Source organism: Pelodiscus sinensis, chromosome 7, assembly GCF_049634645.1.
Source record: "Pelodiscus sinensis isolate JC-2024 chromosome 7, ASM4963464v1, whole genome shotgun sequence".
In the NCBI taxonomy this organism is placed as follows: domain Eukaryota; kingdom Metazoa; phylum Chordata; order Testudines; family Trionychidae; genus Pelodiscus; species Pelodiscus sinensis.
Genome location: NC_134717.1, coordinates 47,803,831 through 47,948,009, shown reverse-complemented (window position 1 = coordinate 47,948,009; position 144,179 = coordinate 47,803,831). Strand labels below are relative to the sequence as shown.

Sequence of the window (144,179 nt, the reverse complement as noted above, 5' to 3'; positions counted from 1 at the left end):
CAGGTTAAAGCTTAAACAGTTACAGGTTAATTAAGGAAGCTTATAAATCATATGGTTACAATGGCTATTGCTCTATTTCTTAACTGCTAGCAAATATATATCTTAAAAATAGTTACAAAGAAAATAAAGATAGAAAATAGAAATAATGGTACCAAATGACAGCTTAATCTTAAAAGAGCTCGAAGTTTATGTGTACACTTAAGACAGAGGACCACATCCAGGTACAATTTTTACCCCCTTCTGTGCCTCTCGACTCCAGCGTGTCAGGCCAGGGCCGGTCCCTCAATTCCTAGGAAAGACGAAAATACGAGGTGGGCATCTCTATGGAACCTCGGGAGGTCAAACCACCTAACCCGACCAGCAGGTAGAGGGTAGATTGACACTCAAAGTGAGTGTGCTGCTGGACCCATCTTTATACCCATGGGGTCACGTATTTCTCTTTCTTATCTGTGAAGCCAAATGGTGCTGGTCTGTCTTTTGTGAGACCAGTTCTTACAAGGGAGTTGTGAACTTAATTTACACTTGTAAGAGAGATAACTAATTGGAAGTACTGGGCATTCTTTTCTCAGTGGGAGATTCCTCTCCCAGGGGCTATGTGTGATCGTATCAACATGGGTGCCAGCCGAGGCAGTTCTCGCAGCCTCAAGGTCAGCTTATTGCCTTAATCACTCTCTCCTCATATCTATGTTTTCAGCTTCTCAGGATCAGATGAGCCAGCATAGACTATGCTGATTTTATTGGTCCTTCTCTGTCCTGTATGCTTCAGGAACTTCAGAGAGGCAAATAAGATGGATGTGGGGGGAAGGGGAGAGGTCTGTCTGGCTACAATAGGTTACTGGAATAAGGAGGAAAATGCCTACTTTTTATTACAAAAATGAGATGAGCAATATAATGTAACTTAAAATAGCTATACAAAAATATTTTCAGATACATGTAAATGATCTTCCAGTGGCAAGTCCATGTTAACATGTAATTGATGAAAGGGCTTTTGCCACGTGCTTTTCCCATTTTCACCCCTGTGCTGTATATAGTGTTGGTGTGTGTGGACATTAGGAAAAACTTCCTAACTGTCAGGGTAATTAAACACTGGAATAAATTGCCTAGGGAGGCTGTGTAATCTCCATCTCTGGAGATATTTAAAACCAGGTTAGATTGATATCTATCAGGGATGGTCTAGACGGTGCTTGGTCCTGCCATGAGGGCAGAGGACTGGATTCGATGACCTCTCAAGGTCCCTTCCAGTTCTAATATTCTATGATTGCATGATTCTAGGTTTTCTTTCAGGTTGTTCCTCCTGTCTCCCTAAAGTAATATCTAATCCTATTGTAGACAATCAAAAGCCCTGCTCTCAGGATTGTTTTTAATTAATTGACTGTTCAGCAAGAATAAATGACATTGCAGGTCATGTAATTTCAAGTTCAATCAAATATTCCAAATAACTTTTTCATTCTCCCCTCAGATGAATAATACCATAGATCCTGATACAATGATTCCAGCAGTGTTTAAGTAAAATCCATCTAGTGTTATGAGTGAAGGAATCATCCTAATTGATTCTGGCTAGAATAGAAATTCCTTGGATTAACTGTAAACTCTTGTTTGACATGGCTTTACTCACTTCCCAGCAGATTATCGCTAATGTCTGCCACAGGGTGAAACTCTTCAAAAAGATCTTTTTCTTGGGTTAGCACTAGTGTTAGTGACATAGAAGAAAAAGTCATTTTATAGCCAGAAACAGGCATTATAAGCATACATCTTATAATGTAATTTAGCACTTTTTTCTCTTTTTACTGGACTAATTTGATATTGCTGATCAGAATCATATTTAGTGGTAATTCTTGATTCACACTAATGTACATATTGTTCCATCTCAATTAACTGCTGCATTTTACAGAAAGTACAGGCATGAAATTGAATTGTAATGGATTAAATACAATTTTCTAAATATTTGTTTGAAGTTATAGAGCTTTAGAGCATGGACTATCTTCTGCTAACCTCCCAAATATTTCTGATGATTCAATTTATTTTATGGTAACTACTGACATCACTGTTGGACACCAGATATATATTTTTTTCCCCAGATCAATATCTGGTTTCCAAGAGTGTGTCTAGACTACATGGCTCCGTCGATGGAGCCATGTAGATGAGGCAGGACGACAAAGGGAAATGAAGCAGTGACTTAAATAATTGCCGCTTCATTTAAATCAAAATGACCGCCGCGCTGTGCCAATCAGCTGTTTGTCGGCACAGCGCAGCAGTCTAGACGGGGATCTGCTGACCCAAGAACCCTTTGTCAGCAGATCCTTTATGCCTCGTGAAACAAGGCTTATGGGATCTGCCGACAAAGTGTTCTGGGGTCAGCAGATCCCCATCTAGGCTGCCGTGCAGTGCCGACAAACAGCTGATCGGCACAGCACGGCGGACATTTTGATTTAAATGAAGTGGCAATTATTTAAATTGCCTCTTCATTTCCCTTTACTGAGTAAACTAATCTACATGGCTCCATCAACGGAGCCATGTAGTCTAATCGTACCCCAATTTAGCATCCTACTTTGGTCAAGGGAAATGTCAGAATTAACCCAGGAGGACTGTCACCCTTTCTAGTCAAGTGCCATGCTTCTAGGAATTGCATATATTGATGCTCTAGAGTTGAAGAATGGACTCTTCTATATTATATTGGTAAATTATGCCAGCTGGAGAGGATGTCTGACAATTTATTATTGAAATACAATGTGACTTTCCTCTGGGAATGGTAGGACTTCTTTTTACTTTTGACACTTTCATAGTCAGTTGCTCAGCATGTGTAAACTCAAACAACACGAGCCTCAGCCTTTCACAAGAAAAAAAATCTTCAAGCAGTTGGCTAAAGAAATTGCCAAAGAAAGGTGATCTACAAGAATGTATGAATTATAGAGGAATCATGCTTTTGTCAGTGCCAGGCAAAGTATTAAACAGGGTAATTTTAGAAAGACTCAAGAAAACTATAGATTCCTAGGTAAAAGAGCGAAGCGGACAGGGGACTGCAGACAGGGGAGTTGAAGAGGGAGTTGAGCAGAGGGAGTGACTGATGGTGATGAAGACCTGAAGCGCTTGTTCCAGTACTTCTCCTGTCTCCTCCACCTGTGCCTGTATCCAGACAGAGAACCTGAGCATGGATGCCTCTACCCAGGTCCTGGTGTGGTGTTGCAGTATTTGTGGCTTGCAATTCCCACTGAGTGATCTCCAGGCTGGGGGAGACAACCATTGTGAAAGGTGCCTGCTGGTAGAATCTCTCAGGCAGCAGGTGGGAGAGCTACAGGAGGAGGTGGCCAGGCTGAGGAGCATTTGAGGCCATGAGGAATTCCTGGACAGTATTCCTGTGGAGTCCACTGAGGTCACTGTCCTAGGATGTGGGACTGTTGACCAGCCACTTATGGAGGAGGCGGTGGTGCAGGGTGAGCACTGGCAGCTGGTTACTTCCGGAAGCAGGCAGTGTTCCACCCCTGCTCCTAACCCTCCCACTGTGTTGTTACATAACCGTTACACTTTACTTTCTTCAGGAGACAAGGAGTCACCCCCCACAGTGGAGGAGACCAGGCCTTGCACCACCAAGGTTGAGCAGTCTCCTGCCACCACTGCGAGGAAGAAACGTAGGGTAGTGGTGGTTGGAGACTCTCTTCTGAGGGGAACGGAGGTGCCCATCTGTCGCCCTGACAGTTCATCTTGAGAGGTATGCTGTCTGCCAAAGGCCCGTATCCGAGATGTTACGGAGGTATTGTCGAGGATTATCCGGCCCTCTGACTACTACCCCATGCTACTCATCCACGTGGGCACAAATGATACTGCCAGGTGTGACACTGAGCGGATCAAGTGTGACTACAGGGCTTTGGGAGTACGGGTGAAGGAGTTTGGAGCGCAGGTGGTATTCTCTTCGATCCTTCCTGTCAAAGGTAGGGGCCCGGGCAGAGAGAGGTGCATCCTGGAGGTGAATGCCTGGCTGCGAAGATAGTGTCGCCAGGAGGGATTCGGATTCCTTGATCACGGGGTGCTCTTCCAGGAAGGACTGCTTGGCGGAGATGGAGTTCACCTTTCCAGGAGCAGGAAGGCCTTGTTTGGACACAGACTGGCTAATCTTGTGAGGAGGGCTTTAAACTAGGTTCGACGGGGACAGGTGAGCAAAGCCCACAGGTAAGTATTGAATGTGCGGGACTGGGAGATGGGTTAGAAATGGGGGGGGACTACAGCCTATAATGGCAAGGAGAAAGGAGGGTCAGGGCACAACAGGGAGGCAAGATCAAATCAGTATCTTAGATGCCTATATACAAATGCAAGAAGTATGGGTAATAAGCAGGAAGAACTGGAATTGCTAACCAATAAATACAACTATGATATCATTGGTATTACAGAAACCTGGTGGGATGGGACGCACGATTGGAATGTTGGTATGGAAGGGTACGGCTTGCTCAGGAAGGACAGACAGGGAAAAAAGGGAGGAGGGGTTGCCTTGTATATTAAAAATGTACACACTTGGACTGAAGTGGAGATGAACGTAGGAGATAGCTGTGTAGAGAGTCTCTGGGTTAAGCTAAAAGGGGTAAAAAACGAGGGTGATATCATGCTAAGAGTCTACTACAGGCCACCTAGCCAGGTGGAAGAGGTGGATGAGGCCTTTTTTAAACAATTAACAAAACTATCCAAAGCCCAAGATTTGGTGGTGATGGGGGACTTCAACTATCCAGACATATGTTGGGAAACTAACACAGCGGGGCACAGGCTATCCAATAAGTTTTTGAACTGCATTGGAGACAACTTTCTGTTTCAGAAGGTTGAAAAAGCTACCAGAGGAGAAGCTGTTCTGGATTTGGTTTTAACAAATAGGGAGGAACTAGTTGAGAACTTGAAAGTGGAAGACAGTATAAGGGACAGTGATCATGAAATAATAGAGTTCATGCTCTTAAGGAAAGGTAAAAGGGAGACCAGCACAATTGAGGTAATGGATTTCAGGAAGGCAGATTTTGATAAGCTCAGAGAACTTGTAGGTAAGGTCCCATGGGAAGCAAGACTGAAGGGAAAAACAACTGAGGAGAGTTGGAAGTATTTCAAAGGGACGTTGTTAAGGGCCCAAAAGCAAACAATTCCGCTGTGTAGGAAAGATAGAAAATATGGCAAAAGACCAGCTTGGCTTAACAAGGAGATCTTGCATGATCTCAAAATAAAAAAGGAGTCTCATAAAAAATGGAAACTAGGACAAATAACAAAGGATGAATATAGGCAAGCAACACGGGAATGCAGGGGCAAGATTAGGAAGGCAAAGGCACAAAATGAGATCAAACTAGCTACAGGCATAAAGGGAAACAAGAAGACCTTTTATAAATACATTAAAAGCAAGAGGAAGACCAAGGACAGGGTAGGCCCACTGCTTAGTGAGGAGGGAGAAGCAGTAACAGGAAACTTGGAAATGGCAGAGATGCTCAATGACTTCTTTGTTTCGGTCTTCACCGAGAAATCTGGAGGTGTGCCTAACGTAGTGAATACAAGCAGAGAGAGGGTAAGTTTAGAAGATAGGATACACAAAGAACAAGTTAAAAATCACTTAGGAAAGTTAGATGTCAGCAAGTCACCAGGTCCTGATGAAATGCATCCCAGGATACTCACGGAGCTGATAGAGGAGGTATCTGAGCCTTTAGCTATGATTTTTGAAAAATCATGGCAGACAGGGGAGATTCCAGAAGACTGGAAAAGGGCAAATATTGTGCCCATCTATAAAAAGGGGAATAAGAACAACCCAGGAAACTACAGACCGGTCAGTTTAACGTCTGTCCCAGGGAAGATAATGGAGCAGGTAATTAAGGAAATCATATGCAAACACTTGGAAGGTAATAAAGTGATAGGGAATAGCCAGCATGAGTTTGTGAAGAACAAGTCATGCCAGACTAATCTGATAGCTTTCTTTGATAGGATAACGAGCCTTGTGCATAAGGGAGAAGCGGTGGATGTCATATACCTAGACTTTAGTAAGGCATTTGATACGTTCTCGCATGATATTCTTATTGATAAACTAGGCAAATATAACTTAGATAGGGCCACGATAAGGTGGGTGCATAATTGGCTGGATAACCGTAGTCAGAGAGTTGTTGTTAACGTTTCTAAATCCTGCTGGAAAGGGATAACAAGTGGAGTTCCTCAAGGGTCTGTTTTGGGACCCGTACTGTTCAATATCTTCATCAATGATGTAGATATTGGGATAGAGAGTACGCTTATTAAGTTTGCAGATGATACCAAACTGGGTGGGGTTGCAACTTCTTTGGAGGATAGGGACATAATTCAAAATGACCTTAGCAAGTTAGAGAAATGGTCAGAGGTAAACAGGATGAGGTTTAATAAAGAGAAATGCAAAGTGCTCCACTTAGGAAGGAACAATCAGTTCCATACATACAAGATGGGAAGCGACTATCTAGGAAGGAGCATGGCGGAAAGGGATCTAGGGGTCATAGTGGACCACAAGTTGAATATGAGTCAACAGTGTGATGCTGTTGCAAAAAAAGCAAATATGATTCTAGGTTGTATCAACAGGTGTGTTGTAAGCAAAACTCGTGAAGTCATTCTGCCCTCTACTCTGCACTAGTTAGGCCTCAGCTGGAGTACTGTGTCCAGTTCTGGGCACCACATTTCAAGAAAGATGTGGAGAAATTGGAAAGGGTACAGAGAAGAGCGACAAGAATGATTAAAGGTTTAGAGAACATGACCTATGAAGCCAGGCTTCATGAACTGGGCTTGTTTAGTTTGGAAAAAAGAAGATTAAGGGGGGACATGATAGCGGTTTTCAAATATCTAAAAGGGTGTCACAAGGAGGAAGGAGAAAATTTGTTCCTCTTGGTTACTGAGGACAGGACAAGGAGTAATGGGCTTAAAGTGCAGCAGGGGAGATTTGGATTGGACATTAGGAAAAAATTCCTGTCAGGGTGGTCAAATATTGGAATAAATTGCCAAGGGAGGTGGAATCTCCCTCTCTGGAGATATTTAAGAACAGGTTAGCTAGACATCTGTCAGGGATGGTGTAGACGGAGCTTACTCGATGGACTCGATGACCTCTCGAGGTCCCTTCCAGTCCTATTATTCTATGATTCTATGAAAGATGAAGAAGCAGGCTTTCGTCAAAATAGATCTTGTATAGATCAGATAGCTACATTGCACATAATTACTGAACAATGTTTAGAATGGAATGTATCTTTGTATATAAACTTTCTGGACTATGAAAAAGCATTCTACAGCTTGGATAGGGAAATGTTGCGGAAATTATTTCAGCACTTTGGGATCCCTCAGAAGCTCATAAATCTCATTAAAAAACCTGTGAAGATATGAGCTGTAGGGTCTTGCACGAGGGTCAACTTACAGAACCCTTCAGAATAAAGTCTAGTGTTGGGCAAGGTTGTCTGCTGTCCGCCTTACTCTTTCTTTCGGTTGTTGATTGGGTCATGAGAGAAACAACAGCTAATGAGAGGAATGGAATCCAGTGGACCCTGTTTAAACAGCTAGAAAACCTTGATTTTGCAGATGACCTAGCTCTTCTGTCACTTAATCAACTTCAAATGCAAAATAAAACAGTGAAGCTGGACAAAGATTTCACAGCAGATGGGACTGAAGATCCATGAGGGGAAAACCAAGATCATGAAAGTGAATGCAGCAAATAACAGCAGCCTAATTGTCCTGAAAGTAACAACACTGGAGGAAGTTGATACCTTCACCTATTTAGGTAGTATTGTAAATAAAGTATGAGATACTGATGAAGATATTAAGACCAGAATACAGAAGGCAAGAGGTTCTTTTATAAGTTTGAGGAACATATGGAATTCAAGAGAGATCAAGCTACAGACCAAAATAAGGATCTTCAGCTCAAATGTAAAATCAGTACTTCTATATGGCTCAGAATCGTGGTGAACAACAAGGACAAACGTCAAAGAATTGCAAACTTTTATTAATAAAAGATCATTGGCCGGAAGCGGTCTGACAAGGGCTACGTCTAGACTACAAGACTCTTTCAAAAGAGGCTTTTTCGAAAGATACTTTCAAAAAAGCCTCTTTTGAAAAAGAGCGTCTAGAATACAACCAGTCCTTTCGAAAAAGCAAGCCGCTTTTTCAAAAAGAGAGCACCCAGGCAGTCTGGCTACTCTCTTTCAAAAAAGGACAGTTTTCATTACATAGTACCTTTTTTCGAATGAGCACTTTCAAAAAAAGGCATTATTTCTTGTAAATCAAGGTTTTCCGCGGTCGAAAAAACTGCCGTGTTCTTTCGATTTACTTTCAAAAGAACATGGCAGCAGTCTAGACACAGGAGAGGTTTTTTCGAAAAAAGGCCACTTTAAAAAAAACCAACCCTGTAGTCTAGACACATCCAAGGTTACAAACATTAGCTTATGGGAAAGAGCAGGGCAATGCCCAGGAGAGCAAGAGATATTGAGAAGAAAATGGCGATGGATTAGCCAGACACTGAGGAAGCCACCAACTAGCATTACCAGACAATCCCTATCCTGAAACCCATAGAGAAAAAGGGGAAGAGGAAGGCCAAGGAATAGTTGGAGAAGAGACCTGGATGTGAATGTGAGGAAAACAGACAAAAGCTGGAGAGAATTAGAAAAGTTGGTACAAGACAGATAGGCTTGGAAAGAAATTGTTGATGGCCTATGCTCCCATAGGAGCTAAGAGCAAAGAAGAAGAATTAGCTAAAGTCTCCCAAAAGTTTGAAGAGAAGTCTGTGTGGGATAGGACTCCAAATATAAGTAAATTGAAATGGCCTCCTAAAGACACATCTCATTTTTCAGCAAGCTGGGAGGGTTTCAGTGTTGCATCTCCCTGTTTGGTCTAGTGACTGGATTCTGAAAGGGGGACATTTTGCTTTAATTGGCAACTAATGACTAAATTCTAAAATAAAATGAAGACTCTTAATAAATAGCACTTCGGCTCTGGAAAATGGAGAAAACACTGCTTCCCTACATAACAACCACATTGTAAAGTCAGTGTCTCTCTTTTTCCTTTTGGAGCTGTTCCACTTTAGATAAATATTATATACAGTGAGTCAGCTAAAGAGAAAGAAACTGACTTCATTGGCTGGTGACAGGCCACTCATCTGGATGTGGGAGACCAAGAATCAAGTCCCTGCTCAGAAGCAGGTAGATCAAGAACTTGAATCTGGGTCTCCCATATTTGAGTGAGTACAATGGTCACTGGCTATTTTAAGAGGATCTTTGTCTCTCTCTCTCTGGCAAGAAATTCCAGCACCTGAAAATCCTTCCAATTATTCAAAATGAGCACGTTTACTATTTTTTTTGAAAAGTTTCTGTTTTGACAAATGAACATTTTGCTTCAGAAAAAAAAAATTCTGTCAAAAAATTCCCGACTGGTGCAAAGAGGGTCTTAAATCGGAGGCAGATTATATTTGTACTCACTTCAGAGGTGCAAAAGTAGTGTAAAGTGGTCTTGATCTATATCACTGCTACTCAACTTTGTAAGCCCCGGGGCCCACAATGATATTCACAGCAAATGCCGAGGGCCGCAACTTAAGTGTGGCTACATATACCTACGAATATATATGCAAATATATTCAAATAGCTTCTTTCACACTGACGGGCATGAATACAAAGCACTTCCCACAATGCCCCGGTGCTCCCAGCAACTCCTCCTTGGGGGTTCGAAATGCTGACATCCTCTACTCATCTGTTCCAGCCAGCCCGTCCATTTGTGCTTTTCAATGCTCACCCCGCTTGGGAGACACCTTTCCGTTGTGGAACATGTTCCCAGTGGAGCATGTCCCATGTTCCAATGTACTGAGCCCCTCTGTAAACACAAACCACATCATGAGCTGCAAACAAATGGGCTGAAGGCCGCATGCAGCCCACAGGGTGCATGTTGAGTAGCCCTGATCTATATGAATATCTGGCCCCTTAATGTTTGTAAAGCACTCTGAGAAGCCCAGATGAAAAGTGCTATAGAAGTACTATTTTTTTAAAGAAAAACATTTCTCTGTAAAGTAAAAATTGGTGCAGCTTTAGATGACTTCTGTGATTTTTGCACTTCTATACTTAGATCTATTTATAGTAAATTTTATCTCCCCATAAATTCTGTTAAATTCCAGGTGAGAAGGCACAATATTGGAAGCAATCAGAATGGTCTTACATTCTATGTAAGACAGGGAAAATAATTATATACAGTATCTTAACAAGAAAGTTCAGAGTTTAGGGAATTGCTTTCATGTTCAAATTTGAAATCTGCATGTGAATACGAACAGTTGCATTTAAAAAGGCTTGTTTTCATGAATGCATTTGGCTTTCTCTTGATTATTTTCTGAGGTCATTAGAAAGATTCCAGTGATATATTAATATTACCTGGACCAGGACAACAAACAATGTTTTGTCACATATAATTAAGACATTTAGAAAAATAATGGCAAACTGTACCAGGGAATGGCAAGATATCAAAGAAATAGTTACACTAAATATTTAGAAATAAGAATGGCAAAGTACTCCCTTGTTCTCATATAATCCTAGTGAAGCGTGTGTTCCGTATAATGATACCAGTCAGATATATATCAGATTTCTCCTGCTAGATCTGGGGTGAGGAACCTCCAGCCTGTGGTCTGCATCCAGTCCAGTCTTTAATTTCATCTGTCCAGCTACAAATTCTGTACTGCAGGCCAGAAGACCCACAAAATTAAGCGCAGGGAAATCAGAATTCAGAAAATCTCCTATTTACCAGAGATTACAGGTGACTTCAAGACTTCTTGAAACACAGAATACATGTTAATGAGTAGTTTTATGAGATAATTTTCAAGGTTGTCTAAATCTGGGGAACATTTACCTACCTATATCTACTTGTCTGGTAATGCTAGTTGGTGGCTTCCTCAGTGTATGGCTAATCCATCGCCATCTTCTTCTCAATATCTCTTGCTCTACCTGTACTTCATGGCTGTTCATATACATAGCCATGCACACAGGCATGCTTTCATTTTTACACCCTAAAACTAAAAAGAGTGGTCATCTCCCAGTTAAAAATAACAAAAGACAAAATAATAGAAAAATAAGATTGTGACCAATATTGCAACCACATGCAATGTGTTTGGGGACCCTTGGGCGTTACATTTACGTATCACTCTGAACCAGGGATTGACTCTCTGGGAGTCCAGCTCCACCAGGAACCAAAAACCATGGTGCTTGATTAAGGTGAATCACTTGGGTTTCAAACACTTCCAGACAGATACCACCCACCTTTGGGAGAGGTTTGCAAATGCTTTCAAACTGAGAGACCAACAGCAAAGAAAGGCATGGTTTAAACTGATTCGGGCCTTCTTTCCAATACACCAATAAGCAAGAGCTTCTGTCCAAAGGGGGACAACAATCCCTTTGGAAGGTCTTTGATATACTAGCGCCTCCATCAGACATTTGTAAGCTTTTAGCATGGAACTTCATTATTTTCTGTTTTCTCTGTAATGCTTTTACCTTAAGCATAAACATGCTTGCTTAGAAAGAGGTGTCTGGCAACTGGTAACTGCTGACAATACGTTTTTCATAGTCCTTGAAGAGAAAGTAAAACGCAGACCACTGGCCTTTATGTAAACTCTCTTGTTAGAGACATCAGTCTACATCAGGGGGTTGTGCAGTTTTAAAATCCCCAGTCAGGAGAGACTGAGGTGCAGGGGTCACTCATCCACAGGATTGTCTGGTCTATGTCGGGGACTCTAGTCAGACCTTTGGGAGTGACTTTTTAGTGTGCCAAACCTCAAGTGACCACACAGTTTCACAGGAATAGTCCTGTGCATTTCAAGACTAGGCCTTCAGCGATCAGCGATCCCAGTCTTTCTCTGTGGCTTGTTGCAGCAAATCCAGTCAAGACAGACTCTTGTGGAGGACTAGTACTGTATCCCTTCAGAGCACAATGCTCTCTGAGAGTATTTGTAGCCAAAACAGGAAGCCTTTTCAAAAACAGAAAAGTATTTATTATTCATCTGGAATAAAAAAATCTAAAAGTCTTTAGAGAGAAGCAAATGTTAAGCCAGGGGTAGGCAATAATTTTTGATGGGGGAGGGGGGTCCAAAAATTGGGTAATTGGTCAAGGGCCGCATTCTCCTATGATACTAATGGAGGAGGTGCAGGGATTAAGGGGAGGTTGGATGCAGAAAGGAGCTGAGGGTTGTGGATTAGAGTCCCAAGAGAGGATGCTGGATCCAGGAGGAGGTGAAGAGTCAGGGAGGGGTATGTGACCAGGAGTAGGGATGCAGGAGGGCATGCAGAGGATTTGGGCTGTGACCTAGGGCAGGAGACAGTTGTGACCTGTGGCAAGGGATTGGGGCTCGGGAGGGGTTCAGGGTCTGGTAGGGCATTGTGACCTAGGGCAGGGGTTCAGAGGGTTTGGGTGAAGGAGGAGGTGGTGACCTGGGGCAGAGAGTTGGGGGTGCAAGCTCTGGCTGGGAGGCACTTACCCTAGTTGGCTCCCAGCCAGCAGCCCAGTGGGACCATGAGGCAGGTTCCTTACCTGCTGCATCCCCATATGCCTGCTCAAAGTGGCTGGCTGTGGGGAGATGTGCATCTCTGTGCCTCTTGGGGGGCGGTGTGCATTGCCCCCACCTCAGCACAATCTTGCAGATCTCATTGGCTGGAAAACAACCAATAGCAGTTGCCTAGCCTGTACTTGCAGCACAGGCAGAGTGTGGAGCCCCCTCCAAGGGATGTGGCATGTTTTGAGCACTTTGAGTGGGCATGTGGAGGCATGGCAGCGTGGGGAGTGGCGGACCGGATCCAACACACGAGTTGTATTTTGCCTACTCCTGGGTTAAACCGTAGTCCAATCAATCCAATGCAAAAATCCAGCTGACTCCATTTCTGTATCTGGCTCTTTGACTCTTTCAATCACATATTCCGCCCGCCCCCTCCCCCCCCTCACATCCCCCTTCTGTTCTGAAATTTGATTTGTCCTTTTCATATGTGTTCATTTTTTAATTGTATCCTTTGGTATATATGGTTGTGACTATTTTCTTCCACAATTTGATCTGAGGAAGTGGGTCTGGCCCACGAAAGCTCATCACCTACTAAACCATCTTGTTAGTCTTTAAAGTGCTACATTGTCCTGCATTTTGTTCCATTAGTGAAAGAGTCAAGTTTTCAAAAAGCTTCTCTTTCACCAAGGGAAGCTAGTTCAATAAAAGATTTTACCTCACTCACCTTGTCTCTTTAAATTATATTCATATCTGTGTTCATGCCTACATACCATTAGGCGAGGACTGACTTCAACAAATGACTAAAAGTAGTTTTATTGTGCAGGCCAATAAAACTTCCTCAATTGAAATGATTAAATGGGCTTTAACAATGGTGAAATGATTTTGTTAGCAGTGACATTTTTAAAATTTATATATTGCTCACTCATTACATAATTTCTGCATCTCAAGTTACAAAACTCTGTCATGTTGATCACTTACCTGATACTCATGGGTAGCTATCGCATACAAAAATGTCCTTAGCAAGACTATTTTAAAAATGGACTCTGTTATTCATGACTACCATGACTTCATTCTGGCTAATATGATTGCTTATTTTAAGGCTAAACTTTGAATTAGTTAGTGATGGAATAAACCAGCAAAACCAAAATGAGCATAGGCTAGTTTCACTATTTGTTATCCAGGGTCATATATCAATTGGCTTCACTTGAGTTGTTAGTTCTTTACATTATAGCTTTCTTAGAACAAAAGACATCAAACATTACGGTTAGCATTAGGTTAGGGATAAGTACACAGATCTGAGAGTGGTGGGGGTTTAAGCTAATTCAAACCGATACAGTAAGAGTGTGCCTAATGAAAACAGGTTAAGCAGACTTGGAGTTGTGAGATGATATTTGCATCATAACAGCACAGCATTTCATCTTTCCCCAGAATAACACGTTACAGCAATACCCTGGGGTGAAGGTGTCAGCAGAAGGCAGTTTCAATTGGAAAGTGGCAGGCTAAGGATGGCTTAGGAGTCCAATCATTGCAGTCTTGGGGAAAAAAGAGAGTGGAGCTAAGTTTCACAGAGGCTATTAGAACAGAAAGGGAACTCGAGAGATCATCCAGTCCAGTCCCTGCCCTCATGGGAGGACCAAGCACCATCTAGATCATCCCTGATAGATATCTATTCAACCTGCTTTTAAATATCTCCAGTGATGGAGATTCTCCAACCTCCCTAGGCAATTTATTCCAGTGTTTGACTACCCTGGCAGTTACAAAGTTTTTCCTAATGTCCAATCTAAACCTCCCTTGCTGCAATTTAAACCCATTGCTTCTTGTCCTATCATCAGAGGTCAAGGAGAACAATTTTTCTCCCTCCTCCTTGTAACATCCTTTTAGATACTTGAAAGCTGCTATCATGTCCCCTCTCAGTCTTCACTTTTCTAAACTAAACAAGCCTATTTCTTTCAATCTTCTCTCATAGCTCATGTTTTCTAGGCCTTTAATCATTTTTGTTGGTCTTCTCTGGACCTTCTCCAATTTTTCCACATCTTTCTTGAAATGTGCCCAGAACTGGACACAATACTCCAACTGAGGCCTAATCAGTGCAGAGTAGAGCGGAAGAATGACTTCTCGTGTCTTGCTCACAACACTCCTGTTAATGCATCCCAGAATCATGTTTGGGGGTTTTTTGCAACTGTTTCACACTACTGACATATGTTTAACTTGTCATCCAGTATGACCTCTAGATCCCTTTCTGCAGTGCTCCTTCCTAAACAATCACTTCCCATTTTGTATGTGTGGAGTACTTTGCATTTGTCCTTATTAAACTTCATTCTATGAAGTAAATAAGTATATGTAAATAAGCTGAACACCTTTAACTCCCTTTTACTCTGAGTGGGTGAAGGATGTTGAGAAGAAGAGCAACCTCCTCTCACACATCTCCTCCCTGCCCAAGAGTTGTGGATAGGACACGTCCATCTGAGGGTCCCCCGTTCTCTTGCTACCTGATACTCCATTTTGATTATGACATTTTGGAACTTGTTTTGGGAGCAGCACTGTCTTTTTAGCCTGCCTGCATCATAAGACTCAAGAAAGGCAACAGGAGGAACATGGTTCAAAAAAGGACAGAATGTGTTAGGTTTCTCTGAAGTGCTGTAGACTGCAACATTCTTACAGAACACATTTTGCAGTTGCTGCACAGATGCCAATGACTATAAATATCTGTGGAAGAATCTGCTCTTGCTGCAGTAACTGGCAATGAAGCTCCACAAAATTACAAGGGTTCTGTACACATTGTGCTTCTTAGCCCACCATTTGGAAGTTAGCTTTATTGTAGGACCAAGTGACCGAAACTTGTATGAGGAACAAGGGGGCCCCGCAAAATAAGCAATTTTTTACAAGTATATGTATCCCCATCTCCTCTTTTTTTAACCTTAGCTATTTTTGGTAAGAAGCCAAAATCTAAGGGTACGTCTAAACTACATGGCTCCGTCAACGGAGCCATGTAGATTTGTTGTTTTGGCAAAGGGAAATGAAGCAGCAATTTAAATAATCGCCACTTCATTTAAATTTACATGGCTGCCGCGCTGAGCCGACAAACAGCTGATCAGCTGTTTGTCCGCTCAGCACGCTAGTCTGGACGCTCCCCTGCCGACATCAAAGCCCTTTGTTTGCAGCCCCGGTAAACCTCATCCCATGAGGAATAACGGGGCTGCCAACAAAGGGCTTTGATGTCGGCAGGGGAGTGTCCAGACTAGCGCACTGAGTGTACAAACAGCTGATCAGCTGTTTGTCACCTCAGCACGGCAGCCATGTAAATTTAAATGAAGCGGCGATTATTTAAATCGCCGCTTCATTTCCCTTTGCCTATAACCCTAATCTAAATGGCTCCATCGACGGAGCCATGTAATTTAGACACAGCCTAAGTGTTTACATAAGAAGCAGAGATGGACACTTATACATGGCAACTCTCCCCCTTTGTTTCTTTATAGACACAATTTATTATCTTATAATTTTTTCAGTGATATTGTAAAAAGGCATGATTATTTAAGTATGATTCATAAAACTTAATGAGGCAAAAGCTTAATGAACACGGCTATTTTGCTTAACAAAAGGCTATTTTGCTTAACAAAATTTGCTTAAAATTGACACGTCAGGATGTCTAGTTCTCTATTACCAATGAACATTAGCAACAGCCATTTCAATCTCTCTCCTTACACAAATATTGACAAAAGTGATTTACTTTTATCTGGTATTCTGACTGATCCATTAAGTTTAACATTTGCATGAGGTGAGACAATGGCACAGTAACTAATCTATTGGTCTACATGCTCTGAATTTATGACAACCCACAGAAAGATCAAGTGTGCCAGCAAGAAGGAAACACTAATTTTTCAGAGACTAATCCTGCAACTGTATGTGTGTATGTACGTACACACACACACACACACACACACACACACACACACACACACACACACACACTATTTCCTCAGATTATGTTGCCTCGTTTAAATGCATGCATTTCAGTCAAAACATGAGGCAGACTTTTATGTATGTAAACAAAATATTTACCCCAAGAATGATTTGGCCAAGTATGTCTTTTTGTTTTGTTTTGTTCTTTAAATAGAAATGGGCCTGAACCAGTACTTAACAGATCCAAATATTCCAAAACTTTGGGGATGTTTAGATTTTAATTTTGTGGGTTCAGGCCATTATCTAGGTTTTTAGCAATTTGCAAAACCAAAGTGATAGTTTTCTGCAAGTTCTATCATATTTTATGAGCCTATGATAGCAGGAGCAGAAAATAGGATTCTTCACTGAAATTCAAGAATGTTCTTACAGTATAAAAACATAAAAAATAAAGTGGTAGAAAAAGTATTTTTTTGTGGGAAATATTTTAAAAAGCTGTTTACAAAAAATCCTGTGAAAATGCTTTTGCTTTTTCTGTGAAAACCAAAACAGAAATCCAGTAAAAAAAAAATCAGTTTTGGAAAAACATGTTTGAAAAATGCCAATGTTAAGAAAAGATTTTTGGGTTCTGAAAATTGAACAAAAACTGTTTTTCAGCCTAAAATGCATAACTTGATTTTCATTCAACATGGGATTTTCTCTTCCAGTGTTTTTATGTAAAAAAAAAAAAAAAACCCTCCAGAAAATGTTGACAAAAATGAAAACTTTCCTAGCAATTTTTTATTTTCATTGAAAGACATTATAGGGGAAAAAAATAAACTAGCTTTACTTAAAAATATATCACTCAATCAGCACTGAAACTCTCTAAGTCCACAGACGTAAGGCAAACAACTTTTTAAGCAATTGAGTAAAATATTAATTTTGCCAATGATGACCCTCCTTATGAGGCATACCGGAGCGGTCAACAAAGGCTTCCCTTGTTGACTGCTCCGCATCTACACTGCCATGCTGTGCCAGATCAGCGGATTGTCGGCACAGTGCGGCAGCCATTTTTATTTTAATGAAGCGGGGATTATTTAAATCCCCGCTTCTTTGACTATACCGCATAAACTCTTTTACATGGCTCGGTCAACAAAGCCATGTAGTCTAGATGTAGCCCAATATAGAAACAATGCTGGTCAATGTTATTGGTCTCAGAAAACTATTCAGGCCCTTTGACAAGGGTTATCTTTATTACAGTAATGTTTCAAGGACCTGCCTGTGATTGGGACCCCATTGTGGCAGGCAAAATACAAACAGTGAGAGTGCTGAAGACCTTATAACCTAATCAGACCAAACAGATGGGAATGGAGAAAAGTGAAGTTACTTGTTACACACAGGACAGTTGCCTCTGACCTGAGTCTTATTCCAGTGCCCATGTTGCCTTTCTCTGTCAGATTGTTCTATTAAAGATGGCAGAACCTCTCAAACAATTTATGGGATGATGTGTGTTAAAAATGTGTTTGGTTCTAGGGATTTTTTTCTCCAGCAGTTTAAACATGTTTTCCCACCAAAGAATATTCATTTAAATAAAATATTTTCTACCTAAAAAGAAACACATACTATACAGCAGGGAGAGAAGAAAAACAGAATGCCAAAATATATGTTGGCAGAAATAATGCACTAAGCATGCCCTAAATATGTTGGATTTATCTTTTTCAGTAGAATTTTTCTTTGGTCCTTTTTGTCCCTCACAGTTTCTATTTTATTGTACTCTGCCCACACTCTGTTCCATTTTCCACATGATTTTTTCCATTAGATTTTTCTCGTAGCCTTTTTATGCAGGACTCAACTGCAAGAATGCTTTAGGCTGCATCTAAAATTCAAATACCTAATGTTCCCTTTCAAATTAATAAGGTAAAATCTGACCTCCACTGAAGACAAAGGCAACACTTCCACTGGGACGAGGATTTCACCCATAATGTTCAAGTGAGTTTGAAACTAGGCAAAATGAGCTCACCCATTCCTAAGAATAACAACAAACTGTAAAAAAAAAAAAAAAAAAAAAAGAGAGAAGGAAAAGGGATAGCCATACACACGCATACATATATACATATAAGTAGCTATGCCTTCCAGTTTGTTTTACTTCGAAAGGATATTCTATACAATAGATACCAAATTTATGATCCTTTTGTGGATGCCTGTGGAGTTTCCAAAAAAGAGAACTATTACGACTTTCTAATAATTAAATAAAAGACTTCAAGAAGAGCAAAGAGTAAAAAATGAGTTACTAAAGGTATGCAGAGCTAAAATTGTATACTAATTCCATTTCAGTGAGCACACAGAGCTTTAACAGAGAAAAAATTATGGTCCGCTATATTTCATCTATTCAAGAAATATATCTTAATTCCTCCTTGACATACAGGACATGTTTCCTCCTTCCTGAAAAGGTAATTAAATTCCCTTCCTGTCCCATAACCACGAGCCAGCTATCTTTCTTTCTCTCTCTCTCTCTCTCTCTCTCTCTCTCTCTCTCTCTCTCTCTCACACACACACACACACACACACACACACATAAACTCACAATTATACTCACCTCTCTCCATGCTCCCGAAAACCACCCGTTCACCCACTCCCCCTTTCTCTTTCTCCTGCCACTTGCTACAGGTCACATTTAATAGCGTACAGATAGAGGTCAGTCTGGTACACATTTGCTTAATGGAAGCAGGATCAGACCATAGTGCACATGTAAGCCTTCTGTTACACACTGATGTTTTCCCAGCTGTCAGCAACCTGTATTTTCTCAGATACTAAGTATAACTTTTCCTCTCTGATTCACGCACAGGCTCCATGTAGAATCTCTGTGTGTATGGGTATGTCTACACTAGCTCGTTAATTCGAGCTAGGTAGGCAAATGAGGTGACTGGAGTTGCAAATGAAGCCCAGGATTTAAATATCCTGGGCTTTATTTGCATGTTCCTGACCGGTCACCATTTTGAAATTTCACTAGCCCGAACTCACTGCGGCGTGGCTACACACAGCAGTGAAACGTTAATTCGAACTAAGTTTTTAGTTCGAATTAACTGTTACTCCTCATTCATTTGATCATTCCACGAGGAGTAACAGTTAATTTGAACTAAGGACTTACTTTGAATTAACGTTTCACTGCCGCGTGTAGTCGCGCGGCAGTGAGTTCGGGCTACTGAAATTTCAAAATGACAACCAGATGGAACATGCAAATAAAGCCAGGATATTTAAATCCTGGGTTTCATTTGCAACTCCGGTCGCCTCATTTGCCTACCTAGCTCGAATTAACAAGCTAGTGTAGACATACCCTATGAGACTCCCATTGTTGTCAATAGGGGTGCTATCTAAATAGGGAGATCACAATAACTTTGAAAAGATGTGCCATGTGTTCAAAGAGAAGAATTTAACCTTTACCCTTTTGGTTCTGCCAGACATTTGTTCTTGGACCTTTTTTTTGGTCTGACAACAAAACAAAATATTTGTGTGTCTGAAAATATCAGAGGAATGCAAAATAATTACTTGTGACAGACAGAGAGAATGAGAGAAACAATTGATGGCTTGTGTAAGATCTGGCCTTTCCCTTCTGTTGTTATTGTACCAGAAGTACATACTGCTCTGGTTCATTCAACAGAGAAGGTCTAGTTCAACGTCAAGTTGTTGAGCTAGACACAGGAATCGCTTGGTGAAATCTATGGCGTGCGTTACGAAGGAGGTAAGACTAAATTATCATAATTACTCTCCCTGTCTTTAAAATCTGGAAGCTGAACTATAATTTAAACTTGTAGTAAGCTTCATAGAAATTGGAGGGAGAAGCATAGAATCCAGGGAGGAAGAGTCTGATGGCAGTTATCAGGATATTAGTCTGGGTGCACATAACTGGCAATACTAAGCTGTAGCTGGATCTTAAATAGTTACTTTGATGAAGAGCCATTTTAGTTTAATATATGAGAGTCCTGTCATGTTATGATCCAGCACTGGCACAGTACTGTGAACTTGATCCCATTTGGAACAGTGCGAATAATCCTGTTGACTTGAATGGAACTCAGGGATTTCCAGCTGTAAACACTATTCCTAGAACTGTTTGCAAGATCAAGATAATTTTGCTACAGCTCTACTATTACTATAGGGCCTATTCCTCACGCTCTATGATACGGGAAGAGGGGGCAAAGAAGGCAACTGCCCTAGGGTCCGATGATTCAAAAGGACCCGGGGATCCCCTAATGTTTCCAATAAACTGTGCACTTGTGTGTCTGCTCTGGAGAAATTCAGAAGCCACCCAGCTGATTAGCAAAGTGCCCACAGCTAGGTTTTGCCTTTCTATTGGTGGTGCACATTTGCACATACCTTGGGGTACATACAAAAATGTATTCCGCACACAGATGGAAAATATCCATATATGGATGGAAAAAATTAGAGGGAACATTGTCTTCCAGCTGCCACCACCAGGTGGCCAAATCCCTGGGTTGTTTAAATCACCACTGGAGCCCTGGGTGGCACGATTCAGACAGTGCTGAAGGGTTGGCAGGGAAGAAGCTAGCTCCCCAGTTCACCCCTTCTGCCCAAGGCCCCGCCCCTTCCGGAAGTACAGAGCCAGCTCACCCGTTGGCTCATGGGCACAGCAATTCTGGCATCTTCCCTACTAGATATTGGTGCTTACTATAGTTGTGCCATTCAGGACAATGAGACCATAGCCAAAGATAACACTACACAAGGCAGTGACACTGTAGTAGAATGATACCTACATAAATTGCATCTTGGATACCATTCTAAAGCAGGAGTGGGCAATAATTTTTGATGGGGGCTACCCCAAGATTCTGGTAAATGGTCAAGGGCTATACTTTTCTATGCAGATGGAGTGGTGCAGAAGGGAACTCAAGGTCAGGGATTGGGGTATAGGAGAGCGTGTGGGTTCTGAGAGGGAATTTGGATGGAGGCTGTTCTCAGTGCATGAAGCTTCCCCCTCTTCCCAGCACAGAGAGGCAGACGGAACAGCCAGCTGCTCTGAGTCCTGGGGCAGCTCCCTGCCTGTGGGTGTCGTGGGGTGGACCACAGGCTGATAGAAAGACGTGGCAGGCCGGATCCGGCCCCAGGGCTGTATCTTGCCTACCCCTGTTCTAAAGTATCAGATTGGCAATGACATTGGGAGTTTTTCTCCTTCCTCTCAGTGTGCAGTTCACTTGCCAGGATTCTTTGGGTATTTCTCTCTTAATCATTTCCCTGGCATTGTGGGGGGTGAGGTGGTGTTGGGCACCAATATACTTTTGTTCCTATTATTCCCTGCCAGTGGCACATAATAGTCTAGCCTCCTGTGGTCTGTAATACGCTGGTCTCATCTTGGTTGCTGGGTTTAATGTGAGAGTGCTGGTTCACCTCGGTGGCTTGTAATGTACAGGAGGTCCTATGGTCCCGTCTGGTTTTAAACTCTATGATTGTATATGACTATGGTTATTTATTATGTGAGTTTGAGGGAAACCAGGATGATTTTAAAAAACTGTGGACAAAATTCCAACTAGACAATTCGACAAAGCGGTTAGATAGCAACTGAACAGCAATAATATATTGTACTAAACACCTGCATAATTATAATTGGAAAATTAAAGGAAGGCAGCTATGCTCAGCTGGAGTGGGAGGAGAGACCAGGGATGAAAACCAAATTAAAGTCACTAATCAATCTATCTAGAATTTACATTAATTATATACTAATCCTACTGTGAAGTAAAAAAAATAAGAGGAAAGAAAGAAAATATAAAAATCCATCAGTGTAACGGATAATAAAAAAGGCTAAAAAATCAATCCCTTTTCCACAAAAGCTAACTGTTCTGATTCATTTCAAACACAAATTCATTACAAATCTAATATAAGTGCTATCATTAAGTGTTTCATCTTACTCAAGAATTCCCTGTCTCTCTCCTTCTCCCCTTGCTCCATTTTGAAAACACTATTTAGAACTAGAAGATTTACCCAGCATTGCTCAGGTCCTTAACTCAATTAGTTTTTTGTGGGGGATTTTTTTGGACAATAAAATTAAAATTTACATGCTTCATTTAAATCATGGTTCTGGGGTGGACCTAGAGTGAGAGGTTCAGGATGCAGTATGCCCCGGGAGAGGACTACCCCAGTCCTCTCTCACCACAGCATCTTGGGGCCAGGTGAGAAGTGCTTCTCTATGACCGCTGCAGCTCCAGTGGGCACAGCTGAGGGAGGAGTGCATGACACCTAGCTGGAATAGGTCCAGGTTTGTCTGCCCCCTGCATTCTCTAGACAGAGTGAGTAATACAGAAAACTGCACTTTTCTCTTGCTCCCTGAGGAAGGGGAACAGACAGCAATGACCCTGTGCAAAGGTTGGGGGGAGATCTTCAGCCAACCCTGCTCTTCCTAAAGGGTTTCTGATGGGGAAGACCCAGGGCTGGGACAGTCTCAGATATCAGGAAGGCGAGGTGCACATCCCTAGCTAGCCCCTTTCACCTTCCTGGTGATTCTGTCTCTTTTCTATTTGGTTTTATGAAAACAATCCCATTCCAGGTATATCCCATTTTCCTGGCACAACCAAACCCATTGGCATCAAGACTACTTTTTTCTTTCAAAAGAAGATATGCAAATTTGGCGGGAAAGAGTTTTTTTCGAAAAAGCAAGCAGTTTAGACACTTCTTTCAAAAAAAAACCTTTTTCAAAAGAACCTTCTTCCTCAAAAATTGAGGTTTACAGGTTCTTTTGAAAAAAGAGGTTTTTTTCAAAAGACCCACACCTAAACTGCTTGCTTTTTCGAAAAAAACTCTTTCAAAAAAGTGATCGGAAGAAGATATGCAAATTTCTGCCGAATTTGCATATCTTCTTTCAAAAAAAATGTAATCTAGACGCACCCTTAGGTAGCTCTTACTTTTTAGAAGGAGTTCTTGAACAAACAAATACACGGACAGAAAGACAGTCGGTCAGACAGACAAACTGTTTTAAATACATAGTAAATATAAAGACCAAGAGGGGTACGTCTACACTACAGCGCTAATTCGAACTAACTTAGTTCGAATTAGTTAATTCGAACTAAGCTAATTCAAACTAACGCATCTAGAACTAAAAACTAGTTCAAATTAGCGTTTTGCTAATTCAAACTAGTGCATCCACACTGACTGGACGCAGGGGGGCATTTAAGGGCGGCTGAAACCGGTTCTGGCAGGGCATCAGGTCAGTAGTTGCTTTGTGTGGCTGCTGTCTGAGGCTATCTGAGGCTCGTGCTTAAAGGAACCGCCCCCCCCCCCCCCGCCCCGGACAGCTGGTTCTCAGCTTTTCCTGCTTCCTTGCCAACCTCGCCGAGGGACAGCAAAGCCTTGGTCTCTGTGCCCGTCTGTGTCAGTGCTTCCCTTCGGGGCCGCCGCCGCAGGTGGCAACATGGAGCCACAGCTCGCCCTGCACCTTCTGGTGCACTTTCTGGACTTGCTGCTACAAGCCTGCCACCAATGGCTCGAGGCTGCCTGGCATCTCCTGGTGCACGTCAGCCCCCTGCCTCTCCGCCTGGCCACCCTGGGGGCCATGGAGGAGCCGCGGCGGCGTCCCGGCACCGGCGTGCCCCGCCGCGTCTGGTGTCTGGACACCAGCACCGACTGGTGGGACCGCATCGTCCTGGAGCGCTGGGAGGACCGACAGTGGACCCAGAACTTCAGGTTGAGGAGGGACACCTTCCTGGAGCTCTGCGAGTGGCTCGCCCCTGCCCTGCGCAGAAGGGACCCTCGCATGAGGCCCGCCATCCCCCTCCAGAAGCGGGTGGCCATCGCCTTCTGGAAGCTCTCCACGCCGGACAGCTACCGATCCGTCGGGAACCAGTTCGGCGTGGGGAGATCCACTGTCGGAGCGGTGCTCATGCAGGTATGGCAATCGCCGGCCACTGCGCCGGGAGGGGAAGAGGGGCTGCGAGGAGGGGATGGGCCGCCCCAGGGACAAAGGGGGGGCGGGAAGAGGCGAACGCGCCCCGCACCGGAGGGGTCGGTCTGTCCCGGCCATACTACATGCCGCCAGGGGGGTTGCTTCCGGGAGTGGGGCGCAGGGCACTGCCAGGGCACGAACGCTCCTAGCCACCCGGGCGCCCCACTGATTGGCGCTTTGCTGTGTCTCTCTCCGCAGGTGGTCAAGGCCATCAACTGGGTGCTGCTCCGCAAGGTGGTCCGCCTCGCCGACCCGGACGCTGTCATCGACGGGACGCACATCCCCATCCGTGCCCCGGAACACCAGGCTTCCCAGTACATCAACCGCAAGGGGTACTTCTCTGTGATCCTGCAGGCCGTGTGTGACCACTGGGGCCAGTTCACGGACATTAATGTGGGCTGGTCCGGCAAAGCACACGACGCCCAGGTGTACCGCAACTCCTCCGTGTGCCAGCAGCTGCAGGACGGGACCTTCTTCCCCGACCGCCACATCAGGGTCGGGGACGTGGACATCCCCGTGTGCCTGGTGGGGGATGCCGCCTACCCACTGCAGCCGTGGCTGATGAAGCCGTACACGGGGCACCTCAATCCCTCCCACCAGGCCTTCAATGCCAGGCTGACCAGGGCCCGCATCGTGGTGGAGGGGGCCTTCGGGCAACTGAAAGCCCGCTTTCGATGCCTCCTCACCCATCTGGACCTGGCCGAGCACAACATCCCTCCCGTGGTGGCAGCATGTTGTGTGCTCCACAATTTGTGTGAGCGAAAGGGGGAGGCTTTCCTGCCAGCCTGGATGGCTGAGGCTGACCGCATGGTTGGACACTACGGTCAGCCCCGCACCGCCGCCATCCGGGAAGCCCAGCGGGGGGCCGTCCGGATCCAGGAAGCCCTGCGGGAGAGCTTCCAGGTGGAGGAGGAGGACTGACCTCTCCCTTGCATGCCCCACTGGGGCCTTCTTCCACCCTACCCCCCTTCCCCTTTCCCCTCCCTACCTACTGTAAAATAAAGACACCTGTTTTTCAAACAAAAACGTGTGTTTATTTCACATAACTGGGGTGGGGGAAGGAAGGAATGAGGGTGGGAGAGGGGAGGGGGAAGCCTGGGACGAGGGAGCTGTAAGGGGTGGGAAGGGAGGGAGGAAAAGGAAAGCTCAGGGGTGGGAGTCCGGCTCCCTCTCCTGTCTCGCCACACTGCGGGTCCGGGGGTGTCGGTGTGCAATGGTTGTGGAGGGGGGGCAGAAGGGACGGGGGGTGTGGAGGAAGCAGAAGCGGGAGCAGGAGGGGGAGCAGGGGGAGTAGGGGGAGCAGCAGGGGGAGCAGGAGGAGCAGGGGGAGCAGGAGCAGGAGGAATTGGGAAGCGGTCGAGCAGGCTCTGGAGGTGGCCTCGCAGGGCACGGCCCTGATCCTCCAGGGCCTCCAAACTCCTCCAGTGCAGCCTCAGGTCCTCCTGGACCCAGTGATCCTGGGTGCGGAGCTGGTGATCCATGAACCGGAGGTGCCGCCTCTGTTAGTCCTCCTTGTTCCTGGCTCTCCTGCTTGCCCGGGCATGGGCAGCTGCAGCAGGCGGGGTGGTGTGAAACCCAGCTCCCCTCTGCAAGGCCAGGGCCCCTGCAGGATCCCCAGCTGTGGCTCCGTGGTGGGCAAGGCCCAGGCGCATGGTCCCAGCCCCCCGTACACATAAGGAGAGCACGATGGTACTCGCAGGTGGACGCCTCCCCGGCCTTGGACAACACAGGCGAGCGGCTCTGTGGGGTGCCTCGGGGGTCCCAGGTCCTGGGCAGGCTGCGGGCAGGCTCCTGGCTCTCAGAGCCCTCCTCCTCCTCCTCCGTCTCCTGGAGCGGTCCTTCTGCCCCGGGGTCTATCATGTCCCGGGGGGCAGGGATGGCATGAGCCCCCAGGAGGCGGTCCAGGGCGTGGAAGTGGGGGCAGGCCTCCAGGTCGGCCCCTGGCAGGCAGGCCCGGGAGTAGGACTGCCACAGGTCTTTGACCTTGCAGCGCACCTGCTCCCGGCTGTGCTGGTGGCCCCTGGCGGCCAGGCTGGCAGCCATGCGGCCGTAGACTGCCGCGTTCCTGTGGCTAGTGCGGAGATCATGGACATTGGAGGCTTCCCCCCAAACCTCGATGAGGTCCACGATCTCCGCACTTGACCAAGTGGGTGCCCTCCTCTTGCGTCCCCGGGCAGGCTCCTGGGAGCCGCCAGGCTGGTTCTGGGGAGCAGTGGAGGGCTGGGTGTCCTCGTGTGGCTGGCTCATGTTGTGGCAGGTGCAGGGTCTGCTGGCTGGGTGCTGGCAGCCTTGCAACTGGCACAAACTGTGTAGCCACCCGTGGCCCTTTATGGGCTCCGGGGCCGGGAGGGGGGCAATAGAGTTTCCCTGGTGTTGGCCAGAATGGCCACCAGGAAAACCTGGGAAGGATTAGCCTCCCACTAGTCCGAATTAAGGGTCTACACAGCCCTTAATTCGAACTAGCTAGTTTGAACTAGGCTTAATCCTCGTAAAATGAGGTTTACCTAGTTCAAACTAAGCGCTCCGTTAGTTTGAATTAAGTTCGAACTAACGGAGTGCTAGTGTAGCGCCTATGGGTAAGTCTACACTACCCCGCTAGTTCGAACTAGCGGGGTAATGTAGGCATACCGCACTTGCAAATGAAACACGGGATTTGAATTTCCCGGGCTTCATTTGCATAAGCGGGGAGCCGCCATATTTAAAACCCCGCTGTTTCGAACCCCGTGGAACGAGGTGTACCGGTAGTTCGGAATAGGAATCCTAGTCCGAACTACCTAGTTCGAGCCCCGTGTAGCCGCGCTGCACGGGGTTCGAACCAGCGGGGTTTTAAAAATGGCGGCTCCCCGCTTATGCAAATGAAGCCCGGGAAATTCAAATCCCGGACTTCATTTGCAAGTGCGGTATGCCTACATTACCCTCCTAGTTCGAACTAGGAGGGTAGTGTAGACATACCCTATGAAAGTTAGTTCGAACTAACGTCTGTTAGTTCGAACTAACTTTGTGGTGTAGACATACCCGAGGAGAAAAGAGAACACACACCCTGCAGGGATTTAGAAAAACAATCTTATCCTAAACAGGCAGGAAAGATTTGGAGCAAAATCCTGGCTCCACTGAAGTCAATAGCAAAACTCCCATTGACTGCAAGAAGGCCAGAATTTCATCCTTGAAGCCTAAAGCTGTATTATTTCCTTGTTAAGATAAAAATGAGCGGATACAGGTACCAGATGCTGTATTTCTAGCCTAACTTATTAACAAATATATCAGAGTAACAGGGATGCTAGATGGAGAAATCAAAATGCATCTTATAATTTATAGAAGTACCAGGACACTCCTAGAATTCTCGCAAACAGGTCTATTCAGACAGTTTCCCTGTATCTGCTGCCTCTTCAAGATAGTGCTTTCAGTAGCCATGTGTGTTTCCCTCTTAACTGTCTCCAAACATCCAATCCTATTCTAAGACCATGTGCTCAAGCTGTCATTCTAACTCATTACCCTTAAAGCCAAGAAGAATGTGAGATTCAAGCTCCCTAGGCAAGGGATTAATGGATCAGATATATTCTTGGCATAACTCCAGTATAATCAATGGCATTACTCCAGGGATGAATTTAGCTCATTGTTTCTGCTGGGGCTGTACAAGTGGATTGTCCAACTGATCTACAGCACAAAGGAAACCCCTTTGAATGCAGTGAACCTACCTTTTAAACACAATGGGGCCTAGTTCATATGATCAAACACAGCCCCATTCACATCTCTCTCTCTCTCTCTCTCTCTCTCTCTCTCTCTCTCTCAAACCATTGTAACTCACCAGGAACACCAGGACCAGCTTCCATCCATCAGAAAAGTTCCATGGGATATTTAATGTTCATAAAAAGCATACAAAACTTCAGTTGTTAAGAATTCAATGTATAGTGCCTGGTATCTCTTTATCTACTTGAGAAGGATGAAGAGATGCGTTTTCCTCTATTTCCTGTCTGTTTCTCATACTCAGATGTGAGGAAGAATAGCTCATATGTTCATAGAGATGTTATGCTTTACGTGGGTTTTCTCTCAATAGTCTTCAAAGTAGATTTTTCTACCAAGATGAAGATTGCAGAAGACTGTAAACTGTTTGATTTATAGCCCAGTTCCAAAACAGAATGATTACTGTAAATATTTCTGGAATTAAATTGTGATTGATGAAAGCTTGGACTTATTTTGTGGATAAATGAAAATTGAGTGTTGGTAGGTTGTTGATAGCCCCCCCCCCCCCTCCTCCCCGCACACACACCAAATAACAATTTTATATTGAACTTTCCATCTGGTGAGATAACTTCTTCAGACATTTCATCAAGACAAGACTATGCCAGTTTTCTCAAAAAAGGTCTCATGTATCCAGATTTTTGATATTTTGAGAGAGTATTCTCTGCAGTATGCAATTTTTTGAAATTGCTGATTTGAGTAGGACTTTTCCAAGTGGACACTAGCTGTGGATGACTTAATTCAAGCATGACTGAACCAAGTTGCATGGTTCCCAGCCTTACACTTAATTTGTCCAAAGCCTTTGAAGAGAGGTGCTATTAGGCTCAGTAAGTCAAATTCGTAAACTAGGAAGAAACAAGGAAAGGGAAGCTTTGTCTTCCATGTCAAAAAACCTTGATTGACATTTAAGAATCTTCGCGACTGTCAGCTTTGGCAAAGGAAAAATGTGGCATTAACAAACCACTCAAGCTTTTGATCTTCCATTCATCTGAAGGAGCTCTACTAGCAAGCCAAGAAGCAGACATCACCATCTAGCTTTTTGTCTGCACTTCCAGCTCCTATACTTTGAGTCTACAACACAGGGAGAGCTGAAAAGTTTCTCTCATCTGTTGTCACAGGTTCTGGGTAACTGTACCTGCATCCCCCCCTTCATGGTTTCTCAATGGGACCTTGTTAAGGTTTCAGGCTTTCTGCTGTCACATCTCTTGGGAAAAGGCCTGCATCTCATTACCTTCTTGCCCTCTGTACTCAGTTACCCTCTGTACTTAGCATTACTTCCCAGTAGGCGCTAATGAGTTAATGCAGATCTTGGAGCAGAGGACATAAGGTGTGTATCTCCCAGCTGTCAGGGATGGAATGAATAAGTCATTATAAAAATTGGTTGAAGCTGCTTCATAGCAACAGAGAATCTCTAAAGAACATAAGCTCCCCCCCACCAGTGACTGAACAATCACACATAACATCAGGAAACTGTGGCAGCTAGAACTTGTGAACTAAGCTACAGAACAAAGGAGAAAGGTGCAAAGTGGCTGGAATTATTGCTGTCCTTTGGAGTGAGACAAGGCTTTTGCCTGTGATTGTCTTGTTAGTCTTTAAAGTGCTACATAGTCCTGTATTTTGTTTCAGCTACCCTAGACTAACATGGCTACGTTTCTATCACTAATGGAAGTTAGTCTAATAAAAGTTATTACCTTCCCAACATTGTCTAATATCAGAGGACCAACATAGCCATAACTCTGTAAATATAAATATAATTTGTCATTTAATTTAATATTCTTGGATTATTTTAGTAGGTCAGCCTTCCTCTTAACCATCTCATGGAAGAAATACAGATGTTTTCTTTTAGATTTTTACTTCACACTATATGAACCTTATGCTATAACCCAACATGTCTTCAGGAGGAAAGAAGCTGATAACATAGCACATGGAAACAAGTGAGGCTGTGCTCCAAAGTTCAGAATCAAAGTTAGAGGAGTTCCAGTTTGGGGATTTTATTACATCTGTTTGGTAGAACTACCCATCTGTGACATTTCTGAGCTTGATCCTGAACTATTGAAGACAACAGGAGTTATGTCATTAATTTCTGAGAGAACAAAAGACATCATAAATTACTCATCTGGAAATTGATTAATAAGAAACAGTAACTGATAAAAATATGTGAAGTAACTGATCAAAATACAGGACACCAAAAAACAAAATCATTCTAATAACATTACATTATTGTATGTTACTGTATTTCTTACTGCATGGTATTGTATGGTACATTACATTATTGTATTCTATTATCTATATTTCATTGGTTTTCAGAAGCTGGCTCATGGTAATAGAATATATTTATTATAGTAATACTAGTAAACATTAAAAACATGAGCCAGCTATCCTCTGGCAGCCAGCCCTCCACTGCTCCCTAAGAGCAGTTTGCCAGCTCCCAGGAGCTTGCCAGGGCCTGGAGAAGGTGGGCTCCTTCCTGGTCCAGGGTGGAGATCATGGACCTTATCCAGGTTTGGGGGGGGAGATGCCCCCAAAGTCCATGATCTCCATACTAGATGGAGGAACGTAGCTGTCTATGGCAAGATAGCTGCCAGCCTGGCCACCAAAGGCCACATGTGATCTCAGGAGCAGGGTTGCATGAAAATCAAGGTGGTCCGGCAAGACCCCCAACCCTGAGCTTCTCCTCCCCCTTCTTCCCCTTGTTTCTCCCTTCCAGCTCCCTCCTCCTAGGTTTCCCCCTCCCCTCTCCCATCTCCTTTCCCCAGTCTCACCAGAGTTTCATGCCCCCCACCCCTCACCGGTTTTGTTAAATAAAGAGAGTTTGTGTTCATGAAAATACGTGTATTTTATTTGACATCAGGAAGCGGGGTTGGGGGGAGGGGTAAGTGGAAGGACTTGAGAGAGGAATGAGGCACAAGCCTCAAGCGGAGCAGACCGAGGAGGCTCTGAGTGCTCCTCAGGGTGGAAGCTCTCCCACAGGGCCTCTTGGATACTGACAGCCCCCCGATGGACCTCCCAGATGGCAGCCTGCAGAAAGTGCAGCCAGGTTTTCAGCAACACATCCAAGAGAAGCATCAGAGTGCCCAGGGGCAGCTCTGGCTCCATGTTGCAGAGTGCTGTGGTGTCCCGAATGAGGGCAACCAGAGCATGCAGAGATGAAATGCTTTGCTGTCCCTCATCAAGGTAGACAAGCAAGCAGGGAAACCTGATAACTGGCTGTCCAGGAGGGTCCTTTGAAGCACAGACCTTGGATAGCCTCAGGCAGCAGCTCCACACGGTAAGTCCTGACCAGGTGCCCTGATGGAACTGGTTCCAGACAGCCTTAAATGCGATTCAGAGTCCACTCACTGTGGTCGCACTATTTCGAAATAGCAAAATGAAAATCAAGGTGGTCCAGCAAGACCCCCAACCCTGAGCCCTGAGCTTCCCCTCCTCCTTCTTCCCCTTGATTCTCCTTCCCCTTCTTCTCCTTGCTATTTTGAAATGCATTTTGTGTGTAGACACATTATTTTGAAATAAGCTATTTCAAAATAACACTGTAGTGTAGACATACCCTTACACACCCTGCTCTGTACATAACAAACCTAAGGAGCCAGACTGAGGTCCAAATAACTATGTTTATTAATTATATATACAATGTACAAGGCCTAGCTATGTGAATACACTGCTACTCCAGGAGGCCTCTGGAGGAGGCTTCATCTGAAGAAGTGGGTTGTGCCCACGAAAGCTCATGATACCATCTACATTTTTTGAGTCTCTAAGATGCTGCAGGACTATTTGGGTTTTTTAAAGTTTTTTTCAGTTACAGATTAACCTGGCTACCCCGCTGAAACTTTAGAATAGGGAGACTCACTAGAGGGCTCATAGACTATTTAAAGTGATATTTCCTAATTCATATACACTGCAGATGCCAATATATATTGTGGTTTTGCTTTTCTGCAGAGAAAGGTAAATAGGAATTCTGTATACAAATGTGATAGATAAGAGAGTGTTATAAGGAAGGCCTTATATCAAAGCCTCTATGACAGAGCACATTCAGTCTCACATTATTTGCCTCCTTCTCCCTGTCTGAAAAGGTCTTGCTCTTTAAAGTATTTTCACAGCACTGCCACACCAGCAGATTTCATTTGATAGCATTGATCTGATTTTCCATTCTGGTGTGACCCTAGTTAGAAGGGAATTTGCTGTTGTGTTTAGGGCCAGAGGAATGATTCTACATTGTCCATCCCAGTGAAGGAGGGAAAGAAGGAGGCATAGCTGGAGTGCATTAGGTTCCATCTATTCTCACTGCCCAGGACTACTAGAAGGTTATGATACATGTAAATTACGGCAGAGCAACAGAGATTTAAGTTCCAAGTATTGGATATTTGCTTATGCTTCAGAGGAAGATAAATAAAACCACCCACAATCAATGGTCCCTCTGATCCTTTCCATCCATGTACAGAATACATTTTTACATGCACCAAGGCATGTATGAATGTGCACCTCCATAGAAACTTACAACCCAGCTGTTGGCACTCTGCTAATCAGCTGGGCAGCATTTGAATGTCTCCTGAGTAGCTGCACAAGCACACAGCTTACAGGAAATGCTGCCCACAATGTATTTGGCCAATTATTCAATACATTACTAGGGAAGGATATCTTTTCTATAGCTCTGCTAGCCATGAGTTTTTGCCTTGAAGCATAAAGTTTACTAGCACTTACAGTTTTTAACCCATTTAGAGTAACTACAGAGAATGCCTACTCATTAAGATCAATAGATTTAAAAAAAAATCACAGAGGGTAGTAACATATGGTGGTTGCTCAGGTTGGGGAATTTTAGCACTGAATAATGACAAAGGAAGAAATAAGCAGTGTTCATATTGATATTTTGTACATTTCATTTCTATCCAGAGATAAAGGAACAATGTTTTGACTATAAACCTTCAGTAGCAGCTGAGACCGTGTTTGGTTTTTTTTGGAAATAAAAATTGCATTATTAATTATGAAAAGCCCTAATGTAGCATCAAAATAGCCTGTGCATCCTTTCTCAGTTTCTTTCTACAGGACTAGTAATCACTGTGACTAACGGTTTCCAGCTGTAGGCAGCAGGAGCTTCACAAAAATCATATAATAAAATCTGAAGAGTTCACCATGAAGATAAAAATCTTTAAAATCACATGGCTTCCTGTCTTCCACAGTGTATCCCCAGGCTACAACACTACATTCATGTGGTTCTGTGGGATGCTGAAATTCCCTCTGCATCATTCCGGTGCCTTAAAAACAGCCCGTAGCTAGGCTTGACATAGCATACTTCTTCTCCTACTACTTGTTTGCTTGGTGATTTACTTTCACATCTTGTATGATACGGCCATTTATGTACTAAGAATTAACTTTGAAGTTAGGAGCATCCTTTTCCCCTCTCCTCATTTACTTTATATGTGTATTAATCCTTTGCAGACTGGTTGACAGAGTTATGAGCCAATGAAGATGAATGACTAAACTAGATAGACTCAAGAAGTTTCTGTCATTCCTGAATATTAATGGGAGGAGGCCTCACCAACAGGAAAGTTGTTTTTATTTGTTTTATGGCAGTATCCTTTGGCCCCAGTCTGCATTATGGCCTCATTCTCATTGGACACGATACAAATACATAGAGAAAGAATGATACCAACTCACAAACAATGAGCCGTTCCTAGTCCATGGGTAGGCCAGTCAGAAGATTAGCATACATGATCTCTCGACCACTTTTACTCTAAACTATTGAGGCAGAGACTTTTGTTGTGTGTTTGTAAAGCTCCGAACACAGTGGATCCAGGACTATGTCTCCTGGAAACCAGTGCAATACAACTAAATAATAATCACTGCAAGCCTGCATGTTTTACTCTGATTAGTACTGGTTGACTAAAAATATTTGATAAATACTGCATTTTACATATTTTAGTAAATTTATCATACACATTATTTCACAAGGATAGAACATAAGAATACATTTGAAAGTCTATACTGGATCATACCAAAGGTCCATCTAGCCCAGTATCCTGTCTGCTGGCAGTGGCCCAGAGAGAGTGAACAGAACAGTTCTATCAGCTGGATGAAAATGAAAAAAAAAATGAATCATTGTCTCAAAATGATCACAAATTTGACAAACTGTCAAATATTATTCCTCTATCTCTTCCCCCAAGGATATTTATAGAGATACCAGAGCCAATATTAACTAGCCAAATAATCCATCTATGTTTGAAGTAACCACAAATCCATATTTCTAATGAAAGGAATGGTCAACACTATTTCAATCTCTTATTACATCTCAGGAGAATTTACACACAATCCCAGGTCACCTTTATGTCAAGAGACCAAAAATAATTCTGCTGAAGATCAGATCAATGAATTAGCCTTGTTCCACATACTGCGCCTTGTATTTCAGAATGCACTGTGTAGGAAGAAGTGCAAGAGTTGCCTCAGAAGGAAAAATTTCATGTGTAAATTGATGACAATCTTAGCTGAAACAACTTGTGCTCGTCAGCATAGCGGGTATGATCTAAACACTACAGAAGTCAATGAAAAGAGTCCGATTGAGATCAGCAAATTTAGGTCAGACCCTGACAACTGGGTAGTCACCAGGGTGTTTTAGGGGGTTTTTTAAATTCAAGTCTGTCGGTTAAATCAGAGATACAAATGTAAAATGTAACAGTCAGGAACAGAAAGTGAATGTGTGACACTGCCTAATGGGCTTTTGCATCCATAAAGCAATGAATAGGTTTATACAGAGGCATCACTATAGTATTTTCATCTTTGACAATTGACACATTCATATATTGTTCAAGTTACATAAAGGGTATTTGTTTTACTTTAAATACACATTTTAGCATTTGAAAAAGAAAATAAGCCTATTTAAATATTCACAAACTAGAAACATCATGGATCAGATCCTCATCTGACATGACTCCTGTTCTGTTAACCTATACAGATTTACTCCAACCAAAATGCAGTCCTGGTCCAGTTTCTGAATCCTAATCTCATCCTTTTTCTCTGCCATCTTTATCCTTTACTCCACAAAAGAAAAAGAAAGCACTGGATTGCAGGGCTAAGGGTTTTAAGTTTGTTTTCAAATACTTTGGAGAAAAGTTCCAGTATTAAAAGAGCACTTCACCAAGTGGGAGAGAATATACTACCAGTATATCACAGTTCTTCTCCACTGGATTTGAAGGCAATTTGGAATAACAGTTTGCCTATAAATACAACAGGATTACCACTGTCTGTCTTTTTATTCAGACTCTTACAAAAACATCAAATCTCTTAGGCAGTGAAAAATATTATTTAACAGCCTAATGTGGGATTTTTACAAAAAAGGGCGAGGCTATTAAAGCACTAATTATAATCCAGTTTTGTTGCCATCATATGTGTGGTTAATAGAACACTTCAGGTGCCATTTTGACAAAGTACATAAGTAGTCTTTCCCCCCAGACAGCAGAATCTAGGAGCATAAATGGTACTTAAGGTCCTTGTGGGTCTATTGTAATAGCTTCTGAGCATCTGTTTTTCCAAATGAGATGAGAGACTCTCAAGAGGTGTGGCCTAATTTAAATGCACATTTTTCTGTATTTTGCAAGAGCTCGTTTGACTTCTCAGGTTTTCCTGAAGTAGTACATTTTATTTCTGCTACAGGTAGGGAATGTTGTTTCATGTCCCTGGTCTACACTAGAGATTTATTTCAAAATTACTCCCCTTATTTTGAAATAACAAGTGGAGCATCCACACTACCAAGCCTCATATTTCGAAATAAGGGATTAGTTATTTCAAAATAATAACTCCTGCTTTCCACAAGGAATAACACTAAGTTCAAAATAGTTATTTCGTAATAGCAGTACTGTGGATGCTCCAGTGCTGCTATTTTGAAATAACTACCCCCTAGAGTAATTCAAACTAATTACTCCCCCGTGCTTCCTGGAGCTCTAAGTCGAGGTAGTGCATCCACATTAATGGAGCCTGTCTTGGACTAATTTCAAGGCTTCCCATAGTGGGGACATGCTATTTGAAAATTATTATTTTGGGAGTTATTATTTCAAAATAAGTTATTTTGAAATAATTTCCTAGGGTAGATGTGCCCATATAGAATAAATTAACTCTCTAGCAGGTTTCACTCATTTCTTATTTCCATACAGATCTGAGTTTAGAAGAACAGAAAATTTCCTGGTGTTCATAAAATAAATATCAACATTAGATTATAGATGGTATTGTTCTTGGTTTCTGATGTTAGTGCACATAGATTGTGATTCTATAAATAAAGAAATGTTTTTAAAGTATGTTTCTGAAACAACAGTTTTACTGCTTCTCTTTCAGGTTAATTTTGATTAATGTTAAGCTTTTCTGGCATTTTGCAAGCAGTCAAAAGAGGGGAGTCACTTTTTTGGGGGACAGATCTTTGCAGGTGTAAAAAGCCCTTTTGTAGTAGAATTGATAACACTGGGTTTGGGGAGGTCATGCAGGTGTTTGCACTCCTGAGGTTGCCCAGTTTATTGACCCATACTGTGGTCAAGTGAGACACAAATCCTCTGACAATGCCTCCTCTATGTGTGAAGCATAGGCAGAAAGGTCCTCAGTAGCTCCTCCGGTACTTTGGCTGGAGCAATAGCAAGAGAGCAGCTCTCCCACTTTGTGGCCTTCCCCTGTAGAATTTCCCAGTGCCCAGCCACATTGCCTAAACAGAGAAAAGATGTGAGTCATGGCAGTGCAATCAGGCTGAATGGAATTTGTATGAAGGGTAGAGCAGGTATTGTCTGGTCTTCTCCCTCCAATGATACTCTTGACATTTGAAATATTTGCAAGATAGGAAGTAGTGATATGTGCTTCAGTGACAGTGATGTGTGTGATACTTGGGCTTGGGACTGTTTTAAATTTCCTATGGCTACCATCCCCAAACTCTCTATCAGGGATATTTTTTCATAAGAGGTAACCTGGACTAATATTTCTAATTGTAATTTAATAAAATGTATAGCCCTGTGTCAGCCTCTGTTATAACCAGAGATGAGTAAAAGTGAAGCTTTTAACTGCAGCCCTTGTAATTTAGAAAGATTTTGGATTGAAAGCTTTAGATCTGACCTGCCCCTACAGCACTGATTTCAAATTAGAACCAAGAGTAGAATGGCTTCCAGATCCAGATTTAGACTAGCTCTTTCTAGAACAGCTCATATTTGAGGCTAAAATCTCACCAGATGGATTGGGTAATTTCAGAGCCATCAAATTCAAACCTCATCATTTGATTTAGTCATTAGCCCAAATCCTGCCTAAAATCCTGAGCTAGAAAACAACACTGGCTCATTTATGGCTAGAACAAAGAGATTAATGAACAGGCTAAGTGTATTTTATGCTGTACATGTTTCAATTTATACTCAGGAAGGAATTATTTTTAGGTTTCTAATAATATAGGTAGTCAAGTCATTATAGTTATGCTGTTCTTTGTGGTTTACCTTGTAGAGTTTGTAAAAGACACACCATAGCACTATCCTAACAAAACCTAAAATAGATTAATTATTTACTCATGCAGGTAGGTGAAGATGCCCTGGATAGGTGCCTAGGATTTAAAAGAATTGACTCCTTCATGTTAGCAAGAAAACTTTAACTTACTGCTTAGAAATGTATGACCTGATTTTCACCTACCTCTGGCTCCCATTCAAAGCAATAATCTTAATTTAACTATTATGATAAAATATAGCTGTATATGATATGGTTGAAGAAAATATGACTACATTCTGAAGTAGGTATCCTGAACAAATACAGACATGACTATGTCTATCTATATGTGCATTTAACAAAGAAGTAAGGCTGCTAATCACCATCTCCTCAGATTTCTTATCTAATCGCTATGCTTTATCATTTCTATGTCATTGCATGAAAAGTATTGCTCTCTCCTTCTTTTCTTTGCATGTTGTTTTTGGTAATAAATTAGATTATTTTAATTAGATTAGATTACCGTCTCTTCATAGTAGGGATTAACGCTAATTCCAAAATAGTTATTTCGAAATACCGGTAGTATGGATGCTCCGGTGCCGCTCTTTTGAAAGGCTTATGCCCCAGAGTAATTTGCACTAATTACTCCCCAGTGCTTCTTGGGGCTCCATGTCTGAGGTAGCGCATCCAAATTAATAGAACCTGTCTCGGACTAATTTCAAGGCTTTCCCATAGTGTGGACTTGTTCATTCGAATTTGTTTAATTGGGAGTTATTAATTCAAATTTAGTCATTTCAAAACACTTTCCTAGTATAGACATAGCCTAATGCACTTACATAGGCTGTGTCCAGACTCAGGAGTTTTTTCGAAAAAAGTAGTCTTTTTTCGAAAAAACTTCACCTGCGTCTAGACTGCAGCCGCGTTATTTCGAAATTAAATCAAAAGAATGCGGCTTTTCTTTCGACGGTGGTAAACCTAATTCCACGAGGAAGAACGCCTTCTTTCGAAAGTACTCTTTCGAAAGAAGGCGTTCTTGAAAGCAAACAGGCTTTTTAGAAAGAGAGCATCCAGACTCACTGGGTGCTTTCTTTCGAAAAAGCGGCTTGCTTTTTCGAAATTCCGCATGCAGTCTAGACGCTCTCTTTCGAAAGAGGCTCTTTCGAAAGTATCTTTCGAAAGAGCCTCTTTCAAAAGAGGCTTGCAGTCTAGACATAGCCATAATGCCTAGCACACTCTGGGCATAACAAGAACTAAAACCAGGAGATATGAAAGTATTTAACCAGGGAAATTGCATCGTGTGATTGAACTATGACAATCAAGGCTGGATTAAGACGGGGCTAGCCAGGCAGATGCCCAGGGTGCCAACCTATGGGGGGTGCCTGATGGCAGCTGTAAGGGGCACCGCGCACCTGGGGCTGGGAGCTGCACAGCACCCCTTAGAGCTGCCATCAGGCGCTGCGTGGCCCGCAACCCCGGGCACGCGGCCCCTGATGGCAGCTGTAAGGGGCGCCGCTCGCTGGGGGGGTGGAGTCATGCATATGTCATGTGCTCGCTGCCAAGGGAGCATGAATGGCTCGAGCCTGCCCTGATGACAATGGATGGAAAGTATGGAAATCTGGTGACCACAGAGATATGAATGGAAAAGAATACATGTCATAATGTATGGGGCCCAAAAAGCCCAAAAGCAAACAATTCCCCTGTGTAGGAAAGATAGAAAATATGGCAAAAGACCAGCTTGGCTTAACAAGGAGATCTTGCATGATCTCAAAATAAAAAAGGAGTCATATAAAAAATGGAAACTACGATAAATAACAAAGGATGAATATAGGCAAGCAACACGGGAATGCAAGGGCAAGATTAGAAAGGCAAAGGCACAAAATGAGCTTAAACTAGCTACAGGCATAAAGGGAAACAAGAAGACCTTTTATAAATACATTAAAAGCAAGAGGAAAACCAAGGACAGGGTAGACCCACTGCTTAGTGAGGAGGGAGAAGCAGTAACAGGAAACTTGGAAATGGCAGAGATGCTCAATGACTTCTTTGTTTCGGTCTTCACCGAGAAGTCTGGAGGTGTGCCTAACGTAGTGAATACAAGCAGAGAGAGGGTAAGTTTAGAAGATAGGATACACAAAGAACAAGTTAAAAATTACTTAGGAAAGTTAGATGTCAGCAAGTCACCAGGTCCTGATGAAATGCATCCCAGGATACTCAAGGAGCTGATAGAGGAGGTATCTGAGCCTTTAGCTATGATTTTTGAAAAATCATGGAAGACAGGGGAGATTCCAGAAGACTGGAAAAGGGCAAATATTGTGCCCATCTATAAAAAGGGGAATAAGAACAACCCAGAAAACTACAGACCGGTCAGTTTAACGTCTGTCCCAGGGAAGATAATGGAGCAGGTAATTAAGGAAATCATATGCAAACACTTGGAAGGTAATAAAGGGAATAGCCAGCATGGGTTTGTGAAGAACAAGTCATGCCAAACTAATCTGATAGCTTTCTTTAATAGGGTAACGAGCCTTGTGGATAAGGGAGAAGCGGTGGATGTCATATACCTAGACTTTAGTAAGGCATTTGATACGGTCTCGCATGATATTCTTATTGATAAACTAGGCAAATATAACTTAGATAGGGCCACGATAAGGTGGGTGCATAATTGGCTGGATAACCATAGTCAGAGAGTTGTTGTTAACGTTTCTAAATCCTGCTGGAAAGGGATAACAAGTGGAGTTCCTCAAGGGTCTGTTTTGGGACCCGTACTGTTCAATATCTTCATCAATGATGTAGATATTGGGATAGAGAGTACGCTTATTAAGTTTGCAGATGATACCAAACTGAGTGGGGTTGCAACTTCTTTGGAGGATAGGGGCATAATTCAAAATGACCTTAGCAAGTTAGAGAAATGGTCAGAGGTAAACAGGATGAGGTTTAATAAAGAGAAATGCAAAGTGCTTCACTTAGGAAGGAACAATCAGTTCCATACATACAAGATGGGAAGCGACTGTCTAGGAAGGAGCATGGCGGAAATGGATCTAGGGGTCATAGTGGACCACAAGTTGAATATGAGTCAACAGTGTGATGCTGTTGCAAAAAAAGCCAATATGATTCTAGGTTGTATCAACAGGTGTGTTGTAAGCAAAACTCGTGAAGTCATTCTGCCGCTCTACTCTGCACTAGTTAGGCCTCAGCTGGAGTACTGTGTCCAGTTCTGGGCGCCACATTTCAAGAAAGGTGTGGAGAAATTGGAAAGGGTACAGAGAAGAGCGACAAGAATGATTAAAGGTCTAGAGAACATGACCTATGAAGCCAGGCTTCATGAACTGGTCTTGTTTAGTTTGGAAAAAAAGAAGATTAAGGGGGGACATGATAGCGGTTTTCAAATATCTAAAAGGGTGTCACAAGGAGGAAGGAGAAAATTTGTTCCTCTTGGTTACTGAGGACAGGACAAGGAGTAATGGGCTTAAAGTGCAGCAGGGGAGGTTTAGATTGGACATTAGGAAAAAATTCCTAACTGTCAGGGTGGTCAAATTTTGGAATAAATTGCCAAGGGAGGTGGTGGAATCTCCCTCTCTGGAGATATTTAAGAACAGGTTAGATAGACATCTGTCAGGGATGGTGTAGATGGAGCTTGGTCCTGCCTTGAGGGCGGGGGGCTGGACTCGATGACCTCTCGAGGTCCCTTCCAGTCCTATGATTTTATGATTCTATGAATTGTAACCCCTCGTTCTGCTTGCCCTCTGCTTAAGAAAAGAAACAGAATTCATAGACTTTAAGGATGGTAGCTATATGTTCTTCCAACAAAACTCTGTATCTCCACAGTCACAGCACTATATAAAACCATTTTGAGTGCCTCTGAGTCAGATGGCTTTTGGAGTATAGAACTGAATCAGAACAATACCTTCTCTCTTCCATTTTTAGCTTAACAATGAGTGCAAATAATTTCCACTGTGGAACTCACAGTGCCAGCAGAGCCCAAGTTTGAGTGCTGCTCCTCTCGCCCTGGACTGCTGAGCAGGCCTGGCAAGCTGTTCCAGTTGGAATGAGTTTTCAGAAAATTATGGGGGAGATGTTAAATGTCTCACACAGCAAACATATTTCATTCTGGAAGAAAGAGGCTTTTTTAAAGGCCTCATTATGAAGGAATCTCCTTCCAAATGAATCAGACTTGGCAGATTTACAGGAGCCCTGTAAAAACTATTTAAACAGTCTCATTTTGTTCCTCTCAGATCAGGAACCTGATGCTTTGGCTGATTGCTAGGGGTCTAGAATTATCTGTATAGGTGAGGAGCAGATTTAAAGTCTCCTCTGTGGGTATGTCTACACTGCACATTAAGCTGGGCTCTGACTCAGGTTTAAGCCCAAGCTTTCCTTCTGTGCACTCACAAATCAGTCTGACTCAGCTCAGTAAATGCTTAGGATCTGAATCCTAAGAAGGGGAAATGACAGCCTCTATGGGTCCTTGGGCAAGGAGGGTGGGAGGGGGTGTGACTCCATGCTCCCAGAAGGGGCGGGGTTTAGGGCAAGGCCTAGGTGGAAGTGATGGAACCAGGACTGCCAGCCCTCTCTGCCGTTGGGGCATGCCATGCCCCCTCCCCCAGCCCTTAGAGCTGCTCCAGTGGCAATTTAAAGGGCCTGGGATTCCAGCCGCCACTGCTGCCACAGAAGCAACTGCCTCTTCACCTCCCCCTGTCAGTGGGCCTGGTCCCAAGACCTGTTGGGCAGAGAGTCAGAGCCCGAGTCCTGATGAGACTCAGGTTCAAGGCCTATCACTTTACAGCGTGGACATAGCCCAAGCCGCAGACCTGAGTTGTCAGATCTGTGTAGTGAAGTATGGACACAAAATGGCATGACTGTTGAGTCCACAATTGTAAGCCCAGGCTTACAATGCAATGTGGCCTCTCAAGCATGGGCTTGGAAACACTGACTCCATAAGTCCGGGTCCCACAGACCCAGGTTTATAATGCAGTGTAAATATTCTCTGAGTGGCCCGGTTATAACTGTAAATAAATCAGGAATCATCTGATTTGTGCTGCACAAATAAGGCCAATAGAGATTTGCCTTCTCTCTCCTTTCTCCAGTGTCCTTCAGAAGAAGAGTCAAGGAAAGCAACCTTAATGGACGCAATTGGAAGATGGGCATGCCAAGAGAAACCTTTCCCAGGAAGACCCAGGTCAAAGACAGTGGTCTTGATTCATTGTGGACTTTAAAATATAGCAGTGTCAAGCCTTTTTCACACCTGAAGGAGTGTGCAATGTCTATTTAGGTAATAAAGCCTGTAGATTATAAAAAGATAAATCAAACTTGATAAATCAACAAGGATTTAGAAAATAATGCCAAAGCCAGCAGTAAGATGGGCCTGCTGCAAGAGCCTTATTCAGAATGGTGGGTTTTGTTTTTGTTTTGGGGGTTGTTTGTTTGGTTTTTTGTTTTTGTTTTTTGTTTTTTGCCTTCCAGAAGTTATTCAGTGTACATCATATTAAAAGAAGAATAAAAACAAAGAGCTTTTGCATGAACTTCAAAGCCAGTTAGAACATCTTTTGGCAGCCAGATTTAAAAGATTTAAAATTAATCATTGAGCAGAATAATTGGTAAGTGACACATACATAAAAGGTCTCCATTTTGTATTAAAAATTGCTGCTTAGGTAAAAAAAAAAACCATGACTACACACATTTAAAAATTAACATAATTTTTTGAATATTTTATGTTATGATTACTATATTATTTCAGCTTAGAATTATTGACAGTAAAAAAGCAAAGTTATAGAGACTTGGAGAGAATGCAATGGAGAGTATAATAGCAAATATTATAATAAGATATGTAAAAAGTTTGGCCTGTAAATCTCATTACCACGCTTAAGGGTGCATTATTGTTGAGCACAGCACTTATTCACCATGATTAAAGAGAAATGTTTCAGGTTCAGAATACTTTAGAAATTATATATGGGCCTGATCCTGCAAATATATATAGACATAAATATCTTCATTCACATGCACAACTTTGTTGCCTGCTCATCTAAACGAAGTTACTCACATGCAGAAATACATGGCCCTGAAGCTATTAAAATCAGTGAAAATAATTCCATTATTTTTAGTGGACATATCAACTCTACAAATTTCCTAAATTAACACTGGAAAGCACTTCCTCTTACACATTTTTGCACTTTGAAGTTTTTCATTTTGTCTGACTTCAAATATTTTTTAATGGTACTTAAGTGCTTGTCTCACATTATAGCTTCTTATCATATAGATACAAATTCTGTCCCTAGAGAAACACACAGTTTCATTGTAGTTTCCTCAGTGAGAAGTAATATTTGGCCCTCCAGGCCTGCTCCAATGCCACTGAAGTTTTCTATTGCCTTCAGTGGTCCTTGGATGTGCATAATCTGTGTAGACAGGGGTGATTTAGTGATAATTTTTTTTAACATTTGCTTCACGTGCATTAAATTACAGTTTATTTGTGTGGTAAAACCAGTTAACATTTCTATTTTCTAATGTACTGTACTGATTATTATACAAATGGGGAGATGCATTCCATATATTATAACTCTAAAGCAGAACAAGGACCATCCTGGATGTTGGAACAATGGCTCTTTGGGGAAAACAATTCTATATTTGGAAATGCAAAAGACAAGACTCAAGAATGAGATGTATTTCAAAGGGTCATTCTGTCTGTTTATTCGAGATCTACGGACAGGTTTAATCAAAGACATAAGAGACACTTCAAAGGCGGAAAAGTGAATTAAATAGGGACAATGTACTTGGAGTAAGTAATTAACTATTGGTTTTCTGACAAAGGTAGCCCTTGATGGCCAAGACCTTTCAATAGGAGCAGAAAGGAGACGTTGTCCTGATTTATCTAATTAAGCATCAGAAGTGCCTTCTTCATCACTGTTACTGCCAGGTAATTGGGAATCAAAGTGGAATAGAAGTAGCAGCATGGCCATTGCTGCTTTATTAAAGATCAGGATACTTAATTTTAGGAGAGAGATCTGAATCTCCTATTATTATTAAATTCCTTCTCTTTACCATCTATTACCACATTAAATCAAGTAGGGTCTGAACCTGGGAACAGGCTCATGCAGCATGCATTTCTTGACTTATTTTTCTGTTATAGTTAGGACTGAATGAATTCTGCTGTCATTCACACCAGTCTATGTCTAGATTAACTCAAATGAAGTTATTGGAGTTTCTCACATTTGCACCACTCTGTCAAATTTGGCTTGATATCTGGGACTTTGGAGGCTCAAGTTCAATTCCTTGCTCCACCTCAGGAAGACCTATGGCAAGTTGCTTAGCCTCTCTATGCTTCAGTTCCCCATCTGTAAAGTGGTGATAATATAACTCCCCTGTGAGGTAGGTGAGAATGAATATGTAGAAGACTATGGGACCTTCAGATTCTATGGTAATGCGGAACACATAAATTGCAAGACAGATACTATTTGCAAACATTGGCTAGTTATTTATCACATATACAGTGAAGTGCTCTAAGATGGTCAGTGTTTCCATCTAAGAGAGATTACAAATAGGAACTGGCAAACATAATAGTCAAGAGTTTGCTTGTGTCACATATTTTCCCTTTAATTTAAATGTTTTTTTCCGCAAGGCAGAGGGGTTGGTTGGTTTTTGTTGGTTAGGTTTTCTTAGATATTCAGAAGATGAGTATGTATTACTTTGCATTCTAGCCAGAAGAACAATCTCCATAAGATAGGTTGTTACTGTGAGTTTCATGCCGTAGTTCAAAATCCATACTCTATGTTTATTTCTCTCTCATTTTCTTTTTTCCTCCTCACAATCTCTCTAAAAGCAAATTTATACATACATAAATACATGCCAAAATTCAGACCAGTGATGCCTTAATTATTCCAAACAAGTTTACTTTTCCTAAATTACCAATGTGGATTGTTTCTTCCTCTGTCCTTCTACCAATGTGTACTCTCTTCTTTGACCCTTTCTGACCTAGCCTGATGAGTCTCCACCTATTCCTCCTCTTTAAACACACTTGAGTAAGGTTGATAGATCCTGTATTCCCCATTCCCCATCAACTTTTGTCTTTCTGTTGTTTATTTAGGGCCATACCTTCCAATTGGATCTATGCTGGTAGAGCCAATGACCTTGCCTTCATTGTTGCCTATTGGGTACTTGATGTAAAATATGTATTAATAATAAATAAAACAGACTAGAGAAAAGTGTTGGTGCTAGTCCTGGGAATTTTGGCTGATAGTTAAATATTCCTTGTTCAGGGTCCTATAAATTCAGTGCATTGTTTTAAAAAAGCTCACTGTGCTAAACACATTACTTATACACAGACTGAAAATAACCGATGTGCTCACATTGGTAAAACCCAATTGTATAAATCACATCTTAAGATTTCAGTATAAAACTATGTCAAAATAAAAAGTGCTAGTTGTTATTAAAGAGTTGGAACAGTCAGCTTATTTGTGTTCAATCTGAGAGGAACCTAATGAATAAAATGCCTCTTTCTCTCACCCTCCATTTCTCTGCCCTTGCATTATCAAAGTGTACAGACACCCTAGCCTGATATTGGTACATGTTACTATGCAAACAGAGTTGTCATTTAAAGAATAAGCCTTAGCCAAAATCATCATCTTTGTAAATATAAATGACTCAATACAATTCACTAGAGAGCAGTGCTTTTGACTTTCCATTACTTTCCAAAGATTATAAAAGTGAGTTTCTGAGCCCATCACACCTAAAATTCTCTAGTACTTATACCAAAGAGAGTATGTAACCATTACAATTCTCTAAAGATCTTTTTATGTATTGTATACCGGCTGGATGTAAGAATTACTAGGAGAAATTCTATGGCCTGTATTATGCAGGAGTCAGCCTAGAGAACCATAATGGGTGCCTGTGATGACCAGGCCCCGCACTGGAGGGCTGGGAGTAGTCCAGGCCCAGCTGGCTGAAAAAGCCCCTCCCCTCCAGCCCTGCTGGGCCTGCTCCCAGCAGAGCCAGAGTATCAATGCAGAGGGAGCCTGGCAGAAGGGGAGGCAGCTGGAGGGTAGAAGGGCCCAGGCTGCAACCCCAGTGTTCCTGCAGCAGCTGAGGCCAGAGCGAGGGCCAGCACTGGACTCTGGGAGTGAAGCCGGCAGCCAACCCCGCCTGAGGGACCGGACCACCTACAACCCCAGGACCGGCGCCGAGGCGGACGACTATGGGGGCTCCAGGGTGGTAGGAAGAAGCCCAGGGCAAGGGACTGTTAACCCAGCTCGGTGTGTGTCATCTGGACTCCCCACCCAGCAGGCAGCAGCAAGAGTCCCTGCCTACGGGGCCCTGGGTTGGGACCCGGTGGAGAGGGAGGGCCTGGGTCCCCCTCCCCCCCTTTCTGCACCCTGGGCAACACCCCGCTCGGGAGAGGCTTTTCCCGGGGCTAGGCCTCTGGTACCGTATATGCCCTGATAGAGGGGCCTGGACTTTATATTGGAACTGTTAGCACAGTATATGCCCTGATAGAGGGGCCTGGACTTGGTATTGTGACTGTTAGTACCGTATATGCCCTGATTGAGGGGCCCAAACTGGGGCAACGAAACCTTAAGAGGGGAGGGCACACCTCACACCGGGGCATACCCCTCGACAGTGCCAGAGAGACATAAAATCTACTGCAACATTAGGAATATCCAAAGGAAGAGGATCTAAAGATCCTGGATCAAAATGTCGAAAAAAACCTCAACACATTTTAAAGCATCCTGAGACCTCATACACCAGCATGTGCCTCCACTAGTGTTGGCAACAGTCTGCCCGACACCCACTAAAGAACACACTTTGAACTTTCCATTCCCTGGCCTCTCTCAGATTATGCCGACTGGCAATCCAGCTGGCAGGGAAGGGGAGGATCATTACAATATTGTAGATTATGTGCAGACTTTAAAAGGGCTAGATAGTGGCTTCTGATACCCGCACACATCTCTATTTAGAGTCAATGGGAATTGTGAGGGTCCTGATCCTGCAACATTTAGCATGTAAATGTAGATCCATTGGAATCAGATCAGGCACTAGAGGGACAGATGGACACAGGCATTCTTACTTTAGAAATGCTGACAAAAATACCCATAGCATATCTAGATAGGATAACTGTCCAGTTTTAAACCAGTCAGTCCTCTTTGTCTGTGGTTTACTTTGTTCCCTATCTGATACAGAGATGGAACCAGATGTACAGGCAGTCCCCGACTTACGCGGATCCGACTTACATCGGATCCGCACTTACGAACGGGGCTTTCTCGCCCCGGAGGTCGAGGTAGCGGATTGCTACCTTCGAGCTCCGGGGCGAGAAAGCCCCGTTCGTAAGCTGCTCTGGTGCGCCTGGTCTGCTGGAGACCATCTCCAGCAGACCAGGGGCACCGGGCGGGTTCCCGCGCTTCTGAGGCTTTGCCAGAGCAAAGCCTCAGAAGCGCAGGAACCCGCCGCTGCTGCCGCTTCAGTCCGGGTGCATGTGGTCTGCTGGGGACGGTGGGGACGGTCTGCTGGGGACGGTCTGCTGGGGTCTGCTGGGGTGTGGTCTGCTGGGGACGGTCTGCTGGGGCCAGAGCAAAGCCTCAGAAGCGCGGGGAACCGCCGCTACTGCTGCTCCAGTCCGGGTGCCTGTGGTCTGCTGGGGACCGTCCCCAGCAGACCACAGGCACCGGGACTGGAGCCGCAGCCGCGGGGGAGTCCTGCGCCTCTGAGACTTTGCCAGAGCAAAGCCTCAGAGGCACAGCACCCCGCGGCCGCTGCGGCTCTGCTCCCGGTGTCCCTGGTCTGCTGGGGGGGGGGGGGGGCGCGGCTAGTGTGTCCCCCCCCCCGAGCAGACCAAGCTTTTGTTTTGGACCCTGGAGCAGAGCAGCTGGGGCGCTGCCGATTGGTCCTGCAGCGCCGCTCTGGGCACTACTGGACCAACCCGGCAGCACCCCAGCTGCTCTGCCCCAGGTCCTGATTCAGCCGCTGCTGGTCAGTTTCAGCAGTGGCTGAATCAGGACGCCTGGGGCAGAGCAGCTGGGGTGCTGCTGGGTTGGTCCAGTAGCGCCGAGGAGGGTGCTACTGGAGCAACCCAGCAGCACCCCAGCTGCTCTGCCCCAGGCGTCCCCAAGTCAGCCGCTGCTGAAACTGACCAGCGCTGACTACAGGATGCTCGAGGCAGAGTTGCTCTGCCCCAGGCTTCCTGGAATCAGCGCTGATCAGTTTCAGCAGCAGCTGACTTGGGGAAGCTTGGGGTTCTTAAGTTGAATCTGTATGTAAGTCAGAACTGGCGGTCAGTTTCAGCAGCGGCTGAATCTGGACGCCAGTTCTGACTTACATACAGATTCAACTTAAGAACAAACCTACAGTCCCTATCTTGTACGTAACCCGGGGACTGCCTGTAGTTTAGTCCAGAGTCATAGATTCAGGACATACCAAGTTGAAAGAGCATCCTTCCCAGTCCCTATCAGCATGACCTTGCATGCACTCTGCATGTAAGCTCACACAGACAGGTGTGGGGGTCATGAATTCCTAGAAATTCCAAAATGTCTGGTATTCGGGGGATGCAACCGGGGCCACCTTAAACATATCTCAGTTCTTCAGTATAACCCTCCTCCTTTTTCATTGTTTGTTTCTCCAGTTGTAAGGAAAACTTGTTTAAGTGATGCTGCATAATAATTCCATTTAACAAGAACAACAGGAATGGAAAACACTATCATGGAGTTAAATGACTGTCACAGGAGAATCTGAGTATTTGCAGCTCCTGCTTTGTATGTTTTGACTGAAAACTTGATGTTGAATTAACGTATTTATCTTTGCACTTGAAAGTAAGTAAAAACTAAAAGCTGCTCTTTCACAGCAAATCTCCACCCACTTCATCTTCCTTATGTACCACAAACTACACACACTGAAGAGGTTAGTAGCTGAATGGAGAATGATTATGAAGATGAATGAGTGGCCGGAAGACAGGGTCAGTTTAATGAGCTGAGCAGTATGGAGGCTGTAATTTTTATAGATTAGCGCTGAACTTGTCACTTACAGGGTGATACAATGACCTCGTTTCAGAATTACAGTAAGTCAGAAATGAGCTCAACAAGTTTCAAAACAGTGGTAATGTTGTTACCAACTAACTCATCCAAATTACAGTTGCAGTTCTCTAAAAACAATTGCCTCCTTCCAGTGTTCCATCTGTAGCCGAAGATAGGCAGAATTTGGGAGCCCATGAAGTGCATGCAGACTGACCATTTTCTAGAGAACTTTTTCCGTGACTCCACATAGCAGCAATTGGATTGGAGAAGCAGAAGCAGACAGAGCTACTGAAGCTCAAAATAGTTTGGGGTTGGAGCAGTTCCTTCAGACTCACAAAACTCACCAGTGCTAAGCCTGGCTATACAGGCTTAGTGTCAGAGCAAGGACTGGCCTCTCAGAAATCAGGCTGAGCCAAGTAAGGAAACTCTAGTTGGCCAGAATCATCACCTAATTACTAAGTAGAGCTGTTAGAAACCCATTGTGTTCTTTGCTTATTATTGGTGTGGATTTATAAGTTAAAACCACCAACTTTCACCAGGTTTGGTCACTAAATCATACATTGGCCCAATTTTATTTGACATTAGAGATGAGTTTGTTTCCAGAGTTCATGAGCTTGGGCTGCTTAGCTAACAATCCACACTTAAGCAAATTACATATGGAGTTTCATTTTACAGAATGATAAATTTTAAGAATAGATGAGACCTTTATCATCATCCTGTAGGTCTAGATAATACTTAGCACTGCCATGAGTGAGGGGACTGGACTAGATGACCTCTCAAAGTCCTTTCCAGTCCTATGATTCTGTGATTGTCTACTCTGACCTTCTGCATAAAACAGGAAATAGAATTTCACCTGTAATTGCTGCATCAAGCAGACAGTAGTTTGCATAGCTCTGTCCTAGGCTAACAAATTGATTTACCGTTCCATATTTCTGCCAGCTTAGGAGCATGGCTTGTGTGAGAGGATGCAGCAGAGGGACAAGAGTGAAGATTGATTTGTTTTTTAAAAAGCAAGGCAAAGGTATCAGCCTCAATCTGGCACCATTCCCAGAAGTACTATTTCACAGACATGATGCTTTTGATAATGGCATCACATTATGGTTTTTGGAGTAGCACACAAGGGATAATGATTGCTCCTCAAGCAGATGACAGTGTTAATTTCACCCCCATCATATGTAATTCACTCAGACTTGTTTGATTTGCTGCAGTCTCCATGTTGGTTTTAGGGCTGTTCAGGTAATGGGTTTGGTGAGGTTGCCCTTGTTTTTATTAAGTCATTGGATGGTTGTAATTTTGGTGGGGTTCTTGATGCTGCCAGTTGTTAGTAGGACAACATGGTATTATTTTCTGGCAATTGTTTTACTTTTAAGCACAGCTGTGAGCAAGGGCTGGCACACTATACTCCATCCTGCTGGTATCCCTGATAGGCATTGCAACTCACAGGCACACCTATGAGGCATAATTCCACACTTATTTCATATCTTGGTCACCTGGGGTACATCTAGACTACATGGCTCTGTTGACAGAGCTGTTGCCTGGGCATGATACAAAATGGAGTCTGAGGGGTTCTTTTTCCCTCAGAGCAGTTTTCCCACCAAAACAGGTAAAGAAAAGCTGTGCACCCAGCACTAAACCTGTGCACTCAGCACCAAAGGCTGTGCACACCGCCCAACTGTCTGCGTGCACACCCATTCTTTGCACACGGCACCCAAGTCTTATGCACCCAGCTCTAGTTCTCTGCACCCCGCTCTCTTCATGGTTTTCCCGCCATGAGGTGTTTATATACCCTTATCAAGAAGCATTAGTGTTCTTTGGCCCCCTTCATGTCCTGTGTGTGCGTCTGTGATCATCATTGTTCCCCTGCGTCATCGTCTACCCAGAGGAGGCCAAGGTTCTAGCCTACAGTCTAACAAGACTACCCATTGCTAGTAACTTTAATTGGAATAAGGAAAGCCTTTTCCGCTCCCACTAAGACTTTGGGACTTATAACACTGTCTCGCTTACGGATACTCGGACAGGATCCGGTGCCCACCAAGCGTCAGCTCATAGGAGGCGAGAAGCATCCATCAAGGGATCGCTCTGTTTGTCCTCCCTTAAGGCTTTTCACTAGCCGCGAGGTTGAAGGTCATGGACATCGAACATCAATCGCCGCTTTAAATGTAATGTATACCCTTGTGTGTGGGACTCTTCTATCTTCTTTTCCAGGGTTAGGGTGGGACTGTTGCTAAGTTGTATGCTGTTTGCTAATGTTTGATCTTACATTTAAAATACATGGTTTGGCCCTAAATTCTTGTTGTTTGGTAATTTCTAAGCTGTTTCCGTGGTGATTAGATACAGGATACCAGGCCGAATCTGGCTTCTGTGGAAGGGCACCTTAGGCTTTAATTAAATTGCATAGCCCATAGCACAGCAATTGTTTACCCCAGCTCTCCAAGTAACAGAGCCATGTAAAATAGTTACTCGGCATAGTCAAAGAAGTGGGGATTTAAATAATCCCCGCTTCATTAAAATAAAAATGGCCGCTGCTCTGTGCCGGATCAGCTGATGGTCGGCACAGCGCGGTGGCCATTTTTATTTTAATGAAGTGGGGATAATTTAAATCCCCGCTTCTTTGACTATGCCAAATAACTATTTTACATGGCTCTGTCAACAGAGCCATGTAGTCTAGACGTACCCCTGGAGTGGTAATTTACTGCTGGCTTACTAACCACACTGGTCTGGCTCAACTACTCTGGCCAGTGAGTTGGGAGTATGGATGGAAGCAAGGCTCTGCCCACTTCCCAAATGCCTGTTCCAAAACTGGAGTAAGTTTATAAGTAGCTCTCCCGAACACCTGGGCCAAGGTATGAGTAGCCTGCATAGGGATGTCAAAAGGAGTTCTTATTCCCTTGCATGGCTACTTAGTCCAAGTGACAATCAAGTCATATTAATTTAAATATTCTCAAAAGCTTAAAGCCATGAATGGGTGGTGTTTAAATTAAGTTTTCCTCCTGACACTTCCATCAAATAAGTTAGAGATTCTAACAATTTATTTTCTTCTTTAAATGCTTAAGTACTTTGAAGATTATTTGCAATGCAAATCCTTCCATAAATCTTTAAAAGTTTGTCTGACTTTCATCCATAGCAGCAAATGTCATTTTAATTGTTTTGGATCAGTTGGTGTACTTTTTTTTTTTTGAAGTATAATTAATATACAGCTAGGCTAAGTCTACACTGGCGGCTTCTTGCACAAGCAAGAAAATGTCCACACTGCCACGTGCGAGCTGTGCTTTGGCGCAGGAGCGCCCATGGCAGTGTGGATGCTCTCTTGCACAAGAAAGCTCTGATGGCTGTTTTAGCCATAGGGCTTCTTGCACAAGAAATCCCTGCCAAGCATCCACACTGCCCTCTTGCACAAGGGCTGTTGCGCGAGAGAGCTTACACTTGTATGAAAAAAGCGTAGCTCTTGCGCAAGAAACCTTCTTACCACGCTGTACTGTAAATCTTGCGCAAGAGAGAGTGGACAGTGTGGACACTCTGCGGGTTCTTGCACTCTAGACATAGCCCTAGAGTTAGATCAAGATTAATTCATTAAAAAATAATGAATTAAAATACATTAAGGCCAAAAGGTTTGTATGTAGCTGTCATATGTAGCTATCACAGTGCAGGGTATCTGCTCTCGTATTCCTCCCCTGTGAGTCTTTAGGGGGCATCATTCTAGGTTCCTGGAGCTTTAGCTGTCACATTTCTTGGAGAGAGATCCATGTCTCTTCTTCCAAAAGTGGGGGTTTCCACACAGTTACCTGTCTATACTGTGATAATCCCAGCTAGCCAGTCTGCCTATATAGGCCCTGTGGTGGCACGTCAGGGTTTCACCCATCTCCTGCATCTCTGTAATAGCATGAACAGACTCCACCGGCCAGTAGAATAGAGGGAGTTTATTGCTTCTCCAGGATACAGCATAGCAAATATGTAATCAGGTTACAGGGCAGGCCTAGGATGCCTCAGCCCCCCTTGAGATGGGGGAGACTGAGCCCCTAAAACAAGCCTGTTGCTTAGGCTGCTTCCTCCATGATACCACCTGAAACTAAAAACTCTCTTCCAGCCCTGACCCCCAGCCAGGGGCTGACCTCTCCCTCCTTCCTTTGTTTCCCCCTGGGAGGCAACTGGTTGGACAGGTTGGGAGCCCCTTGCATAATGACTTATCCCCTGTCCTGCTGGGCCATGCTACAGACAGCAGCCATTGGGGGTCACCCACAGCCCCAGCATAGCAACCAGTGAGGTACCAACACTACGTCACAGGCCCATGTCTATGTTTTCCTTTCTTTTTGAAGATTATGAACAACATAAATGTCAGCAGTTAAAAGTTACCACATAGCACTTTCTAATCAATCACATTTTATTTGTAAGGTGAAAACATTACAGGAAAAATATACTCCAAACAATAAAAGAACCTATACACATGCTAAAAAGTTTACCAAAAGTTACTCCAATTTCAACCTCATCCTTCAAATCCCACATGTGGATTTTTCCTGTAGTGACAAGTTCATAATTGTCTCAGTTCAGAATCAGAACCTAGGCAGAGCAGCCTTTTCTATTTACAGTTCATGCCTTTGATCGTGGCATCACGTAAAAGGTAATTAGCCAGCAAAGACCCTTTCCTTAAGGCAGGGGTTCCCAAACTTTTTGACACGGGGACCAGTAAATCCATTCACGAACTTTCGGTATATACTTGTAACATATATTTGCATATTCATTAAGCAAATGATGAATATGCAAATACATTGGTTTTGGTCCTCCCAAAGCCCCCAGGGTCAGCTTTAGCAAAGCTTTTGATACGGCCACCCACAACATTCTTACCAGCAAGTTAAGGGAATATGGATTGGAAAAATGGGCCAAATCCAATAAAACCCTGCACCACCACATCGTGTACAGCCTTTCTCCGAGTTAAGCACCAAACACTTGGCCGTAACCTGACTTGTTCCTAACTCGGACCCCATTGAGTTACATGGAACCGCGCTGTTCGTAAGCGCGGGTCACATTCGTAACATGGGGACCGCTTTTACAACCGCTCCATGGGAGCTTTGGTCGTAAGTGTGAACAGTCGTAACTCGGCCGTTCGCAACTCGGGGAGCGGCTGTATTGAAAAAGGGCTCATTTATTCTCAGAAAGCTGACACCATCTTTGGAATTTTTTATCCATATTCTCATTCCGGATGGTGAATGCACCAGGTTATCTCTATTCTGACACATTGTAGTGCCTTTAAACCTCACTATCAGCAGTGGGGATATTTAAAAGGCACTGCTTTTACATTTTTATTCAGGATCTGCATGCGCCCTGAACTGTCCTGCTCCCCACTGGCCGATTCTCTTCCCCGTCCCCCCGCACCTTCTTCCCCCTCCCCCCCACCACCCTGGGCCAGCCCCGCTGTCCCCGCCAGCCAATTCTTTCCCGATCTCTCTTGGCAAGCCCTGCTGCCCCCACCAGCCCTGCTTCCACTGGCCGGTTCCCCAGCCAGCCCTGCGATCTCCCCCAGCCAGCCTCACTGCCCTTGCCAGATGGTTCTCCCCCGGCCCTCCCCCCCTGTGATCTCCCCTGGCCAGCCCCACTGCTCCCCCCCCCCCCAGCCAGCCCTGCTTCTGCCAGCCGGTTCCCCTCCCCATCTTCTCCGGGCAGCTCCACTGCCCCGACCCTGCTTCCCTGCGGCCCATATCCAACTCCCCCTCCCCCCTCCACAGCCAGCAATAAGAGCTCACCTGTAACCCTCACGCTGCCTCTGCTGAACAAAAGTCAACATGGTTTCTTTAAAGGAAAATCATGTCTTACTAATCTATTAGAGTTCTTTGAAGGGGTTAACAAGCACGCAGACGAGGGGGATCCAGTAGATATAGTATACTTAGATTTTCAGAAACATACGGCTGCATTTGCCCAGCCCGGCTGAGGGCTTGGGGAACCCGGTGCTGCATGGGCAGTCTGGGAGCCCGGAACACCCTGCCAGCCACGCTGAGGCCCGGTATTTTTTTTCCCACGGCCCTATACCGTGGCCAAAGTTTGAGAAACACCACTTTAAGATGTCTAGTACAGTCCCCAGGTCTCATGCCTGCCATATCTCCCTTACTTTAGAGATTGCATACAATTTTGACTGACAATAACACATGAAACATTCATTTAACACCATAAACCCCAAAGATACTTAAACTTAATTCACTAAGGTCTCTTTAATAAGATTGCAGGAGATTGCGAGATCTATCACAGTACTAACCTCTTTTAGAAAGGGGTGAAAGGCAGAATAACTCCATTGTAGGAATTGCCATTCTGGATGAGATCATTGCTCCTCTGCACAAGCCAGTTGTATTATGTGTTACAGCCAGAGGGTATGTCTACACTACAAAGTTAGTTCGAACTAACTTTCATAGGCGCTACACTAGCGCTCCGTTAGTTCGAATTTAATTCGAACTAACGGAGCGCTTAGTTCGAACTAGGTAATCCTCATTCCACGAGGATTAAGCCTAGTTCGAACTTACTAGTTCGAATTAAGGGCTGTGTAGCCCCTTAATTCGAACTAGTGGGAGGCTAGCCCTCCCCAGGTTTCCCTGGTGGCCACTCTGGCCAACACTAGGGAAACTCGTCTGCCCCCCTCCCGGCCCCGGACCTCTTAAAGGGGCATGGGCTGGCTACAGTGCCCATGCCAGGTGCAAGCCTGCCAGCACCCAGCCAGCAGACCCTGCACCTGGAACGGATCGAGCCACCCACCCGATGCCCCCCAGCCCTCGCCCTCTTCCCGGGACCAGGCTGGTGACTCCCGGGAGCTTGCCCAGGACCGCAAGAGGCGGGCACCCACCTGGGCTAGTGCGGACATCGTGGACCTCGTCCACGATCTCCGCACTAGGCACAGGAACGTGGCCGGCTAGGGCAGGAGAGCTGCCAGCCTGGCCACCCAGGAGCAGGAGTGCATGAAAATCAAGGTGGTCCACTGAGACCCCCGACCCTGAGCCCTGAGCTTACAATGGCCATCCTGGGTCAGACCAAAGGTCCATCTAGCCCAGTAGCCTGTCTGCCGACAGCGGCCAACCCTAGGAACCCTGGAGGGGATGGACCGAAGACAGTGACCAAGCCATTTGTCTTGTGCCATCCCTCTCCAGCCTTCCACAAACCTTGGGCAGGGACACCACTCCTACCCCCTGGCTAATACCACTCCATGGACCTAACCTCCATGACTTGATCTCACTTCCCTTTAAACTCTGTTCTAGTTGTAGCCTTCACAGCCTCCTGCAGCAAGGAGTTCCACAGGTTGACTCTGTGCTTTGTGAAGAACAACTTTCTGTTACTAGTTTGAAGCCTGTTACCCATTCCTTTCCTTTAGTGTCCTCTAGTCCTTCTTTATGGGAACTAATGAAGAACTTTTCTGTATGCACCCTCTCCACCCCATTCATGCTTTTAGAGACCTCTATCCTGCCCCCCCTCCGTCTCCTCTTTTCTAAGCTGAGAAGTCCCAGTCTCTTTAGCCTCTCTTCATATGGGACCTGTTCCCAACCCCTGATCATTTTAGTTGCCCTCCCCTCTCCCAGCCTCTCTCTTCCCCTCTCTCCCACCTCCTTTTCCCAGTCTCCCCCAGTTTTGTTCAATAAAGACAGATTCTATTTTTGAACACAATTGTCCTTTATTTTGTACATCAAGAAAAGGGGCTAGGGAAGGGTAAGTGGAAGGAGGTGAGGGAGGAATGGGGTACACGCCCCCGATGGGGAGGACTGGGCTGGCTCTGTGGGCTTTTGGGGTGGAACCTCTCCTGCAGCCCCCCGATTGCCCCCTCTCCCGAGACGGCAGCCTGCAGCAAGTGCAGCCGGTCTGATGGCCGAGTGCTGTGATGTGCCCAGTGTGGATACTCCGAGCACTCCAAGCCAGGACTGCTTTACAAGCGGGGCACCCCTGAGAACTGTCTGTCCGGGGTGGGGGTCGGGACCCTTTAAGCACAGCCCTCGGTTAGCCTGAGACAGCATCTCCATGCTCTAAGTCCTCCTCTGATGCCCTGCCGGCACTGCTTCCGGCCATCCTTATGCCCAGTTCAGGGTCCACTTAATGTGGACATGCTAGTTCGAATTAGCAAAACACTAATTCGAACTAGTTTTTTAGTCTGGATCCGTTAGTTCGAATTAGCTTAGTTCGAATTAACTAATTCGAACTAAGTTAGTTCGAATTAACGTTGTAGTGTAGACATACCCTGAGAGGAGAACAAGATTGGTGGAGCTGCTACTTTTTCTCCTACTTAAGGAAGTGGGTTGGAGTGGGTGTGTGAATGCTCAGAGCCTTGACTCCACTTCCCTGGCACAATGCATGTTCCATTGATAGGCAGTTTGCTATTGGGATATTCCAATAGTATATTATTGTCTGCCAGAGAAAGGGGGAGCTGGGAAGGAAATTGTAACTCTGAAAGTTCCTTTCTTGGGGTACATCTAGACTGCAGAGTTTTTCCAGGATACCATCCTGGAAAAACTCTGCCGCATCCAAGGAATGCATCTGCTCTTCTGAAATTTTTGTCCCTTGTGATGAGTTTGAGAGTAAACTCTTAACCTAGCCCTCAGTAGGTAGCACCCAATCTGACCACCTGTGCTCTCAAAATTCCCATTAAAGTTAGGTTCACTACCATAGTTTACAAAGTATTCTGAAAATTAAAAGTGCTATGTAAATGTAAGTTGATATTGGCAAGTGTTTTTCAAATATTGTACTAAAATTCTGATCCTGTCATATGCACCATCTCACACCTATTGCTAAATTTACCCACTCTAGCTCAAATGTTAACATGTAAGATCAAGAATATCTGAAGGGACATAAGCTAGATATAGAGCCAGTCACATCTCTTCAGGTAACGAGCACCACTACTGTATCAAATTTTGAACGGGAAAAACATATACTTCATGCCAAAATGACAGGTTTGTGTTTTGATATTTACTGTATTTGCCTATGTAAACTGAATACAAATTAAATTATAGGCAGTGGCAGAGACACTCAACAGCATGGCCTAGTGAATAGAGCACTAAACTGGGACTAAACAGACCTGGGATTCTGATCCTTGCTATGCTACTGGCCTGCTGCATGAACTTGGCCAAATCAATTTATTGCTCTGTGCCTCAATTTCTCCATCTGTGAATTCTGACACAGACCTTTGCAAAGCACTTTGAGAACTACTGATGAAAAGTTGTATATCAGAGCCAGATATAAGTAGGTAAATGATAAATTTACATAACTGAATAGCTTTTTCATGACAAAGACAATCTTTGCTCTTTGGTTTTCTCATGAAATGTTTGCAATATCAATCTGCTGACACTAGCCACCAATACTAATTGAGGGAAGCTGGCTCAGTGACGCATTGAGTCCAGAACTGAACTGCCATGCCTCAGTCTAGAGCCAAATAGTCCTGCCCAGAGAGGCCAGCTATGGATGATGGACCCAATGATGGGGTGATATGTTTGGAGGAAAAGAATCTATGGAACATGCAGTGGATACTAAATGGTTATAGGAGATTCCTACTGGTAAACGAAAGCTGAGCTTTAAGAAAAGTTGTTTTTCCTCTACCATTTCAGCACTTTAAAGTTATCACTGCTAATCCTGTCAAGACCTTAACAAATGAGTCAGTAATTTTTGTATAATCTTTTTTAATATAAAAGGCTATATTTAAATGACCCATTTAAAAAAAACACATTGACCTTTTAAAACCACTGTATGCCAGATCATAAGAGATTTTGGCACTGACAGTTTTGTCATAATGGAAGATTCATTAAGGTCGGTGATAAATTTGCTTGCAATACATACAAAAGAAATAAGAACTCATCAGCGTTATGACAGTGTAATGCTCAGTGGACAATAGATTGAATTGTGAACTTAAAGAGGTGAATATGAGGCAATTGACCAATTTCAAGGAGGAAGCTCTGTGTGCGCACAGTGTGCATGTGTGTTAGAGGGGGAGAGAAGGAATGGTACTATAAGCAAGGAACATTTTCATTGCTGTATTTGTATCGCACAGTAATATTTACAATAGAGCATCAGAAATGGGAAGTTGTATGATAATTATCCTCCCCTTTTACCTAGTGTGAAGTTAGAACTCTCCAGAGGCAATGCAGGTTGATGTGTACCCTGCTGTGCATTACTTCTTGGCATGTCTGCTTTCTTTCAGTGCATGAGCAGCGCACACACAACATGGTGTCAATTGTGATTGATGACACAGCATGAAGAGATCAGACCTTCACCTGCCCACTGGAGTAACAGGGTTGTAATTTAGTAAAGGGTAATGGGAGTGATATTGAAAACAAGGAAATGTGGTAAGTGGCTGAGAGTTGTGTTCTCAGCTGCTTAGAACACTTTTTTTTTTTTTGTAGTATGAAGCATCAATCTAATTCTTAGTGTAGCACAGGAGCATGGGGAATCAAATGTATCTGAACGACATTATATACTGGTAAGATACGATGTTCAATTTAGGGAAAGATTGAAGAACATCAGTCTTCACTTGCCAACAATTTCTCACAGAATAAAGTTCATGATGATTTAGCATTACTAGACCAAGATTGTTAGGAATAATATTTATTGTGGGGGGGGGGGGGGAGAAAGAGGCTTATAAATTTTCTATTAGAAAGGATCTTAAGAAGGATTGAGCACTCACCGACCCCATTGAAATCAGTGGGAGTCAATGCTGAGCACTTCTTAGGCTCAGTCCTAATTGGAACAAGAATAGCTGTACAATAATGGCTTCAAAAGAGTTCAGTGCATTGGGCACATGGTAGCCTCTGAGCTCTGTTGAAATCATGGTTATGACTATAAGGCTATGTCTACACTGCGGTTTTTTTTGCAGAAGAGGATATGCAAATTGAGCACTCATTTGCATATCGTCTTCCGATTCTTTTTTGCAGAAGAGGTGTTGCCACTAAAAAGCCCTGTGTAGACGGGGCCATTTGTTATAAAAAAAACCTTTTCGCACGATCCCTTATTCCTCAAAAATCAAAGTTTACAGAATTGTGCAAAAAAGGTTTTTTTTTCTGAAAAATGGCCCTGTCTACACAGGGCTTTTTAGCTGCAAAACCTCTTTCACAAAAAGAATGGAAAGAAGATATGCAAATGAGTTCACCATTTGCATATTCTCTTCTGCAAAATACCTGCAGTGTAGACATAGCGTGAGTGTTACAATGGGAGCTACTGGTGCTAAGCTCTTTTGAAAATCTGGCATTTAGGGCATGACTACCCTACCAAATGGCTTTGTTATCCCTGGAAGCACCAGAAATGTACTTCCCTTAAGGCAGGTCTTAGTAGTTAAAGTAAAGTGGGACAAATATTTTGTTTTAATTTATATTTACTTGCACATTTTAAGTATTTTTGTGACTGGCTTTGGCATTTAGGACCTGATTCAGGAAACAATTAAAACCATACTTAACTGTAACTCCTCAAATTAAGACCAGCATGTCTTCTTGAAGTCCATGGGATTTAAGCATATGTTCAAAGTTAAGCATGTCCTTGAGTGTATTGCTGACTTAGAACCATAAACCATAATTGATTCTTTTAAATAAAATGGATTTTTCCTGCATTTAATAGTAATAATTTAGAGTTAACTACTAAAAAGATGCAGCATCCTTTCACGAAGCAAACTGCATTATGAAAGGGGAGAAACAGATGGGATTTCTTAGCAGCATCATCTTAGTTTTGTAAAAAGTAAAACACATTTTATAAAGATGGTATTATTACTAAAGGAATATCCACACTTCAAGTGGCACTTGCCCTTTCTCCTTGTGCTTCAGAGTGCACCTGAGATATGTAGTTTCAATTTCATCATGCATTATTGCTTCCTTTTCCCTAATACACTAAAATGAACCAGTGATGCAGAAACAGAATTAGGGTTTCCATTTAGGTGCATTAGTCACGCAGAAAGGTAATCAGCTGGTTAGTAATGGTATCATAAACCTGCTTCAGTGGAACATATTTACCTTTTTCCTAGCAGTCATTCTGTTAGAATGAAAGCTACAGTGGTGAGGAAACTGATGATAAGCAGGCTTCTAAGTGTTTGTTTTTTAAAGTATGATGGAATTACTGTCTGGTTAAAATTGCATTGATGATGATAATACTATTATTAGAGTATTTACAGAAAAAGTCTAGTCTGAAGTGAAACAAACAACAATCCGACGAGACAAAAATCACAAGAACACGGAGGAGGAAGTACATTGTGAAATTTTATTATTAAAATAGAAGAATCCAAGCACCAGCTAAACATGGGAAAGTACTTAATCTGCTATTTTAACATGCCTGCCTTATCTACCTGCAGTGGCAGGAGGAATTAGAGTATTCTGTCATAAACTATTGTTTGATATTGCTGTCTTCAAAAGCGGCTGTTTTCTACCCTACAAGTAACTGCATTTCAGTGCTGGTGAAGTAATTCCTGTTGTAATCTCAGGGCAACTGCACCTGTATTCCCCACTTGTAGTCCACTAAGTGCAGCACTATAGGCTCCTGGCTCCTCAGCCATCACCTCTCTTGGGTAGACACCCCTACTTCTAGGGCCATCCCTAGCAGGGTGCAGGGGCAACTTCCTCCTTCCCCAGACCTTTCCTCTTCCAGCCTCTTCTCTGCTTCCACCCCTTCTCCAAAACCTGCCCCCGCTCTGCCCCCATTGCAGCCTTCCCCTCTGAGCTACATGATCTAGGGACTAACTTGGGGGGCCTGGTGCAGGTCAGCAGTAGGGTTTGGCTCCCCCTGCACTCACCACAGCAGTAGGAACTAGACCCAGCAGCCTGCTCTGCTGCCCAGCCCATTGCACTCTGCTTCAACATGGTGGTGGCAAGCAGAGTACACCAGTCCTAACCTGCTTCTCTCTATTCCCCCAAGCTCTGTATCACTCAGGGGAGTAGTGTGGAATAGGCTGGGATCAGGGTCAGTTTGCTCCACTTGCCACCCCTGTGGTGAAGTGGAATATAGCAGGATGGCAGAGGGGTGTTGGAGTGGAGCAGGGTGCTGAGTTGCTGCAGCTCCTGCTTCCATGATGAGAGTGTGGTAGGGAACCCTGCTGATACCCTGTGTCATACCCTCCAGGTAATCCTCCAGGCTGCTTTGGACCCCATGGGTCCCATCCATAAGAGTGTTGAAGCAGCTATTGCAGGGCCTCCTAAAGCACAGAGCCTGGGGCAGTCCCCCAGACACCTCCTGGGGTTTTTCCAAGCTGCACAGTTTCCTGGCTCTCCTCTGAGATCCCGAGCAAACCAGATTGCCCAAAAATTAGTGTCTCTGCTTTGCTCCCTCTCCTGAGGTTATCTCCCATGTGTTACCTACAGTTCTAAGTTACTGCATAGCTCTCTCTAATCAAGTACATTTACTTTAAGGTGAAAACATTACAGTAAAAAATATTAAAAACAAACCAAGAACCTACACTCATGCTAAAAAAATTACTAAAAAAGTTACTAGTGGTCACCCAAATTGCAACTTGGGCTTTGATAGGTGTCAGTCCTTCAAAAACCCCAAGGTGGTTTTGCCCATGATCACTAATTCATAACTGTCTCCGATTCAGACCCAGAGCTACCATGAATAGTTCAGTCTTTCCTTTATTCTGCTGGTGCCTTTGATGTTGGAATCATGTCACAGGTGATAATGGCCCACTCCTCATGGAGTAGCTTCAGAAGGTTGGGGTTTTGCATAACTGGAAAAGGAGAATTTTCATTTCCTTCATCCTAGTTATTCTCTAGGAAAACCACTCCTCATTTGTCTAGCACATTCTTCAATGTAAACATTTGCACCCGTAGGGCTCAGATCTGCCACATCTCCTCTTTCAAAAGGTGCCATATAATCCCGGTCCTCAATAATACCTAAACCATTCACTTAATACAACAGACCACAAAGATACTTAAACTTATTTCAACAATGATACTGTAGGAAATTGCAAGAGCTCTCGCCATTCCTTTTCTGAAGCATCAGGTGCAGAGTTGGCTTCCACCTAGCAAACAGGCCCTCTGACCTGAGAATATTGCCTTGGGGAGAAGATTATGGATGGTTTGTACTCAGCAGAGTCAGTGCAGAGTGGCGGTATGGTACCCATCAATTAAGTTAGGAGGGCTAATTGATAGTGCTCACTGGCTTCATGGAGGAAAGAGTAGCAAGAGTGACAGACTGAGGGATCTGCACATATGCTCATGTGAGATGCACAGCTAGCATCTCTCCTACCTGCTGTCAGTTTCAGAGTGTCAGGTGGCCCATGACTGGTTCTGATGGTCAGTGTACTGGGATATATAAATATCAGGACAGAACACGGTTTTCTGTAAAGTGAGAAAGGTAGTTCCAGATTTTTAGGAACACTCAAGTACCCTGTTTATTTATAATGGATGAGACCAAGTTATTCATTCAGGCAGACAGAAGTTAGCAAAGACTCTTAAAGGGGGTTGGTTACAACTATTTTGCAGGCCTGACAAAATTACAAAGTCCAGTCCTGGACAATTGACAGAATTCAAAACCAAAACAATCTGGATTCATGCAGATAACTGTACATTAAGATTAATTAGCAGCTAAAAAAGCTGGGTTAAATAGTCATGAGTTCCAACAGGGAGAATAAAGCCCAGAAGATAATGAAGATCATGACAGTTTGAAAACCCTCCTTTGGGCAGAGAAAACATGTTTATAAAAAAAACTTGTTGAAAAAGTAAGGACATTCCAGCCCCGGCCATCTGCAGAAATAGCCCAACAGAAAAAGGGCCCAGTTAGTCTATTGGAATGAATTTAGGCTATTTCAATGCCTAATGCAATTCAAAATTTTGCAAACATCACAAATGTCTTTTGAATGTGTAAAGTTAGCTCAAGTTTGCAAATTTCCTTTTATTTTAAAGGAGAATTCGTTTTAGAATTAGAAGAAAAAGTATAGCTAAAAGAGAGCCTGTGTTATGTTTCATGAATAGATGTTCCCTCTACAAGGCCCCCAAACTTATTGCAAGTGAGTATCTATACTTCAAAGTAGGAATAAGACCCTCCGGAAAAGGGCACTTTTTCCGGAGGATCGGGGCCAGTCTAGACGCTCTTTTACGGCTTTTTTAAAAGCCGGAAAAAAGCGGCGGACATTTTTATTTAAATGCCGCGGGGGATATTTAAATCCCCCGCGGATTTCCCTACGACGACTGGTGAAATTTACATGCCCCTTCCGGAAAAGGGGCCAGTGTAGATGAGCCCGGTGTGTGTGTTTATACACATTTATCAGTCTTTTTTGCATTTGAATATCTTTCTTCCCAGTAGTTGTTTTTAAGAAAGAAAAAAAAACTGTTCTAATAGTATTTTTGCATGGGGCTGAGAATAGAAATGCTATTAATCTTACAGGACTATCTGGTCTTGAGATTTGCAGTTCAGTTTAGAAGAATCAAAGGATAGTTCAACTAACCTGTGGATTAGCATCCAATCTTTTGGATACTTATCTCCAATGTCCAACTATGAACTTTTTGACATACAGAATAAACGTGGCTGGCATATGTTTTATGGATTGCACTTCACCAAGCTGCTGTATGGAAAAAATTGTTTTACCCATTTTTGTGAATTAAAAATGTTTAAGTATTTAATGCATCTTTCTGTGACTGCTTTTGAGGACAAAGTGGCTCTGAGGTACAGTAGCTAAGAGTACATGGCAGTACGGAATTCATTATACTACCTGGTAAAATTTATAATACATACTAGTTCATATGAATAAATTATATGACACTTTAACTATACTTTGAATAATTCGGGTTACTGAATTTTGGATTGTAAATGTGTTTTGTTTTATTCTTTTAAGAGTTTCTGGGAACACAATTTTAAAAGCTTCCTTCCTATAAGGTCTTAAAGTAGAAAATTGTATTGATAAAAGCTGATGCCTTTCTTCTTTAGTAACTACCAAAGCCACAAGGAGAAGTCTGGCAAATGTTTGAATAAATGAGAAAAAAATAAAGGGATTCCAAATGATAAATGACTCAAAAACTAAATGCCAGTTCATCTAATAGGTTCACTTCGATTTATTTAGATAGCAGTTTCTATCTGTGGATGTGGATTTTGACATTTTTTATATGTGTAAAGTATATTTTGAAATTATACACCAAAGGTCAGATTCTGATGCCCATGTCACGGTTCAGAGTTAGCTGTACCTTGGATACCTCAGAAGTGTTCCCAAGTGCTCCCCTCAGGAGACAGAAGTAACGGTTCAGGACCTCTCAGGATTGCATCCTGAGATTCTTCTAACTCTCTCAATCTGGGTCTTGAGTCTCATCATCCTATGAACCATCTGTGGTTCCTCGTCCAGCCTGACTGTTCTTGAGCACTACGAGACCTCAGAGGCTGTGTCCAGTGTCTGACTACCAGAAGCTAGAAAAGCATTTTCAAAACAAAATATTTTTTAATCTCCAGAGTAGGAACAAAGCATCACAAGAGCGGATGGCTTTTAACACAATAAACAGCTGGGCTTTGGTGTGCTTGCCTACAGTTCCCGGGTCTCTTTTCTGAGTGTTAGGGGCTGCCAATGTATCAGTTCCAAAAGCTCTTGTCTCTGCATCTCTTGAAGCTTGCAAAACTGGTTTATGCAGCTCATCAGAGGAGACTGGGGATAGACTTCCAAGGTGGAATTTAAAATTGGGAGCTAGCACAAATTTGCCTGATTTACTGACTGTGTGGAAACTAACCATTTCTGGATTAATCTTTGTAATCTTATAGCAAACGCCACAAAAACCACTAAGCAAACAGAAGTATATATAACATACACAAAATACTATAGGCCATTCCAATTCCTTCACAGCCCTTACTCATGCTGGCTGCATCTAGACTGGCAAGTTTTTCCTCAAAAGCAGCTGCTTTGGCGGAAAAACTTGCCAGCTGTCTACACTGGCTGCTTGAATTTCCGCAAGAACACTGACGATCTCATGTAAGAAATCAGTGCTTCTTGCAGAAATGCTATGCTGCTCCTGTATGGGCAAAAGTCCTTTTGTGCAAACAGCTCAGATTTGTGTAGACAGCTCAGATTTGTTTTCCGCAAAAAAGCACCGATCGCGAAAATGGCGATCAGGGCTTTTTGGCACAAAAGCGCGTCTAGATTGGCATGGACGCTTTTCCGCAAAAAGTGCTTTTGCAGAAAAGCGTCCATGCCAATCTAGACGCTCTTTTCTGCAAATGCTTTTAACGGAAAACTTTTCCATTAAAAGCATTTGCAGAAAATCATGCCAGTCTAGACGTAGCCACTGAGTACTATTTTGCTCTGGAAGAAGCATTATGGTAGATGTGACGGGGCAGCCCCACCCCACACTCAAGCCCAGGGAAACCACCTGGTGCAGGGGGTGGAGAGGGCCCCACCCACGCAGCCCTACTGGGCATGCTCCCAGGGGAACCAAGGTATAAAAGGCTGCAGGCCTGCTCAGAAGGGGGAGACTGCCCTTGGCGCTGGAGCTAGTGCCCAACCTCCTGAGTCGCCAGGCCTGCTGTACATGCTGCTGCCAGGCCCGACCCCAACGATGGAGCCGCCAGCCAACCCCCCGCGACCCAGGCACCGGACCAGCCACCGCAAACCCCAACGCTGACAGGGGAAGTGCCGCTACTGCCACCCAACTCATGCCAACAGGTGGGACAGACCGGGGGGAGGAAGTGACCCAGGTCAGGGAGCTGGAAAACCCCTGAGGGCTCAGTGCGTTGCGGGGAGGAACCTCTGCCGAGCCAGTGGTGGGAGCCACCCACCACTGATAGGGCCCTGGGTCGGGGCCCGGTGGAGAGGGAGGGCCTGGGCCCCCCTACCCTTCCTGCCCTGGACCCCGGCAAGACGGGGGCGTGGCTGAAGGACTAGGCCTCAGAGCCTGTGTACAAAGGACTAGGCCGGGAGGCCGTATTGCCCCTAATACAGGGGCAGCATACTACAAGACTAGGCCTGAGAACTCTAAACTATGCACCAGACATGAGCGGCACCCCCCGATGGGGGGGGGGGGAATCCCCCCGAAAGTAGAGCACAGCAGATTTCCTCTCCCCTCTGTTTTCTCTCTTGTTAATCCTATGACCTTATTGTAATGTTCTGTTCTTTCCACCCACAGCTCCACCCCAACATGTCCCCTTTTTATCTGGCTGTGAACTTTTGCTGCCTGCCCCCTTTGAACCTAATTTAAAGCCTGCATCATTTATACCTTTTTCTCTGTCATCTTCTGTCCCCATATAAAAAAATAGTTACATCACAGAGTCAAATTTTATCTTCCCAAGCTTTGCAATGCCAAAGCATTACATTTACCTGAAGGCAAACTTCCTTAAGCTATCCTTTGCTTTGCAAGCAAAAATCCATTATATACAAAGTCAAGGTGGGGAACAAAAAGAATGGAACAAGAGAAGTTATTGATGTGGCTTGGTGACATTCAGACTGCTGTTGTGCATTTGTCTTTCTAATGGGAAATCATGTATCTGAATTGGAAAATGTACTTTGCACACCGAATAAGGGTACCATCAGAACTTGAAAGGTCAGCTGCATACCTGCCTCTGAGCCACATTGCATGCAGCCAAAAGAAAGAAAACTAAAATGCTTAGTTCACTAGCCCTGAAATCCAATATTATATGCCGTAAATGTACTATACCATTCTTTTCTAATCAGTGAACATTCTAAGCAACTTACATAACTGTGGTAAATATTGACTACCTTGTATTACAGAATTTTCCATCAAGTTTATCCAGCAGCTACTGTATGAGTGATAAGAGGTCTAATCTTTGAAGCTGGATACTTCTGTCTCAAAAGAGAAAGATTCATCTTTGTTCAGAGAACTATGACATGGGGTGTGTGGAGAGGGGGGAATTATCCCAGCTGTCGTATCACTTAATATGAGCATGACTGCAGAGTGGGGGGTAATGTTTGCAAAACACGTAGGTGACTTACAAACACAAATTACATTTTCAGAAGCTATTTAAGCACTTAAGATGCTAAGTCTCACTGCAAGTCAATGGGTGTGAGGGCTTATCTAGGCTTAGATATTTAGATGCCTAACTTCCTTTGAAATTAATGAGAATTAACCCCCTAATGCATTTTAGTATCTAGGCCTTTAAGTATACAAGTCAGTTTTGAAAATGGTGCTTAGATTCCTAAGTTAGTCCTAGGCTTAATTCCTCCCCTTTATTGCTTCTTGATTCAAAGCACTACTAAAGTTATGAGCAGGCTTCATGCTGAAGGGATGCTGTCTTGTAGGTTTTGCTTCCATTTGTAAAAAAAATATTAGCTTAGTTATTCTTAAAAATTAAATGAATATTAATATTCATTTTTTAAATAACTAAGCTAATGATTTTTGTTTGTGTGGCTATTTCTGTTTTCAAAGAGACATTTTTAAAAAAAATGAGTTACAAGTAGTTTCCAGAATTGCAGCAACCCCTGAGTTCCTAGTAGAATTTATTGGTTTACACTCACATTTTCCTGTTTTCTTAAAAGTGAGGTTTTGAAAGAATTCAGTCATGGCCTAACTCTGCTCCCGGTAATAAAATTCCCATTCCCTTCAATGGAAGCAGCATTGGATCCTGAGTCAGAATACTGTCATCATTCCTTTCCCCTAATCACCAGATATAGTTTGTCAAGGCACATTGACAGAGGGCACTCATTGCCCTGAATAAATGTGCAAGCTGGAGTCAGACTCTGAATGTGGGAACTTTACTGAAATAAATAGGCAATTACAGAATAATGTGAATTTAACATAGGCTTTATTTGTTACCTCACAATATGCTACATACAGTAAAAGGGGAACAAGAGAAAGTTTGATACTGGTCAGCTTTGGCGCATTTTAAAATCTCAAGCTGAAGTTTAGCTTTCCAGTCCGTGTTGAGGGATAATATGGCCCATTCACCCATCCATATGGCTTTCCAAGAGAGCAGTCCAAGACATAAGCTGCTTACTATCTCATGATACTTGGAACCAAGAGAAATACATCTGCCAAGATAATACAGGTGAAAATAAAAGATTTTGCATTAGTTGGATCCTGGAATAGTTTAAAACTTTACCACAATTTGTAAGGGGGATTGATCTCTACCAAGCAATAGTGATGAACATGACAGTATTGAGAGTTTATTGACATAACTACGTTGGAGTTGTTGAAATTGCTTACTAAATACTTTTTTAACTATATGGCTTTCCAGAGGTTTATATGATTATTCAAATACAGGTTAATTACTCCTCTCTGGGTATATTTCTTATATTTGCCTAGCATAATGAATGAGTGGTTTCAGGACTCTAAAAAGGATTTTCTGGTTTTGGTCAAGGAGGGATAAGCACTAAGCCCTAACAGCTGGCATGCTAACAAACAAGCTGTGCATTGCGGCCTGTCCTGATGATGTATTTCAGTTACGTGAAAAGGGCTAGAAGGCATAATCCCAGTGTCACTTATTTACCCTTTGGCCACTGAGCTTAGGTTCTTATTAGTGTTTTCTTTATCTAGGGTTCTCACTTATTCTATTATCAGAAAAACAGTCCGGTTTTGTATGTCTTCTTTTTCAGTGCCCTGTGTGCAAAAAAAAAATTGCTGTAGATCCACAGCAACATCACATCTGAGAGATGATTTCTCTGAAGCTGAAGATGAGGATATGTGTCTTGGAAAGAGGAATTAGAAAAGCCTTTTTTGTCCGTCCCTTTCCCAGTATATGCTAGCATGGCACCACACTTTCCCATTCCATCACTATGGCTTCCACACACTGTGGTGACATTCTCCTTATCTTTTACATACTCAGGTACCAATCCCCCCTGTTAGGCCTGTGTGTGGGTTGGTGGGTGGAGCCCTTCCTTCATTGGTGCAGTTCTTGAATTGTATACTACAAGGCTGTGTCTACACTGGCCACTTATTCCGGAAAAGCAGCCGCTTTTCCGGAATAATTTGCCAGCTGTCTACACTGGCCGCTTGCTTTTCCGGAAAAGCAATGACGATTTACTGTAAAATTGTCAGTGCTTTTCTGGAGAAACTATGCTGCTCCTGTTCGGGCAAAAGTCCTTTTCCGGAAAAACTGTTCCGGAAAAGGGCCAGTGTAGACAGCCCAGTAGTCTTTTCCACAAAAAAGCCCAGATCGCGAAAATGACGATCAGGGCTTTTTTGCGGAAAAGCACATCTACATTGGCCATGGACTCTTTTCCGGAAAAAGTGCTTTTCCAGAAAAGCATCCTGCCAATGTAGACGCTCTTTTTCCAGAAATACTTATAACGAAAAACTGTTCCGTTTTAAGCATTTCCGGAAAAGGGTGCCAGAATAGACGTAGCCCAATTGTTTTATAAATACACACAGGGAAAGTTATTTTTTCTCCCATTTGCAACTGCTTCAGTGATAATAAAATGAATGAATTAAACAAAATGGAAGAAACTAAAGTGATGCTATTCTGCAGTAAACACTGCCACATAGGAAGCCATTATAGCTTCACCATTCCTTCTCACAAGCTCCTTCCTGAGTAGGTTTGGGGGGAAAGAAATAATTCAGCTTTAAACTGCAAAATGTTCCTGAGATCTACTATTGCTGAGAGAGACACTCACAGTGGCCCCTGTTCAGGATGCATCCCTGTGTAGGACCCAGCGTATGCCACTTGATTGTTTAAATATTTTGTCTAACATGGTCACAAGAGAGATTACTCAGTGATTTTCTTTAAAAACAAACAGTGGCTCCTTTTAAATGCCATTATCTAGAAGGAGGATCAGAATCTTCCTTGATCAATGAACTCACATCCTTACTCTTTCCCAACAATGTTATATCCTCAAGCGATCATTTTGACTGTGAAAGTCCTTCCCCTCCCAATTATACCATCCCCAAGGCAGCTGCCACATTAACCCTTCCCCCCCCCCCCAACCTCCCCACACATAATGACATTTAAACTGCACTGGCATTCCCAAAAGATGAAAGCTTGTGCTCTTACTGAGATTTTAATTCAAAGCAAACAGAGAAGCAATAATCCCTAAGGCTTGAGGTGGTGCTGTTAAGTACAGTACGTAATGCAAAGAATTTCATCTCTTTGCTGCTCCTTCCATTTAGAAGCACCAAAACATTTTGCTCAGAGCAATAACTGCCATTTAAAGAATTATTAGGATTTTAGATGTTCTGTTTGGCAAAGAGGATTAATTCTTCTTCCTGCTCAGTTTCTACTCAGCCAATAAAGCAAGTGACATTAAGCAACTTTTGTTCTTCACTTTTCAGTTTAAAGGGAAGAAAGCCTCTTTATTTTAAACATGTTCCCTCGATGATTCACTTAAAATTAATTTAAAACAATTGTAAATTAAATATTTCATTTTTATTGTACAATTAAAATGACCTTTTAGTGCTTACCCATTACCATCTGATGCTTTTTCCATTTCCTACAATGTGCCTAATTTATTTTTTGACTCAATTTACACAAAGTCCCTCTTCATAAATTTTTCTGGAAGTGTGTATCCTTTATTAAAACCCATGAGCGCCAATTGAATCGGGGGTTTCATCTGAATTTGCAGTTAGTTGACAAGTGTCCTCATCCTATAAATCAATACCATAGTCCTCAGCCCTGTTTACTCTGATGCTGTAAGGGGCCATGATTCACCATTACGGCACTCCGTACTGATCACACTGGGAATTAGCTCTGTCCTCAGCAAGGCACCCCATACACGCTGGTGTCTCACCTGTTGCACTCCACACTCTGAACCAGGATTGCTCCCTAGATCATGGTGTTCTATTCAAGACACTGCCTTCCAGCAGTGCCAACCACACTGGTTTCTCACTCCCCTTCTGGGGGGTATGAGGAGTTGTTAGTCTCACCCCTGCCGTCTTAGCCAACTGCAGCCTCAGTCTAGCCCCTCATCTCAGGGGCAAACCACAGGCCACAAAGGCCTCTCCTTGGTGTGGCTAGGTGTGATGCAATGAGTAAGGGGGAGAACTCAAGCCTGCCCACTTCTCTGGGTCCTGGCCAGACCCTCTGGTAGCAGCCTTGTCCTGCCCTGCTTCTCTCCCCCTCTACTGCCTCCTGTTCCCTGGGCCACTTCCCTGTGGGCCTTGCACCCTTCTGGCCCTTCTACCAAGGCCTGCAGCCTGTCAAGTATCTGGCTGAAGCCTCAATCCCAGTCTCCTGTTCCCTGTAAGGTGCTGTTGCCCAGTGCTGTTCCCAGTAAGGTGCTCCCTCATGCCAACCAGTCCTGCACCCTTCCTGGCCAGGATCTATCTCCTCTTCTCTGCTGAGCAGCTTTTTATACACAAGGCTGCCTCAGCAAGCTGCTCTCTCATTTGCTCCTTCTAAGCCTCTCCCGGATTGGCCAGGGCTCTTCACAGGCTCCCTCTATCCTGCTTTAGCCCCATCTAGCCGGAATGGGGCAGCCTGCCCACTACAGATGCCAAGAATCAAATGAGCATGGAGACTGAACTATTGTCTTTCCTCTATATGTGGAGGCTAATGCCCATTACTATCAATGAGAGGCTACCAGAACTATATTCTGGCACTTTTCATGACCATTTTCATAAAAACAAAATAGGATGACAGTTACGTTTTGCATTGCAACTTTAACACTACATTTCTTAACTCTGTGGGTTGGATTTAGCAAAAGGTGACAAGAATTTTCCTTTTAATTACCCTCCAAAAGTCTGCATACACAATGGGGTTTCTACTGCTGCCTGAGTCATGGTACTTTGAACTGTCTTCCATTCCCAATCAGGATATGGAGAAACATGCTAAAATGAAAGGGACAAAGGAATTGCAGAGGGAAGGAAAGTATCTCACCTTTCACAGGTCTCAATTATTATTCTGCCTGAAGTCAGTTCAAATATTGTGATAGATTGCCTGTAATTGGATATCTTTCATGTTTTATATGTTGTGTCCTTAAACCTCTAAAAATTCTGCTGTCTGCAGATACAAGCAATCATTTTGTGAAACAGAGTTGCTTTACCCTGAACAGAGTAAATGCGCACACACTGTGCTCGCCCAGGGGAAAACAAGGAAACTGATTGACAGAGCCAGACAAGTACTCAAAATTCATGTATTTCAAGTCAGGCCCAACAAGGAAAACAATAGAACACCATTGGTCATCATCTGCAGCCCACAGCTTAACTCCCCACCCCCCAGTGCATCATTGACAATCTACAACCTATCCTGGAAAATGATCCCTCACTCTCACAGGTCTCGGGAGACAGGCTAGTTCTCACCTACAGACCACCTCCTAACCAGAAACAAATACAAACCAGCAGCCACGCACCACACCACAGAAATACTTGCCCGGGAACCTTTCCCTGTAACAAACCCCTTTGCCAACTCTGTCCACTCACTTATACAAGTGACATCATCACAGGACCTAACCACATACGCTACAACATCAGGGGCTCACACATCTGCACATCCACTAATGTGATCTATGCCATCAAGTGCCAGCAATGCCCCTCTGCCATGTATACTGGTCAAACTGGACAGTCTCTGCACCAAAGAATAAATGGATACAAATCAGACATCAGGAATCGTAACACAAATAAACCTGTGGGGGAACATTTTAAGCTCCCTAGACATTCAATAATGGATTTAAAAGTAGCCATTCTTCTACAAAAAAAAATTTATCACCTGATTACAGAGGGAGACCGTTGAACTGGAGTTCATTGACAAGTTCAAAACTATGAACTTAGGCTTGAATAAAAATCTTAATTGGTTAACTCACTACAAAGATAATATCCCCACCTTTGATATCTGCATCCCCACATCAAATGCTTTGAATGGGATACATTCACCCTGACTTAATTAGCTTCATTAACACTAGCCTTACAATTAACAGATTGCTATTATATATCCCCCAGACCAGGGGTGGGCAATAATTTTTGATGGGGAGGCCACTCCAAGATTTTGGAAAGTGGTTAAGGGCCGCACTCTTCCATGATATTAATGGAGGAGATGCGGGGTCTGAAATAGAGGTTGGGTGCAGAAGGGAGCTTACGGTAAGGGACGGGGGTGCAGTATGGAGAATGGGTGAAGGAGGTGGTTGTGACCTAGGGCAGGGGATTTGGAGTACAGGGGTTTGGGATGTGACCTAGGGTAGAAGGGGATTGTGATCTGGGGCAGGGGATTGGGGTGCCTGATCTGGGAGGGGTATGGGTGTATGAGGGAGACTGAGGATTTAGGTATGTTGAGTGGGGGGGGGCAGAAGGTTGGGGCAGGGAAAGGCTGGGGTGACAGAGACAGGCTGTGGCCAGGAGCTCTACCGGCCAGGAGCTTTACCAGCCAGTAGCCAAATCAGCCTGCCTGTATGCTGCACTAAGGCTTGCAGAGCTTAAAACATTTCCCAGCCAGCCAGCCTGCCTGCTTGCCTGGACATGTTCTTCAGTGAATAACTGAGCTGAGGAGAGGGGGCGTGGTTCTTCTTGGCTGCCTGTTATTCAATCAAGGATTGTGCTGGGGACTGGGTGGCTCCTGAAACTTCCCCTCCTCCCTTCCAGTTTAGAAACAAAAAGGAATCCCAGCAGCTGCATTTCTGCATGGGGCTGCAGGGCAAGCAGGGGAGCCTGCCTGGGGTCCTCCGCTGCCTCCATGGGCCAGATCTGGTAGCTGGGCATATTTTTCCTAGGCCTGCCCCAGACTCTGTAATTTTCACTTCAATGCATCTGATAAAGCTCATGACCTCATACATTTGTTAGTCTCTAAGGGTATGTCTATACTAGCCCTCTAGTTTGAACTAGGGAGGCTAATGTAGGCATTCGAACTGGCAAATGAAGCCCGGGATTTAAATATCCTGGGCTTTATTTGCATGTTCCCGTCCGGCCACCATTTTTAAATGCCACTAGTCCGGACTAACTGCCCACAGCTACATGCGGCAGTTAAACGGTAATTCAAACTAAGTCCTTAGTTCAAAATACCTGCTACTCCTCCTGGAATGAGGTGTAACAGGTAATTCGAACTAAGGACCTAGTTCGAATTACCGTTTTAACTGCCATGTGTAGCCGCGGGCAGTTAGTCCAGACTAGTGGCATTTAAAAATGGCGGACGGACGGGAACATGAAAATAAAGTCCAGGATATTTAAATCCCAGGCTCCATTTGCCTACATTAGCCTCCCTAGTTCAAACTAGGGGGCTAGTATAGACAGACCCTAAGGTGCCACAGCACTGCTTGCTGTTTTACTGAGGGTGGGAGACTCTTGTCTTTTCTTGTTCTATTCTTTAACAAATTTCATTCAGATTAAAGGCATGTGACTGATCTCTGGGTATGGAAAAACAGAGGTTATATTAGCTCTTGCAGTTCTTCCATGCCTAGTTACATTCAGTCCCACTAAAACGTTTTGCTAGTTTAATTTATTTTGTATCCCAAATGGTCTTTCAAATGGAAAAATCCCAACAGTATATCTTACTTGAGCATTTCAAGTGATCCCAGTGAAATATGTATATTTGCAATGTAATGGGAATTAGCAGGTATCATTGTTAAGGCCTGTTTTGAGTCTTTACTGGACACCAAATCAACTCTCTGAGTTTGAAAAATAGTACAGTATATTGCGCTCCATAGCATTTGTTCCCACAGCCTTTGAAATATTTCTTCTCTCCTCCTTTTTTGTCTAGCTAAGTATATTGGCACGGGAAAGGCTCTTTCCATGAAATAAGTAGTTCCTAAAGTGATGGGAGACAGAACATGTGATTTAAAATCTTTGGTTATCCAGACTACAGTGTAGGTCTGTTCAAGCAGTGCTAGAGCTGCTGAAGTCCCATTTGATTTTATTGCGGCTAGGCTATGCTGACTGTAGCATACTCTCAAAACAGATGTTACATATTTTGTAAAGAAAATACCTAAGTCATTTAACCTCTCTGTGCCTCATTTTCTCCCTCTGAAAACCAGGGAAATTATTTTTAACCTAATAAAATCTGAACATTCAGGGAATTTAGTACATTCATAGCTATATGTAGGTAGGGGACTCCATCGTAGAATCTTTATTTTGCAGATTCAGAACATCTCAGAAAGTTTAAGTTACCTGCTAAGAAGGTTCTGCAAATCTCATAGGTGCCTACCAGACAGCTAACGTTGGCCTTAATCTTAGTTATGACATTGATTTGGTTCAAGGCAGTGAACCACTCACTGAAGTGCTCCAAGTCTTGATTTCCACAGCTGTAAAAAGGAGGCAATGATAGTTGTATCTTGTTTCTTGGTGGTGTGGCAAAAGGTGTTAGCAAGGATTTGAGTCAGTTGCAGGCTACAATGGGTCTGCAGTGATAAGCCAGTGTCCCTAGCACTGGAAATACCACAGAAAGAAGAACTGTGACAACAGAAACTTCAGGGGATAGCTGAGTTAGTCCGTAACGAAAAAAACAACAGATGGTCTGATAGCACTTTACAGACTAACAAAACATGTCGATGGTATCATGAGCTTTCCGATTCTCTGAAGAAGTGGGCTGTGCCCACGAAAGCTCATGATACCATCGACATGTTTTGTTAGTCTATAAAGTGCTACCAGATCATTTGTTGGTTTTTTTTGTGGCAACAGAAGTTATGCATGGCTCTTCACTACACCATGTTATCCTTACTTGGCTAAGTATCAGAGGGGTAGCTGTGTTAGTCTGAATTTGCAAAAGCAATGAGGAGTCCTGTGGCACCTTATAATATATAAGGAGCCACAGGACTCCTCGTCGCTTTTACTTGGTTAACACTGCCATAAAAGTGGGAGGTGATGACCAGGAATAGGGTATGGTCAGGGATCACAGGGGATGCAAGTTGAAGTTGTCCTTTCCTGGCAAGTTCTGCATTAGAATGTATCAATGCAAACATCAGCTGCCTTTCTCCACACATCATATCTCTTCAGGTGCAGTGGGCCTGGCTGAAGTAGGAGGGCATAAATACGGAGGGGGTAAATTCTGTGGCAAACTATTGTTAAGGCCTGTCACTGGAAGGACTGAATCTAGAACTCAGGACTAGTTATGATCAGACCTCTTGCCCAATAACTGTGACTCTATTACCAACTCCTCTTCCTCCTTCAACAGATTTTTTTCAATATTCTGAGGTGCTTCCTCCCTCTTCTCCCTACAATGGTGGCACATTGATTTTTTTCACAACTACATTACTACCAAAACAATAGGCCTGAAATTTCACAGAGTAATTTCAAAATGTAAAAATGCTTCAAGTTCCATTTCACACACTGGAAAACAAACTGATTGTGCTAAAGAAAACTTTACTCAGCTCTAACATGACTGGGTAGGAAGGAGCATGGCAGAAAGGGATCTAGGGGTCATAGTGGACCACAAGTTGAATATGAGTCAACAGTGTGATGCTGCTGCAAAAAAAGCAAATATGATTCTAGGTTGTATCAACAGATGTGTTGTAAGCAAGTCATTCTGCCGCTCTACTCTGCACTAGTTAGGCCTCAGCTGGAGTACTGTGTCCAGTTCTGGGCGCCACATTTCAAGAAAGATGTGGAGAAATTGGAAAGGGTACAGAAAAGAGCGACAAGAATGATTAAAGGTCTAGAGAACATGACCTATGAAGCCAGGCTTCATGAACTGGGCTTGTTTAGTTTGGAAAAAAGAAGATTAAGGGGGGGACATGATAGCGGTTTTCAAATATCTAAAAGGGTGTCACAAGGAGGAAGGAGAAAATTTGTTCCTCTTGGTTTCTGAGGACAGGACAAGGAGTAATGGGCTTAAAGTGCAGCAAGGGAGGTTTAGATTGGACATTAGGAAAAATTTCCTAACTGTCAGGGTGGTCAAATATTGGAATAAATTGCCAAGGGAGGTGGTGGAATCTCCCTCTCTGGAGATATTTAAGAACAGGTTAAATAGACATCTGTCAGGGATGGTGTAGACGGAGCTTGGTCCTGCCTTGAGGGCGGGGGGCTGGACTCGATGACCTCTCGAGGTCCCTTCCAGTCCCATGATTCTATGATTCTATGACTGTACCTGTAAGTGTCCATTAGTATGTTCAAATGCTGAAGTTTTATGGTGTGCTAGGTTCCTGTGTACTTTGAGCAAGCATACATGTTGAACTTGGCTTAGAAACTATTTAGACCTCCATTTATAATGCAAATATTGACGGGGTTTGAGGCCAGTGTAAAATGTAGTGATAAATTAGACCTTGAGACTGTGCTTCATTACCCCAAACTAAAAAGATTTAAATAACCCAGACTGCTGTGGCAAATTATAAATTCTATTCTTCTAGTAAAGCTTTAGCCTTACTCTGAGGCTATGTCTATACTACATGGCTCCGTCGACGGAGCCATGTAAAATAGTTTATTCGGCATAGGCAAAGAAGCGGGGATTTAAATAATCCCCACTTCATTAAAATAAAAATGGTCACCACACTGGGCCGACGATCAGCTGATCCGGCACAGCGGGGCAGTCTAGACGCACCACAGTCGACAAAGGAAGTCTTTGTTGACCGCTTTGGTATGCCTTGTGAAAGGCTTCCCTTGTCGACCGTGGTACTGCCCCGCTGTGCCAGATCAGCTGATCGTCGGACCAGCATGGTGGCCATTTTTATTTTAAGAAGCGGGGATTATTTAAATCTCCGTTTCTTTGCCTATGCCGAATAAACTATTTTACATGGCTCCGTCGATGGCGCCATGTAGTCTAGACATAGCCTGAGTGTCTGTCTTTTGAGAATAATGATTGCTTTAATTCTTTGTCCAAACAAATCTTCCACTATAAATTATTTTTGCAGTCTAGGAACCAGCAAGATTAAAATAGAATACTGAAGTTTCAGAGAGCCCTGTAGGCCTCTATAAATGTCTTTTTTCTCTGCCCCTAGCACCTCTATAGTGTCTAGTGAGTGCTTCTTTAGCAAATTATTGCCAGGGGTCTCATAAAATAATGACAGTCCACTGCCAGCTGATGAGTCTACTGGAGCTGTAGGTAACAGTTATGCCAGTGATCAAATCATCTAATTCCCTTTAAAGAAAAGGTCAAAACAGTAGCCATTCTTGTCTATTGAGTCCGCCATGCAACCTGGATCTTTTATATATAGGTTCAAAATCAGTAAGGAAGAGATTAACTTGCAACTAGAAACTCAGCTAGCCCCTACATGGGTGCACCAATACTGGATATGCAGAATATAACAAGGAGAAAAACAAGCAGAAGAGAGGAGAAGGGGAGAAGAGCAGAAGAGATAAGCAGAAGCCTGATTGGAGACATGGGCCCTGTTGATCTTTAGTCTGCCTGAACTCCTGAGTAAGCATGTCAGCCCCTTGACAGAGGGGTTGATTGCAGCACAGAAGCCTGTGTTAGGTAGTGCAGTCTGTGGGGGTGGAGATATGCCTGTGATGAGTTGGTGGTCAGATGAACCCAGATGAGCTGAGAGTTTGATTGTTTATAAACTGCTATTGGACTTTAGTTAAGGACTCTGTAGCCCTGGAAGAGGCTGGACTCTGTGAAGCAATTTGGATGGAGGACTGGGTCTATTCTAAGGCTGGAATAGCCCAAAGACTGGAGAAACTGAGGCTGAACCACTGCATAACTTCATAGAGCCACAAAGGGGTATGTTGGAATAACAATTCTGTTACACAGACATTCCTCTGAGGAATTTCTAATTAACATTTTGGGAGCTGCTTCTTAAATTGCATATCACTTTTCTCGGTTCTACAACTATGGAGCCTTTACTTTATTATGCTATTCTCTGGAGCAGGGATACTCAGATTGTAGTGGTTCAGGAGACATATCAGTGATAAACAGTAGTATGAATTCATTGTTTCTTTTACTAGGATACTATATATCTATATTTTAACAGTGCAACAGAGGAAATATTTAATTAATAACTTGGAGCAAATGAATAACATAATTGGTTAATAACATAATAGAAGCATCCTGACTGGTTAATAACTTAGGTAGTCAATAATGAAATCATGCAGTATTTTAATATCATGTGCTGCAAAGAGCCTTGGGAGACACATTAAAACACCACTTGCAGCTCATGAGCCTCAGTCAGAGCATCACTGAAAGGTAGAGATCTCCATTTTGTTGTAACACATGTTTAAGGTGCACCTTGCAATCTTAACTAACTCTGTTGTGAAACCATTGAAAATTAACATGGTAATTAACATGAGCTCATTCGCAGGGATCCTAAAAATCTGCTTGTCCAGAAAAACACCCAAGTTGCATTTTTACAGAGACTCTGATGGGTTTCTCGTTGACTGCCTCAGGTGGTGAGGCTCTGGCTGTGAAACATAAGCTGTCTCTGGCTGTCAGATAACATTTTAATAGCAGAAAAATATAAGTTTTATGGGGATTTTTCATCAGAGAATTTTTGGGGGGGGGGGTGTTCCTATAGAAAACTAGGGTCTCTGCTCATTAGGTAGCTCTTGACAACTCATGATGAACAAACTGCTTTTCAAAATTCTGCCTAGCAGTTTATGAATGATATTTCACAATATTTGACTAAAGTATCTGTAACTTATACCTAAATACTTACTCTGACTATCTGGCTTGTGGTCTTGGGCTCATCTTTAAAAGACTCAACTTCAATATTTACACTGAGTATAAACAAGCAAATATTAATTGGATCAGAAAAAGGGAGAGTGATGATTTTGTGAATGTTGGAAATGTTGAACTTACGTGCCTAAATCCACCTTGTAATTTAGCCCAAAATCTCTATCCTGGAGATACACTTTAATATTCTTTGTGCATTTTATTATTACTATACATTTACACATCTCTTTCATAGCCATCACTGTAGCAATTGGGTGGTTTTTTTTAATCAAATCTTGCCCCCAGTTTTAATATTCACTCAGCCTCTCTCCTTCCCTCTCTTTTTCCTTCCAGCCATGCATGACTGTTTATGTATAGTTTACATGTGTCTTGGTAATTTGATTGGTGAATAGGGATTTTCAGCTCCTTCTCTGATTTCCAAAATTCAAAATAAGTGATCTTTCTTGTGTAATAAGTGCTTATCTCTCCTTCCCTGTATTCTTTTCATCCTGAGAACCAGTCTTCTCTTTTGCCCATTCTAATAGCTCTGGCTATCATGAAAGCTTCTGTTTCTTCAAGCTTGATAACACTTGGCTTAATCCCATTGCCCTCTAGATTTAAGGGATTTTTCTTCTTGGATATGAAAAAAAGTTGTTTATGTAATAATAATATGGCATTAATACCTTGCTAAAATTTTGTTGAACCATTTCACTCTAAAGCTGAGTGATAAGAAGAAGCATTCGCTCATAGAAAGAAAATAAGTACGCATGTAGCCAGGAGTTGCTGTTTCGTTAAATGTGATTTAAATTCATCTGTTAACATTCAAATCTCAGGAAAACCAGAAGTCGTATTTGCTTAGTTGTAGATAATTCATTACAATGCATCTAATTAGTAACATTGAGAGTGCAAAGTGGTAGAGGTTAAAGATTGACAGCTTTTTTTATTTGTCTAACAAATTAACTGATAGCTCAAACAGGTTAATTACTAATAGATAATAATGTCATTTAGCCATCCTCATACAATCCACAATACATCTGAGTTTATAATATCTTATCTACTTCCTTTGCTTGAAAATCAATCATTCTTTTTAAACATCACCAGTGTAACTTTCCCCTTAAAGAAATGTTTTTTTAAAATGTAACAGGGATTGAATTGAACAGGGTTCTATAAATCTGTGTAATTTAACAAGAATGCTGTCTTTCCATAGGTATTTTTAAACAGGCTATAAAACTCTACAGCAGGTATATTAAATTCTACAGAATGGCTCAAAAAGTTTATATACAATGTTTCTGTTAAATTCAACAGGATTTGTGCAAAGGTTCTTTTATATTTTACATCTCTATTCTCTTTCATTCCTATTCGATAGGGAGAATTAGTTTTATATGCTGCTTCCACTTTGGAGTTTAACAACCTAATATTTCACCTATTTTGCACAATATCATTTTAACAGGAAAGCGAAGTGCCTCATTTTTAAAGATGCTGCTGATGATTCATAACACCAAATCCTGTCAGTGAGAACTGAAAGACCTCAACACCTCTTAATCAGGGCCCAAATGTTTTTATATTCTTGCTAAAAAAATGACATTTATACAGCAGCACAAATAGCATATTATACAAACAAGTAGACTACCCAGAGTTAGTGAGCAGCTCTACATGAGCAGGCCAGTAGACAGATGAAAGTTTGTGTGACCATGATCCTGCAAACACCTATGTCTCATATGAGTAATCGCACTGAGGCCTTAATGAGATTTGATATGTTCTTAAAGTTACTCAGGTATGTAAGCTTAAAATTAAAAACATAAGTTTTTGCAGAGGCCTGGTAAGGAACTAGGGGTATGTCTAGACTGCGAGGATCTATTGGAAAAAGATACACAAAATGCACTCTGCATTTTGCATATTTTTTTCCGATACTTTTGTCAGAAGAGGCTTTTCTGAAACTTAGCACATCTAGACTGAGCCAAATTTTGGAAAAAAACCCTCTTTCGAAAGTCCCCTTCTTCCTCGTGGAACGAGGAATACAGGGGCTTTCAAAAGAGTGTGTTTGTTCTTCCACAAAAAAAAGTGGAAGAGCAAACGCGTTCCCTGGATGCGGTGGACTTTTTAGGTATCCCGAAAAACCCTCGCTGTCCAGCCATACCCTAGATGTCACTTCCAAGGAATTACAAAGAGTGAAGATTTGTTTGAAAATGTATTTATTTAAACTAAGTTTGCTTAGATGATGAGTGCTAAGGGAAAATACTGGATAGCTACGAATATGGTGTATAAATAGAAACCCTCCATTAAAGGAGTAAAGTAAATGATAAAATCTATACCACTGAAATCTAAAAACCCCAAAATGTTACTGAGGTAAAAGAAAAAAGATTTATTTTCACAGAGTTTTGCAGAAGAAATTGTCTGTAACTACTGCGACCTACGGAGAAAAATTCTGGAATATTGACTTTGGAAATATAGTGGCATCTGGTTTCATCTGCTTACACATAACTAGAATTATGGGTTTGGTTTTAAAAAAGATTATTGCTGACCCGATAAGTAACAATGCCCCTGTGAGAAAATAGGCTCTTTCATATATTTAAACATCTGTGACTTTCCACTTTCTGCATTCTTATTTGCCTGTTTACTTGCTAAACGTGGTACTGCTATTGATCCATCCATCATTTTAATGTCTTTCTGGTATGCATTTAAGTCTTTGGGACCAATTCTGACCCATTGCATACATTATTATTTTGTACCCATATTTTCACTGTTAATGAAGCCTTCTTCTGCACAGCATTGAACAACTTTCTTCTCACAACTCTGCCAATGTACATCAGTCAGAGCTGCACCATCCTTGCTATTGCGGAATGTAATCCTGCACACTTCTAGACACACATGACCCATTGATTTCAACTGTCTATCAGAATGTAATCTTATTTCTCCTGTAAATCAAACACGTGTAAAGTTTCTTTTTTGTCCTTTGCCCCAAGAGAAGTGATATCCAATGTTCTATTTCTGACCAGTTAGACTTGCAGCTGATGACTCAGCACCTGGTATGGTAAAAACTTCTTCCATAAGCTCTGTTAGATTCCATTCTTTGTGGCTCATTTGGTCCCCTGGCAGTGTTCCCTAGCATAGGCTGTCTTTACACATACAAGAACTGCTTTCCTGTTATATACGCTTCCATGTCCAAAATATTCATGGGTTTCCCTGGCACCTGCTGTAATATAATCTGTCTTGGCAGCAGCCAGAAACATCTACAAACTCAGTGTTATTTAGCACACAACTCCAAACAGGTGTCAAAGTATAAAGAAGCATGTGTTCCATCAATCAGATCACACTTCTATAGTCCCCTTCATATGAATAACTGAGCACTCCACAAACTATTAAATTAAAATCAAACCACATGATGGAAACTAAGACCGTACAAAGGAGTGCTGAGATTGACTTGACTCAGTTCTTGAGATGGATGCAAGTTGGGTAAATAAAAGGGAGAAATAAATAGGGTCTGTTCTGGAGTCCTGTGGTGAGCAGAAATCCGTACTCTCTTATCTAGAATGAAGGAGAAGCCACAGGGAGTATGAACACAGCAAATTTCATACATGTTATGGGGTGAGACTGCACAAAACTTCAAATTCGATCCATTGCTGTATAATAAGCCTATGAACCTCTGTCAGCATAGAATATACATAGACATCTTGACTCCAGTTAACATACTGGCTATGGAGTTGTGTGCAAACTGCAAATGTCTCTAGGGTAATAGCAGAAAGCCCCCCTCACTCCACCCCAAGTTGTACAGCTGTGGCCTAATACAGGTTATAGAAACATGTAAAAATCCAAGCAAGAGAAGGAGTCATACCTTGGAGATTCTCCTAAAATTGTTGTGTGGCAGCTATATAGTGTGCATCCCCCAATCTTCAAAAATGCAGGGGCAGCTTTGATTCCAAGACAGTGAACTTTCAAAGGAGAAAGGAAAAAAGAAAAGCTACCTTTTCAGGAAACAACTAGTGAATACAGAAAGGACATCAGAAGGGAGCTCTGTCCTCATTAGTGCTTCTTTTATCAACATCCTCAATATCCTGCCCTTTTCTATTATAAAGCAGGCATATGTTTCAGCAGCAGCCAGTACAGAGTCTCCAGGGATAAGCCTATCTCTGTGCTATCTGTGTATACAGGACAATAAAAATCATAACACATTATACTGGTCAAAGGAAGCATGTATTTGCAGGGCAGAACACTATGGCGATACACAGTAAAAACAGTCATTGGGAGAACTATTTACTACAGGACTTCAGGTATAAAAATTTATAATATCTAATAAACTGTTCAGCATTTGTACATCACCTCATTCAGCAGGGTCCTCTTGTTGCATAATAAAAGCTCGTAGGTACCCCAGTAATACAAACAATAAAATGCAGTGTGAAAAAATATTCACATAAGTCATCAGGAGAGTTCACAATTCTGGCAGGAAGCAACCCAATTAGCTTGTGATAATACTATGGATTCCAGAGGATGTCAGAGTAGATTAGGGTGATTGTAGGAACTTGAGGTCCCAAAGCAATAAACTGCATCTGTTAAGAAAGATGGACTTTAAACCTGAGACTGGCTTCTGCTATAAATTCAACAGAGGCGTTTAATCATAACACAAAATCTAACAGACCACCAACAAGAGCTGAATCTTAGTTTCTCAAATGCATTTCAGTACAGAACCCCACAATGACAGCCTCGGTGCTCTAGGTCAAACAAACATCAGTCTGCTGCAAGTATCTGTCACATAAATCATTAGAATATAAATGCTCTTCAAGAAGAGCTGGAGTAACCTGGTTAATAACTCCTGACAGGTAAAGCAATATTGGAGAGAAATTGATGATTAACAAGACAGAGTTCTATAAAAATCAGGGCTAAATATGCCATCTTAAAACAGGCTGCCATCAGAGAGCATGAGACACTGGAACGGCCTTCCAAGGGAAGTAGTGGGGGCAAAAGATCTTTCTGGCTTCAAGATTAAACTAGATGGCTACGTCTACATTGGCCCCTTCTCCGGAAGAGGCATGTTAATTTCCAACTTCAGAATAGGGAAATCCGCGGGGATTTAAATATCCCCCGCGGGATTTAAATATACATGGCCGCCGCTTTTTTCCGGCTTGGGGAAAAGCCGGAAAAAAGCGTCTAGACTGGCGCGATCCTCCGGAATAAAGCCCTTTTCTTCAAAGTAGGAATAAGAGATCCTCCAGAAAAGGGCTTTATTCTGGAGGATCGCGCCAGTCTAGACGCTTTTTTCCGGCTTTTCCCCAAGCCAGAAAAAAAGCGGCGGCCATGTTTATTTAAGTCCCGCGGGGGATATTTAAATCCCCCGCGGATTTCCCTATTCTGAAGTTGGAAATTAACATGCCTCTTCCGGAGAAGGGGCCAATGTAGACGTAGCCGATGGGCTTATGAAGGGGATGGTTTGATGAGATAACATGATCTTGGTGACTAATTGACCATTCATTATCAGTGGTAAATAGTCAATGGAGGGATGTTAGGAGTTACTATAGAGAACTTTCTAGGTGTCTGGCTGGTGAGTCTTGCCATATTAGGGGTCGGGAAGGAATTTTCCTCCAGGGTAGATTGGCTGAGGCCCTGGAGGTTTTTCACCTTCCTATGTAGCATGGGGTACAGATCACAGCTGGAGGATTCTCTGCATCTTGAGGTTTTCAAACTATTTGAAGGCTTCAATATCTGAGATATAGGTGAGAGGATTATTCTAGGAGGAGGTGGGTGAGATTCTGTGGCCTGCATTGTGCAGGGGGTCAGACTAGATGATCACAATGGTCCCTTCTGACCTTAAGGTCTAAAGTCTAAAGACACTGACAATGTTACTAATTTCAAAATTTCAATTGCCCAAATGCATTCTAGAGCTCCCCAACCAGTAGTCCCTGTTCCTGTAGACACTTTGCATTTAAGTAGTTCCATTGAGTTCAATAGCACTACTCCTGGACATAGAATTACTCACATAGTCAAGTGTTTCTAGTTCCTTCCAGGCAAATAATAGGACAGTGGTTTTCAAACTAGGGGTTGCAACCCAGTCCTGGGTTGTGGATGTGAGGCACAGGGCCTTGTTGCTCCATGGGCCTTGTGACCATGGAGGTGCTAAGGCAGCTACCTGCCCTGTCCTGGCACTGTAGACTATGCTGCACCCCAGAAATGGCCAGCAGTGGGCTCTGCTCCTAAGTGAGAGCAGGGGCAGAAGAGTGCTTAGTGCTCCATGCACTGTTCCTGCCCTGAGCACTAGCCCTGTTTAGCACCCCTCCCCCAGTGCACTGCTGTCTGGGAGCTGCTCAAGGTAAGCCCCTCCTGCCCCAGACCTGCCCCACACAAAAGCTGAAGCTTTCGTCCTCAGCCCCACCCCAGACCCCACACTTTAGTCAAATTATGTTAGATCATGGGCATCAACAATTTTCTTCAACTGGGTCATGAGAAAAAAAGTATGAAAACCACTGTAATAGGACACACATACATGACACTGACTGATCATTCAGGAACATGAGGGCACACAGAGACAGTTGATCATCTTATCCAAAAGCATATCACTCAATTCTGTGGACAAAGCATATTAGTTCTTCACTATTTTTAGGATTTAAATGACAGCCAAGACAGAATGTTTGCTGGCCTCAGTAGAGTAAAGAGACATTGCATTCTGTAAAACAAATCTATATTCTTGCCCAAATGGATTTGAAACGTAGTCCTGGATAGGGAAATGAAGAATACTTCCAGACCTAGTCACTTTTCTCTCTCAATTGCTCTGTGGGTTATAGACCTCGTGCACATGCTTTGGCGCTGGCACACAGGAGGAACCTCCTGCAGAGGAAATGTCACTTGAAATGTTTTGTTGTCTGGCCATATAAACACATCATTGCCAGGCACCTGTGCTCTAGGGCAAGAGTCCAAACAACTTGAGATCAATCACTGTTCCATCCTGACAGATGGGGATGAATGTACACAGCTAAGAAACCATGTACTATACACAGATTGAGTATTTAAGGCAGGATTCCCAGCTGGTATCATCTTAGCTGAGGTCCATACAGAGTTTCTGCTCCTAAGAGAATGTGTCATCCCTAATAGAGCTCTAAATTGGATTAATTTTTTTAAAAAATAAAAGCTTTCAACAAGCATGGATATGCGACACGTTTGTGGCCTGAGTTAATAGAATGGAATGGTGTTCAGAGAAATAAATATTATAGCTGATTTTGTATCCAGGAAGAAAAATTCACCAACTGGTAGAATAAGAACTCAGACTTAGGGTATGTCTAGACTACATCCCTCTGTCATCAGAGGGATGTAAATTAGACATACTGACATTGCAAACGAAGCAGGGATTTAAATCTCCCGTGCTTCATTTAAATAAAAATGGCCGCTGCGTTTTGCCAAGTCAGCAGTTTGTCAGCAAAAAGCAGCTGGCAAGACGGGGATCGGGCAACAAAGAAAGCCTTTGTTGCCCGATCCCTTATGACTCATAAAACAAGGTTTACAGGATCGGGCGACAAAGGCTTTCTTTGTTACCCAATCCCTGTCTTGACAGCCGCTTTTTGCCAACAAACTGCTGACTTGGCAAAATGCAGCAGCCATGTTTATTCTAATAAAGCACGGAAGATTTAAATCCCCGCTTCATTTGCAATGTCAGTATGTCTAATTTACGTCACTCTGGCGACAGAGGGATGTAGTCTAGACCTACCCTTACTGTCTGACATTAAAGCCCAAACCAACTGGAGTTCACTTCTGGGTTCTGATCACAGCTCTGCAGGGGCAAGCTAAGACCAAAACCACCTTTACCTTAATAAATAAGTAGGCAGGATATGTGGTCGATTGGCAAAAATGTAGTTTTAATTTTAACCTTAACATACAAGATTCCACCCATTCCGTAAATGCCTCTTTACAATCTAAACCACCTCCTCCATCCTAGTAAAGGTGCCTAGTGGGAGATAACTATCCTGCCTGTAAGCAGTGGAGAATCCCATCTGCTCATAGGCTTTAGTGGTAGGAGCTGGTTCATCATAAGGCAAAACTGGAAATGTAAGAGCAAATATTCTAGATAGTGCATTTAACACACTAGTCATCATATTAAAAGCTATGCTTGGACATTACATGCATGAATCCCACTAACAGTTAATTATATTGATACCTTTCAAGTTACTGAAAACTAGGAAGTATGGCACAGCAAATAATTTACTTAAAGTCTAGAGTAAAGTGTAAACAACATAGTCAAAACATTGTATAACATAGACTGTATTTGTTTTTCCCTTACTACAATAGCTAGAGAAGCATTATACATAAGCCAGACTTGCAGAGAGATCATTTTTAGACTCCACTAATGACTGTTTCTTGGAACACCTAGTCCTGGAAACCACACAGGGAGAAGCAATTCTTGATCTAGTCCTCAGTGGGGCACAGCATTTGGTCCAAGAGGTGGTTACACCTGAATTGCCTGGTAATAGCAACCATAGCGCAATTAAACTTAAAATCCCTATGAGGAAAAATGCCAAAGATATCTACCAAATTAGCATTTAATCTAAAAAATGGGAGACTACAAAAATAGAAGAAGCTAGTAAAAGGTACAAGAATACAAGTGTGAAATGCCTACAAACTGCTTGAAAAAAAAAACCACACCATAAAACAGGCTCAAACTTGAATGCACCAATTTTTTTTTAAAGGAAAGGTAAGGGACCGAAAATTTACCACCAAGACTAAAGAGCAGAGTAAAAGAAACAGTTGGAGGCACAAAGGTATCCTTTAAGAATTGGAAGTCAAATTCTACTGAGGAAAATAGAACAGAGTATACATTCTCACAAGTCAAGAATAAAATATAATAATGCAGGCCAAGAAAGAGCAATTAACTCTTGAAGAGTAACTAGCTAAAGACACAAAAGGTAACAGTAAAAAGCAAAAAATAAGTGCCTCAGAAAAATAAGTACCTTGAAATAAGGGATCTTTCGGAAAAGGCTTTATTTTTTAAAAGTTCAGCGTCTAGACTAGCGCTTTTCTCTGACAAAGCTCCATGACGAAAAAAAGTGGAAGACATTTTTATGCTAATGAAGTGCAGGAGATTTAAATCCCCGCTTCATTAGCAATTGCGATATGTCTAATTTACATCCCTTTTCCGAAAAAGGGATGTAGTCTAGATGTAGCCCAGATCTATTCTTTTAAGGTGGAAAATCTGATTGTCACAGACTGAATTGTTAATAGAAGAGGTTTTGGAATGCTTTGATGATAAATACATTTTAAGGCCAGATGGTAGTCACCCAAGAGTTCTGAAGGGATTTCAATATGAAATCTGCGTAATTATTAACTGTTATATGTAACGTATCACTTAAATCAGCCTCTGCCTTAGGTGACTGGGGAGTAACTAAGGTAATGTCACAAAGGCTCAAAGTGCTCCTGATAGTTATAGGCCAGGGAACCTAACTTCAGTGCTAAGGAAATTGATTGAAACTATACTAAAAAACAGAATTATCAGACACATAGATAAACACTGTATGTTGGGGAAGAGTCAACACCGCTCTTTGTAATGTGCAGTCATACCTCTCCAATCAAAACATTCTCTGAAGGCATCAACAAGCATATGAACAAGGGTGATCTAGTGGATATAATGTACTTGGACTTTCAGAAAGCCACTGGCAAGGTCCCTCAGCAAAAGCTCTTTACAAAAGTAAGCAATCATGGGATAAGACGGAACATCCTTTCATGGGTCAGTAACTGGTTAAAAGCAAAGGGGAAGAATAAACTATCACTTTTCACAATGGAAAGAGGAAATTAGCAGATTCCCCCACAAGTCTGTACTGAGACCAGTGCTGTTCAACATATTAATAAATGATCTGGAAAAGGGGGATAAACAATCAGGTGGCAAAATTTGTAGAAGATACAAAATCATTCAAAATAGTTATGTTCAAGGCTGATCTTGAAGAGTTTGAAAGGGATCTCACTAAATTGGGTGACTGGACAACAAAAAGACAGGTGAAATTCAGTGTTGATAAATTCAAAGTAAGTCATATGTTTGGGGGTAGGGGGGTAAATTCCAACTCTACATACAAAATGATGGAGTCTAAACGAGCTGTTAGTTGGTCAAGAAAGTCACTGGAGTCATGGATAATTCTCTAAAATCATCCGCTGAATGTACAGCATCAGTCAAAGGGTGTGTCTAAACTACATAGCTCCGTCGACGGAGCCATGTAGATTAAGCAGGACAGCAAAGGGAAATGAAGCAGCGATTTAAACAATTGCTGCTTCATTTAAATCAAAATGGCCACCACGCTGTGCCGATCAGCTGATTGTCGGCACAGCGGCAGTCTAGACGGGGATCTGCCGACCCCGGAACTCTTCATCGGCAGATCCTTTATGCCTCATGAAATGAGGCTTACAGAGATCTGCTGAAGTAGGGTTCTGGGGTCAGCAGATCCCCGTCTAGACTGCTGCGCTGTGCCGACAATCAGCTGATCGGCACAGCATGGCAGCCATTTTGATTTAAATGAAGCAGCTATTTAAACAATTGCCACTTCATTTCCCTTTGCCGTCCTGCCTAATCTACATGGCTCCGTTGACGGAGCCATGTAGTTTAGACGTACCCAAAAAGGCTAAAAACATTGGAAACCACTAGGAAAAGGATAGATATTAAAGAGAAAATATCAAAATGCCCTTACATATAAAATGATATGCCAAAGGACAACAAAAATGACTGAAGTATGAAATAGTTTTGATATAAGATTTAAAAAATGGGGACTGTTCATCTTAGGAAGGAGATGACTATGGGAAGATATGATAGTAGTCTATAAAATAATGAATGATGTGTAGAGAGTGAATTGAGAAGTGTGATTTACCCCTTCACATAACTCAGAAACTAGGGGTCACCCAAAGAAAATAATAGACATCATGTTTACAAGAAATAAAAGGAATTACTTCACACAGTGAACAGTCAAACTGTAGAACTCAGTATCATGGAATATTGTAAAGGCCAAAATTGTAACTGGGTTCAACAAAGAATTATAGAAGTCTAAGGAGGATTGGTCTATCAGTGGCAATTACCCTAGATGGCCAGGGATTTCCCTCAGAAACCGGGGGTGGAAGACAGGGGATGAATCATTCCAAATTGCCCTGCTGTGTCCACTCCCTCAGAAGCATCTGTCACTTAGAAGACCCAATACTAGGCTAGATATATGATTGGGTTGGCCTACTATGGGTATTTTTATGTTCTTATGTTGTTTTGTAGAAAGAGAAAAAGAGAGAGTGTTAATATATTTATATACCCAAGCTATCATGGCATTTGCAAGGTGATGTGTATTATGTACATATCATAGAGTTATCATTTAAAACCTTATCTTGGTCCCATAGACAATGACGGTAGTTGACATCAATAACAGCAGGATCAGGACTTCAAATACTCGTAATGATTCACTGTTAAGATTTTATGGGTCACGTAGCTTTGTACTGTGACCTTTTTGTATGATATGCTGATCTTTTGTTTGCAGTATGGTAACACATTTTAATGGTCTGATAGTCATATCTGACGTGTACAAAAATAGGATGACTGGTGTAATTCTGGAATAATTTTTGGAAGGTTCTGGCATTATTTTTTATTCGTATAATAAAAACTGAGAACAGTGATATACCCTGTTTTCCTGTAACTGTCAAATTTAGCATGTTCTGTGCCAACCGTATGGTCTCTAGACTAAAAGTGAAATTGTTCTGTTTTCTTTGGGATGAAATCTGAATATTTTTCCCAGATGCATTTTCTTCCAGCGTCCCCAAATGCTTCGTGAGAATTCAAATGCACAGAGTACGGTATGACAATTGTGAAAAAATTCATAGCTCCCTTCCAGGCTCTCACACAATCATAATTTGCTTAGTTTTAGGGGAGGTATAGTTATTACCTCCTGTCTTCTCCATGCACTAAATTTGTTGTCAAGAATTTAGAGTCAAGCCTTGATTGTAGAAATTCAGAATTCAGGGGTTCACAAACAAAGTGCTATGGTTACAATAAAAATAGATTGTCAGGGTTTTTTTTTACTATTATAGGTATTATCTTTGTAGAGGATGTTCAGTGTCCAATATATCCAGAGAGGAGGTGAATTATATGCAGATAATGAACTGTTAATTAGAAGGGTTAGCGCATTTTGGATACAAAAGGAAACCACAACCCCACACAGTCCTGACATTTGACCTTTCTTAAAACTGTTTTTCTGTTTATATCTGCATACTCTGGTTCTGCACAGAGACAGAATGGAAGCACCAGAATGTTGCAAGGATTTTCTTACAATATTTTTGGTCTGGCAGGAAAGAACAGAAATCTCATCTTCCAAGAGCCTGTTCTTATATGATTCATGGCCCATTTTTCCACATTTCAGAGGCTTAATCCTATACCAATTGAAGTCAACAGAAGTGCTGACATTGAAGTCAGGGGAGCAGACTCGTACCCTGGGGTTGGTTAAGGATTCTGAACTTACCCTCTGAGCCTTCCTAGGGCTGTAATATGGAGGAACCTGGTTCATACCATTATAAATCATTTGAGGAAATTGTACATGATAGAAGTGGTGATGTAGGCTCCAGCTGATGGCAGATGTGTACACATTATTCACACTGACATTCAAAAAATCTTAGATCCACGCATGGATGTAAGATTTAGGAGCTAGATTCCCCACCAGGCTGAAACTTTGCCTGGATGCAGGGGAGAAGAGAGAGCTGCAAGGAGACAGGCACCGTTTCCTGATCTGCTAGCCAGCTCTAGCAGAAGTTAGAACAGCTGAAAAAAGAAAAATCCTCAGGTTTTCATAGTCTTAGGGTTGTCTCATACTGCCTAGAACGCTTTATGAAATGTTTAATTAAAATGGTTAAGTAACAGCGATTGCTCCTTTTAATTTTGTATACTCAAATTTATAGTGTTTTCTCGTCTGCTCAATGCGTGACAGTATTGGGTATATAGGTAGATTTGGGTACTATGTAAATTTTTTCTGAAGCTCTCTGACATCCTCTTCCAGGATACCTCCTTCTGGCCTAAGGTCACTTTGCAGGTGCCCTGCCTTGGTTATCCTCTTAAACTTTTTTTAGTCCATGGGCCTCAAACAGTTCAGGTAGGCTTCCTTGCCAGATTATAACTGTTCGTCTCAATCTCTGGGAACTGGAAGCCTTGCAGCCCTCCTTCCAGAGCAATGTCTCATTTCAAATCATTCCCTCTCCTTGGCTGGAATAAGCCATCATGCTCCAGCTGGAGCTGGGTTATATCTCACTCTGCCTCTTTCCTCTTGCAGCAGGAGACCACAGCACTCTCAGAGCAGGGTTAGAATAAAAGCAGTTTTTCTCCTTTGATCCATACTTTCAACCCACTCCTCTGGAATGGACCAGGACTTTACAGTTCTCATTTTGAGGCAGATTAGAGTATAAGCAGTCATGCTCTGTCTTTGGATCAGGATTCCATAGCCTGCTTCCTGGGGCTGCCAACAGCAGACTTCAGCCAGCTTCTCTCCAGCTGTCCCCTATTTTATACTTAGCACCTTCACTGTCCTCCTCTTCCTGCTAGCATTTCTCCGCTCTGTGGGAGAAGGCAGCATATACACCACCCTTCTTCCCAAGGTTCATCTCAGTACAGGGCTCCTGATCCCAGACTCTTAAAGAGACAGTAGTTTTGCCTAACCCTGGGTATGTCTACACTACCCCGCTAGTTCGAACTAGGAGGGTCATGCAGGCATACTGCACTTGCAAATGAAGCCCGGGATTTGAATTTCCCGGGCTTCATTTGCATAAGCGGGGAGCCGCCATTTTTAAAACCCCGCTGGTTCGAACCCCGTGCAGCACGGCTACACGGGGCTCGAACTAGATAGTTCGGACTTGGCTTCCTATTCCACGAGGTGTACCGGTAGTTCGGAATAGGAAGCCTCGTCCGAACTACCTAGTTCGAGCCCCGTGTAGCCGCGCTGCACGGGGTTCGAACCAGCGGGGTTTTAAAAATGGCGGCTCCCCGCTTATGCAAATGAAGTCTGGGAAATTCAAATCCCGGGCTTCATTTGCAAGTGCGGTATGTCTACATTACCCCCCTAGTTCGAACTAGCGGGGTAGTGTAGACATACACCCTGTGGTTTTCAGCCGGCAGTCCCCAGCCCAGACAGCATGCAACAGAGACACTTGTGACATCCTCAGGGTTACAGGTAGTGCATACATACATTTTGAAGATGTGGCCCATATAACACATAGAAAGCCACATGCATCCTGCAATGGTCTACCACTAAATCTCCAAGAGCCCTTTCTCCCTTTCTGCTCCAGCGATGGCCATTACTTAGCTCTTCATTCATTTTAGTATTCCTAGAACAGAGTCTTCTGGCCCTCTCTGGGCTTCAAGGGCCCAGTATCCTCAGGGAGAGGCCTACATGTCTTAAGTGCATAAGGGATATCTACACAGTAATTAGACATTTACAGTTGGCCCTTAGCCAACTCAGGCCTGCAGAGCTTGGTCTGTGTGGCTGTTTCATTGCTGTGTAGACTTCTGGGTTCAGGCTAAACTGTAGACAGTAGATCACGGTGGGACTTAGGATCCCAGCAGTCAGACTCCAGCCTAAGCTTGGACGTCTACCCTGTAATGAAACAGCTCCACTGCCCAGCCCCACGAGCTTGAGGCAGGTAATCTATCCAACCAGAAGTTTTTCTTTGCTGTGTAGACATACCCTAAAATTCTTTAACTTTGATTGACTTGTGTAATAGCAGTTTTCAAAGGAAAAAAAATAAAGTGTTTACTCACCATTATTTGTCAACAATGTGCCGGGGTTTTTTCATTAAGACAAAACGGACCGAGAAAAGAGAAGGCATAAAAATATAGCTCATGATTTTTGGTGCTTTGCGTTTTGAATGCCCACACTGAATTAACTTAAAGGGGCCTGCTTTTTGGAGAGTTGATGTTCAGCACTTTCTTCATGTTAGGAATCTGGAAGGTGTCCCAGTAACTGAGGCTGTTAAAAACTCAGGTCACTTTTTAAAATCTCGGTCATATCCTTCAATAACCCCTGTCACAAGCAAAGCAAAATACTGGTGTTTACTGCTTTTTCAGGGCACTTGGATTGACAAGTACTTTCCACAACCCTTACAAACACACTGAGTGGAGTTGGACTCAAATGGCTGAGGGACTGTTTAGCTGTTGGAAAAGTCTCATTAGTCAGAAGTGAACTGATTCTGACTAATTTTTTGATGGAAACCAGACAGGTCTTGGATGGAAACCTACAAGCTTTCTAGCCAACTTGTCCACTCCCCAGTTCCCAGGCTCTTTGCCATTCCCCGTGGTAGGCCACCAGGGAACCAGGGCTCTCAAGCTGCCTGGCATCCTACCAAGTGGGATGTCCTACCAGAGCTGGGGCTCTCAGGGCTTCCAGAGAACTGGGTCCTCTGCAGCTTGCCGGGTGGGCTGCCAGGGAAACAAGATCGTTTGGGTCCTGGGAGCCCCAGCTTCATAGCTCCCTAACTTTCTTGCAGCTTACCTGGTGGATTGCAGCAGAGCTGGGAATCCCTAAGCTTCCAGGCTCTTTGGCTCCTTGGGAGTCAAGGGAGCATATTTTGTATCAGAAATACCAAGATATTCCAACAGTACATAACTTTAAAATGGGCATTTTTTTCCAAAGTGGTGACATTTTTTGTGAAAGTGAAATATAGTTTCCCAGCCAGCTCTAATATTGGATGATGGATTGCTTGTATACAAAGCATTTTCCCTCACAGATTAATTCCACAGTAAATACCAAGTTGCTAAGAAAATATGGAGAAATTTAGCTTTGCCTGCACTGTGCACATCTGTACCCCATTCCATTTTTTTAAGTTTTAAAATTTCTATCCCAGAAAAAAAAACAAAGTAAAAACTTATTTAAAACAACCAGCTAAGTTTGCCAAGAGACACTAAATATTTACCTAATCCATCATGTTCAAAACCCAGTCACTTAAAGGGAAAAAAGTTAAAGACATTATAAATCTTGCACTCGGTTACACACATTGTTTTTATCAAGAATAAATAAATATGTATTTTATAACAACACAATAGCCTTAGCTCAAACTCTCACACAAAATAAATACTATTAAGTAAAAATAGATCACAAAATAAAAACACAGTACAAATCTTTTGGAAAAAGAAATAATAGAAATGCAAGCCCTGGCAAGGGACCTTGAAAGGTCATCTAGTCCATTCCCCTGCCATGAGGCTGCATCAAGTATACCAACATGACAAGTATTTGTCTAATTTGTTCTTAAAATCCTCCTTTGACAGGGATTGCATAACCCCTCTTTGAAATCCTATTTCAGTACTTAACCATCCTTACAGTTAGAAAGCTCTTCTTAATCTCTAATCTAAATCTTTTAGATTGACGATTAAACCCATTACTTCTCTAGCTTCAGTGGACATGAAGAATAATTGATCACCATCCTCTCTGTAACAGCCCTTCTCATATAGATGTTTATAAGGAGCCTCCCTCAGTTTTCTCAATGCTAAATATTGCCCTTTTTTCACCCTTTCCTCATAGCTCAGATTTTCCAAACCTTTTAATTTTTTTGTCCTCTAGACTCTCCAATTTGTTCATCTTTTTTTTTTTTTAATTTGGCATCTAGAACTGGACACAGTACGCCAGCAGAGACTGTAACAATTAGGCGTGTAAGCAACTAATTGACTAGCTGACTATCCGATAAGCAAAAGTTTATCGGATAGTCAACACACTAGTCGACTAGTCACTCCCTGCCCCCTTGTTGCCTCTATCAGAAAGAGGCAACAATGGGGGAGGGGAGGAAGGAGGAGGTACTGGGGGGAGCTGGCTTATATTAGCCTTTTTGCAACTATGTCAGACTGTTAACTCATAATCAATTTATAATCAACAATAATCCCCAAATCTTTTTCAGTTGAACTACTGCCTAGTCAGTTATTCACATTTTGTAGCTATGCATTTGCTTTTTCACTTCTGGTGTATACTGCTTTGCCCTTTTATTTACTGAAATTCGTCTTATTGAATACAGACCAACTATTCTGTTTGTCACAATCATTTTGAATTCTAATTCTGTCCTCCAAAGAGCTTGTAATCCTTCCCAGGTTTCTGCCATCCACACATTTTATAAAAATGCTATTCACTCCAGTATCCAAGTCATTTTAATGAAAATATTGAAAAGTGTTGGACCCAAGGCTGGGTTCAGCAGGACCCCCCTAGATATATCCTCCCCACTTGACAGCAAATCATTGATGACTACTTTTTGAGTACAGTCTTTCAAACAGTTTTGCACTGACTTTATGATAATTTACTCTAGACCACATGTCCCTATTTTGCCTATAAGAATGTCATGTGGAACTGCATCAAAAACTCTACTAAAAAAGATATCTCATTTGTACTGCTTCCCCCTATCCACTAAGCCAGTAACCCTGTCAAATGTTGGCTATTTCTTATATCCGTATTATCATAGATTCATGGAACTGGAAGGAACCTCAAGAGGTCGTCAAGTCCAGTCCCCTGTTGTTTATGGCAAGACCAAGCACCATCTAGACCATCTCTGACAGATGTTTGTGTAACCTGCTCTTTAAAATCTCCAATGACGGAGATTTCACAAACTCCCTAAGCAATTTATTCCAGTACTTAACCTAAACCTCCCTTGCTTCAGTTTAAATCTATTGTTACTTGTCCTATCATTAAAAGTTAAGGAGAATAATCTTTTCTCCCTCCTCCTGGTAATAGTCTTTTAGGTACTTGAAAGCTGTTACCATCATGTCCCCTCTCAGTTTTCTCTTTTCCAGACTTACAAACCCATTTTTTTCATTCTTCCCTCACAGGATATGTTTTCTAGACCTTGAATCACTTTTGGCGCTCTTCTCTGGGCTTTTTCCAGTTTGCCCAGATCTTTCCTGAAATGTGGTGCCCAGATCAGGACACTGTACTTCAGTTGAAGCCTAAACACTGTGGAGTAGAGCAGAAGAATTACTTCTTGTGTCTTGCTTACAACACTTTTTCTAATACAGCTAGAGTGATGTTTGGGTTTTTTTGCAATAGTGTTACACCATTGATTCATATTTCGCTTTTGGTCCACTATGACCTCTAGATTCCTTTCTGCAGCACTTCTCCTAGCTAATTATTTCTCATTGTGTATGTGTGCGACTGATTGTTCCTTTCTAAGAAGAGTACTTTGCATTTGTCTTTATTGAATTTCATCCTATTAACAGCAGATCATTTTGAATTACATAATCCGAGACTCCAACGCACTTGTAACTCCTTCATCTGCAAACTTTATAAGTGTACTCTCTATGCCATTACCGAAATCATTGATGAACAAATTGAACAGAATTGATTCCAGAACTGATCCCTCTACATTCTTGCAAATTGATTGCTTAATGGCTTGTAAGCACCAAGAGTTAATGTATATACAGACTGATCACACTGATCTTCAAGTCTATAATATACCTAATTTTGACATAAATGTATATAAGGTATTTTCTTAATCAACTGGTTATACAACATCATTCCCAAGAAATGAGAATATGTGCCTGTGACAGACTGTTATCAGTCCTGCACTGGGTCTGAAGAGGTTAACTGAGCTCACCTGGTTGAGGCAGTCCTGCTCCCACAGCACTGCTGAGCATGCTCCCCGCTGGAGGCCAGCTATAAAGACCCATGTAGCTGCTCGGCCAGGACTGACTGCCATAGGGGAAGGAGGTGTTGCAGGAGCACCAGGGGAGGAACCACTTACGGACTAAGCCCTGGCATCAAGCCCATGAGGGTGAAGCCCCCAGACCAGAATGAAGGAACAGAGAGGACCCAAAAAGAGACACTGGTAGGAAGTCGCCCAGGGTGGGGAATGTAATGCCCCAGGAGCTCAGTGTGTTGTGGTGGGATTCCCTGCCGAGTGAGCAGTGGACCATTCCACTGCTGACAGGGCCCTGGACTGGGGCCTGGTGGAGAGGGAGGGACTGAGTCCTCCTACCCCTGCCTCACTGACCCTATATGGGGATCTACACCTATTGTGCTGATGTTGGCTATTAGGCCATACTACCCTGATTACAGGGGGAAGTATATGGAATCTTTAGCCACTGGGATGTACTACCCGGATCATAGGCGGCATTATATTGGCTCCTCTGGTATTAGGCCACACTGCCCTGAGAGCAAGGGGTTGTGTACAGTTTGAGAGGCCACAGAGGGCCCGCAGGGGGATGGGCAAGGCACTTCTCGACGGTGCCACTGACTATAAACTAGCAGAGTCCATTTGGATGCACAACATAATGTGGTAGCAAGTAGGAAATCAACTATATCTCTATGTTGTTCTAGATAAAGGAAAACATTGTTGTCTCTCAGTTACTTAGAGTCTACTAATTCTTGCTAACTATTTCCTTTTTGGCAGAAACCACTGACTGTCAAAAGAAAAAGAGGCAATGTGTGCATCCTGGTAAACTAATAGGTAAACCAGGAAACAACTGAAGAGGGTATTTCTCTGGATAATTAGGGTACCTGTGCTGTTGTGTATCTTTTCCATTGAAAGAACTGGCCATATTCAGAATATAATGTCAACCTCTCACAAAGTCAAGAAACTAGTTCAAGCCCTTCTCCCTATTCTAAATGTACAGTTTTAAAGTCTGTCCATTATTTGTGCAATGCCTTTGAATGGTAGCAAAGGTAAACCATTATTGCATTTTATAAAATGGACGTAGTGCTGCTTTGAAGACATCCTTACAGACTTTTCTCCACACAGAGTACACAGCTTGGCTGCTTGAACCACGGCAGTGCTAGGTTCCTGACACTACTCTACCAGCGTTTTTTAAATGTGATCTCATGATCTGCTCTTATTTCTAGACTTATGCTCTTTTCACTAAGTAGGATGCCAATTATCACCAAGTAGTTGGATTTTTTTAACATAGACACATGCCCATTGGTATCATTTAATTCCGCTGAGATCACAATCTCTTTTCAGATTGGTTATTGATCAGACATGAGCAGCCAATGACTTTTGGTCTCCGACAGCTTGGCCTGTATCTTAGCCAGTAACCTATAGGTGAAAAACTGCATAGCTCGCCTCCCTCCCCCGAGCAATCTAGCCTCTGAGCCATTGTATTAAAATAGTTAGTCACTGTCGTCCAATGGTCTGTAACAACCACTTTTCAGCAGGTATTCTAATTATGGTGGTTAGCAGCTGTGCATTATTTATAACCTATGTGGTGCACAGCTTCATTAGAGAGACATGCTAACAAACATCAATATACATGAGAATTCACTGGCATTCTTTAGAGATAGATTTTTTTATCATTTTATTTTATTAAAGTTTATTCCGAGGGACATATACAAATTCTGCCATTCTCAAGTTCAAATACAAATAAAACCTATTTCTGGTATCCAGTACAAAGAAGGTTTATGCAACAGAATCAACATATGCAGAAGTGAACTTAGTCTGGAAAGGCTAGAGAATCTGAATAATAATCCAGAACTTTCATTGGCAAACAAAAGATTTTGGCATGAAGAAACCAGGATAGAAATCCTTCAAGATCATATATTTGTGAGGGATGTCTTGTATCAATTGGATCAGAAATTCAGCAGGAACAGCTTTTCTGGTTACATGTCTGTACAGTTAGTCTTTAAGGTGCTATTCATTATTTTTTAGGTTTTTCCAGACAAACTTGGCTACCCCTCTGAAGCTTTTGTACAGTTATCCTCAGCCAAAATAAAAAAGTGAAAAGAGGCATAGAAATGCAAACAAAGTACAAACTCAAAACTGTTAATTGGACTTTTTTGAGTTCCAGGCAGTCACCTCACACAGCAAAACATTCAGTAGCTACTTATTATTGGGCTGTCTAGGGCAGCAGAACCATGATTGCTGTCCCGGGAACTTGGCTTTGTGGGAGTTACAGATTTGCTCTGGTTTTATAAAAACCAGTTCATACCTTTCTAACAGAATTAAGGGCTTTATTTTACACAAAGTATGTGGGGAGTTATCTTTATCCTCAGAGGATAGCTCTGAAAACATATACAAGAGGCTTGGCAGTGTCAGGTCACTGAGGGTATGTCTACACTACAGCACTAATTCAAACTAACTTAATTTGAATTAGCGCATCTAGACCTAAAAACTAATTCGAATTAGCATTTTGCTAATTCGAAATAGCATGTCCACATTGAGTGGACCCGGAACCAGTGCCGGCAGGGCATCAGGTTAGGACTTAGAGTGTGGAGCTGCTGCCTCAGGCTAGCCGAGGGCTGTGCTTAAAGGGAGTCGACCCCCATCCCAGACAGACAGTTCTCAGGGGTTCCCCGCTTGCTTGTCTACCTCTGTGAGGGACAGCAAAGCAGTCCTGACTTGGAGTGCCCTGAATGCTCACACTCAGCACATCACAGCACTCGGCCATCAGCCAGGCTGCACTTGCCACAGGCTGTCATCCGGGGGGGGTGTCAATGAGGGGGCTGTCAGGATCCAGGAGGCCCAGCAGGAGAGCTTCCACCCCAAGGAGCCCGCAGAACCACTCCAGTCCTCCCCATTGGGGGCTCGTGCCCCATTCCTCCCTCACCAACTTCCACTCTACCCCTCCCTAGCCCCCTTTCCTGATGTAAAAAATAAAGGACACGTGTGTTCAAAAATAGAAACTCTCTTTATTTAACAAAACTGGGGAAGGGGAATAACCTCTGGGGAGACTGCGAAAAGGAGGTGGGAGAGGGGAAGAGAGAGGGTGGAAGAGGGGAGGGGGAAACCTGGGAGGAGGGAGCTGGAAGGGGGAAGCCAGGGGAAGAAGGAGGAGGGGAAGTATAAAACTATGGTACGCCATATCTTCAGTACTGTGTACAGATGTGGTCTCCTCACCTCAAAAAAGATATTTTGGCCTTGGAAAGGGTTCAGAAAAGGGCAACTACAATGATTAGGGGTTTGGAACAGGCCCCATATGAAGAGAGGCTAAAGGGACTGGGACTTTTCAGCTTAGAAAAGAGGAGACTGAGGGGGGATACGATAGAGGTCTATAAAATCATGAGTGGTGTGAGAGGGTGAATAAAGAAAAGTTCTTCATTAGTTCCCATAATAGAAGGAATAGAGGACACCAAATGAAATGAATGGACAGCAAAAGTTCAGTTTAAAATTAATAAGCAAAAGTTCTTCTTCACACAGCACATAGTCAACCTGTGGAACTCCTTGCCACAGGAAGTTGTGAAGGCTAGAACTATAACAGAGTTTAAAGAGAAGTTAGATAAATTCATGGAGGTTGGGTCCATGGAGTGCTATTAGCCAGGGGTAGGAACGGTGTCCCTGGCCTCTGTTTGTGGAAGGCTGGAGATGGATGGCACAAGACAAATCGTTTGGTCATTGTCTTCGGTCCATCCCCTCGGGGGTACCTGGTGCTGGCAGCTGGCGGCAGAAAGGCTACTGGGCTAGATGGACCTTTGGTCTGACCCAGTACGGCCGTTCTTATGTTCTAAGCTCAGGGCTCAGGGTCGGGGGTCTCACTGGACCAACTTGATTTTCATGCAAACCTGCTGCTGGGTTCACATATGGCCTTTGGTGGCCAGGCTGGCAACTATCCTAGATGGCCACATTCCTTTGCCTAGTGCAGAGGTCGTGGATGTTGGAGGCCTCCCCCAAAACCTCGATGAGGTCCACGATCTCTGCACTAGACCAGGTGGGCGCCCGCCTCTTGTGGCCCTGAGCAGCGCTTTTGCGTAAATTCAAGCGGCCAGTGTAGACAGCTGGCAAGTTTTTCCGCAAAAGCAGATGATTTTGAGGAAAAACTTGCCAGTCTAGACACAGCCTATATGTATATGGCTCTCTATTCTCCTCAATGATGGGTGAATTTCAAGGTCAACATTAAATGCTAACATTATCAGTCTCCAATTAATTTGTTTCCCTCTTAAAAAAAGAAAGGAAATTAAGTGCCATAAACTGTTAATGAACATTAAAGTTGCAGAATTGAAACTAAAAATTTAGGGAGGGCGCACACTGAAGTTCCAAAACAAATATACCTTAGCCACATATTAGATATCCTGCATATTCTGTATACATTTTACATAAATAGACTACTGTGATGAAATGCATCCCTGTAATCATGCTCTATGCATCACTGTAATAATTGTTGTACAAAATATTCCATGTGAGGTCTCATTAGAAAAGTAATAACCTGCTGGTCAATAATATGGTAAAATGTGTGTAGCAACAGTATATGTAAAGTTATAAATTCCCTCAAATGCAGTTGGTGGCCATTGGACTTAGGAGCAGATCTTGGTTTGAGAATTTAATCAGCAAAATCCCTGGAATCCTATGGTAAGATCTTTCCCCTAAACCAATTGTAGTTGGTACAGTTAGAAAGAATTTTATCTTTATTTTTCTTGTAACCATTTCAGACTTTAATGGCTCATGATTTGCACTCACTTAAAACCTATCCCTTTACAGTTTCATAAACTTATATTATTTGTAACTTTAATTAATGTAGCCAGCTATTGTATCTTGATTCACTTAGAGGGGCAATGGACCTAACTTATCTGGACTCACCATAACAAGGCTGGACTATGCAAGTGATACATTTTTGTGGGAAAATCCAGAACTGGAAGTGTGATGGGGTCACACTGCCTATAGTAGCCAGGGCTTCAGGAAACCAGAAAGTGATAGGTGTTTGCTGGGTAAGAGTTGATGTACTAGGGCTGAGTACCTAGATACTCATGGTGTGATCTGCACATTGTTTATGAGGAGCCCAGGTTGGACACTACAGCAAAAAAAGCATTTTGAGGTACCCCAGAAAGCAGGGCAAGGGTAACACAACCCCTCACTGGTCAGGATTGTCCCCTGCAATGTCTTAAATAGTAAGATCGATATTTAACTAATCATAACGAGAAATTTCTACTTTATGTGCAACCTGGCTGAGTTACTAAAGGAAGCTTGGTGTTACAATGTATTACGTTTTTAAACATATCACTTGGAGCTTAAAACTGAGATAATAAGAGTCTTGCTTTCGTTTGAAGGACTAAATATTTCTATGAAAGAAAAGCTATGTATGTACGAAAGCATCTTTGTCCCCTTTGGAATATGAAGTGTCCTTGAAATGCTCCTGACACAAATTTTGCTGATTCAGTAAGTTCTGTGCTGTATCTCCCTAATTGGAATGAGGTCTCATTATCAGTAATTTCCACTCAATTACACAGATTCTTACTCTGGACACAATGCTGTGTGGCTGATGCTAAATGAAATCACTAATGGGAGGCAGCAGCCATAAGAGAAATAACAAGCTGCCCAAGATACTAGCTAGTGGCATCTTCTTTGATATATGCATGTAAGACGTGTTTTGTCTAAGGAAATTTCAATAGCCCTGAAAGAACAATTTTGGTTTTAAAAAAAAGTTATTCAGAGGAAAAAGAGTCAGCTTCAATTTCTGAGCAGTGTACACACAAGGACCCCATTTTGTACCATTGGAAGGAAAAAGCCCTCAAGAAATAGATATGAAGAGCCCTGCCAGCAGCAAGAAAAAAGCTCAACCTTGAAATTAAAAAAAAAAACAACAACAACTCTGTTTCATAATGAAGCCTCTTACTTATATTTCCCAGGGAAAACTTTTATATTTGAAAATACATATCAGTGTACGTGTTTTATTGATCCCTCCAGTGTTACCAATTTTTTTTATTACATCATGGAAAATTCAGAATTCAACATAAGATGAAACATACCATTTTCAGACTCCCAAGCATTATGTGACATCTCTGTCCATTTTCATGAGTCATATCTTCAGCTGATATAAATAAGCACATCCCCATTTTCACCAGCTGAGGATTTGGTCCCCTATCTTTCTTGTGCCGATGGCTCTTTTCAGAGGGCTTGAACCAAATCCTATAGAAGTCTATGGGAGTCTTTGAAATAACTTCATTGGACTTTGGATGAGACCCATAGACTAAGTGGATTCTGTTGGGACCACATTCTGCCCTTATTTGCATCTCACAGAATGTAAATGAGGACAAAATTTGCTTTAGGGAAGCATTAGGATATAATTTAAAAGCAGTTCATATAAACACATAGGCTGCGTCTAGACTGGCATGACTTTGCGGAAATACTTTTAACGGAAAAGATTTTCCGTTAAAATATTTCCGCAAAAGCACATCTAGATTGGCACAGATGCTTTTGCGCAAAAAGTGCTCTTGCACAAAAGCATCCGTGGCCAGTCTAGATGTGATTTTGCGTAAGAAAGTCCCGATCGCCATTTTAGCCATAGGGGCTTTTTACGCAAAACAATTCTTCCCTGTCTACACTGGCCCTCTTGAGCAAGCATTCTTGCGCAAGAGGGCTTTTTCCTGAGCGGGTGCGTGAAAGTATTTGCACAAGAAACACTGATTTTGTACATTACAAAGTCAGTGCTCTTGTGCAAATTCAAGCGGCCAGTGTAGACAGCTGGCAAGTTTTTGCGCAAAAGTAACTGCTCTTGCGCAAAATCTTGCCAGTCTAGATGCACCCATGCTGTAAGCACACTGGTCAAAATGTATACAAGTATTACGTTCTTTAGAAGGCAGCCTAATTTATATGTCACTCATTACTTGTATAAACTGGAATATGATTTGTTTCACTGTGATGTTAATATTGGATCATTTCTGGCTGTTATGAATATCTGACCTGAAAGAAGGACAGTGCAAAAGGAAATCTAAAATTCTACCTGCAAATTATTAACTCCCAGATTCTTATACTTTTGCTGCTAGCTCATTCTTCAAACAGCTTCAGTGAAATCAACAAGACTACTTTCAGACCCTTCATAGTTTAGGGACATCAAAATCTGGCCTAAACTGGCAAGAAATTCTCAGAAATTGCTGCAGTACTTCCTCCATTATAGCATATTGGAATTTTATTAATAATACCACAGTTAGATCACTTAGTATGAACTAAAACTATTTTTATCCTTAACCAAATGTACTTTTAAAATGTATCTATTTCACTTCTGACACTGGCCTTTTTATCGCCTTTTTGCTCCTTTCACCCTAGCCCAGTGCTACAGAATTTGGATTTCCAAAACTTCTGGAGTCTGCTTAAAACCCAAACTACACGTGTGTTCTATAATCTTTTTTTATTGCTGAAAGCATTTCTAGTCACAGAAACAAAAAATAGGACTATGTAGCACTTTAAAGACTAACAAGATGGTTAATTAGGTGATGAGCTTTCGAGGGCCAGACCCACGAAAACTCTCTACCTAATAAACCATCTTGTTAGTCTTTAATTAGGTAGAGAGTTTTCGTGGGTCTGGCCCTCGAAAGCTCATCACCTAATTAACCATCTTGTTAGTCTTTAAAGTGCTACATAGTCCTGTTTTTTGTTTCAACTACACCAGACTAACACGGCTACATTTCTATCACTAGTCACAGAAGGTTTACTTAATCCCCTCTTTGTTTTTCTTTATAAAACATTCCTTTTTTGTCTAGCATCTCTTTTAAATGGTCAGCCGTGAACCTTGTATCTGATTATTCAAATGCTTTCCTTCAGATTTACTGTCTTGCTTTAGCAGTATATTCTAGATTTCCTCTACTCTTCTTTGATAACATCAACATTATGAAAACTGTCATGGGACAGGATTAACTCAAAGAAATGTCAGATGGATTGACTGACAGGCAGGGAGAAATCTCAAAAGAGAAGCTACTGGGTCTGACACTCTTACAAATCATACTTCTTCACATTCCCCAACTACTTGTGGCTTATCAGTTAAAGGGACATGATACTACTTTTCTAACTGGGGGCTGTCCAGAAATTAGATGACACAGTCTTGTGAGCAGGGGTGGCTGCTCACTGACCCCCGACGGGGAGGAACCCCTCTCTGAGCCCAGATGAGCTGAGCCAGGTCCTGCCCCTTTAATTCCACAGAGGCCAAGGGGTGGAGCAGGGAGCAAAAAAGCCTAGCCCAGGAGCTCAGTAGGCCCCCAGCCACTGAAGGAAGCAGAGGCAAGCCCTGAGTGCCCAAGCCAGGAAGGCCTGGAGGACCGTCGGACCCTTGCTCTGATGAAGAGACCATCTACACCCTGCCCAAGTGTTCAGAGCACCACGTCCCTGAGGACCAGCAGCCAGCATAGAGTCAAGTAGATGGGGAGGGGGAGTTAGGAAGTGCCCCAGGGGAAGATGATGACTGTCAGGCTGATCTCATAACATTTTAGAGTATGTCAGCATGTTGTGGGATGGCTCCCTGCTGACCCCAGTGGCAGCCAGGGCTACCACTGCTAGGGTCCTGGGCTGGGACATGGTGGAGTACAGAGTTCCTGTGTTCCCCCCCCCCCCCCCCCGGCCACCACACATTCCGGGTGGCAGTCTCCCCCTCCCCACTCTTGCATGGGGAATTGCATTTGCTGCCCTGCCCTGCCCTGAACCAGGGCCTGAGCCTTAATAACTGGAACTGCGTTTGTTTGCTGACTCTCCCTGGTCCAGGGCCAGGGTCTTTACTGATTGTGGGACTGTTTGCTTTGCTGTCCCGCCCTGCACCAGGGCCTGGGGCCTTATTGACTGTTTGCATTGCTGCTTGCCCTGCTCTCAGGCCCTGTGGCTTGAAAGGAGCTGTTGGACCCTTACCTACACTCATCAGGGGCCCAGGATTAAGCCAGCTGGTTTACACGTATCCCCATTTGTTGTTTTTTAAGTTTATCCTGTACAGACTAGCTTCTACACATCCTTTGGTGATTTTTAAGATCAATAACCCCCTCATAACACTTTGTAACAACATAACAAATGTGCAAATTAGCAAAGCCATTAGTTACTTTATGGACATCCCACTGGGAACTGCTTCTACTTTTCTATACAGTGTCACTGGGAAATTTTCCATCAAAATTACTCTGTGGAAATAACATCAGTGAATGCTGGCTGTGGCTACCAATGTGAAAAACAATCTTTCATTCAGCAGCACCAGCGGGGTGAACAGATGTCTTCATCTTCATCCTTTGCTATTGAACAAGGTATTTCCAAAGGAAGTCAGGATATGCCAGAAGTTATTTCAGCGAGAGAACTAGCTTCAACATGCAATGTGTTATGCTATAGCGCTTCAGGCCCAGGGTCTGGATTCAGCCCTCAGCTTGCCTGGGTCTGGCCCCCGAGGCTCAGGGCCCCTTCTGCATTGGGGAATCTGTGCTGACACTCCAACCCTCCTACTCCCACACCACAGAGCTGGAGCACACAAAATCTTCTAGGTGGGGTTCTTCTAAGTTCTGGTATGAAAGGAGAATATGGGGGTTTTCTTTCTCCTACTCAGTCAGGGCGCCACATCAGTGAGGGCTTTTTATTGGTGGTTAAGTGGCCCCAAACCAAAAAAGGTCCCGTCCCCCCTACTACGGTGTGAGCTCAGCTGAAAATCCAGGAACAAGCTTTTAATCTCCAAAATATATTTCCAGTTCTGCCTCAGTGAAGTTAATACAAGTTGGCCCTCCCACGTTCAGCTCTTCGGGATGTGAGCGGTCCCGGACAAAGGAGTTTGCTGGATCAGGGAAGGTCTCTGCTGGGCTCCTCTCCCCAGCTCTTTGGCACCACTGTCCTCGGCCCCCTGGCTATGGCATCCCTGTGGGCTCCGCAGCCACACTGGCCCCAGGAGCTCCAGTTGTGGCCCTTCGGGCCTTTATAGCCCTGCCAGCTGAGGGCTGCTCTGCCCCTCCCTTCCTGGCCCTGCCAGCTGTGGGCTCTGCAATCTCCTGCCACGTAGACTCCGGCAGCCCTACTGGCTTCCCAGCCTGGCCAGCTGTGGGCTCTGGTGCCCCATGGGCTCCTCTGCCCCACTGGCCCCACCAGTTGGCTCTGATCCCAGATGCCAGGATCCTCTGTGGCCCAGCACAGGGGGCTCTCTAGTCCAGTAACATCTGTGCTCCTTCCAGATCAGAGAGCCCCAGACCACAGGAGTTCAACCTATATAATGGTGTAGCATTATGGTATGGTAATATACGAGAAAGGGGAAGATAATGTATGTTTAGCTGGTGATATGCCTCAATGTTTAAAAAGTACTTGAACTTGTTTTTGTTTTACTGGAACTGTCAATTAATTGCAGTTAATTCATGTGGTTAACTCAAAAAATTAACCATGCTTAAAAAATTAATCACAGTTGGTCACAGTTGTAATCACAATGTTAAACATTAAAATGCCAATTGATTACAAATATTTACACTGTAAACATTATCAGAACATGTTCATTTTAAAAACACTTTTGCTGCAGATTGGACAAAAGGCAGAGAAGTTACCACTGTGAGATTTCTAAAGATAGCTACAGTACTTGACCCAGGATTTAAGAATCTGAAGTGTCTTCCAAAAGGCAGAGGGACAAGGTGTGGAGCACACTTTAAGAAATCTTAAAAGAACAACACTGAGGATGCATCTACACTGTACCCTTAGCTTGAAATAAGCCACACAATTTGAGCTTCGCAAATTGCGTAGCTTATTTAGAATTAATTTCAAAATAGCTTATTTTGAAATAAACCCCTATCCAAAATGTCCTTTAATCCTCATGGAGCAAGGTTTACAGGGATGTTGGAATAGCGAGCCCGTTATTTCGAAAGCTATTTCAAAATCACGAGCTTGTTTCAAAGAGGTGGACTAGCTATTTTGGGATACCGGAAGTATCCCAAAATAGCACTGCTGTCTAGATGTACCCTTAGATGCAGAAACTACAAAATCTAAACCACCAAAAAGGAAAATAATTTTCTAATGGCTCAGATGATTAAAATAAACATGCATTGGTACTCAATGCTTTAGACTGTTATCAAGCAGAATTTGTAATCAGTATAGATGCATGTCTTCTGGAATGGTGGTTGAATCATGAAGAGACATATAAATCTTCAGTGCATCTGGCATGTAAATATATTGTGATGCTGGCTATAACATGTGAACAACTGCTTTCATTTTCAGGTGACATTGAGAACAAGAAGCAGGCAGCATTCTTGTTCACTGCAGCAGGCAGCAGTGATCGGTGAAGGTAGGGCTGGGAGAAGCAACCCCCTCAGCCTACCCCTTCTTCTGAGGTCCTGCCCCCCACTGGAGCCAAGCTGTCTCCCTGCCCCCTTACCATGGGGATGTGGGGCAGCGCCCCACATGCATGCCCCCCACCACCACAGGGAGGGGGGCAGGCAGGTGTGTGGCTCCAGCCTCCCCATCCCTAAGGAGGGAGGTGGGTGCATGGCTACAGCCTCCTCGGTACTGGAGCACCAGGGAGGGCAGAGGGTGAGTGGTCTGATCCTTCCTGGCCACGGAGCATGGGGAGGGTGGGCTCTGGGGGGCAACAACACTGTGCCCCCAGAAGCCTACAGTAAGCGTACGGGGGGTGGAGCTGTGGGTGGGGTCAGGCAAGTGGTTTGAGGAGGCTGTACCTTTCCCCATCTAAGATACTGGTTACTATTTCCTGCAAATGTAAAAAACATGTTTGTCCAAGTGACTGGCTGAACAAGAAATAGGACTGAGAGGAGTTGTAGTCTCTAAAGTTTTACCATGTTTTATTTTTGAATACAGTAATTTTTATACATAATTCTGCATGTATAAGTTCAACTTTCATGATAAAGAGATTGCACTGCAGTAGTTGTATTAGGTGAATTGAAAAAAGTGCAAATTTTTACAATAAAAAATAAAGTACACACTGTATGTTTTGTATTCTCTTATGTAGTTGAAATTAATATATTTGAAAATGTAGGAAACACCCAAAATATTTAAATAAATGATATAATCTTATTGTTTAACAGTGTGATAAATCACTTGACAGCCCTATGTTTTATCTGACCAGTGAGTCTGAGTCTCTGTTTTTGGAAAAAAACAAAAACAAATGTAGAACTTATCTTGGAACATCTATTTTTGCTCAGCCCTAATGTAAATACTCTGTCCACTCCAATATGCTTCTGCACTTTGTTTCTGAAAGTAAACACAGATTGCTGGCAGCCATAGTCGCTGTGGGGGTGTATTGTTCATTGGAATTGTATTTTGGGCACTTTATCAGCCAGCAGGATGCCCTGGACAGGCTGCTTACCTTTTCAAGGAATGACGGGATAAGGGACTGTAAGATCAGAGGTGCTGAATACTGAAGAATCATTATTTTCTGCCTTGACTTGGGGTCTATAATAACAGTGGGTCCTCTAGTGTGCCTCCACGAAGGAGAGAAGTATTATGACTTCTTAAAGTAATGTCTTTGACACAAAGAGGCAACATATTGCACCACGAAGGTTTTGGAAGTTTTCTTCTTTTTTTTTTTTTTTTTTTTTTTTTTACAAAGGAAATTGTCAAATTCAGAGAATGAAACATTTCTTCTGATATTCACTTTTTTCCTCCATAGCTTAGTTAAGTTTGTTTTCTCACTGACTTTCTCTTTCCTTTCTGTTTCTTGTTTTCCTTTGTGCCATTCATAATAATTGTGAATGTTTCAGGCCATCACTCGTAAGGAAGGGTCTTCAGTTTCCAAACTTGATCTGCAAACATAGGTCACTGTCTGTTTGATTTTTCACTCACTAGCCTTCAGGTATTTGAGTGGCATTTGTTTGCTCCAAAGGAGTTGGTGTGTACAGTAATTCAATACTTGACCGAATGTAGGAACAGTTCCAAACTGACAGTTCTGACATGTAGGGTAAGATACTGCAGGTAGCATGTACTTCAGGAACAAGACAGAAAAATTCTTGATAGCCAATTCAAAAGCGATTAATTGCATTTGTCACATGAGGAGGACTTCACACCAACCCTATTGATTTTTACATGAGCATGTTGACTTGTACAATCCCTCAATAACATGGCATGAAAGAGTACACACAAACAGGGAGAGTTTTGCTTGACGGTAGAGCTGAAAAATGCTTTAAAGGAAAAATCTTAATTAGGTACTGTGGAATAAACAAAACATTAAGTAAGACTTCCTTTACTATTTCTCAATACAAATAATAAAAAAGCATGAAACGTAAATTATATAGGCCTACTTTTAGAGTAGCTATTTTTTACTGTGATAAACCACAAGCATTCACTATGTGCATGTAAAATGTGTAGTTCCTTGTTTCAAAGTTATAAAAAGTCTCTAAATTTCTTTTATTGGAAACCTGAAATACTGTCACGAACTGCTCAGCAGAGCGTGTTTTAGTTTTAATTGTTCAAAACAATAAAATCCTGGAAAATGACCCCTCACTCGCAGAGGCCATTTCTCCCTTACCAGACAACCCCCTAACCTGAAACAAAAGCTTTCCAGTAACCATGCAAAACAGCTACATCATAAGCATCCAGGAACCCACCCCTGCAATAAACCCCGGGGCCAACTATGTCCACACATCTACACAAGCATTTTCATCACTGAACCCAACCATATCAGCCACCAAATCAGAGGCTCATTTAACTCCACTCATGTGAGCTATGCCATCAAATGCCAGCAATGTATATCGGTTAAACTGGACAGGCTCTATGGGAAAGAATTAATGGACACAAATTAGATAGCCAAAAAGGCAACACACAAAAATCTGTTGGAGAACACTTTCATTTTCCTGGTCACTCATTAATGGATCTCCAAGTCCCTGTTTTGTTTCAAACCAATTCCACAAGCCAAATACACAGAAGGATTGGAGCTTACCTTCATTCACAAGTTTAATTCTCATGCCTATGGTTTGAATCCGGATATCAGATGGCTCCCACATTATCAACCAACCAAACAATGAAGGTGCTAATGGTTCTTGATGTCTGTTTAGAATCTGGTATTGGTCATCTTCCTTTCCAAGTGCTAACTAATTATTCTTATCAGCCTCTTATAACTACTCAGTATTTAAGACGCTACTAGACTGTTTGTTGTTTTTTTTAATTTTTTCTTATTACAGACTCACCTGGCTATCCCTTTGAAGCTTATCTGTCATTTATCTGTCTTTTTTTTTTCTTCCTCCCCTTCAGTTTTTTTCCTACTCTTCCCTCTCTCCCCTCCCCCTTCCCTTATTCATCCTTGGATCTGGACTTCCAAGACTCCGGTCATCTGAAGAAATGGGTTGTACCTACAAAAGCTCATGATACCATCTACATATTTTGCTAGTCTTTAAAGTACTACCAGGCTATTTTTTGTTTTTTAGGTTTTTAGTTTTAATTGTTATTTTAATGGTCAAAAATTGCTATTTGGATTCAATTCTAAAATATGAGTAGATTTGATGCTATTATTATACTTCCACAAATTGAGACTACATTTATTTTCACATGAAGGCTTTCTGGCAGCCCATCTCATGTGCACTAAATGCTGGTTTTAATTTCTTTGAGAGAACATATGATTCTGTACATTCAGAGTTTTCTCATGGGAAGTTTCCTATAAACTTTTAGCACTCAATCTTACAGCTCTGTTTGGCATTAACATTGGCCAAACAGATTGTAGCAGCATGATGAAGCCTCTTCCAGTGTATTGGGTCAATGATCCATAAATTTGAAAGATTGCAAGTATGTCATAAAATAACAAACCCTTGCTATCATTTAATAAAGAATCTGTATTAAACCCACTCCATAAGTGTATGTGTTTATTTGGATCAGTCAGTATCACCCATTTATAGTTGTGCAGTCACCTAATCAGCTGAAATTCCAGCTGCTTTTTTTAACACCAGAATCCTAAGCCATGAAATTCTTAACATACATTTGAAAATACTTACATAAAAAACATGAAAAAATAAACCAGAAAATAAAAATATTACTTAAAGTAACATGTTAATTTAACCCTACAGCAGTACTAATACTTGTCTTAATTTGCCCTGCGGTGCCAAGCTACAAGCAAATAAGATTAGATAATGGAGTACACAAATTTTCAAAATTGCCTATAGGAGTGAGATGCCCAGATATTTTAGGCTCCTTTGACATCCTCCCCATGTCTCAAAATGGCAATACCTGTAAATTTCAACAGATGATATCATTTATCACGAGAGAAAGTAAAGCGGTAGTATATTACCACAAATTATTTCCAATCTCCCTATTTTTCTCTTTACCCTCTCTTCTAAATCTTCTGGGTCAAAATGCCACTAACTTTAATGGGGGCTGAATTAAGTTCAATGTTTGGCTGTCTTGAGTTGTTGCACCCTAATATACATAAACGTTCAGTAAAGATCTCCAGCTACTATTGTGGATAACCGGGGGCTAAGTCCATTACAAAAAGTGTCAGTCATATGTTGAGGTTTTACTTTAATTTGTTTGTTTCTGCGTGTATGTGAGTGCATGGTGGAATATCCTTTTAAAAAAAAAGGATTTTGGCAGTGTTCACAGAATTGTTAACTACATATAAAATATTGATAACACTAATTGTTTCTTAAGGGATTTATTACCCAAATTAGTTACTCTGCTTGGGCATTCTGAATCTGAAAGTTCAGACAAATCTTGCTTGCACATAAACCTCAAGGGTTATGAAATCTTATTATGCAGGAAAGTGTTAAACACAGTTAAGCCATGAACTTAACTAAGATGTGTCTAGTAAGGCTCTTGAGAGATGGGTCTGTGTATATCAACAAGCCTGGAACTTTAAATACTGAGTCTTATGCTGAGCGATTAACATTTTATTTGTGTTGTTGGGCTTTCTCAATCAACAAACAGAAATGCAATGAGATCCTGGAACAAATGTGTTTATCATGAGCAAGTGTATCATTTTCCAAATCTTACACAGTTCAAGACATGGTATAGCTTTTCCCGTATATCTATGTCAAGACCTCAAGATATCTACTAGGCTTTTCAGCACCTTGACAGCTTGGCTTTAAAAGCTCTCATAAATTCAAGTGAATAGCTGTCAAATTGCAGGTGTGAGCGCCTGCTATTTTGTACCATGAACTATGATTCCCAGGTACAGCAGTGCTGGCAGCACGATCATCATTTAAGTATAATTACGTACATGTCTCTATTTCATGACCAATGAAATCTATGAGATCACACTGAAAATCTGCACAGCTTGTCAGGTCTGCTGTTAGCGTTCATCGAATTGGGATTATTTTAGATTGTCTAGAATAAGTATATTATTTTCCATTTGTTAATAAATGGGGACTCATAATTATCACAACTGAGCAGCATACATTAAATTATATGTTGATTATTTTTTATTTTCTCAATCATCATTTCAAAGCATTTTCTCTCTTGCCCTTACCTTTCTTCATAACTAAAATCAGAACTAATTGCAGCACTAATTATATTGTGTTCTCCTTGGCAGCATGAAGGACAACTCAATAGATTTTTCTATTACAGTAAATTTCAGATGTGTTTGTTTGTTTACCTTCTACAAATCAAAGACAGCAAAGCACAATTTTTAAAGTTTTACCTTGGTTGGACTCTCAATGACTTCAGTACTATTTTATCAGGCTCAGTTTTATCAAATGATTGTAACTCAGGCCTTGTCTACACTATAACTTATGTCATATAGAGATATAAAAACCTAACACCCTTAGCAATATAAGTTACGCTGACAGAAGTTCTGATGTGGACAGTGCTATGTCGTCTGGAGAGCTTCTCCCACCAATATAGCTATGTCTGCTCACAGAGATGGTTTTATTATGTGATGGGAGAGTTCTTGCCTTTTGGCAAAGATTGGCCACATAAGCAATCTTACCGAGATAAAGTTGCATCACGACAGCAATGCTGCTCAGCCCCATGGACATGGGGTCAAAAGTAGCGGAGCAAGGGACTCTTTAAATCACTACTACAGACTTTCGACCCACCCCTTCCAGGACCATGAGCTGGGCCCTCCCCCCCTCACTTTGGCCAAGGGCCCTCACAGGCTGTCATTTCCCCTGGTGCTTTTATGAGCTCTCTAGTGTAGACGTGGCATAACTAACTCAGTTAAGTCACTAGGGGTATGTCTACACTAGGAAATTATTTCTAAATAACTAAATTCAAAATAACTCCCTAAATAACAAAATCAAATTAGCATGTCCCCACTACAGGGGAGCCTTGAAATTAGTCCAGGGCAGGCTCTGTTATTGTGGATGTGCTTCCTCAACTTAGATCCCCCAGAAAGCTCTGGGAAGTAATTACTTCGAATTACGCTGGGAAGTAGTTATTTTGAAATAGCAGCGGCAGAGCATCCTCACTAACACTATTTTGAAATAATTATTTCAAAATAAGCGTTATTCACCAAGAAAAGCAGGAGTTATTTTGAAATAACCAGCTTGTTATTTTGAAATATTGGGCTTGGTAGTGTGAATGCTCCACTTATTATTTAAAAATAAGGGGAGTTATTTTGCAATAACTCCTGGTTATAGACCAGGGCTAAGAGTGGTATCCTAACCAAGCTATTCTGTATACCTGGTACAATGCCAAGTGTACTACACACTTGAAAACAAGCACTGTAGCCGTTTCAGACAATAGACTGCATGTTTCAAATCTCAGGCCTGGTGATACATGTATAAAACAGATACATGTTTAACAATAATTTACTAGATCTAGCAAAATGAGACCAATAATTTAGATCAAACAGAATGACACCACAATTACAAGACAACCCTTTACAAAATAGACTACATCCTCAGGTAATGTAACTCAACAAAGCTCCATTGATTGCATTTCCCAATAATTACTAATTTAATGTCTCCAAAGTTAGCCTGATAATAGAGTCCTGAATAAAATTTCTGTAAAGAGCTTTCAAGGTCTACCATTTAAGATGTGTACCTTTTTTCGATAGATCATTGTAGTGTAGACATAGCCTATGTGAAATGAATCTCAATTTCTTCCCTAGCTTAGAGATCTATGAATAAAATGATAAAAAACAAGGGAAAAGTGGCACTCTGCTCAAAGGTTGTACTTATTAACTGCTGAAGGGAAAATCACTAGTGTTCACAGTGCATAAGGATGTATGTGGCAATGTGGTTAAACCCCTGCCCACTACAAATTTGTGTACAGTTGGCAACTTGTGCAACCTTGAAGTAGAAAGATATTTTATTTTAACCAACTTAGCAAGATCTGTGTCAGGCAAAGATTGAAAGCAGGCACTGAACCTATAAATAGGACATTGCAGCAGTGTTCAGTGGTTGGGTGGCTTAAGCAGAAAATAAATAGCTCAGCCAATGGAATTCAGCTGCTTCGCTTTGCTGACATTCTGTTTCTGTGAGACTGTCCTGACTGCTCCTGGTCACGTTTTTTGTTGCTGCCTGCTTGCTTCCCTTTGAAGTCCTGCATTTTGGTGGATGTATATTGAATTTCACATGATAGCTTGATGTTTTAAGCTTGCAAGTTTAAATGATCCCATCTTGTTTAATTCTGCTGTTTGTTGCTTGCACAAACAAATCTAGCCATCTGCTGGTTGCAGATCAAATCAAATCAAATCCTTCACTTAAAGATGTTATCATCAATATTAATGTAACCAATCTTGAATACTGCTTTGTGCATAATTCTAAATAAATAAGTAAAAGTAGTTGTAGCTTGTATTTGATCTATAGAAAATTCTTTGGTGATTTATTTAATACAAAAGCTGATAAATTCTTGTAGGGCTGTAATGTAGAAAGAGAAGTATTAGAAACCCTTTATTACACTAATGGTTTTTATTAATCTACATTGTAACCTGTTACAAAATTAACTCATAGGGTCAGTCAATAATGACTTTCATTTCCATGAAAGAACAAGAGATTAAGCTTTAATAAACTGATTGTTAAATAATAGTCTAAACCAATGGTTACGTTAATACATAGTGATCATGAGAAGCCACACTATTCACTTATGTTAGAAAAAAATATATTGGGTCTATTAAAATAGAACACAAAATTGTTCATATTGAATTATGTCTGTGACTTAGCTGTTACTTTAAATTTTTATATACACAAAACATAATATGAAAAATGTACTTGTGTCTATAAATATAAGAAACCTAAATGAACTCCACCAATTATTGCAGTTTAAATAGAGACCTAGTGAAATCTAGAAAATTATGTTATTTGAGTCTGCTTAAAAATTTAATTTCTGAGGTATATAAATCCCAGCCAGGTTAACTAAGGTTTAGCAGGGTCCTTCCTGAGTCTAGTTAGGCCACTGGATTGCACCTGGAGAGGGTGTACAGCATAACTGAGGTTCTCCTAACACAAGAATTAGGTGCCATCAAAATAAATGAATAGGCAGCAGGCTTAAAACAAACTGCTGGAACTCTGCAGCCACTGCCGGCCCCTGCTACTGCCTAGTAGCAGGGGCCTGAATTCCCTGCTGTGCCCACCTCCCTCAACACAGGCCTCCTGGCTGAGTCACGCCTCTTCGGCCTGACCTCCTTGTACCTAGACTCTGTGGTCCAGGAGCATCCGTGGTCCTGCCAAACCACAGAGTCCAAGTTAAGAGAAATACAACCTGTACCTGAGTATTTCCCCTCTTGGGCTACAGGCACAGAGGTGCATGGGAGGTCTGTTGCCAGAAGCAGAGGGTCCTAAGCCAGCAGGAAGTCTGTGCTGCAGAGGATGGGGATTGAAGTCTGAGGCCAGAAGAAGATGGAGGCAGTAGCAGAGTTAATAGGGAGAGAGAGGGAGGTGACTCGCCCTCATCCCAGCAGGCTATAGGTTTGAGTGCTACTTCAACAGTTTTCACACAGAACTAGAGAATCTCCCCTGCACTCACCTGGATTGGCCCTGCCACTCACGACAGACACTGCCACCTGGTGCTTGGGGTCATGTGATGCTACTCACTTGTACTCCACTCATTCAGATTTGGTTCAGTTGATGGAGAAGCAGACAGGCCAGACCTGAAAGGCACTGCATTCCTGTGCACTGGGTTGCAACTCGTGGAATAGAGAGCAGGGTCCAACCCATGAAATGGGAGCTGCTGCTGAGTGAAAAAGAAGATGATCGCAATGGTCCCTTCAGATCATAAAATCTCTCAGAAAATGCAGACCGCTACTGGATCAGAGTCACTGTCAGCAGATGGGGCTAGACCAGAAAGGGCTGCTATGCCACACCCCACCATTAGGGGCACACAAACTGTGCATCTATCCTACAAACTAACACAGTTAACTTGTTTATACTGAAATGTTAGCGTAGCATGAATTGGAGCCAAATAGTTAGAAAGTATCACAAGAATATTATTCAACACAAAACTCTCTAATCGCATTACAAAAAATGAAGACATTACCCGTCTACCTCAGCAAGTGCTGCAAAGATCGTGTTTGCAATACTCTTTAAAGATTTATATTAACCCACTTGGTAAGCGATAAGAATTATTATTATTCATAGGACTTACATTAACCTTTATTTTAAAATATGCACTTTCTGCCCTTTAGATTTTAATCAGCAAGAATTTCATAAATTCCCTTTTCCAAATGCCTTTACATTTTCAGATTGTATCAGTAATCTGGTTTATCACATTGAATTTCAGACTATTCCCAGGAACAAAAGATTTAAGAGATGAGACTATGTGTCATGGGCTTGAATCTTCTATCATGTAGGAGGATGAGTGACAACTTATAACAAATGTGTCCAATTTTAATCTTACCTGGTGTGCTGGTTTTTATGATTCATGTGGTATCAAATAGACTCTTACCCAGAACTTGGCTATCCAAAGAAGCTGAAAGAGTGAGCTTTTCATTTACATTGTAATGGATTTTTAACAATACAAAAAAAAGCCAATTAACTAAAATTTATGCAAGGCATTTTGTTTGCCCTGATGGTCAGGATGTGCTGACTAACAGGCATCAGATATTGATATGTTAGAAACTGAATTATTAGAACGGATATAACATAATCGTATATTACTGTGCTCTATCTGGCAAGATGGAAGTTGTACTCTGTATTGTCTCTGACTTCAAAGAACATGAAGACTTAATCAATCACAGGTATGGATTATGAATTTGTGGCCACTTTACACCAGAAGCAAGGATATCTATGCACTGAAATAGTTTGCTAGGCATACTTCACATTTCCTCGCTGCATGTCATGCTCACAGTTCCAACAGGGAAACACAGACAGTGGGAGAGCAAAGGCTTTTCTGTCATGTTACAGACAGGATAAACTATACATATTCTGTAACTTAAGGATAGGGATATTTTAGAAGAGTGTTTTCTTGTCTCCCTTCAGGCATTGGGTAGATAATGTTTTGTTTCCTGTTTTCCTGCCCTTTTGTAAACTACCAGTAAAAACTTTTGTTTAATCTGAACTGAATTGGGATTTGGGGTTTGCATTTGAAGACATTACTAACTAGAGAGACTTTGATCTCTAGTCTATCCAGGAAGGTAAGGCAAAGCATAGCAAATGTGAGAGTCTGTGTGAATCAAAGGCATGTGGTACATTGTCTCAGGGCATCACTAAGGTGTACCGAGGAGTGTCAAATGGCTTAGTGATACCAGGCTCCATTCAAAATAGGTATCTAAAAAGCCACTTTCAAATCACACCATTAGTAACTGATAACCGGTGCAATAATTTCAGGTCTGGTGTAATACATGCAGTTTTTCTTTTTCCGCCAGTATCTCTGCAACAGAACTTTGCACTTGCCTATTATATGGAAAACTTCATTACACAAACAGGCATTATTATGTAACAACAGACAAAATTAGCAACAATAAAGCTATAAATAACCATTTATCAGATCAGAATGCAATAAAAAGAACAAAACCCAGCTATGTCCCTTAAAATATCCCGGAGGACATTTTCCAGAGGGATTAAATGTTTTTCCAAGGACAAAGCCCTCCAGATTCTCTACCCAAGAGACACAACAATTTGATTTACATCAAAGGGAACTGCAGACTTATCTAATGGAGTTAAACAATATTTGGATGCAAGAAGCAATATCTCAGTCTTTTCTAACTAATGTCTGTGGGTATTGACTGACATTCAAGATTTGATGTCTGATAAGCTGATAGCACTGAAACTGCACTCTGTATGTTAGCTGAAATGGAAACACAGTTTTGAGTATCACACTAATAGCAGTGAGAGCTTAAAATAGAGATTCTTAATGTTACTCACTCATCCTAAATAGAGCAAAGATGAAGCCCCGGGTCATAGCCCATTGTATAGATGTTGAGTTAGAGGTGATAATGAACTGAGCTCTTTCAGAAAGATATTAATCAATGAAGTACTTCTCGTTAGTTGTCATGTTTTCCAAAGCCCCTAGTGGTGTCACTTGCGAGCAATAGAATGCAAGGCTAAAAGCTGATCCAGGATTAAGAAGGTGACAGGGCTCTTAGAATCAGTTTGAACTAAGTCACTACCATAATCCACACCTTTGTCACCCCTGCAATGGACTATTGCAGTGTATTCTGCACAGGGTTACCTCTTATAAACATTCAAAAGTTGAAGTTGGTTCAGAGCTAAGTGGCCCACCGGTTAAGTAGAGTATCTAGGTATGAATTTGTGGGGCAAGTGCTTAATTCATTGCATTGGCTGCCTTTTGGCTTCAGGAGGCACTTGAAAGTGTCAGTTTTGATTTATAAAGCCCTAAATGGATTGGAGATGCCTATTGGAGAGAGGGCCTCTCCCCTTGAGTGAAGTGACCACACTTGATCTGGAGCTTCCTCTGTGTATGGGAAGGTTCTGCTAGCAGAGGATTGTTCATGAGGATCCTTTGACTTTGGAATTCACTCCTTTCCCAATCTTCAGCAGCACAGGTCTCAAATAGTCAGAATCTGGTGATAATTTTTTGAGGCAGGTGGGATAGACAATATTCTTAAGGAATTGGAGAGAACCGGGCCATGATGCCATTGAGCCACTGTTTCCAACAGTTAGGGCTCATCTAGACTATGCTACAGTGTCGAAAGAGGATATGCAAATTCCACGGGAAATTGCATATCTTCTTCCAATCTCCCTTTCGAAAGCAGAGCTTTTGAAAGTGAAAGTCGTTCAGACATGGCTTTTTCGGCAAACCCCCCTCCCTTGTCGAAAAGCCGCTTAAAGCTCCGCTTTCGAAAGTGAGATCAGAAGAAGATATCCACATTCGACACTCTAGCATAGTCTAGATGAGCCCTTACAGTCTGTATTTGTAGTGATTTTGCCAGTGTATCTATTCCTTATGATATCTGTTTGATTTATTCACATTTGAAATACACAACCTATCATCACAATGAACCTTGCTTCTAGCATTCTGGACCAAAATTGATCAAGGCTAGTGTTAGGCTCCTAAATAAAACAGGCTTGATTTACAGAGTTGCTGAAAACTGACAGCTCCCATTGACTTCGGTTGGTTGCAGGTGTTCAGAACCTTCAAATAAAAGGAGCCTGATTTTCAGGCATTTAATGGGAGATGAGCAAATTTGCTAATGTTGGTCTAAATGTCAGGAGCACGTCTAAATATCAATGAGGTTTGCAAAAAAAGGCTTACCAGTTTTTTCATTGAGGTGGAGCAACATGTTTTCCAATGTACACTTGACAAATTTTTGATATATAGTAAAACAGTTTATATATTTACAGCTATTTAATATGTTGCATAATCTATTCATCTCTCTGTAGAAGAAACCAATGAAAATCAATATTTGCCAACCATTCCCACATGGTTTCCCCAGATATTTCTTATTTTAACAGTACATTGACTGTTGACAAATGTGGACTTTCTAATGGTAAGTACTAGAGTAACTCATAGAGTACCAGTCACCATAGAAATTTGGCGCAAGGGGTCCAGCTCCATGCACTATATTTCTCAGTCTCCAAGTTCTGTAGTAAGGAGAACAATCCTCCAATATGTGGGTCTCAGATGGATTGTGAACTGCACACAAAGACCAAGAGGAAGCTCCGAATTCCAGAATGAGTAATTGCTGGAATCCTTTTTTAAGGAGAGAAGGCTGGCAAGTGTCTGGGGAGGAGAGGGGATGGGGGGAAGGGGAGGAGGAGGACAAAGCAACCACTGAGGTGGAACTGGGTCTGGTAGTGCTCCCTGAAAGAAAGGCAGAGCTGGATTTCTAGGGAGAGCACTTTGGGAGATATTCAGCTGAGGAACAAAGCAGGGGAAACAAAGGAGAAACGAGGAATGAAAGGAATGAGTTCACTCTACACAGAACATTTACACATGGAAACACTTTCTTTTAATTTTTGGCCTTCTCCCCTTTGTGGCAAACAGAAATTGGTGATTGGCCCCCATATTCACTTGCTTGCACCTGCAAGAGAATATAAATGGCCATTTACAACATTTTCATGTATTGAAATCTTCTCCAACCATATTGGCAGATTATCTGTAAAACCTAGGGAAGAATTATTAAGTCTTTGTGGTATTGCATCAAAGGTGTCAGTGAAATCATAAGGAATGTAAGTGGTCACAAAGAAAAATCGAGAGAGTTACTGAGAAGAGGTGTCGCCAAAAGAAATGGAGATACGACAGAAACTGAAATAGGGCAAGGTCATGAAAAATCTTCCCAATTTTGTCACAGAATTGAAAACTATACAGTAGAGGCAGAAAATAGAATAGCTAGTATAGTTATCAGGATGGCACTACTAGAAAAAGCACAGAATATTTCATACTGAATGTGAAAGAGTGCAACCTAGTCTACTACATGCTGTAGGACAAGCTAAACCTATTGTCTTGCTAAGTGGATCATAATTTTTTTTTAACCAATGCAGCCAGCTGGAAAGAGATGAGTGGAGATTATTGTTACCTCTTCACAATCTCCTTTAAATAAGAGGCATGCCATATTGCTCCATGGGATGCACAAGTCCTACCTAGCCTCTGCTGTTAAATAAGTTTGATGTTGTCATGCTGGTTAGACCTAATCAATCTATCATCCATGAAATCATTCTGCATCCCTGAATCTGTTTTTCTTTTATATTTCTGCAGTTTTTTTGTTTTGTTTTTTGTTTTTAGGCAAAAAGAAACAAAACTTGACATTGATCATTGCTATCCAATATAATCACACTGGCTTTTAATGTTCAACTGTTTGAATCTTATTTATAATCACTGGCACCTGCTCAGCCATGACAAACAACAAAAGCTTCTCTTTCCAGCCTGCTTTCACCTCTCCAGACTTTACTGAGGAGTACTTACTCAGCCTCCTAGAGCATTAACACATGCATTAGGTTCCCAGTCAAGGGTGAAAGTAACTTACGTTTTTTACAGGTACTGTCATATTGTCACAGCCCACCCTCTCACCTCTACTCCTAGACACGTAGCTTCCTAAATCCCTTTGCATGATTTTGATATTTAAAGCTAGTACCGATACTCTAGAGTAAAACTTTAATATTGGAATAAAAGCCTGAAATAACTTTATAGAAACTCCCACATTGACCCATACAGCAGGTCTCCCTGCACTCCCTCTCTGCCTTGAGATGAATGTGCTTCACGTCAGACTTTTCCAAGCCACATTTTCACATGTGGCTTGGAATACCACTGAATATAAGGAGGACCCACACATGAAATGAATAGCAAGATTGCTGCAGGATGAGTGGTAAGAGCACTCCCTTTCATTGTAATGATCTTGTTCATTGTACTGAATCCCCTTTGGCAGCCAGTGTTGCTTGCAGCAAGGGTGTCTACTTTAGGGATGAGTTTAAGTCTTTCATAAACGTTTTTTCCTCCAGAAGTCTTGAATTCCACAAATCCCAAGTATGTTTCCTGTTGATTTATTCCCAGTTTATCAGCCAATGCTCTTAGTACTTTTCTCCAATTAAATTCTTATAATCAGAAGCCCTTTCTTGGCATGTCCTTTGATCAGCTTTGTTTGAGACAGTTGTGAGTAGTTTTGCCCTCATGCTGTAAGTGACTGCTCGAATGAATTGAGACAAGTTGATTCTAGGGCTTTTTTCAGTGCTGTTTAGTTTGCTGTTTTGGATTGTTCAGCCTTCTGGGCTTGTTCAGAGTGAACTCCTAGGCCTGTTATTAGTCTTTCACTTCTCTTGATATATATATTCATTAGTTTGTCTGCTTAGGTCATTTCTCATTCTTGTAACATCTCAGACAAGTCCTCTATTTCTGTCAGCACATCCAGCATTAAAGAAAGTTTTCTGATGGAATTACAGAACACAGCTTTGAGGGAAGTCCTTGAAATTTAGCACATTCACATCTGACTCTTGACCAGTCTTGTGAAGCCACCTTGAAGTGTTTTACCAAAGCCTGATATGTGTGCCAGACCGCACTGGCTGCTCTGCATGTTGAGACCGCTTGCATTACATTAAACACTTGGCCAGTTTTTTTGAAGTACAATGTCTAATTTATTGGCATGATCTCTTCCCCGCAAACAAAAAATTCTCACTGATACTGGAGTTAATGTTTTATAAACTTCTACCAGTTCAGCATATGTTCTTTACTAGAGCATGAGGATTGCACTGTACGTATGCTACAGCAGGTGCAGAGGAGAGACAAGTTGTCCATGTTATGTTTATTTTTGTTGCTTGGGAAATCCTCAAAATACCTAAAATCTCCCACCGTTTCTGCCCCTTTTTGTTACACACAAAGACCCTATGTTACACTACTCTTCACTTTGTACTAAATGTGTTTTCCTCCAGAGCAGGGGTTCTCAAACAGGGGTACACAGAGGTTTTTCGGGGGTACTCTGTCTCATCTAGATACTTGCCTACTTTTACAACAAGCTACATAAAAAGCACTTGCAAAGTCAATACAAAGGGAATTATCATACAGACAATGATTTGTTTATACTGATCTATATACTATACACTGACATGTAAGTACAATATATACCAATTGATTTATTTTATAATTACATGGTAAAATGAGAAAGTAGCCATCAAGACTAGCTTGGCATTCAGATTTAGATACTGCATCACATACAGTTCTTAAAATACAGAGTCATCGTTATTAATTACATTTGAAGAATTTGCATATCCCCCTTTCCTCCTGACATTATGTTCACAAACACTTCCAAGGTGGACTTATTTTCTGCTTCATCCTGGTCTGCAAAAAATGATCTCTGTAGAATGCATGCAAGAGTTTGATTTTCAGATCTCCACTGCACAAGGGAAATTTACTGTCTGCTGCTTTATATAATACTTCAGGGTATGTCCCAATAGTATGAGTGATTAATTACATGTATGGAAGCTTCATAATAGCCAATATTATCCAAGGCTGGTAATAAACAGTTGAGTTAGCCTAAAGTAAATATTTCTAGTAAAATGAGAACTAACAATGTACCCTAATAGACATTTGGGTGAGGAAAGATGTTTAGGAAATCAGAGGTAGCACAGTTGCTTATAGTGTAGAAATAATAGACTCAATAGGATATGAGGTGAGAAGCCAGCACATACTTATACTCTAGTTTCAAGCATTTATATAGAAATCCTAGATTATTTTTAAAGTATTTCACTAACATGATTAACCACGGTGGGGAGAAATCCTCTTTAATAATATGTTGTGTTATTTCTCATGATATCTTTCTGCAAAGCATATCATCTTAAATTGCAGGGGGCTAGTCACGAGTGCTACCAACATTATCCATTATTTATGGGGCCATATTTAGGGGAGAGGGAAGCACTAAAGGTTAAAAAGCTTCTGTTATGTATTGTGACGGGGTAGCACTGCCCCACACTGAAGAACCAGGAGCCTCCCTGGGCTCCACCCCCTCGGCCCTGCTGGGTATGCTCAAGAGTGAGGCTAGGGATAAAAGCCTGGGCAGGCAGGTAGTTTGGGGAGATAGCCGAAGGGGCAGCTCAGAGAGGCGCTCCTGAACAGCATCCGCTGCTGCAGCCACCCCAGGAGCAGCACCCGCTGCAGCCTCAGCAACAGTGCTGGACAAGGGGATCGTCAGACTGGGACTGACCCGGGGAGCAGCACGCAGAGGATGGCGCACAGCATCTGAAGGGGTAGGGACGAGCCCAGGGTGGAGGATTGACCTCCGGGAACTCAGCACGTTCCAGCAGGCATCCCTGCCAAGCAGACAGCGAAAGCTTTTGCTGCCAACAGGGCCCTGGGCAGGGACCTGGTGGAGTGGGAGGGCCCGGGTCCCCCTATCTCCCCATCCCACCACAACCATGCTCCCTAGCTGCTGGGAGAGAAGCTCACTGAAGGGCTAGGTGGGGGAAGGCCCTCTACAACCTTAAAGGGGGATTTGTACTTTGGTATTGGGCCTAGAGGGACTTGTACTGTGAGGGAACTCGGCCTAAAAGGCCATGTGCACCCTAAAAGAGTGGCATCTGGGTGAAACTAAGAATGGCCCAGTCCGAAGGGGGCCGTAAGCCAGACATAGGGTCAACCCCTAGACATGTCAACCCTTCGACATGTACCCAAAAGATATAGTAGTGAACAATGACTGTTTAATCATTTTATGTATTCGTGTCTGCATCACAAGATTTACCCTACGTATGCACAGTTACCATTACACTCAACAGAGTCTGACAGACTCATTGCTCTCATTCTCACCACTGAAGAATGCAAATTGAAGGAACAGGAGTCATAATGCTTTTTTTTTTTTCAGAAGGCAAAATGGCATATCTGCCTGGAAGAGAATAAGAACTTCTGCTTTTGAGCATTCTGAATATTCCAGTTGGCAGAATACAAATTTGTGACAAGTCATGTAAGAAGCTCAATAGCAGAAGATACCCCCAAGAGACAACAAGCGAGCAAGCTTGCAGTCAAAACTGATTGTTTAGCAAATCTCATCCAAGCTTAGTATGCTCTTTGTACAGAATAATTCTTTCAAGTGGCTTAAGCTCGCAGAATTAATCTTTGTGTTAGCAGAGAATCTCAACTGAGAAGTCTCTTTGTTTACAAAATGCTCACAAAGAAACCATTTGTGGTTCATCCTTCAGGAAAATGCAAGGATGCATTGCAACCTATGCCAACAAAAATAAAATACAGGAAATCCATTCATTTCTGATGAGTTGGAGACATTGGTTAAATTGTGTATTATGAGAATGAATGTAAAGTTCCTGAAAATACTGATGAGCAATGCTCCGTCTAATCTTTTTTCCATCCATGTGTAGAATAAACTTTTATGTGCACCAAGGCATGTGTAAATGTGTATGAGATGGGGTGTCTGCCTCACATTGTCCCTTAGAAGATTAAAACCCAGTCCCGGGAGGCTATGTCTACACTGGCGGGTTCTTGCGCAAGAATGGCCGTTCTTCCGCAGAGCTTCCACACTTCCCGTCTGCTCTTGCACAAGAAGATTTACAATAAAGAGTGGGAAGAGAGGGCTTCTTGCACAAGAGGACCGTGTGCACGCACGTCAGGGGTTTCTTGCGCAAGAAAGCCCTATGGCTAAAATGGCCATCAGAGCTTTCTTGTGCAAGAGAGCATCCACACTGCCATGGATGCTCTTGCACAAAAGCACATGTCTGTGTGGACGTGTTCTTGCATAAGAATTCTTGTACAAGAACCCTTGCTCAAGATGTTCTTCCGCAAGAATCCACCAGTGTAGACATAGCCGGAGAGGGCCGAGATGAGCAGAGCCCACAGCTAAGGCACAGTCAGCCAATTAGGGCCCAGCTCAGGCTGTATAAATAAGGGCTCCTGGAGAAAGGAGAACAGATACACTTTTGCTCTAGCTGGGGAGCTGAAGGAACCTGGCTGCCAAGGAATCTGGAGACTTCCTGAGACAGAGTAGTACTGGGAGAAAGCAGGAAGAGCTGGGGAGCTTTGGTCTGACCTCACTCCCAGGCTGCAGGGCCTGGGACAAGGCCTGGGTGTATTTAATACACTGTATTAAGACTGCCAGTTAACAGCCAGGATAAGGAAAGGCAGCAGGTCCACACCCCCTTGCCAATGAGGAGTGGCCATTACAGACTGTAGTTTGCCCCTGTGGCAGGGGCTAGATGATGACTGGCGGTGAGTTACTGAGGCAAGGTGGGTATAGGGGAATTGGGGCTTCCCTGGGAGTGGAGGACCCTAGAATGCAGAGGCACTGACGTAGGACCATCTGAGGAGGAAAGGGCACTGTGGCTAGGAAGGGACATGGGACTGAACCAGCAGAAGACCTGCAACAGAGGCTGGGACACCGACCAGTGGGAGGTGCCTGGGGCGAGTGAGTGACAGTGCACCACCAGTAAAAACAAACAAAAAAAAACTAGCTATGGGGTGCTCTGCTAATCAGCTGGATGTCATTTGAATCTCCCCTGAGTGACTGCACAAGCACACAACTTCCAGGGAACACTGCTGATCAGTGAAATCCTCTGGATGTCTGTGGAGCAGATCCTGTCTGTACTGCATCTTTTGTGGCTTTCCTCAAGGAACCACTATCTTGTTCTGGAGGGACTAGCCCTATACAGAGGGTCAACCAAGGCCACCAATTTAAAAAGTTCAGCTTCACTTGTGAACTCAACATGGTGCTTGCATTGTATATTTGCACGTGCAATTAGTGTTGTCACACACATATATTTGCACATACTGATGGGTTATTCTGTGACTAAAAGTGTTAGTTGCAATAAATGCATGTGCACATATAGGGTGGCTGTGACACACACTTTTTTGTGTTTATCTTTTAAAATAAAATCTTGCCTCCAGTCTCCCTGCTCATTCAGACTTTCGGCTATTTTCAAAATCCAGCTGTTTATTTTTTGTGGCAGTGTTTGCAATTTTGGTTATGTTGGCACTTCTCATCTGAGACCATTAAGAACCACCAGCTGGTAACAATTGTTGAATGCTACAAACCTGGATTACATCTTCTGAACTGGTGAGCTGTAAGCAAAAAGTTCAATTAACTATCTCTTCAAATATCCAGTCCTTCAAATAACAGTCTTATCTGTGTGTTAATTTTGCAATTGTTTTCTATAAAACAGTGTGTTCAGAACAAGCACTTTACTTTAGATTCTCAATTTTTCTCGTATTCCCACACAACAGCTCTCAATATGGTACATTTCAGAAGGAAGCATATAAGGACATCTCAGGCATTTGTGACTGCATTTCCACAGCTCTTTACAATGACAAAGAATTCTGCTGTCACTTGGTAGGATAGAGATCTTGCTGATGGACCCATTGACATCATATTTTATCCAGTGACAATGGGAACCAATATGGTCAGACTTGAACTCAATGTCCGAGATTTTCACAAAACAGTGTTTATTCTTTTTTTAAACAGACTATTGTGGAGTCAGTATTTAGAAGGTGAATTGGTGTATAAAAATGAAAGCCAGACATGACATGAATGACTGACTAAATATTGCCAACTGCTGCTTAGAGACTGAGTTGTAGAATTGCAACACACTCATACATACAAATAGAAATGTTTGTCAGAAATCCTTTACTGTACTTACTAGGGAGCTGTAATGCACATTTTATATAGTGCTTTTTATTGCTGCTTTATCTTACGTTTATATGCCTCAGCTTAGAGGAAAAGGGGACACAACTCTACTAGACCTCTTCAGTGAGACTCTAGTGTCCATTCAGGTACCTATCTGCAGCCCTTCTAACAATGCTATTTTGTAAATATTGAACGTACGCTCCCTGGATAGAACTTCAAAAGCATGTGACATTTGGGACCCTTGAATGCACACAGCCATAGTTGTTACATCAAAACGTTATTTTTAATGAGGAGTAGTGAGATATTGGCTAGCCCAGTATTTGTCAGGGGGTTTTGTTTTTTCATATTGTGACTCTATCATGACAGATTGTCTCCTAGGTTCCTTATGACCCAGGCCTATTCACAAATCTTTTCTGAACTATCTACATGCTTGTATGTGTGGGGAAGTAAGCTTCAGATGATAGTAAGTGGATAAGATGCAAATAAGCCTGTTTTTAAATTCTGGGTGCAGTAGCTCAGTAATGTATCATTTTGCATCTCTTTGTTTCTTCTCACTGGGTGAAGGGCTGCCTATAGCACCTACCACTCTAATCTCTTCAGAGCACTTCATAATTTGATTTGGTCGACTTGTGTTTTCCATCTTCCCAACTGTTGTGTATTTCCTAATTTTCAGAATGGCAGTAAAAGTCCATGATGCCGTAACAGCAAGCAGAATAAAACTGTACATAAACCAAGGGTTTTCCTTGATCACCACCTTTCAAAACATGCTTCCCTCCAAAAATGAGATGTTTCCATTTCTAATGTTTGTCCTCTATGTCTTTAATATATGCATACTTGTCCCCAGATTGTTCATTTGCAAAGTTTGCCTTCATCCTGACAATACTACTATATGAAGTGTTATAGATGTCACCAGAAAACACAATTTTATTAAGAGACTAGAAAGATAGTTTAGGGGAGAATTAAAGAGAAGGTCATTTTATTTAAATATGCTGTAAAATATACTATGCTGAAAACCACTTTGCTTGATATGTTTTATTAAAAAGCACTTTGGAAGAACTCAACACTTGTGATTGCCTGATAATTTAATCTCTCTCTGTCAAGTAAATACCTGTACTTTGTGCTGTACCTTTGAGATTTTACAAAGTATAAATCTTGGGAAATGAAACTGAAGGAATGAAATGTCAGAACCTCTCAGGAAAGTGATCCTATCTCTCTGTAAACCCCAGAGGATACAAATCCTAATGTCACAGAGATTCTCATCTCTCTGCATGTGGTTTTGGAGCAGCAGATTCCAAGTACTGTATACAGTTGAGAAGTCCATGCAATCCCAGTTATGAGTACCGGAGCTAATGACCATGTCACAGAATTGTTACGTAGTGATAAGAAACAAGATTCTTTCAATGGCTCCCATGAGCATTTGGCATCAGGAATTAATTTACCATGAAGTGAATTTATGTAATCCTTGTTTGTATGACCAAGAATAGATGCATTCCGACCCCTTCCCTTGAATGTTATTAACCTCTTGAATACCACTGAATGGACTTCATGGATGAGGAAATTAGATATCCCACTGCAATATAGTGCATTATTCAAATACTGTGTAACAGAATATTCTAGCCCTTCAAAGCAAACCACGGGCCCGAAACTAATTGACCTCAAAAAGGAGACTTTCTGGGACTAGTAGTTTCCAGAGATAATGTGAATTGTTGGCCTGGTTCCAAGACATTTTAGGAAAGGGAACAGGATTATAAGTCTCCTTTGTTCCAGTGGGAGAGAGACCAGAGAGGAAACGAGCTGTTGTGGTTCTCACTGGTGAGATAGCATAGCCTGTGCCTTTCCAGGCTAGGGGATGAGGGAGCTCCTGAGAGGAAGTGGGCTGTTGGCCCCTCTCTAGAAAGGAAGCACTGGGAAAATTAAGGAACTCTGGGTCTGTCCATTGTCACCTTGGAGAAAACCTAAGAGGGGTAAGAGGAACATAGAAGGGAACCTGTTTTAAAAAGACAAAGAAGAAGAAGAAGGCTTGAGCGGAGGGTCTCAGCGATGTTAAAAGGTGATAGGAAGGGGGTAGGAGGCTGGCAACAGGGAGGCTTCCTGAAATGTATGAGGAGAGGCTGATCTTAGTAAGTGACTGGGGAAAAGTCAAGTGGCAAAGTTTAAGGATGGGTCAGAGGGCTGCTTCATCATTAGGGTCCCAGAACTGACTTCCATCAAAGAGGAGGGTATGAGCTCTCCTAAACCTCAAGGACTGTCAAGTGAGATGTTTCAGTTATGCCCCAGAAAAGGGAAGAGTACTAGGAGAGCCTCAAAGCAGGGCACAGCCTCTAAGACTAGCTGGGCAAAGGTGAACAAAAGTTTTCATCCCCTTGCACCTAAGAGGGAAAACCTCACAAACAGAAGATCTGTGACCCAATGTCAGGGAGTAGGAGAGCTCTTTGGAGAGGGCCAATGGCCCAGATGTGAAGAGAAGCTAGACAAAGAAGTTATTGCAACTACTTGTTTGTTTCAGATTTTCGTTACCCCAAAAGGCATTCAGGTTTTGTTTTGGCCAGAGGCAGAAACTACTGTACCAGAGGGAAAACCTCAGTTAGCAGCCGCATCTGTCCACAACAGGTAAGCAAACTTCTTCACATTCTGTAATATTTCCCTGCTTTGAAACAGACACTTAGTCTCTTCCCTGGAGGGAAGAGACTTTGGCTGTGTGTGTGGCTGAGAAGGGCCTGCATAACCCTGCATAGGAGGTACTGTGTATAACTGTGGCTCTTTGGGAAAGTGGTGCTGGGACAGAGCACAGAAGACAAACTGACTCTGGGTCCAAAGAGAGCCTGAGTGATCTGCCCAGTGAACCAGAGCTGCTGGCATTTTGTGGGGCCTACTCCAATAGTAGAGGGATTTTGCAGCTGGCTGCTTAGCTTGGACTGACACACACAGGACCTGCACAGTGCTGTCTCCACTTCAGCTGCAGACCTTCAAACGCACCCACGCAAGCATCTGGGACTCTGAGATCCAGAGGAGTGTACACTCTGGGGTGGGATAAATCGTGGCAGGGTAAATGCCGGTTAGATAAGTTTCCTTAATTTCTGTGTACCTTGTTAATTGATTTTATTCTCTTTTAGTCTGTTAAACTCTGTTTCTTTAAGTTGTGAAGTAAAGGTATGTTAATTCTAATTTAATCAGTTAGATGTATATTATTTGTAATTGTTGTTTTGGCAATAGATCCCAATTATTACTGGAGTAAGTAAATTTATTCCTGGAGACTCCTAAGACACACCACTAAGTGTGTACAGAGCCAGGCACCACCATTGTATATTCCGTTAGATAACTCAGGGAGGAAAGAAGGGGTTACACAAAGAAGAAAAATTAATTAATATACTTTCTGCCCATATAAGGAAAAACACACACAAATTATTATTGGCATGTAATATGCTATTCCGTACAGTGTGCCATGGTAATACGCTGACTGGCAAATCAAACTGTTTAACATAATTAGGGACCATTTGGTGACATTCCAAGGGCTCCCAATGAAGCTATGCTGATTGACAGCAACTCAGGACATGGGCCTGAGTTACCTGATGTTCAAATATAGTACTGAAGAAGTTAAAAGGAGACTGAGATTAGCAGTTAGGCTACTGGCACCTTTAAATCCTGAATTGCCAATCTGTGGTCTTAAACTCAGCTGGTTTAGAAAGAAGATTGAGAATGAGTCTGAGCAAAGGGTAAAATTCTCTCTCTCTGTGTCTCTGACCTTTTGGAATACCCAAGAGAGATAGAAAGAACTGCCTGCCAGAGTAAGGAATTATGTTGACATGACAATTTTAAGGTTAACCAGCTGCCTGCTGGCATTTTTGGTGAGTGTTAGGTGCATACTCTCCAATTCATTTTTCTGTATTAAGTCCGGCAGTCCTGTCTCTTGATAACACAGCATTCAAATTACCTACATGGAATACTACATAGCTATTAAAAGAGAGAGATGTTTTTCCCCTCGCATATCTATTTAAACAGAGATTTTTTTTCTTACGTTTCTATTTTATTCTTCAGGATAAGAATACCTGTCTCATCCAAAGAGGAGTATGAAAACAAGTGGGATTAAGAAGAACTGAGGTTATTTTTTAATTTGCTCTGGTGTGTAATACCCAAACAACAATAGAGAAAGGAATGAAAATTACAATATCGACACTATGCTACATAGTATGTAACTTTTTAAAAGTGTGTGAGATAAAGCTGACCTGACCCAGACACTTGTACTTCCCATTATCCTTTATATGCAATATTTAATAACCTACTATGATGTGAGTTTTCCCCAGGCTGCTCTTATAATGTTTTTCTTATAAATAGTTAATGTTTAGATCATTCACTTGTGGCCACCCAAGAGGCTTGGAAGGGGGACATGAAGCATTGTGGCTCTTTTCCATCACAATTTTCCTGGGAAAGATCAGAGAGGGAAATACCTGTGGAAGAATATATGTTCCCCGCAATTAGTTGTGCACAGATTTCATAACAAAGTGAAAATTGACACAGGTTTTTAAAGATCAGTAGGACTACTTATGCTTACATTTAAGCAGTTGCTCAAGTACTTTGCTGTATCAGAGCCCTGGTCTATATTCCCTTGCTTTCCACCCTTCTAACTCTGGACTCCATGTGTCCAGTAAGTATTTAGCAATGCAGCCCAGTGCAAATTAATTGTGAGTGTGCAGAGCATTACTCTGGGCAAGTCATACCTTGGACAAACCAATAATTTGCATCTCAGCATTCAGACGCATTTTTTCTCACTGAGAGTTGATTTTCAGTGCAAATACCAGCTTTCTATTCCCAGCTGTTTCAGTATTCGTCCTTTGTTTGATGTTGGGGTTTTGTTTGTTTTTGTTTGGGAGAGGAGTCAGAAGAACATGCTCATAGTGGGGAAAGAGTTTATTTCCACTCTATCATATTTCACACTGACCAAAATTCTGTTTGATCAAATAATTTAGGATAAATTGTAACTGTAATACAGCAGTGTGGTCAATGAAGCCAATATAAATAATTAGAAAGAAAACCCAACAACTATTGAAGAGAGTCACTTGCAAATAGGATAGATTGGTAAATTATTTATACTCAGCATTAACATAGTGCTATAGATGTGCATGATGTTTTAAAAGAAAATTGAGTGCTATTCAGAATTTCCATCTATTGGGAAATTCCAAACATTTAGCATTTGGTGTTGTCCCACATTTTATCCACAAAAAATGAGATTTCAGGTTTTTTCACAATACAGACTGTCTGCAGAGTTTCAATTTCTGAAATGTTTAAATGTTTTTCTTCACCATTTTTGACTGAAATGTTTTGACAGTTCCAAAATCAATAGATTTCATTTTGGTTTATTGAAGTGACCCGAAATACTTCATTTTGAGTAAGTTCAACATTCAACTCTATTTTGTATTGGTTCATAGACACTGTAGTTTAGCAGTCTATTGCCTTTCATTCTCCAATATAGGCAAGGTTTCCTTGCTGCACTCAACATCCCACAATGCACACAGAATCGCATGACTTCCATAATGCACTGTAGAAAACTTGGTCACAAGAAATCTCCATAGTATTATGGAAGCTGAAATCCCTAGAGTTTGACTCATAGGAGTGAATTGGAGCCTACATACAATTCCCTTAAGGTATTACACTAAAGTCAATGCATTGATTGGGAAATGTACCATAGTGTTTTATTGAACTGATTCAAAATGAAACGTTTCAGCTCAGTTCCACAAGATGAAATATTCCAATATGCATTAAACATCTCAATTCAATTTTCCCCAATTAAAAATCAAATATTTCACAAATATTGAGAGTCTCCCCAGGGAAAAAGTAAACTTTGTAGAAACTGCATTTCCAGTCATAGAGTAATAAGTGGCCTGTTAGCATCTTCCAGAGGCAGTGAGTAAAAGTTTCAGAAGTGAGGAGCCTGAGTCCCATTTTCTAAAGTAACATAGGGATAGAACCATTGACTTTTCAGTATCTAAACCACTTTAGAAAACAGATGTTAGGCATCTATATCATTTAGGTACTTTTGAAAACTTTCCCAGTGCCTCTAGTAACCCGAGCATCAAAATGAAAGCCAGTAACTCCCAAGTTTTAATCTCAGCCCAGACACCCACTTACTGTGTATAATTATAGATTACATTAGCTCTGTAAAAGAAAAAAAAGCCAGAAATGGATTCCTGTAATAGACAAGATATAATTGTCTGCCTACATCCCAGCACATATGCCACACAGGTTCTGTCACAGGGTCGATCACTCTGTCCCTTGCTATCACGGCTACCCTATTCTCACCTTAACTCAGTTTGCCTGTGAGTTGTGGTTTCTCCCTTATGTAATATACTCTGTAGAATGTTTGAAACTTGGTATGCTGTAAATAGGTTTCCTATGCAACAGTTGTCAAACATTGTCTTCTTGACAGTCCCTTGTGTTGAACAGCTATATACCTTTCTCCCTAACTCAGATCAAAATATCATATTCAGATACTTCACAATTTTTAACTTTAAAAATGAAAAGCTATCAGTTAAAAAGCTATTTGTTAAACAAATCTTTAGTATATTTCTAAAATATACATATATGCAATTCATCCAGCCTTACATCCTTTGAACAGCCATGCTTAAAAGCACGGGACCTTTAGAATCAATGAATTTGCCTCAGGGATGGCTTTGACTCATAATATTTTACAGAAACAGAGAAACACAGAGTCTAAGAAATATATATATATATATATATATATATATACACACATATACACACACACACACACTGTCATAGTTTGGGAACCACAGCTGTTTAAAATTGCAGGTTTTCAATGGAAAACCTCATCCATCACTATAATTATTATTATTTTATCAAACACAATCCTAGGGAGTATTTTAGGCTGACAAAAGACTTCTAACTCTTTGTTTATTCATTGCTCTCTGTATAGTGCCCTCCACACATGCTGAGTTAAAGTACTGTTCCTCCCCGCTTTAATACTTACTACACCAGGAAGCAAAGGTCTTTGAGCGAGATATACCAGTGTCTGGTTGAAGAAAACAGCAGATCTTTTCATCTAAATATAAATGAAGCAGCATGAAGAGCTTCATGTGATGGGTTTCTAGCAAAAATACCCAGACCTCAAAATATGGTTCACTTCAATCAGTGATGCAGAAATAGCACCCAGATATTTCAGGAAAATATAGTCCTGTCTTTAGCATAGGCAGCCTCAGTACAAGCCAATATGCCTTATCCTCATGCTGGCAGCACCTGCTCAAAGTAAAGGCAACTATTAACGTTTCCCCAAGACCTGTTGGTCTGTTTGCTTGTAGTCTCAGCTGCCAGTTGCAGCAATGTTTTTCGTGACAGGGACACTTCACCGGTATTTGAAATAAGGTACCAAATTCTCATCAGATTATTGATTTTTGGGCCCTAACATCCTAGTCAAGACAGTGTTTGATTTTGTATTTCATTACCAGATCGCACCTTTATCCATCATACTACATGGTTGAAATGGATTTCAAATAAACAGCTTCAAAACGGCACATCTCTAGGGAAAGATTCATATGTGAGGTGATATAATAGGTCTAATTTGTAGCTCCTGTGTTCCTGATATAATGTACACATGTAATTATTTTGTCTAGTCAGTTGGTGCAGAGTCTATATTTTGTTATATAAATATCATCAAGTGCCACTCTCTGTGGATGCAAAATTATGCCCAACACTGAAGGCTGAGTTGATGAGGCTCTTTACAAAAATCATCCCCCTGGTTGTAGAAATTTGTTTAAACTTCATGGTTTCATTATTAAATAATGATAAAAAAGAGTTAGACTGAATTCTTGACTGATTCTGTGGCTTTTCTGTTCTACTGTTTTAGACATCCAAAACTAAGCAGTAATTTTATATATGTGAAGAGCCATTGTTTAGTTGGTAATGTTTAGTTGGTAATTATTTATTAGCTTCAGTGGGGTAACCAAGAATAAAATTCACCAATTTTTCCTTTACTGTTATGCAGAAGTTGGAATTATATAACATACATTTGGCTCAAAAATAGCAAATTGTCCTGTTAACAATATAGAATGAAAAAAATCAGTGTATTGGTTAACAATCCATAATAATAGAATTGTTGAAATTGCTACATCACAAAATACCAGGCCAGCTTTGAAAAGATAAACTGTGGTTCTGAATATTCACAAAGCAGAGGATAAAAAGAGGGCTTTTCTTTTTTTTTTTTTTTTTTTTTTAACTACATTGCTTTAAATTATAGCAGCAGAGAAATGAGAAATGGGAAAGCCCTATTAGATCATCTTGTCATTTCTTCTGCTAGTACAGAACTGTCAATTTCTCTAAAAAGTGCTACTGGTGTCTATTTCTCACTTAGCTATGTTGCAGTTGAATTTTGTATAAACATAATAGAATGATGTTATCTTGTGTGTGTGTATTGATTTTTTTCTATAAAAATCTTGACATAACTTCAAAATATAATATCAGCACTTGTAATGTGTGATAAAATGACATACTGTACTCTGGGATGATTGTGAAGATTATGATCTGATGCATTTTCAGTCTATTGTAATGAACAGGCTTGTGTTTACATATGCTACTGCCATCTATTGCACAGAATCAGAAGAAAAAGTGTACGTCATAGGCTCTCTAACAATCGATGCACTTTTGTTTTAACATTTTCTTTAGGTCAAGAGCTAAGATCCTAGGTATTTTAAGGGAGGAGACACCAGCAGGAACTTCTGAATGACCATTGAGCAGAAAGGCAACAATCATGAAATGCTACGTGGCTAATGATGTGGAACAAAACATTCAGGTGTTCAAAAATATGCAAAGCTGTGGTTATGGAAAAATTAACATACCAGTTACGTACCAGGTAAAATGATGACAGATACTTAGATATTTAATGATTCTTATTATTATAGTACTATTCAGTACTCAAAGCATATTCACACACAAAAAACTCCAATATTCTTGTCCAGTTCTTTAAAAAAAAAATTATTTACATTTGACAGACACACCCATATCTGTTAAATATGTATGTAGAGATTTCATTCAGTTTAACAAAATCATTGAAGGAGACATAGGTGGTACAAAGAGGCTCACTCTGTAATAGGGGAACATCCTGATAAACAGATTTGATTAATATACTAGTGTCTAATGTCTCTTTAAACAAAAACTAACTCTTGGAATTATTGTTTTGTTTCTCATATTTACATGGCAAGGATTTGTCAACTTACTGAAACTTCCAAAATAAATAGTTTAAAAAATGAACAGCAATGTTTGTTCTTCATTCCTGCAAGGATCTTCTCTGGCTTGCAGACTCTCCTTTAGTAACCTTAACAGCTAATTTTAAGTTATAATTTGTGTTTCTATTTTTGCCAGGTAATTTTCAGTCTGATTCATTTTGTATTCCCATAAATGCATTTTTCCAGTAAATGAAAAGCTGCTTCTCCTAGTTCCAGAGTTCAAATAGAATTAATTAATCTGTACATTGATTTATTAGATCTGTAATTAGTTTTTTACAGGCCCTGTAGTTCACTTACATTTCTGAGTATGACATTATCTTGTGTGTCTTTTTGAGCTTTTGTGATTCCTTAATTGTTTAACTAAACAGGTAGGACCAAGACCCCAGCCTAGCCTTCATTATGCATCCAGAACTCTCATTGACTTCATTAAGAGATCTGAGTGCACAAGGAATGTGAATTAGGCTTTAAATAGAGAAGCTTTCTTCCAAATATTTGAAGGGCAAATATTCCAAGAAGAAAAGGAACTATCTCTGGCGTCGCAGTTGTAATACACACTTCTGCCCAATATTTTGTAAAAGGAAAACAGGCTGAATATCAGAAAAAAAAAAAGTCCTAACGGTGAAGTCTTCTAAGGGAAAGACAAACAGGAACAAAGCTGGGAATAGAGCACAGGTCTCCTGTCTACAAATCACCTGGTCTAACCATTAGAACATATGCCTAAGTTTGAGACTGCAAACATTAAAAGTTTATCAAAAATAAATGTATCAGCTGATTAAGTGTTTAATTGGAGTTATATGCAGCACATAACTATTAAACGCCAAATTCTTCATGTAAAGTGTACAAGAGAGATTAATGTTGTACTACAGTAAGTAATATTAAAAGATACTATTTCTTTGCAAATTGTATTGATGCTAGATTTCCATAAACTTTCACAAGAAGTCTTTATTTGCACACACACATGCAATGACAATACACAAATTCAAAACAAACATTTGTTCTTGTAGATCCATTCACCTCAAATGTTACCTCACTGGTTGCATGAGGGTCATTTAGATATGTGTAACATCTATTTGGTCTAGGGCAGTGTTTCCCAATTTTATTTGGCTCCAGAACCTTTAAAAAAAACGCCAGGAGAAACTGGTCGGCCCCTGGAAAATGACAGCCCCAGGCGACCACCCAGCTTGCCCATCCTTAAGACCAGCTCGGGGGGAAAGGGGGGAGGCGGGTGATCAGGTTCTCGCAGAACCCTTATTTTCACTTAGCGAAACCCCAGAGTTCTGCGGAGCACTATTTGGGAAACACTGGTCTACGGGAAGCTCAGTTATGTGAAAACTCAACCGTGTCTTTCTTACATTTCTCTTGTATTCCCTTTCCATTAAACGGTATTCCTTTAGTATTTCTAGTGAGAGTTGTTTCAGATGAATGGCTTAATAAATTTAGCTGATGTACCCTTTCTGACTATGACAGTAAATATGCTTTCTTATTGGTTTGGTAAACACTATCTTATATAGCATTCATGACCTTGTATGTTTCCACAATGCCTTTCCATTTTAGAGCAAATTTCTTCCCCATATTTCTGAAGAGTTTAGCTTATGTTTTTTTATGTGCAACCATATCTCTTTCAGTTATGGCTATTCAGAGCCAACAGCCACCTTAGTAATTATTTGGGTAGTGTAATTAGCAAAATGATAGTATCACAAATAACTCTTGCCTTAGCGCCATTAGGAGTGCAGAAAATAATCAGAAAAGTATCTAATGCATGTATGCACTCCAGGTAATTTGCTATTTCATAATATATTATACATGGAAATTTCACTTCAGGGATGGCTCTTATGGAACAATAACTGGGCTGCAACAACTAGAGCATTTGCAGCTCTGCATGTTCCTTACATCTGTCTAGTCTCTGTTACAGCTGGTCCCAAGTCATGGATCTAAGGCCTATGACTTATGTTACCACGCATTTCTACCACCAGAAGTAGAGAGCATGAGATGTAATGGAGGGCATTTTAGCAGTGGTTAGTCACATTGAGAAGGCAGCACTGTGCCTGGGTGAAGAGATGATGTAAGTATGGTGAAGTGGAGACAGTTAAGGAAGGGTTTGATAGCCGTGGATTGTCCCTATGCTGATAAGTAGTTCTGGAGCACAACCACAAGCACAGAAGGGGAGCGCTACATCATCATGTAGCCCTGAAATGGCCAGCAATGTGTCCTCCAGCTTAGAAAACATCCATTTATTGCTGTGTGAGGAACTTGCCTGGACTCTCCAGCCCCAGTACATGCAGAAGGCCAGACCAGTCTGGAAGCAGGTTGCTATTGCCATCTGGGAGGTGCCTACCTGAGACTGCTATAAGTCTATAGTAACCAGGTTAGTGTTGGTGCAGTGATGGCAGAGGTCTGTGACATAGATATTGCTGTGACTTACCCACAGGTGGTGAACCTTGCTAATGTCCCCAAAATAATTATCTGGTTTTGAGAGAATGAGGTTTCCAGACTGTGCCACTGATGGCATGCACATGTCCAATGCCTGTCCTTACACTGGGTGCCTGTGAATGTGTCAACCCGCATGGATTCTGCTCATTACAATTAACCACAGTATTCCTAGGGTATCCCAGCAACATGTATGATAGCAGGGCATTCTGGAGATCTGGTTTGCTTATCTGGACAAGAAGGGGGCTTAATTCCTTCCAGTAATATGGACATCAACAGTTGTATGTGCCCACTGTTAATTGAGAGGAAATATCCTCTATTTCCCTGTGTCATGAAGCTGTATCCTGATTTAAGAGCACCTTGCAGAAGTAGGTAAATTAAACACCAAGCAGTTGTAGAGTAGAGGCAGAATGTGCATTTGTCAGGCTGTAGGCAAGACAGTTCTGCCTAAAGATACATTTGGATGCCATTGTGCTCAATGCCATTTCTGTTATGGGGTGTTGTGTGCTGCACAACATACACCAGGGCTACGTCTACATTGGCATGATCTTGCACAAGAACTCTTTTGCGGAAGAGTTCTTGTGCAAAAACTCTTCCAGAAGAGAGCATCTACACTGGCATGTGCTTTTGCGCAAGAGATGTGCTTTTGTGCAAGAACATCCTTGCCAGTGTAGACACTCTCTTGCGCAAGAAAGCTCTGATGGCTATTTTAACCATCGGGCTTTCTTGCGCAAGAAATTCGTGTTGCCTGTCTACACTGGCCTCTTGCGTAAGAACAGTTGCACAAGAGGGCTTCTTCCTGAGCGGGAGCATCATAGTTCTTGTGCAAGAAGCACTGATTTCATACATTAGAACATCAGTTTACTGGCACAAGAACTCAAGGCCAGTGTAGACAGGAAGCAAGTTTTTGTGCAAAAGCAGTTGCTTTTGCGCAAGATCACGCCATTGTAGACACAGCCCAGGACAAAAGGGAGCTCTCTGGTCAGAAGAAGGTGGAAGACAATTGTGCTTTACAGGCTCAATACAGGCTACCAGAAAGCATGCCTCTAACTAGAGCTTGTTCAGCAGAGAAAGGGAAGTAAGGGATGCCCTGTGTGTCCATATCTTTGCTTTGCATGGGGAAATGTGATTGTATAGAGTAATGTGATTTTCCTTCACTATGCATTTTGTAACTTAGATTGCTAGCTCTTTTGAAGCTGGGACCAATATCCCCTCTAAGCTTTTCCACCCATGTGCAGATTTTTCCATCCCTGTGCAGAATACATTTTTTATGTTCACTGAGGCATGTGCCAATGTTCACCACCACTTGAAACAAAAAAAAAAGTCTATCTGTGAGCGCTGTGCTAATCAGCTGGGTGGCATTTGAATCTCTCCTGAGTGGCCACACAAGTGCACAGCTTACAGGGAGCAGTAGTTGGGACCATCTTTTTGTTTTGTCTGTACAACACCTAACATGACGAGGGCTCGCGGGTGCTATGGTAATAATATTACTAATATTATGAGAATCTACTAAAAGCTTTGGTTTAAATGTCCTGCTTCACTCTTATTGCACTGGCATGGAGAGAACAAGATGCATCTGCCCATGTACACTTCCATTCCAGACGTGCATCAGATGGCTCATTTCCCACCCTATCCCAGAACTGTCCATGGGCTGCACAACAGGGTATCATGAAGGAGAGCCAGTTATTAACAAGACCAGGGCTGCTTATGCTGGGACCTGGCCATGAGGCTAGACATCTACTTGAACATGTCTCTCTCTTGCTGTTGGTCCTGCTCTCCCATCACCATGATGTGCTCAAAGAACTCAAATACCATTCTTTCCTTGTCTTGCCACAGCATTTGTGTTTGCATTTCTAGGTGTTGGTCTGACCTGTGGCCAAAGTCTTTCTGCATGTTCCTGTCCCTTCTTAATTTCTCCCTGATAGTTCAAGATCATCTC

General features: G+C 42.1%; 2 long non-coding RNA genes across 2 annotated transcripts in view; both read left to right on the top strand.

The window, feature by feature from the left end:
* Positions 1-43,536, top strand: part of LOC112545176 (uncharacterized) — a 54,295-nt gene extending 10,759 nt beyond the window's left edge. Inside the window, exon 3 of the long non-coding RNA XR_003088614.2 lies at positions 42,515-43,536. This is a non-coding gene — a long non-coding RNA (uncharacterized LOC112545176). The remainder of the gene's footprint in view (positions 1-42,514) is intronic.
* Positions 43,537-79,607: 36,071 nt separating this feature from the next.
* LOC102448881 (uncharacterized) lies at positions 79,608-139,764 on the top strand. Its single transcript, XR_331771.3, has 4 exons — positions 79,608-79,768; positions 133,090-133,193; positions 134,619-134,702; positions 139,254-139,764. It is a non-coding gene; the product is annotated as an uncharacterized LOC102448881 (long non-coding RNA).
* Positions 139,765-144,179: the final 4,415 nt, after the last annotated feature.